The 144,179-nt window shown below is 37.4% G+C and overlaps 3 protein-coding genes and 2 long non-coding RNA genes across 5 annotated transcripts; all 5 read right to left on the bottom strand.

Annotated features, from left to right (window-relative positions):
• Window positions 1-6,241: 6,241 nt before the first annotated feature.
• Window positions 6,242-16,400, bottom strand: LOC139144209 (uncharacterized). Its single transcript, XR_011554787.1, has 3 exons — window positions 16,381-16,400; window positions 7,238-7,438; window positions 6,242-6,496 (listed from the first exon to the last, which is right to left on the bottom strand). It is a non-coding gene; the product is annotated as an uncharacterized lncRNA (long non-coding RNA).
• A 16,779-nt stretch (window positions 16,401-33,179) lies between these two features.
• LOC139144208 (receptor-type tyrosine-protein phosphatase F-like) lies at window positions 33,180-63,198 on the bottom strand. Its single transcript, XM_070714859.1, has 15 exons — window positions 62,958-63,198; window positions 57,072-57,272; window positions 56,048-56,308; window positions 51,867-51,983; window positions 51,296-51,456; window positions 50,721-50,878; window positions 50,223-50,376; window positions 48,981-49,060; window positions 47,902-48,031; window positions 44,457-44,555; window positions 39,778-39,919; window positions 38,867-39,015; window positions 38,565-38,726; window positions 37,893-38,082; window positions 33,180-33,491 (listed from the first exon to the last, which is right to left on the bottom strand). The coding sequence occupies exons 4-14, from the start codon at window positions 51,920-51,922 to the stop codon at window positions 38,003-38,005; spliced, it is 1,371 nt and encodes a 456-aa protein (XP_070570960.1). The 5' UTR covers window positions 51,923-51,983; window positions 56,048-56,308; window positions 57,072-57,272; window positions 62,958-63,198; the 3' UTR covers window positions 33,180-33,491; window positions 37,893-38,002.
• Window positions 63,199-70,074: 6,876 nt separating this feature from the next.
• Window positions 70,075-94,024, bottom strand: LOC139144527 (uncharacterized). The gene is made up of 6 exons (XM_070715224.1): window positions 93,878-94,024; window positions 91,602-92,319; window positions 91,459-91,518; window positions 83,502-83,582; window positions 71,383-71,484; window positions 70,075-70,914 (listed from the first exon to the last, which is right to left on the bottom strand). Exons 1-6 carry the CDS (start codon window positions 94,022-94,024, stop codon window positions 70,673-70,675), a joined length of 1,350 nt encoding a protein of 449 aa, XP_070571325.1. The 3' UTR covers window positions 70,075-70,672.
• Window positions 94,025-94,382: 358 nt separating this feature from the next.
• Window positions 94,383-107,491, bottom strand: LOC139144526 (uncharacterized). Its single transcript, XM_070715223.1, has 6 exons — window positions 107,144-107,491; window positions 106,242-107,111; window positions 105,777-106,100; window positions 105,631-105,687; window positions 103,950-104,063; window positions 94,383-95,084 (listed from the first exon to the last, which is right to left on the bottom strand). Exons 1-6 carry the CDS (start codon window positions 107,489-107,491, stop codon window positions 94,383-94,385), a joined length of 2,415 nt encoding a protein of 804 aa, XP_070571324.1.
• Window positions 107,492-125,528: 18,037 nt separating this feature from the next.
• LOC139143146 (uncharacterized) lies at window positions 125,529-143,266 on the bottom strand. Its single transcript, XR_011554548.1, has 4 exons — window positions 143,208-143,266; window positions 139,771-139,902; window positions 125,847-126,190; window positions 125,529-125,615 (listed from the first exon to the last, which is right to left on the bottom strand). It is a non-coding gene; the product is annotated as an uncharacterized lncRNA (long non-coding RNA).
• Window positions 143,267-144,179: the final 913 nt, after the last annotated feature.

Here is a 144,179-nt window from a genome sequence, read left to right as displayed (position 1 = left end):
AGTACAAAATCATCAAAGTAAGAACGGTTAGTACATTGAGTATTCAGAAAATTGTATTTAGTAACAATTATCCCCGTACATCATATATTGTTCTTTCGGAATAAATTGCGATTTGAAAAGAAGAGTAGTTCCAATTTTATGTAGAGATGAAATGTTTGCGCTATCGTGCAGAATGCGGAGAACTTTGAAAAGTCAAATCATTATTGCATTTCATCCGACAAAAATATTTTCATTTGCAGATCAACCAGCGAATGGGCGTGCATACGGGCATCAGCATGGCGGCAGAAACAGTGAGACAGACATGACGTTAAACAGTGCTGGAAATGGGCATGCTGTCCTACACGCAATTCCGTCTGATGAAGGAAGTGATAGTTCAACTCAAGTCTTGAAGTCCTAAGCCTAAAAACCATACTAGTTTTTGAAATATGTGGAACGTTTAAACAGAAAAAACTAATTTATAATTATAATGTCAATAACTCTTTGTAGTCGCAGATAAAATTCGACAACAATAAGCACAAATCAAGTACAATTAAGCCTACTGATCATCGCTGAATATAGACAAAACTTCTTTGATTAAAGCTCCTCTAGCTGTAACCCTTGATTTTTATACCACTATTCTCTCCTGGTTTTCTTTGAATTCTACCCTCTGAATGGATATAGGCTTTTGGGGAGCCTTCAGCAATTGCAGGTGGGGGTTGGCCGGGGAATTGAGGTGAGGGTTACTTTTTAGAAAACTGTCCAAAGGGAAGGTCTTTATATAAACCTATATTTAGGGGAGGGTCACTTTATAAAGACTAAAGCTGACTTTACGGCCAAATCTTCGATTGTCCGTGTGATATTTCCTCACAGGGAATCACCGACGAAATACATTGATTTTTATGTAAATTAAACACATTCACATTATCGATACACTTCACAAACAAAGAAGCTGCAATAGTATCCTACATTAACACACCTTGAACAGTTAAAACTGGTGAAAGACAAACATAAACACATGGCACAGGCGGACCAGTGTATATCAATTATCGAATGTCTATAAATGCACAGATACTTTTATCTTTTATACTGAAAAAAAAATATTTCTCTCATAGACTACCATGTATAGAGAATCAACATTCTGATGAAATTCCAATTTCCTGCACAAACATCCTCTCGTAACCACCCTAGTCTTTTCAAGTACATCAATACAATCAGTAATCAAGATACATAAATACACAGATTCACCTTGTTTTGTATTGGAAAAAAAATATTCATAGTTTCCGTATAGACCAACGTGAATAGTGAATCAACACTTTGGTGAAATTCCAAAAATCAACATTTTGTATACACATGCACGCTTTACTTCCCAGTACATTTACATAATATCATCAAACATATATAAATGTACAGATATAGCTTGTTTTGGCGGGGAAAACTGTCAATAGTTTGCATGATAGATTCCCATGTATTGTGATTTAATATTTTTGGGTTAAGCACTATATCAAACACATCTTGCCTTCTTTTAGTTTTGCAAAGTATGGTAACCCTCCCGCAAATGTATGACCCTTAAAAATGCTTGCGCGTTTAAATTGCGACCCTCCCGCCGAATATCTCAGCCCCCCCCCCCCAAAAAAAACCCGTAATTTCTGTCCGTAACTTACATAAAAATTAACCCAATTTTATGTAAATTAACCTATACTGGTTCAGTTATTCTTGAGGAGAATATTGCAGTGATTGGGGAGGGTCAAGTTTTGGAATGTCGGACAATGGGTCACATTTTAGAGAAGAGGATAGGGGAGGGTCATATTTTACAGTACAGGTGCGCACGGAATTCCCACGGTTGACCCCTTGAAATTACTGAAAGCTCCGTTATCAGTGAGCATTCTATACTGAATTTATCATGGCGTAAAACGGCAAAATAAACACCATTTTTGCATTTCATCAGTATGAATATTACGAGAGTAACAGCTTGACAACTGATGATATAATTTTCATAAAACGTTTTGCTCGCTGTTTGTATCACTCTAACTGTTCGTGTATAAACCTTGAATCCGTTAATTAAACACTCGGGTTACTGAGCATCTAACAACTATAACCGTCACCGGATATCCGAGGACACTTTAGATTATTTAACTTTCGTTTACACGCTTGAAATATAGCCCTGCTTACCGAGCTGTGTCTTCCCGACGTTATACGGCCTCCCATCACACGCCGAGAACACACAGCATCGTACGCAGGGCTACACGCTTGAAATACTGATGTGTCTCAAGTAGGACATCGGAAGTCAAAACAATTAATATGGATACACGTCGGAACTGGACCGACATAAAATACGCCACCGCATCTGACGTTAAGTATACTCAGGGCTCACATGTGAGAGTCTACCGTTCTAGCTGTCTGCATACTTGTTGCACAGACTGTCCCATGAAAGGATGCCTGACTCTGGGCTGTAGCGTTGTGTCTCTCGCAAAGTAACGCTGGCAGATTCGTTGGAGGTGGCTTAAAACACTGAAATTTCTGTATTGTGCAGATACCGCTAAAATCTCGAGGTTTTTGACCCCTGGTTGTTATGAAGACACTGAGATTGATGAATATTAGGTGCTATCACATGACAAAAATCAAGGTTTTGAAGAATTTCAATATGTTCGGTATAATTATGTTTCAAATGAAATAACATGATAGCACATCATAAAACCACGATAAATAAGAAGCCAGTAATTAATCGGAATAAATTCAAATTGTTGATTTGAATTTATTGTTACAACCTATATTAAAATTGTTGCCAGCTATATCGCTGGAAGAGCTTTTCTTGCTCTACTAAATCAGCATTTTTTTACCTATGGTATCAACATAGTGGAATATTTTTCCATGATTCCCGTATGCCTTAGAAGAAGGAAAGATGTACTGGTGTTTAAGTATATCTTTTGTACTGTTGTGACTTCGGCACCCGGCTACGGCATACCTTTATGTTGTGCCGGAGATCGACATCGCCTCGCGTAAGGACTTTGGCCGGTGTTATCGTTACCACGTGTCTTGGCAGTCCTGCATTTTAATTTTCCAACTGCTAACACAATCAGCCCACTTGCCAAAGCTATTTGGGATTTATTTTTATTGTGGTGAGAATCACAGTTCTTTTTGTTTGTTTTTACCAAAAGTAACGTAAATTAGATGGCTTGATGCACGTCCTCCGAGGCTCGTACATTAGTGACCTCTGAACTGGCCTGAGATGGCAGGCCGAAGAAGTTGACTCCACGTGGCAGTCTTAGTTTGGACTCTCGGGATGAGACAAACGAAGGACAGAAAAGGACTAAGTAAAACAGCATTTCTGAATACAGGAAGGATGAGAACAAGTTTTCAGAGCACAATCGAGTGAAGCACAGTGTAAATTCTCAATAATCAGTGTAAATTCTCAATAATAGGGCGATAGACTATGTTATCAACACAAAACGTGTCGAAGGCCAGCATTTCCACTACATGATAGTGAAGAATATGGTAGTATTTTCACTGCAAAATAGGACAAGGGACAATGTTATTAATGCAGAGTATGGTGAAGGACACCAGTTTCGTTGGAGTGCAGGTGGGATGATCTTTTTTACTAATAAAGTGTGAAGGACAGTATTTTCATGACCAAATAGGGCGAAGAACAATATTTTACTGCAAAACAGGGCAAAGGACCATGTAACTGGCGCAGAATGTGGTAAAGGATAACTGCTACATTATAATGCAGGTTGACAGGGTAGTGAATTTCGCCCAAAGCCGTTTCACAAATGACGAACAGTACGAAATCTTATTACCAAGCACAATGGCATTGTACCGCTTTTTTATTTTTGTTAAAAATTTCGCGTAAAATTTAATTGACCCTTTCAAAAATCAACTTCAGTCACGACATCTCGAAAACGCCTTATTAAATGTCTCGTGACCTATGAAGAATTATTTTTTTTTCAATCAGTGTGACGAAGTCAACCATGAGTCAGTACAGGCACAAGGTACTCACTCTCCTAAATTACCGGTTTGGATTCATATTCATTTATTGAAGGAAGCTGATGACGCTTGTTTTCAGGAATAGTTGTCATTTCAATAGGTCTCACAGAGTTCAAAGAATAAAGTCCGATCCTTTGAAAAGTCATCACAATGTCACAGTGTGTCAAAAATCACTTTTCATTCAGTTTTGGAATGTCGTTTTCATTTTGTCTCTTTTATTGACTATGGCAATTTTGTTGTTCAGATATCGCAATATCTGAGAACATAAAATGGACTTCATGGGATTTTCGCTGTCAGTAATCTGCCAGAGTAAATAATCATGGATCTATCCTTATACATAGTTAAAGCAACGTGAGCTCAGCAACTATACCAGTTTCAAAAATCTGATGAAGTACTTCTTAAAGTACCAGCCTAATTATGAAATTTTTTATAATATGCAAATATGCAATTAATTGACATGATATGATAATGTCTTTGCATGCTACTACAACACTTTGAGATTAACATCTGTACCGAGTTTCACCAAATTTGATGCAATATTTCTGGACACAGCACATTAATTAGGAAAGTTCATTAAATATGCAAATTGGCAATAACTTCACGAGATACTGCAGAATGCCTTTGTTTGCAATTACAACACTTTGAGATCAAAATCTCTACAAAGTCTTATGAAATTTGCTGCGGTATTTCGAGACATATTTCCTTGATTAGAGAAATTCATAAAATATGCAAATTAGCAATTTAATGACATGAACCTTCAAAATGATTGCACGCAGTTACAACTTTGGTATATAATACGGCTAGTTTTCAATCGGATTCGAACCCACAACATACGGCATCAGTCGCCTAGCTGAGAGGCCACAGAGAGAATCGCTCGGCTAAATCTCCACTCCCAAAGAAGTGTGGTTCAATAGCCGGCTAAGTTGTTACATTTTTCTGACTGAGACTGCTCAACACGTTGTAGAGTTCGTGAAGCACTCACGCACGCATGCTCACTATCATACATCGCACATACACACTTTATCGAAGCGAAGAAACGAATTTCATCGCTTTAACTGGGCGAACGATAACCTCGGGGACAATTCTGTCCACCAGCAGAGTTACCAACCCAAATATTTGTACTAAGTTTCATGAAATTTGAATCCGTATTTCTTGACATATAATCAGCATTAAAAAATTCATTAAATATGCAAATTAGCATTTAAATGACATGATCCTGCTAAATGTATTTGCATACTGTTAAAGCTCTGGTATATCAACATCTGTACAATGTTTCATCAAATTTGAGTAGGTATATTTTGATATGGCACCCTAATTACAAAATCGTCAAATATGCAAATTAGCTATTAATTGACATGATCCTGCTAAATGCCTTTCCACAAATCTACTCTGGTATCTTTACATCTGTAAGAAGTTTCATCAAATTTGAGTCAGTATTTAGTGAAATATTATGGGAATTGTGAAAATTCATAAAATATGCAAATATTCATTTTATCGACACAATACTGACAAATGTCTTCATGTGTTATTAGAGCTCTGTGTGACCAACATGTGTACAAAGTTTCATCGTATTTGCTGCTGTCTCGTAAGTAACAGAGGTTTTTTCAAAAATCACTAGCTATGCAAATTAACCCTAATTATGTGTGTTCACACCCAAAACAATGGACGTGCAAATGTATGTCATAGTGTCCTATCCTCTTACCAAGTTTGAAAGGAATTTGACGGACAGACACACGGACGGACGGACGGACGGACGGACAGACGGAACCTGAACCATGTCCTCCTTGACTTCATCCGGGGGACTAAAAAAAGATATTTAACCAAACATGGACGAAAATTTGAATTTTAAGTAATGACGTTTTGCAAAGTTGAGCTGCCATCTCTTCTGAAAATCCTGCTTGACCATAAAAGACAGAGCGTGTGCTATGGCCATGATGTCACTTTGCTCTTTGCATTGAGGTCTTCATAGGAACATTATGTCACATACACACCTACATGTAGTCGTATACACAAAGACTGTGGTGGAAGGACCACACCCATACATACCATCTCCTTTATCAGGCTAGTTTTGGGTCTAACCAAGAAGATGTGTAATCATCAGATATCGTTTTTCCCACCTCCCACATCCACACGTACATTCATATACACACAGCAGCATGATCAATACACATCAAACTTCCAGGTAACTGAAAGTGGGTACGGGTACGCAGTGGTAGGTCAAAATACATGTTGGTATCTAGGTTGTGGTAAAACTGTAATTCTCTGAGTAACTTACTTCCAACTCGAATTTGAGTGGTCGATACCGCTCCGTTATCAAGCCTACATGAATTGTTTCCAGCATCAGCAAACTGCACAAATGGAAGCACAAGTACTGATGTTGTATTTGACATGGTAGAGTACATTTCCCCTGGTATAGCTTGGTTTTGATTGTACCATGTTATGTCTTCGGCAGTGTACATTGCCCTGTCATCATTTTGCTGAATTTCACAATCAATTTCAGCCATATCATTAACTTCCACTGTGAGAGATGTCGATGCTGAAAAAATATTATACCAGGTGTGAATACCTTTCATAGTACATACATGTAACTTATAAGTAGGTCTATGACCAGGATTTTCTTTAAATGTGGAAAGGAAGATTTCAGGAAAAAGTGAAAAAAGTGTTTGTTTTCATTTAGCATCCGCTAACATGACATCCGCAGAATGTAAATTATCTACTATTATCTACGTATTGTTGTCTAATATGTTAATCAGTATGAACAGGAGGAGGATATACGCGTTCCAATAACATGGCAATCACAGTGATGAACAAGTCAACAACAAAATGTTTACTTTCTATCAATCATCAGCTTTTTTGTTAAGACCAGTACCCAGTAAATATTGCCAGGGTTCCCCAGTCATTTTATCGGGTTCTCCTTGGTATATCAACGCAATCAGATACGGGACAGTAGAAATGTTACCACAGTTCCCACATCATTTACCAACGTTCCCCAACCTTAGCAAAAACACTGATCATAATCAATCATAGAGATCTTAACACACTTATTAAAACTCAGAAGACCGTCATTATAGTGTTGTATTTTAAACTAATTGATAAAGAGTATTTTGAATATTTTGAGGGTCATTGAGTGTGTTGCCTTTACTGTTCAGGAAAAAATGTACTGGATTAGGATAATATCTTATGTCCTTGCTAACAAAACTTCTAGGAATAGTTATTATATAATACAGCTCCTAAGAATTATACATACTTCCTTGAGGCATATTTATAATGTACTTACCATTCAGTGTTTGAGAGTAGGTCAGTGATAGTCCACCCACTATTGTCATCTGAAAGACTTGCATGACAAATTGACCGTACTTCATTGTATCAGGAAGTTACCACTGTTCACCACAAAATTGAAGATAAAATTAGTTTGGTATTAAATCCTTGCTTGAATGCCTGCCAAATATGAACTGGTCACTGAAGCTCAATCAGATAACTATTGGAGAGAACAAATATTCAATTTAGTTCTTGTCTAAAATATACAAGTTATATTTACATGAAGAAATAATAATACAGCTAATAGCAATGCTTTATATTATGATGCAACTGCACTGATGGTTTGGCAGTTTGTTTTCAAAAATATTTCAAACAGACAGCAGATACATATTCTAATTGAGAACTTACAGAAGCATTACTGTCGGTTCATTGGTTGAGCAAAACACTTTCTCCCCGACAAAAACATTTTATTCTTCAGCAGAATCAAATTTCATGCCAAATCAAGAAGTGAAACGTCGATTAATGTTAGCCTTTATGATGGCACTTTAATAATTTAACTGCAACTCCGTTGTCACAGACTGGATCAGATACCTACATGTAGCACCCTGGTTTGGTCTAAACCTGTTGTTAACAAAGGTGAGAGGGGACCTGTTCAAAGGGAAATGAATTTGTGCTTTTTCAGAAGACCGCTATCGCAAGTTTTACTGTTGTTTTTTGTGTTCCTACATTCCATAACTGATCAAATGAATATGGTAATTTCTTTGTGTGTTTGTTTGGCAAAGTTTTATGCAATACTGAATTACTAAAAAAATGGTTTTGCACTGACACGATATAGGCATGGGACTATGTGCATCTTTTTTATATGGGCTTAGCTCAGCTCAGCTCATAATCAAACTGTCCTGCCTTCAGAAATGGAAACACAGCGCAACCAAGCGACATGCACTTGCAAAGGAAGCTATCATTATTTATTGCCCTGGGAGTGTCACTGGAACAAATTACAAAGCTTTAAACAGGACATCATCCACAATTCTCAGAATTGAAGGTAGGCAACTCAAATGTAATATTCTTAACTTTGGTTAATTCGAACCTCTGCTTCACTTAATCCACAACACATGTTATTTCTTTTTAGGAATTTGCTATAGACGTTTACACCAAACTGGTTGTTCATCATGTGTGGGGTCTAGCAGTATATAACCAGAGTCCTGGAGGGACATAGCAAGCTGTCATATATGTTTCTAGTTCACCTCGGAGTGCACAGATCAGGTCTGCATCACAATTTAAAATGCCATGTTTCGGCATGCATGTACTACAGTGTATGTATCTGCATCTGAGGCCAAGTCAAAGAAATAAACGTCCTTGTAATGGGGTGTAAAACAAAAAAAATAAAGAGTCAAGAGGCTAGGTTAGGTAATATAATCATTTATTTTATTTACTCCGATCAGTCAGAGCATGAAAAATAGGAGAGGAGCTGCATAGAGAAAACAGCGAGAAAAACTTCGTGATAAGAATATTGCTGCTGCCTGCGGTAGATCCCCGCGGCCCGGGCAGTACTATATATTAATGCCTTGATAATGGGCTTATGTGCCCGAGAGCAGGTGTATGGTGGCCTGGAGTTGTCACCAATAAAATGCGTCTAAATTATTAGTTTATTCTGTCTTGTGTAACATATTATTTTAAAAGTGATTTTTTAACAAAAGAATTCGTGCTAAATAAAGTAATATCGATACAAAAAAGAAATGCTATAGCAAATAAGACAAAAACAATTGAAAAAAAATAATTTTCTTGTTTCTTGAAAAGGAAAAAAAATCAAACTTAAGAGATTGGAAACAGAAATCGTTTGTTTTATGATTTTACTTTGATCAAAAACGCAGGAACATTTCATTTATGATTTTTGTTTAAGAAACAAATAAAAAATAAAATCATAATTGAAATAAAAATATACTAAAGTAAAATTAAAATGTAAACATTTCAAGTAAAAAAAATAAAAAAAATTCCTTAAAAAAAAAAGATTTGCATATTTCATCACAATTTGAACAAATCTAAGTTGGGTTATCCCTAGGGACCTGTATACCAAATAACAAAGCAATCTGACCAGCGGTTATGAATAAAGATTTTTTACCAAAAACTCCTTTTTGGCACTAATTTGCATATTTTCAACAATGTCAAAAAATTAAAAAAAACAGTTTCTCATAATCATATTTTCATCTCCACAACAAATATCAAAGCAGTAAGTACTGCGGTTCTCAAGTATTTGAGTGGATGGACGCCTCACAAACGGACATGCATACATGTACATACATACATACATACAGACTGATGAAAGACGCCGGACTGACACCCATCCCAATAGCCTTTATAGACTATAGTCTATAGTAGCTAAAAATTGAAAATAAAATTCAAAGTAAAATGAAAGTAAAAGTATATTCATAGTAAATGAAAATTAAAGAAAATTCAAAGTAACATGAAAAGGAAATGAAATGTATTTCAACTATGGCCGACAGTTATCATAGTAGACCAGCATCCTTTTCGGTTCCCATAGAGTAACATGCAGTCTAATGATAATCCTCGGCCGTCGTGTCATAAGCAAAAACTCTCAAAAAAAAAATCAAAATTTGGCGATGGCCGAGGATTGTCATAGTATACCAGCATGCTTTTCCGGGAAGGAGATTCACAATGGCGGCGGATACCGTTAACCGTTGAGATAAGACTCGGCTCTCGGCCTAAGCGGAGAACCATTGATTTCGGGGGGGGGGGGATATGGAGGATTTTGAGAAAAAAAATTGTCACCAGGTGAGATAGAAGAAAAAAAATTGTCATAACAGACAGAAGAGAAAAAAATTGTCACAATGCACCAGAAATTAGCAAAATTTGGAAACCTTGTTCTCAGGCGGCGCAAATGTTTTTACCACAAGCAATTCTTATGTTTTTTTCCTAGCACTAATGATATAAGCTTGCACTACATAGGTCTACTCTACACCTCAGTACACTCAATGTTTTCCTTCCCTTTTCCGACCACAGAAATCATATTTCAGGATTTCTGTTGCAATATCTCAATGGCATAGGCACTATCTAAAGGGGACTATTTGACTTCTGTAGATTGTGAAATTTAAAACACAAGACAGGAGTCAATAAACTAGTGTTAAAACCAATATATTATTTTGTCAGTATAAATATCTTAGAAAGATGTACCTTGACAATGAAAAATTGAGGAACGACAAATATAATGAAATACAATGTGTGAGCCTTGTTTCTCTGACCACAAAAGATAACATTTTCCGTGAGAACTTACATCGATGCCTTAATTATAATATGACAACACACACCGGATCTCTCACTATAGAGTCCGTCAATAGTGGCGAACTCTCTCAATAACTAATCTGGCTTCTCCTCTTTGAGGACGAAGATGAATCAATAATCACACAACCAGCGGAGGGGATACAAAACAACAGAGCGACTTATGAAGGAACCCCATTTTTGATTCTTAAACACCGTTCAGACTAATCATCAATCAACAAACCGGTTTACCGGGGACTGAGATCACATGACCAGGGTAAAAGCACTATCGATTCACCGGTGTCTCGCCATGTATTCGGAGGTATATGAGGGAAAGGGGTCACTAAAAAATGAAAACTTCAGGGGGCATTACTCAAAATGTGGAAAGGAAGGAGGGGGGACGGGTTACTCAATTTTCTTGTGCGAAATAAATTGAAACATCTCAGATTGCACCATTGCACACATCCATTTCTCAACATTTTCAATGCGAGAGGGCACCCCCTCTCGGGCTCTCCCCCTTTTGTCTTCTAACAGTTTTACTGGTAAAAGACAAATGAAAATACCTCTTGGATTGCACTACACTGCATCGTTGCGCACATCAATTTCTTAAATTTTCACAGTATCAAGGACAAAACTGAACTGTTGTGAATTCATCCTTTATTATCACAGAAACATGTTTTGATTTACCTCTGTTCAATGACCATTTTGACAGTTAAACATACCATATTCAGGCTTTTCATTAGAAGCTGGCAGCTGGAGAAATGACACAAGAAAGTCACAGATTTTCCGTACCTGCATATTTATTTGTCTCAGTCTCTGGCAAACAGAACTGTTTTTCACAAATTGCATTGTCATTGATTGGTTGTTAATATTGTGACTCAAACATTGATCGTGCAAAAAATGTAAAAAATATCAGTGTTCAACGTCATTTTCAAACAGTTTTACCGATTTCACAATAAACTGAAACTCCTCTCAGATTGCACCATTAAACACATCAATTTCTCGAAATTTCCAATACGAGAGGGTAAACCCCCTCTCGTGCTCTCCCCCTTGGAGTATTCTAACAGTTTCACTTAGTAAAAAATTAAAAAACACCTCTCAGATTGCACCAGACTCCACTATGGCACACATCAGTATCTAAAAAAAATTCCATGCAAGATAGGGGAAAGCCCCTGTGACACTTTCCCCCTAAACCTCTCGCATGTTCTCCCCCTGTACTTTCAATACCCATCCAAATTAAACAATATACTATATGGTTAGATACTGCGTGATCTTTTATATCTTTATTTTATTGTGACTTTGAATTTCATTTTGATGTGTTCACCTGTTTTGACCGTCATGAGATAACTGATGATAGTCTAGCAGGGCACATCAGGATTTGAAAGGTCTTTACTGTTACTGTATTTTGTAAATTCTACAATTACATGTATTGGTATTTAACTTTTCTAAGTGAGGGGATCAGTCAAAATTTCAGAGTTAGAGAAGGAGGTTACTCAAATTCATCATGTTTGGCAAGGGGGCGGTCATTCGAAATTTCGGAGTTTCAGGCCGTAAATAATGACGACTTCCTTATATACAATGCATTATCAAACTTGATGACCAATAAAAAATATTTGCACTGCTACTCCAATTGAAAAAAAATTGATGCAGGTCAGACAGTAGGAAAAAAAATTGCTCCAATACCCACTTCCTCCATACCCCCCTAACCAAATGGTTCTCCTTAACCTAGTACAGTAATAGGTTTTGACCTCGACTGTTGAAAGCGTCCGTACCTACGCATGTATACCAGTATTAGTCTATAGATGTTCGCATATATGTGTAGATCAAAATTAGCTATTGCTCCAAAAATTTGGGCCACCGGAAAGGCTTGATGACGTCATAATTCAAAATGGCCGCCATTATATTGCTTAAAAATGTTAACACTACGGCTAATTCAGGCAGTTTTCAATATATATTTTTTTAAATAAACTGACACAAACATCCCAAATTACAAATACAACATAATATTGACGCAAATCAATTATTATTATGACGTCACAAATCAAAAATGGCCGACCAAATTCAAAATGTCACCCATAATATCGTCTGATAATGTTCAAATACTATTAATTAAGCTTGTTTCCAGCATTTCAGTGCCTGAACTGAAATTAACACCCCAAATTATAGACAAAACATATAATTTATGCAAATTAATTATTGTGATGACATCATAAAACCAAAATGGCAACCGAAAATTACAAAATGTCCTACTATGAAGTTCACTTTGCTTAGTACAATAGCCCATTTACGTGACAAAATGATAGTTTAAAGGTAATGTACAATTTGTCTTGATGATCCATAAACTCAAAATGAATGATAAATGTACCAAAACTTAGCCAATAAGCTCAACACAAGTTACAAACTATTATGAAATTATTGAATATTTAACAATGGCCTCTGTCTGAAAAACTGAATCGATATAAAGGAAATTAAGACAACTTTACGCATCGGTTCTACCTTTGAAAGTGTTACGATATAGTGAGTAGATCAAAAGTAGTGTATTTCAGGATAACGAAAAACATGGCGAGAAAACGGTGAATATATCATGCCTTGACCCTGGTTATGTGACCTTGCCCCCGAAAAAAGGCTTAATGTTTGTGATTTTGGTCTTTTGCTTCCCTTGTTTGAGAAGCCTTTTTCGTTTGTTGAATTTTCTGGTATTTTTATGTATCGATGTGTGGTGACAGACACATAGTTTTGTGCTACAGTAGTTCTCTTTTTGGAGGATGTGCTTGCTGGATGTGCCTAAAAAGCCGTTTGGTCAGAGTTTTATGAACAAAGAGAAGACTTTTTTGCCTTCTGAAGCTAGATTACCTAGCTTATTTGTAGCTTTCGTGAATTGTATGAAAAGCCTCTTTTCTTTTCGTTTTTGGTCTCGTTTTACTGTTTGAAACCAAAAACATAGAAAACGCCAGGAAGAACGCAAGCAGAAATGGAAACTTAAATAAAAATAAGAACTCAGAAAGATTCTCAGATTCATCAAAAATCTTGCAAATCAACCTTAACAAATGTTGAAATAAAAGCATTAAGTAAAGGCTTGACATTTATTCCAACTCAGAAGTGCCTATCCAGAAAAATGTCGTATGAGATATCAACAAATTTATTCACATCATAAGATTGTGCAGTATAGTGAGAAACAAACAATAAATCATCAGCCATCTGTTCTAAGATAAGACCATGCTCGACACTACTAACAGTGGAAAACCCAAAATTGTAAAACTGTCTCGAAGCAACTTAGATCGATAGAAGAAATTCCATTCGCAACCAAAATCAGAAAGAACATAACTCAAGCAGAAAAGACTGCTCTGAACAATCTGTCTAAAAACAAACAAACACAATAAAACTCATCAATAAAGGAAAAGGCATAGGAATTGTGAAATACGACAAATGACATTAAAGAAAGTTATAGACAGCTGCGAAATGTACACTATTACTGTACATTAAGGCAACACTTGGCGACATTAACTATACGGTGGAAATTGTATATGAAATCATTTATCTGCGACAAGAAGATCATTGACGAGGTGATTTACAGTTTCCCCATTCCCATACGTAGAATAATTTGTACACCACGATGGTATCTCCTGCCAAAATACACAAAACCCAAGGGAAGGAACAATCATCATCCAACGTCTCAATAGAAATGGCTACTCGAGCCCAATAAACCAAATCTCGGAATTTCTAGACTTTGTCATCGGCCCAATCGTACAAACGACTTACATATGACAGGGACAAAAAGACTTCATTAACTACTTAGAATCAATAAAAATACAAGCAAACTCTATTCTGGTAACATTACAAGTGGTATCAATGTAGAAAAACATGCCAAAAAATGAAGCCATAAATGCAGCGATTGTAGTATTGGACTCTGAAACAGTACCAGCCAACTGATACGATACAAAAACTCACCGACAACGTACATGGCAGTTACTGTCGATTATTCTGAAAAGGCAACATATTTTAATTCAACTGAGAAAAATACAAACAAATATATGGATATATGGAGAAAGTTGTATTAAATCCGGTCAAAGATTTGTATGGAAATTTAAAAGGTGGAATTTTCATGATTTACACAGACACCTAACATCAACTTCTAACATTCAGAACATTTGTCGAGGATGCAACACCCTGTACCCTACGTTCAACTTCGGAATTCATATTTGATCATTCTATCGACAAAATCTCATACCTTCACCTTGTGGTCTTCAAATGCCAGAGATGCAAGAGAGATGGCTCGACTGTAAAACCCACACAAAACCATGTGACGATATTTATCTGCCACAAACCTTCAAATGCTTCATTGAAGGTGAATTACTCAGATATGTTCGCACATGCAACAACAATATGGACTTAATAAAACAGGTCAATTTCTCGACGCAAAAACTTAAACAAAGTGATTACAAAAAGAAAGACATACCCTGTATCAAAAAGAAGTTAATATAACAAAACGTCAGCCAACAAAAATAAGACTAATGATGAAACAAAAAACTTGTCAGTACAACCTCATCAAAACTAGCCTAATCAAATAATATGATAAGATACTGGAAAATAATGAAGAGCGATTAAAAAACCTATAATAAAGTATAAAAGGAAGAATAACATAAAATATGTCCTCCTAGGAGCAAAATTCAAACACAAGGATGGTACAAATGAACGGTCTGAGCAACAACTCACGCAACAATCAGACCACAACATAATGATCTTAGCATCTCTCTTTGATAAACAATGGCTACCATCAAACTAAGCATGTTGGAATACAATACCATTCAAGTGACTGAAGATGAGACCTCACTTTGGCCCAAAACGCCGCTAGGAGGAATCACCAACATAAAACCTTTTTTCTGGGACCAAGGTCACATTACCAGGGTCAAAGCACTATCGATTCACTGGTTTCTCACCATGCTTCCCTTATAACGAAACCACATTGATCTACTTACTCTACCGTGTCACAAACAAAGATAGAACCAGTGTGTGAAGTTGCCTTTATTTCTTTTAAATCGATTCGATTTTTTCAAACACAGACCACAATCTCATAAGAGTTTGTTACTTGTGTAAAACGTATTGGATAAGTTTGGGTACATTTCTTTTATTTTGACTTTATGGAATATTAATACAATTTGTACATTACTTTCAAACTATCATTTTGTCACGTAAATGGGTATTGACTCATGAGCAGAGTGAACTTCATAATCGGCCATTTTGTAACTTTTGGTTGCTATTTTAGTTTTATGACCTCATCTCAATAATTAATTTGCATCAATTATATGTTTTGTCTGTAATTCGGGGTGTTAATTTCAGTTCAGGCGATAAAATGCTGAAAACAGGCTTAATTAACAGTGTTTTAATATTTTAGACAATATTACGGCAGACATATTGAATTTGGTCGGCCATTTTGGCTTTATGACGTCACCATAATAATTCATTGGCGTCCCTTTAATGTTTTATTATAATTGAGGATTTTTGTGTCAGTTTATTCAAAAGAATATCGAAAAATGGCTGAATAAACCGTATTTTACCATTTTTAAACAATATAATGGCGGCCTTTATAAATTATGACGTCATCGAGCCTTTACGGTGGCCCAATTTTTGGAGCAATAGTCAATTTGATCTACACATATATGTGAACCTCTGTAGCAAATTTGGCACTTTTGTTATCCGTGTAACGATCTTGCTGTTTTTTGTTGCTAAGCCACCTGACTATATGTATAAAGTCTTATGCCATGGTTAGTCTTGTACCTAACCATAAGCGACAGTGTGATCACAGACCAATAGACAATTAGGTGAAAGTTAAATTATCTTGATTAACTAGAGCCATAAGCTCCATGCTGGCGCCTAATACCGATTACTTACCTCTCAGCTGTTGTTACAGAATTCAACACACTGCACGAATTTGTGACGCATGTATCCGCGTCGCGACCAACTTTCAATCACATCAAGGTCACATCGACGAATACAAATGGCTATTCTCACGGAGAAGTAAACAGAGTCATGTGACATACACTCGTTAATTAATGGCACGTGTCGTTCTGCAGAGTTCTGTTCCATGCACGATCTATTTGTAGCATGAGACTTGTTCCGTTTCCTTATCCTGTAGTCCTGTAGTTCGGACGTTCGTGTAACTGTGCTGTGACGTGCTCAATTGCAAGTTTCCAGGAATTGGTAAATACAACATGTTGATAATTATTAACAGAGCGTATTTATTGTCTGCAAACATGTCTACATGTAGCATGTCCAGTGCCAGAGTTACCTCTGCATGGCAAGGCTGTGTATTTAATTCTCGCTACGCCTTTCACTTTGCTTGAATAAACCTGAGTGGACGACTGGGAACTCAGTCTCCGATATTTTCTGTTGTTCGTTTGTTGGTTTGTTGGTTTGTTGACGAATAGGGCCTAGGCCTACATACAAAGAGTTAAAGCCCCAACAATAGCTGCGAGTATGTACTAAACCGATCTCAAAATATCCTGTTTTCCAAGTTTCCTGTTTTCCTGTTTTCTTTGAATAAGACCCATTCATGAAGACTGGAAAAATGTATATCACTGTTATAAGTGTCGAAAGTGGCATGTAAATTCAAACATTTTTAACATCATTTTAGATTCCCCGCCATTATCAAAAACTAATCATCTGGCAATCAAAATATAGATTACAACAACACAAAATGTTGACCATCGTGTGTTATGCGATCACGTGAATGGCATCATGCTTGTTTGTGATCACGATGTGTATATGCAGGATATACTGCATTTTTTGTACTTTTCCGCGGGGGGCGTCATTTTTACCTCACGTGCTCACACACGTGAGCTTACGTCGCAGCGATGTCTGTCTGTCTCTCGGTCCGATATCTCAAAAACGGCTTAGAGATCAGAATTAAATGCGGTATATAGATTCAATTAGCAAATGGCAAGAACTGATTAGTTTTTGGTGGGTGTGGCTTGCATACTTTTTACTCTTTGCATAATTAATGATTTTAGTAAAAACTGATAAAGATTGAGAACGACTGCACACAATTTGATGAGATTTGCTACAAATGTTGATCACATCAAGCTATATCAGGTGTGAAAGGTATTAAGGGTTGACATTAAAGATAATTCCTAATTGAACTTTCCTAATTATATATATATATCTGAATTTACTTGACCTAAGATGACGAAACTTGCTTTGTATATTGAAGATACCATGAGATAATTTTATGGAAAGTTATTAAGCATTTTCATTTCAGGCAATTCCTAATTTGCATATTTAATGAACTTTTCTAATAAGGGATATATTGCTCGATTGACTCGACCAAAAGTGACGAAATTTGCTATATACATTGAAGATACTTTGATAAAACATCCCAAGTCCTTAAGCATTTCATTTTAGCCAATTTATAATTTGCATATCTAATGAGCTTTCACAGTTTGGTATATATAGCTTGATGAACTTGGCCAAAGGCAATTGCACTTGCTCTATTACGTTGTGATACAATGAGAGCAGTCAAAGAAATTAAGTATTTATTTCAGCTAATTACATTTTGTATTCTTGATTACCTTTATAATTAATCTATAGTTAATATTGTTCACTTTCAATGAAGCATTTTCAGTTCATATCTGGTTTTTTGAGTGCGACACCCGTTTATTATTGAGGGAGCTGTCATTATTTACTGCCTGGGGGTCTGAGGAAATGTGAGGGGGTCAATCAAAAAATTGAAAGCTACAAAGGGGGTGTTGCTCAAAATGTGGAGAGAAAGAAGGGGAGTTACTCAAATTTTGAACACCCCCTCTCGCACGCTCCTCCCTGGGGTGTTCTAACAGTTTTGCTTTAAAGACATAAAATTGAAAAACACCTCTCATATTGCACCAGACTGCACCATTTCACACATCAATTTCTTATTTTTTCATGCAAGAAAGGGTATAACCTCCTCTGACTCTTTCCCCTTCAGTACTTTCAAATTCTGCCCAGTCTTATATCTTGGTGAAAATCCTGTCATGATACCCATACAAAGTAAACAATACTTTATGGTTGTATACTGGTTATAGCGTGAGCTTTTACATCTACATTTTTTGTGACTTTGAATTTCATTTCACCAGTTCAACCGTCATGAGATAACCGATGATAATCTAGCAGGTTACACCAGGATATGAAAGGTCTTTACTATCGCTGTATTTTTGTAAATTTCGCAATTATATATCTTGATATTTAACTTTTCTAAATGGGGGGAGGTAAGTCAAAATTTCTGTGTTAGAGAGGGGAATTACTCTAATTCATCATGGTCGGCGGGGGGGGGGGGTACTCGAAATTTCAGAGTTTCCGATGGAATTCCTCCTACCCCCAGGCCGTAAAAAATGACGGCTTCCTTAGCCTGTTAAAAAAGTGTATTCGTAGGCCAAATCAGCGAGCAGTGATACTTCTATACGTGTCCTTCAGTTAGCACATTGACACGAACCAACTTTACTTTTCAAATAAAACCATGATAATAATGCATAAAATTTGTAGCTGTGTAATAAACCGATCTCAAAATATCCTGATTTTTCCAAGAGTTTGCTTTGAATAAGACCCGTTAAAGACAGGAAAAGTGTATAACACTGTCATAAGTGTCGAAAGTGGCATGTAATTTTTTTATTAACGACAACATCGCCGAAACATGAAGATGTTCGTTTGTTTCAAATATCAACTCAATAAGTAAAGCGTATAGGCACACTCAGCTAGAACTAAAACTGCTCCAGGACAATATTTGAATGAATTTTGTCCTCAGGCTGTCAGAGTGTGTGTTCTCCTGGCTTTCGTTTTACCGGTTGCTGCTTCATTTCAAACAAACAATCATTTTTATATTTCAGCCATGTTGTTTATTAGTATTCCATCTAGTCTAAAACGACCTGTTTCATAGTACAAAACTGGACATGGAAATGGGCCTACAGGTGATTCTACCCATGATTTTGTATCATTGTAAATGTTGTAACCTATTCATTGGTACTCCGCCACCTCAGACCCAACCCATTTTTATTTGCATGTAGGCTATCGTTCCTTATGTAGACCGCAGGCAATAAATGTCACATAACGATCACATTGAATTTTATTCTTTCTTTTCAGTGTATACTGAAAAAAACATTGTTACAAATTCTTGAAATAGGCTGATTGACTGCTCTTGACGACTGGTGTCGCTTGTACTTTTGTGCCTCTCGCTCCAGGGTTAATATAGTGCGATTATATGTCTTTCTGTGTTAGGCCAGCTTGTTTCGGAAATATGTTGACATAGGCTTTTGTGTTCGTCATGCGATTTCAGACATTTTTTGTCACAAACTTGCTGAAAAATTATGGAATGGCAGGCAGTCTCTAACACGGAGAATTATACACAATCAAGTTATACGTTTGTTTCAAGTGATATCGTACCAATTCAAGAATCAAAGCAAAAACCTCTTTCTCACCTCCATAATTTACACCAATATCTAACAATCTGCAAGCGTGCATGCTTCAAGTACATTTTTCAAAATTTGTAATCAAAGATTTTCAAAGCCTGCAGAAAAGCTAAAAATCCTATTTCAAATACATTTTTCTATGACCCCCTCCCCACAACAACTTACGCGCGCGGGGACGTAAAACCAAGTTTAATTTACTTCGGCCTGATGGCATGCACGAATAATCGTAGGCGAAAGAAAATTTAGGAGGGGGAAATAAGCTGTTTGAGACTGCCCCCCTCCCCATCAAGATTTGAAAAGTTTTCCCTCGCACTCATAACTTTACCCTCCTCACATTACAAAAACTCCCCAGTTTCCCTCTCCCCCCCCAAGAGCTCAAAGGTGCTGTCAGAGTCTTCCCGCGACAAGAGTTCCCAACTGCATATGCATGTCATCAACACATGTGTTTGTACATCCTGCAAAGTGTACTGTCTTTCAGATTCGTCACGACTTGTGTGAAAATCAAAGAAATTTTCAACCAACGTACGAGAAACGCCCTCCTTCCGGCCGACTGCGAGAATAAAATAAATGCCTTAAAAACGAAAATACCTTTTTACTCGAACAGCTTCGTTGGCTGCTATGCCCCTGCACCGGTCCACGTGTGTTTCTTTAGGCTTGTTTAGTAACAGTCTCTCCTACCACGTCGTTGCTATTTCCTGTTTGTTTGCGGTACTCTCGGCCTTGTAAGTTGTTCACTAAATGTGACCTTCTTGTGAAGCCACTTTCAATTGTGTACATGTTCGAAGATATTGCAATGTTTCAGCCTATAGTGACGCCTTTAACTGCTTTAAGGCAGCTATAGTGTGGAATAAGTTTCAGTGTAAGAATTGTAATATGTCTGTTTGATTTTGTGTTTCTTTGCATGTGTTTTGGAATGGCCAATAATTGACTGACATAACCTGTATGTCAAAATACTGAACTCTGTCTAAAAGGTGACAAGCAAATTGTACAATTTAATATCGTTCTAATTTGATAAATGATTTGAAAAATGGTCACGTTTTACAATAGATAAACTTAGAGGTCGGGTTTTAGGGAAGAAAGCAATTGAAGAGTCGTGATCATTTCTTGCATGTGATGTTGACTCACAGAGGTGTAACGAAAGAAAACGAAATAATTCCAAGCCGGACACCGCCGGCTACAGAAAGAAAGCAACCATGAAAACGCATTGTTTGGTTTATTTGAGCAACACATTTATCTTTAGGTTTGGGCCATTCATGAAAAAGATATGGGACACCTAAATTATACATACAGACTGAAACACTTTCTGTTTGACTGACCTTCATTTCCGCTCCAAGAACATGCGCATAAGAAGGATAGTGGTTTACTACAATGCAGCGTGCGCTGTGTCATAGTATGTCATGGTTTTGTGTCTTTGCTAAAACAGCAATTGAAAGTGATCAGATATTAACTTCTCTAACAAAACAAAGGAGATCTAACTTACTTTTCCACGATAACCAATCGAAATCAGTCCTAAAAGAATACCTTCCTCAACATGGTGCAATTTGCATATGAATCATTAACTAAGGTGCATTGAAAAATGTCTTTGTTTGCCGTTCCGAATTTTCCTGAAACCTATCAGGTAAGAAATACAACATACCGTAAATACATATATTCCATACATAGTTTCCAACATATTTCTTGGGCGGGGCAAGGAAAATAACTATTTTAATATTTAATACCTGAACCACTATGTTTGTTATTCATAAGTTTGGGCGAAAACATATCCTAAATGGGGCATTTTATTGAAGGCGCCAAAGCTTAAATCCCTGCTTTAATGGACTATGTGTACATTAAATGCATGTGCTCAGAATGTGTAAGTAGTATGCATTACTCTCTTTACACACTTATCAAAAGCATTGCGATATTCAGTTGATATTGGGATCAAACTGCTTTGCTGCTAACTTTTATTCAGCTTTTTTTGTTATTTTCACACAAAATTTAAAGTTTTCGTTTCTCTTTAAATTCCCCGAGGTTATGATAATGAAAAACACATCGTCACGTACTGAACAATGTGTGCCAGACAGACAGTTGTTAGTTGTAGACTGCAAGTCCGCTCTGCACCTACGCGGCCAATAGACGTGTGTAGAGACACAGTTGAGTTGGTTTGACGTTTATCTACGCACGTCTATAGGCAGCGAAAAGGCGCACTGCGGACTTGCAGCCACAAGTATCTATGGCCTGCATGATCCTAACGAGTGCACCATATTCCCTAAAGCTCTTTCAGTTCTATTTGCTTTATGTGTGATTCTTTTGAGTTTCAATGGCATACTGATTCTGGGTTCAACCACAGACAAACACAGGTAGACTCGCAACGGGTATTGTTTAAGGCGTGAAGCGGTTACGTAACCCATCCATGTTCGCCTCGCCTCAGGTTGCTCTCGCCTCTCTTTTCCGAAGAGTGCCGACCATGCATCCTTCGGTTATTTTCGGATTTTCGCCAATTGTTAAGCGAAAGTATGTTCGGCAAAGTTTGTGTTGTTGTTGTCGTGTGGTGCTGAGCGGAATTAACGTGCTGGCGAAAACGGGTGTGTTTTGAGCTCCTTGAAAGTGAGTTTTACCGTTTTAAAAATTCCTCTCATATTTTTATGAATATATAATGAGTGTGTTTGAGTCAAATTTGAAAGTCTTTTATCGATACTGTCTGGTTTTACTGAATGGTTTACGGTCAGTCATACCGTCTTTTACACGTGCGTCAAGGAAGAACATGTTTACGAAACTGCTGGCGTGTTATGTTTTGATTGGCGTAAAGCAGTGTTTCTGGCCTGAGAGCTCACAAAGTAACTATGGTTGCTACGCGACTGGCAGTACGATGCCATCTCGTCGTATTTTTCGCATAATCTCGTGCAATTATCACCACAAACAAAGCCTCCAAAAGTTTAACACCTTTGAAGCTCATTTTAACATGAAAAGCCAATAGTCTACCGAGACGACCATGGAACAAAAGGCATGCCGCGTTTCCAGTGTGTCTATATTTGTCTGTAGTTCAACAGTCAGGAAAGCATTAGAATGACGTGCCCGTTGACTCCAAATCAACATAATAAACACACATGTGTAACTTAGACAATTGTGAGCTTAGATATCCAAAATTTGACTCAAGAAGATGCCTCCTGCATAGCATGAAACTTTGTTCCAGAACTTAATAAAAGATATTATTATTTTGTAGGTACAAGTTAACTTCATTTGATCAAATCTCACCGAATCTACCACAAGCTTCAGGAATATGGTTATAGGAATGTAGTCAGAATTATCACTCCACTCCATTGTTAAACGGCTTATGGTAAATTCGGTGTTAGTAGTAAACAGCAACACAACATCTGACAGTGGACGGTTTATTATAAGTGATTCATCGTTTATGCAAGGATACTCAGTATAACTTATAGTTATGTAAATACGCACAGCCTGGTTTGACGATACACTTTTCCATTGAACTACAGTGGCAACCACTGAAACGGTAAACATAACGCAGAAATGATTTGCCCTACACTCATACATTCCTATCAGTTCTTGATATCTCATTAGAAACCATATAGTGCCAGTTGATTTATTCTTCTTTACAGTGAGTTGTGTAGAACCGTTAGCAGTACGGAAACAAGACCTACTGTCTAGATTTAGTAGTTGACAGTACTGTCAGATGTGATTATCATATCGGCAGTAATATCAGTCAATAACAAAGAAATCAACTCATGCGAAAGTTGAAACACCGTCTGGAAGGAGGTCATGAGTAGTCAAAACAAGACAAGACATCTGCACTCATCCTGCTCGGAATGCATCATTTGCAAAAGTTCTTTGTTTATATCTGGTGGCGTTGTTTACCGCTAGACGGCAGAGAACGATTTGTGACTTTTGTTCGAAATTGTCTATGAATTTGTAACTCTATGAATGCAACAGAGAAATTGGGTGATAATTTTTTGTTTCTTTGACTCATTACAGTATATCAGCCCGTACTGCAGTTCAGTCGCCCACAACTTTCCTCTACATGATTTTGTGTGATGTGGAAAAGGAGGCCTTTGCACCACCACACAAATTATCATTGGAGAAAGGTATGGGCAATTGAACTACAGCAGTATTAGCTCCCAGCATGTAGGACACTCACTAATCAATCAAGTTCATCCATTAAACCTGACATAGCACTTCACATACAGAGGAAGGAATTCTTGCCAACTATGGTTTTCCACATGATTATTTAACTACCATCAATTGTATGGCAAAAGTGATCAATATGGTACTTGTCCACCATCATCCAATGGTTTAAAGATTTCAGCTCTATTGAAAGTGATTAAGAGAATAACATTTACCATTTGAAAACAGTTCAATTCTCACTGTGAAAAAGTCTTCTATCGCTCTCCAGCCAGCCAGCCATCAAACTCCTTTTCAACCTCTTGTTGACAACCAGTTGCCCCATTGTCTTGATACTTTTGTGGCGAATCGTCGATACAAAGTCTCTTTCATATGCTTTCAAATTATGATGAAATGAGACATTATCTGGTTTGTGAGACATATTTCAACCAGATATGAACTGAACATGCTTACGTGTGTAGTAGTGAGTCAGGGCCGTCATTCAGTTCAACTAGTCTTTATCATGGTGTGAAATGTGACATAAGCGTAAGTAGCAAGTTTCATTAATTTTTGTGATTAATTACAGGATATGGTAATTAGTGGCTGATGAGTTTCATTCTTAAATGTCGTTGCATAGTGCAGAAAATGTATGTAAGATAAATATGCATCCTTAGCTCGGTTATTGAACCAATCTTTTGAGATTGGGGATTTAGTCGAGCGGTTTGTCTGTTGTCCTCTGCGCTAGGTGATTGGGTGCCGTGCGTTGTGGGTCCGAGTCCCGGTTGATACCATCGTATGCTAATATGTTTTTTTAGAATAAAATAGTGTGATCTGAAAACACATCATTGATGATAAAAGATGATTACAGAATGTTTGGAGAAATTACTCCTTTGGTTTGATACAGTGTAGATGTTATTAGGTTTGGGAGTGTTGCCCTACTATTCATTATATAAATTTTGCAGAAGAGGGGTACAGTATGGATTTGTTTGTATAAGAGCGATACCTTAACGTGGTAGTGGAGTAGAAAGTACTCCCTCATGTGTGCAGTTGCAGAAGTTATGGTCAGTTTCTGTCAATCTTCGGCTGAATCAGATATGTATTGATTGTAACTTTTATCTTATCAAAAACACAGAGTTTCGTATATTCCAGATAGAAGTAATACAATGTATTATTTCTGAGATTAAATCATTAATGTCTGCTCCAGTTATTGCAAGTTTTTCAAGCCAGTGTCTTCATGTAGTTCATGCTCTTTTGTTAAGAACAATTTGCATTTATCCCGTAGTTCGCTTGCATATCTGCAATCAAAAATTGCATGGTCTCTTTGTCACCACAGATGTGACATTTCCCATCACTAGCTTTGAAAATTTTTGCCAAACTTTCTGTGACTAAACCTCGATTATCTTCCAGTTTAATAGGTCATTTACCACATTGCTGATAATTTTGTCTGAATTTAAAAGCTGGAACAAGGGTTTTTTACAGTTATCCCAGTTAATATGAAAGTCTCTGTCCAATCACACTCCATACATATACATGGTACTTACAGCGCCCTCGAACGGCCAATATGGACAAACTGTCGTTTAAAAGTGTTCACACTCCACCAGCGGTGGTGCTATCACTAGCATCTTTCACCACAGGACTAAGGTGACAAAGGCATGGAAAATCCAGCATTCAGTACTCAGCAGTCCTTTCCTTAAGTGGTTCAGACTAAACCAACAACACTGCGAGCTGTTAATTAACATGGCTCTGCTGAATGTTTCACAGCACTGTCAAATGTCTGTCACTTCAATACCTGCCCGTTTTATCAAAATTGGTGAACCAACTTCAGAATCACTAATTACAATTTCCAAATTAGCATTTAATTGGCATGATGCTCCAAATATTATCATTTCTTGCATATTACGATTTATATGGCAAGTTTCATCATATTTAGTGCAGTAAATTTTAGTATATAACACTAGGGTCATCATGCATCCCATAGACAAACGTGTAGCAGAAAAATTATAACTCTGATAACTTCAACACGCCCACCATAATCTAGTCAGTTCTTGGCATTTGATATCTGAAGCAATGTACAAAATTTAGTTGAAATCTGTCCAGTTGTTCTTGAGAGATCATGTATACAGACACGCAGACAGACATGTCACATACAAACAGACATCACTAAACAATAAGCCCACGTGTGTGACACACATGAGCTAATAATTTTGATCAAGTCCTCTGAACTGATTAATTTGTCAGAGAATATATTTGGGTTGTGTATGCAAGTCCCTTGTAATGACCTAATTGACATCTGTTGTATTTATGGTGAATTATTATACGGTACGCCTACTGCCGTAACCTATGGAAGTTTGACCGTCCAATAACTTTCCGTATTTTGTATAGTACGCGGAGTCCTGAATACGGGAGATGCGCGACGCGAATTTTCAGGGTTTGTAGCAATTTTATTTCAACAATCGCGTGCGTTCCACTCATATCGCATGTGACGCATCCCTCAAAATTTACCATAGAATTAGTTTATACGAACGATTAATGGAGGGAGGTGTATAATAATAGGGTTATACACAAAATACGGCCCTGTATGGACTCGGGCTCAGTGAGTTACTTATTGGACTTGCCTTCGGCTCGTCCAATACATCACTCACTGAGCCCTTGTCCATACAGGGCCGTATTTTGTGAATAATCCTATTATTATTGGCAAATCTATCATGATACATGTTCTCAAGTGTGGAATGGGATTCACCCAAGAAAGGACAATATGAACTCTGAGGTATTTGATTCGGTTTGGAAGCTGAGTTATCTATGGATAGGAATTGATGTGTACATCTACTCCAAACAGAAATGCCGTGGCAAGCAAGTTGTGCCTGTCATACAATGAAAAAGCGTAATTATGCACATCTTTCACCTATATACCCATACAAGACAAACACAGAACACACTCTACAATGTGGACACAAATACTTAAAACATGCATTCTTTATTTATATGTCTATTGATTATATTGTTAAATTGACACAAAAAGTACATTGGATTAATCAGTTATAAAATACAAATTCATGCGGCAGTTTGATTAATCTCTTTAATATACTCACCCAAACTGATTTGGGGATATAACTACTTTGAAATAAAATATTCTCTTGAACACAAAACTTTAGACTTGGTGGCTTCTGAGTTGCATACTTTGATGGATGAATACACTGTTATTGGACAAAGCTCATGAATTTTCAGCCAAGTCTGTAAGCTTAGTCTTTCAGCTTAGCAAACACAGCTGATCTGAAATTCATCTTGGATAATCTCCTTTTCTCGGTACATTGTCCTTTAAAAAAATCTTTTGAAGAAAAGTGCCATTTAATTCAACAACCTTTGCTGTTAGTATAAATTGACTTTTTACCCTCTGACTGAAACAATTGACATTGACATTTGACAAAACATACAAACAAAAGAACTTGCACATATTTGTGTACATTATCTTTCTTCATACACACGATAAGAACAAGACTTACATGACAATTACATGCAAACATAATAGGAAATCTGTATTCTGACCACCCTTCCAGATCTAATGGTTTGTGCCTTACAGAGACAGTATATTGATAGGCAACTGTCTTTACCAATGACCTGGCGTGCACGTCATCTGTACTTTCATTACAAATAAAAACATAAAAACAGCCATGATAAACCAGTGAATTGTATGCCATGTGTCTAGAATGATCAGTATCCACATCTTTAATAGCATTAACTGCAATTCACCCCAAATAATTCTAGAGGATCAAAAACCACCTCAGTGATTTTTTTGTTAAACACGGCACACCCTTCCAGCACGTACATGTACTGAACAAACACAACACTATCACAGAAAGGCAAATATAGATGTAAACCTCTGCTAATACCATCAGTCAGTGCCTTTACAAGATTGCTAAAATGCCTAGCTATGTACTGAGGTTTGAACAGCTTAGATTTAGTATTCTCTTAATAGTTTAAATAGACTGTAAATAAGAACAGGAAACATATTCCTTGGAAATATTTTGACTGATAACTGTGGTACAAACTACATCATTACTTTTGGCAGGTATATTTAATAACAGGAATATGTATCTTACTGTCACACAGTAGAAATATACACATAGAAAATTTAAAAATGCCACCATTGACATTTCATGGAAATATTCACTCAGAAAGATGACACAGTCCCTGTTCGTCAGTATCTCAAGAAGCTAGAAAAGTATACAGGGCCAGGTCATGATGAGATTTAATCTTGAAGTCTCGCTTTGCAAAACTAGAAATTGCACCATATGAAAATTCCATTGTATTGTTTTATATATAAATGTACGAATGCATATTGAGAATTTCAAGTAGAAAAGAATTTGAAATTGCAGCTACACTGTAAAGCAATGTGCACTATGCATGTAACTAAATTGAAGGTCAGGCAAGAACTTTTTTCTCATGGGTTTGGTCTTTTGGCTATAAAAATAGATGTAAATTCATTGTATTATATTTTGAAAAAGAAAATGTTCTGGGCAAGAGATGCCGTGGACATGTATTATTTCATGGCTTCACTACCAGAAATGTTGGTAAAATTTAGTTTCTTTTCAGCTGATTCACATTAACATCATTCAAATTGAAATGCAGATGTTTAACAACATCATAAAATTAGTTTATGTCTGCTATATTCAAGAAGTGTGATATTTCAAATGTCAGAGTTCAGCATTTTGGGTCAAAAAAGGTGATGAAAAGTTAACATGTTACACAAGAAACTGTGAGAGCAATTTGATATTATGTAGAAGATTTCATAATGCTGAAATAATCAAATTGTCCAGAAGGATCTGTGCAACTTCATTTGTTATTATTTTACTTGAAATCTGAACAGAATTACATGATTGTGAAATACTTTATGCAATTTACCAACAGATGGTATACCATGCAACGTAAGATTTTGACCAGTTCATGACATATATGTATGAGCGAATGCTAGTGCATACATAAAGTGGACTGGTCAAAATTGAGTGGTACACCATCACTAGGTGTACTTTATTACTATTATATCCTGACAGAATATTAAAATTCTGGGATGAATTGTTAAAAAGGATTTTTGCGCTTGCCGAGAGTTCACACGCGTGCCAACTGTGGTACATCGCGAATATACAACAGTTCTTTTCACATTTTGACCAATCAATATTTGCACCATCAATATACCGATATGACATAATTGTGGATATCGCACCCTGTAAATACGGTATATATCTGATTTTTCTTACCTCAAATTCATCATTTGCAAAACAAATTTTATAGTCTAACATCATCATATGTTATCATTTTGTCAAAGTAAACAAATTTTCTAGTCAAATACGAAGTTGGTAGATATTAATTTCAAGTAGCAATACTTCTATAAGTACAATGGAAATATTCTTTTGAGTATGTTAGCATATATTATAAAATACATTAATAAATTGTCTGTTAAATGTAGAAATGACTTTCAAAGTTACAACATTTAACATGTCTTCTGAATTACATTGTACATGTACATGTATGCACATAGATGCACTTTCACATGTGAGTTACATGTAGAATCAATTATAGACATGTATCAGACATGCATCATAGAGTATACATCGGAAAAAGTGGATAAGAATCCAGTTATTTGCAGGGCACAACTAAACTGTACAACAAACTTGCTACTTCAAGACTTCATAAAAACAACTCTTGATTATCCAAGCCTGCTCATTCTGATATTCAAAATCATTGTCTTTTTATGGGGAAGTTACCTTGTGCATGATAGCACACCAGCTGCTCCCTGTCAGCAATCCCATATTGACTTCTGTCTCTCACGTTCTTGTTGAATGCTGCCACCTGACACTTGGCTGCCACATTATCTTCTGTGAGAGATGAGCCACAATCAATATCGACCTCTGCTTCCAGCTTGTCACGAACTATCATCATCTCTGTCATATTTTGATCTCCCACAGAGCAAAATATTGCATACTGGAGACTTTCAACTGGTCCATTTGGTCTAGAATATAAATACCAGCATAAGAGTTCAAAATTAATCTTTCTAAAGTTCTTTTTGAAATCTGTAGCAATACAAGACGAAGTCTCTCCTGTCAAAAATAAAGAAGAATTTACTTAAAGTCGGAAATCAACTCATAATACAAAGTAAAAACACAGTTCTCAGGGTAGTACAGAAATATTGTTCATATCAATGACAGATGATTATTTTTTACTTAAAGAGTAAAGGAAGTTTTCATATATCCATGCTGAACATTTACAGATACATGTACAACAAATTCATGTGATACGCATCAACTGTACAACATAAAAAGTATAGCAACAAGAAACTCTGTGGTTTGAGGTAGTATGCACCTTGGGGACAGATATTCTGACTTTCTAATTTTTACAATAATTTCTGATCTACTACTTGTAGGGGCTCATTTTAAAAGGTGTCTCAGTTTTTCACAAATCAAATTGTTACTTTTGCCCATAGACGTAACACAGGGATAGCAGTCATTTTGAATTTCAAATATCCGAAAATGTTACTAGGTAATTTGCTTTCTCTAGTACCAAACTTTGCATGGTGACCTATGATTTTTATTCTTAGTTTTTAAAAAGAATGGTTGAAAGTTTCCTGGGGAAAGTTTGGGCAAAAGTTTAAGACTTTCATTTTCTTGGTGCGTACTACCTTAAACACAAGTGACAATACCATACATATGGCGCAATCACATATTGCAGGTGGCAATGTGGCAAAATACAAGTGGTGACACTGTGCTCTTAATTGGTAAAACTTTATATTTGTAATGCACTAGCTATCAGTCTGGAAACCTTTGGTCCTCAAATAGACTTTTCAGGCTTCATGTTACGAATAACATCAACTGTTACATAGTTTTCCATTCCAAAGGAATATGTAAACGTAATATCGTAGCACTTTACAGAGGCAGAGTTGGAAGAGATTTTTTTTCACATAAAAAGATGAGGTTCTTAGAAATACAATGACTAAGACGATACCAAAGATACCTGACAGAGAGAGAAACCCTGTCAATCAAATTTCAAAATAATTATGAAAACAGGATGCTGCAATACTTGAAGTTCTTGAACATGCATAATAAGACACAAACCTATCTGGCAGCTTCCATTCCAGCTTCAACATGGATGCACTGTGACTTTTTTTCATTCTCACATTTACTGGTTTGCTTGGTACTGAAGGAGGGGAAGAGAAAGAAACAAAATGATGATGTAAAATGGTCAAAAGATGAAAAATAAATTATACTCATATTATATGTGTCCATTTGATCATATTTTAAAGTTCATAAAGTGCATCTCTTTGTTATATTTTGTCATTACAGCCTCTTGCCATTTTCTCACATACTCTTTGAATTCTACCGATCACAACAATAGGCAACCATTTGAGACAGAAAGAAAATGACAAGTTATCATTTCATTTTAAATATTCTGCTTTGGTCAAAAACTGGCCACATTACAGAAAGAACATAGAATACAACATCTGAGATGCAACATTTTTCAGTGCCATGTGCTCAAATTGATGTCATCATGTTGTTTTTTGAGCTTCTATGAAGCTACTACAGTGACAATATCCAGCATATTTTACATATTCACTGTGATGTTGACATGTCTCAGAGGGGTACTGGATACTAATCTTATCAAAACTTGCACATGCAGTTCAAGTCTGTGGTTGAAAACACTTCTTAGCACATCCTTCAATAGATCTATTTTAATGAATTTTAGTGTGGAAGTAAAATGATGAAAATACTGCAAAAAGGGCCTTAAATGCACATAGAGTTGCGTAAAAGTTGTATAGGTAATCTGTCCTATATCGCCAACCTTCCAATACATAGCAAAGCTTTGTCAGGGCATCTTTTCTGTATATGTGTGAACATGAGTATAATGTTTCATGGTTCACTGTCATTGATTTTGCCACTATTAGGTAGTATATGCCATGTGGACAGATGTTTCGGCTCTCAAATGTTCCTAAATTCTTTTGTGATCTACCACATGGGGGCTCATTTTAAAGCTCTCGGATTAAAAACATCACGTCTTTGTCTTTTGAAAACAGAAAATTTTATTTTTCCCCAGGGATGGGGCCAATTTGAAAATTTCAAATAATCGGTAAATTTTAACAGCTAATTTGTTTCTCTAGTACCAAACTTTGCATGGAGACCCCTAATTTTGTTCTTGATTTGGTAAGAGAATGGTTTAAAGTTTCATTTTACAGTCTTTCATTTTTGAGGCGCATATACCCCAAATGAAAACTACTGAACCATTTTCAGGATTCACTTCAAATCAACTTACATGGAAATCAGGCAAATGGTCCTACATAAAAGTTTTTACTGACAATGTTCAATGTCCTAACACAATATAACTAATTTCACTGGCATTGGATCATGGTTTCACATCTCTGCGTAAAACAGACCTACATCTACATAACAAATGGTGTACATATTCATGTAATGTGAACAACAGAGTGAAAATGTTTAGATTACGTGGTCATACGCCTAATCATGAAGTCCACACTCTGAACTCTTGCTTCATTGGTGACTAAAACTGTAATGCATAATGGCATCTGTTCACAAGCAACAATTAGGATTCCAAGCTTTTGGTTGTGTACTTTTAACGTACTATGTCCCATACAGTTGTTTGAAAATGCAAAGTGCAAAAGTCATGGTTTCACATGTACAAGTACAGGCACAACAATCATACAGTTGTCTGCCTAGATGCATTGGCATTACTGTATGGAACTAGATATATATTGTCTAAATTGAGGTGTTGCCAACACTGTCAGGTGTAATTACATGTATCAGCTGAGCAGTAATTCCAGTCGATCACAGAGAATCAATTCTGCCAAAGTTGAAACATTGTCTTGCTGGAGGTCAAATGTAGTCAAAACAACTACACCTGAAAGCAAGTGATATGAATTGGACAGCGTGTGGACATATGTGGTGGTGTTGTCTTGACTACGTCTGACCTCCTACTAGACATACAAGTGTTTCAAATTTTGCAGGCTTCCTTTATGATCAACTCATATTACCTCTTAGCTGATAATTGCACCTGGCAGTGTTGGCAACACCTCAATTTAGACAATACATGTATGTCTAGTTCATCTAATGCCAATGTGTCAATGCAAACCACTGTAATTCCAATGACAGTAGATGGACTTACATCCAATATCAGTTCTGCCATACACTGGTTCTGATTTATCACCACATGGATCGGCAATGAGAGCATCACTACACGCTCTGACGACAACCTTATAGGTTTCATAACCACAGAGGTTTTTAATCGTGATTGTTGAGTCGGTAGTGTGAGTTTTCCAAGGCCTGCAATGCAGAGTGTTGTTCTGTGGGACAGCTATCACTTCATACCCAGTTGATGTGACATTGTAACTTGGCACATGTGTCCAGGTGATGGTCATTTCAGTGTCTGTTATCGATGATGGTACAAGTTTCACATCATCTGGAACGTCTCTTGGAGCTAAAATGAAAAAAATACGACATTTTCTCCCTTAAAACTGTTAACATCTTTGAAAGCGACAGGAAGAACACAAGAGATTGATGTCAGAAAGGTAATACTGTTTCCATGTATGATTTGAAGTCACACCCTGTTAAATCTAGTGTTAAGAAGACATTTGGTATAGTTCTCCTGGTTGTTATTTTGTCAAGGGCAAGGCACTACACATCTTTCTTCAAGAAGGCTGACTTTGTTATTCAGGTTTTGTGTGAAATATTTGTTACTCTTGTGTGTTTTGTAGTTCTATGTAAATTTGATTTGACCCATGGAATTTGATTTTGACCTATGGAATTTTGGTGTGGAACATGACTATTTTTCTTGAGTGCAACCAGAAAGATTCACTAAATGACAATGACTAAAGTAGAGACACATACCTGGCAACAAACTTTTATCACAGAATATTTTTTGAACTTTAAACCTTTTTGCTAATAAAGCAAATTACTATTTTTACTATCTAGTTAAAATTTGATCTCATTGTACTTATGATCACAATACTGTAGGTACTTTAGAGAGTCCAAGATCACATCTGACCTTTAAGATGCATAGAATCCATGAAAATTTGTTGATGACAGAAGGGAATATAACTTCAGGGATAGAAATACTTTTTTATTTCTTGTGGCAAAAGTTTGCCACCGGATATAAAGTCAGGTGGCAATTATGAAAAATACCGTCAATGACGCTGTACCTTCTCTAATGTGTGGCCAGGTCAGGTAATTGGTTGTTGGCATGGAGTTGTTGGTAAATAGTTGATGATGTAGGGGCATGAGGTGGGATATGGACCCAAAGAACCCAAAAGATGATTAAATACATCAATCAAAAAAATTCTAAGCTACAGTATAAACTGCCTAAAGATAGTTCAATGTGGAAAAAAGTTAAACAATTCAGAAATAAGAATTAACAGTCCAAAATAGTAATGACGCACTTCCTTACTGACCTGAGTGCATGTGAAATACACAACCTGGCATCTGTAAATTAAATGTATACCAAGTGATCATTTCCAGTCACTTTTAAATGTTTTAATGGATTTTCCAAAGAGTCCTGTGGAAATGATGAAAAACGCTTATCTGGTCTTGTGTTTGTATAACCTCATGGCTGATAATTGTCATAGTATTGAAAAAAAATGAAAGTGAAGAAATTACTGTTTTTAATAGGCATATTTTCCTCGAAATACATGACCGTGTAAAGAATATATGCTAAAAGTGTTTAAGAGTAACTTTCTTTTCAAAAAATAATTTAATTTGTGACCAAAGGATTTTTATTCTTTGAGTTTACAAATTCAAACATTGCAATTTGTTCAATCATCTTGTGCAGTGCAAAATTTATAAAATGACTGAAAAACAAAAAAAATTGGCAGAATTACAGTCTTTGTGATGTAAAATTATGGTTGACATCACGATAACTGTTAATCTGTTTGAAGTACTAATATACTATAATTTAAAAAAGAAAATTCATGCAGAAACGGTAAAATATATTGTCAGCAATGTAGTGTTAATTTTGACTTTACATCAAAATATGCTTTGCTGGATATCAAATATATAGGGCGAAATATCAGCCATGTTCAGCAAAATCCACACAACAGCATTGATCCTTTTCTAATTGATTTGATTTGCTTATGTTATCCTTGTATGACAGTCAGTACAATATGGAACTTGAACACAACACAGTGAATAAGTATGCTGTAAATGAAATGGTGTGGCTGCATCCACATACAGCAATAGGTGTGCCTTTGTCTCTCACCCTCATTTCCAACCTGTCCCATCCCTGAAAAAATAGTTTGGTCTTATATTTATAATGTTAATAATTTCTGTATTTGTTAAAATGTGCGCATCTCAAAAACTTTTGATCATAAACATTTTCATTGTTTTTTATTGCTGACCAATCAGTTAACCTGTTTATTTTGAATATTTGCGGCATTTTTCCTCAGTATTTGACATTTTCTGAATACCTTTTTATTCAGTTTGTCGTTTTCTAAAAGTTTAAATGCTCCATTGTGTGGTCAAGCTTTCCACAAGCATCAAATGTGGTACTTCATATAGGAGGGTCTGCCTCTAGAGGGCGGGCATCATGAACACTCCTGTGTTTGTTGGTTAATTCCTCCACGTAAACTTCTGATTGTACTGTAAACATTGAACATGGCCGACGTCCGATTTTCCTGTCTAAAACTTTCACTCATTTTCGTTCATATGACTCTGAAACTCAGTAAAACGATTGAGAAGAAAGGGTTATCTTGAAATATTGAAGTACTCGCCGATATTTTGCAAAATTAAATGAGAAAAAATGCAAGGAAAATGCCGACAGGCTTTAATACACAGTGACAGTTTTCAGACTCGGAGGCATATGATCATCTCTGCAGATTATGCAACAGGCCCAGATCACGTGAGGCCATGAGGGGATATCCACGCAACTCAGTACCAAACACTAGCGCTCACAGAGTGAGCAAACACAAAGTGAGTACCCCTAACGTCAGCTCAGTAGTCTGTAATAGATTGTAGTCAACTAAGAACCTTGGAGAAAGGCTTAACACTGTGGCTATGCCGCTAAGTCCCTTTTGATTTTTGTCATAGCTCAAAATCGTTCTCCCACACCTCAATCATGTGATCGGTATAATACAACATTTTGTCATTGCCACATACTCATTCTAATTTATAAATTCTTGAAAATATTGTGAGTACGGTACATGTCACAAAAAATCAACCCATACTGGAGGCCTTAAAAAAATTTTTCAAACTTACTAACCGTGGGACACGTGAATTTCATTTTTACTTGCCCGAGAGGAAAAATTACTTGCCCTAAATTTCTAATGACTGTACTAGTAATTTTTAACAGAGAGCAAGAGTTTGGCCATATGAAGTGAATTCAAAGAGGGAAAAAACAGATTCAAACATGAACTACATCCTTGTTAAAATGAAGGACTATTACCAAATCTGAAATGTCGCAGAAATGTGAGAATACTTTAGTTTTTTTCTGTAGATTTGGCCATCTAGAAAACATCTTTGAATTTGGAATTTTTCCACAACCTAATCCACATTAAAATCTTTGCATAAGAGTAATAAGATTGTGTGATTTACAATGTGCATGGCTGGCTGCTGCACTTTATTATCAAGCTGAGATCACAAACAACTGCTCTGCAGTGTTTATCTGCCAATGGATACGCAAATGTACATCTGCAACCCCTTTACCTGTTTACATGTTTACTCACTGAGCACAGCCGTCTTTCAAAGTTTAAATTGATAAATGTATTCGTCAAGAGAGCAGATTCAAGTTTCGTTTTCGTTACTCTTCAGTGCAGATTTGTTTTCTGTAAGTGAGAGCCGATCCCTAACAACCAAGGTCACGTAATTTGAAACTCTGTGCATCTCACGCAATACGTAGCTGCAATATGTGGCCTCCTCAATGGTCGACTGAGCCCCGTTTCGACTATGATGTCACCTGGGGTTGATTTACGTTGAACAGTAAGCATTGCCGAGATCCATGGCTTCGAATAAGTTTACATCCATTTACCAAGCACATGGTGCAATTACACTATCGCGTGAAGCCGATCAACACTTGCACAAAGAGAATGGCAACCACTGTCAAGAGCATACCACTTTACGGCACACATACAAAACAGTGAGTTCACTCCGTGTCGTCAGAGAGAACATGTCGCAAAACTCTATTTTTACGACTTTTTGTGTTTTACAACAGCAAGAACGATTATTTTGCGATGTCGGGCGGATTTTCAAGGGTTTTCAGAAAAAAACTTCTGAGAGTTGAAGGACTTACAATGATTGTAGGCGTGTACAGACCTAATGAAATACGTTTTCAAGCTTGAATTGTCCAGAGCTTTGTTAATTCAACCGCTGGTGCACTTGCCCGTCGGACGGGAAGCATATTGATTTTACTTGCCCGAACGCAAAATTCACTAGCCACGGGCTTCGGGCGATAGGAATTTTTGAGCCCTGTACTGGCTAATGAATTGCAAGTATTTATTGTTATTTAATTCATGCAGGCTGCAGTTTGGCTTTGTTTTCAAAATGTCACAACATGCTTTTATCTTGTGCCGTATGACTGCATATGCGGCTATCACAGAGGGCAACAACATGTCAAGTGTACAAAAGCTGCTGTCATCGATATGGAGATTAGCCAATAACAAGTTTGGATTCATGCTGTGTTTTCATTCATGCCAAAATGTCGCAATAGTTTTGGTTTTTTTGGCTAATGAGTTTTTCCGCCGTGTTCCTTCATTCAAGCCGTAGGATCGATGACATGATGACCCAAAATTTAGTGGCAGAAAAATACCACCAGAAAAAAATTTTGGTGGCAGATTGACAGTTTTTGGTGGCAAATGCCACCATTGCCACCGATTATTTCGATCACTGAACTTACTTCCAATACTTGTTCTCTGTGAAACATAACCAGTGGCCGGTCCCTCTCCAGCAGCAGTCAGTGCCGATGCAGAGACAGCGTACTCTGAGTTTGGTTGCAGGCCACTGATTTCAAAGGACAACACATTCTCTACTGGACTTTAAAGACTGGGGATCGCTGACCTTATATGTTACCGTGGTGATGTCTTGACCTGTTCAAATTTTAAAGGTAGAAATGTTTGACGACGAATGAGGATTGTTAAAGTTCGAAGCTCCTGTACGTCACATCTTGTTTTATCATTTTTAATCTTTGCTAAAGTAATGTTTTTCTCTGCAAAATTCTGAACGCTAACTTTCCTTTTTTATGTCATTTTATGTTAAATCAACGGTCAGCAGTGATGCGAGTTGAATAATCCTGGTCTATGCTAGATGCCAGGTATAGCTTTATATGCTTTTGTCTCAAAGGTCTACAATTATCCACCAGGCTACATGATAAAATGGCGACTTTACCTGTCTAGCAAAAGAAATTTCTAATCCAAAACTTCAGAACAAACTGATTTTCATTTCCCTGGTGCTATATGAAACATAATCTGAATGGGATATTAGAAGAAAGGTGCAAGTTTTGTATCAAAAACATTATTTACTGTAAAAATAAACAATGCCTCTGAATGTAAAGTAAACATTTATGACTCACCCGAACATGTACCATTTGACAAACGGGGGCAGACTGTCAGTTTGTACTTGAGAATGATACCATTCCTAGCTTCAACACAGGGAGCTTTCCACATTGCTTGAAGACTCGTAGGGTTACTTGGAATATATTGTAAAGTCAGATTCCTTGGTGCGGCAGATGGAACTGTACAATGGGATTAGAATTACATTACCAAGAAAATGAGGTTTTAATACAAGACTAAGTTTAAAATAGCTATTAAAAGATAACTTTTGAAAGTTTCTTGAACTTGGACAAACCACTAACTTTAAAGAAAAATTCCTTACCTCCTTCTTTGGTGTACAGGCGAACAGCCTTAGAATTGTCACTATAGCCAAGCTCATTCTTAGCTTGAATTTTAAACTCATACTGCACATACGCAAGGAGATCTCCGACCGTATAGTTGTGGACACTGCCCTCTATGGTGATTGTTTTCCTACAATGAACAACGAGACTTCCTGTAAAATAATTTGTTTTGACTTTCCTTCTGGAAGGAATGGCAAAGCATATTACTATTGGCGAAAAATCAACTGCAACACGTTCAACTACAATACATGCTGCTGATATGTTGCAAAGTTTTAAAATGCAACACTTCATAGAAATTTCTCCTAAATTCAAAATTTCTGTTGAAAGGTACAATTGGCAAAATACAGGGGCTGTATCTATTAATATTTTTTTTGAAGAAATAGAGAAAATGGCAATCATCCATGCCTTTAGATTTTCATTCAGATAAAAATGGTGTTGCGTTTTGTGTTTGTGTACAAAAAATATTGCTGTGATTCAAAAAAACATCTCTTTCTACTCACAGTCAACTATCTTTAGGGAAACTCTTTTGATATCAAGCCCTAGCCCTGCCTTTGCAGATATATGATATTCTATTCAATCGAAATGTTATCAGTTATAAAGGGGCAAAAAACAGAATGCCTGAAATTTCATTGCTAATTCCTTACTTGCTGAAAATTCAATTTAAAATTTTATTAAATATAAACCAGTATCTCGGAGAATGGCCTGATGGAATCAACAGATTTGACCTCCCTGGTTGATAAGGTATGAAGTCAACAAATCACATGCATTCCTCTCGTCTATGAATGTACTTGCAATACACTTCTTTTAACTTAGAGCATACAACCACATACTGAGCATGTGAAGCCACTACATTTTTTTTTACCATCAATTGAAAATTATAAATTGATCTTACCATTGAGGGTTTCCTGAATTTCCGATGTAAGACAGCACATAATTTGATATGATGCCGTTGGGATCACTGGGGGCTGTCCATGCTATGTAGATGCTGCTCTCAGTCAAGTTTTTAGCTTCTGTGATACTTGGTGGTCCAGGTGCTGTTGAGAGGGGATATTCAATGATATCTGTATCTCTATATGGTCTCACATAAACAGACACTGATGCACTGCTCCTAAACACAATTTGCATCAATTTCTACTTTTTATTTACTTTTAACAGCGCCAAAGATTCACTGACATATGGTTAAAAACAATTTTATTTGTTTATTGAGTTGTTAGGGTAGAAAATTGCACCTCAGGGACAGATATTCGGGCACTAAAGTTTTATAATATTATTCTGGCCTACCACTTGTGGGGGCTCATTTTGAAGCTTGGAGTTGTGCGCATCCTCCACTGGGAGAAGATCATCTAGAAATTCTGGTTTACATTGACCGTTGTTACACAGCTGGATTGTAAATGACTGCTTCAATGTAAAATTCTTCAGGCCAAAATATCATGATTCTGACAGTTTGATTCCATTCATGCAGAAGCATGTTTCCAGTTTGATGATTACAGGTGTGGACTATAGAGGGCGCTAGTCAATATGCCGTTCCCACTTAAGGTATAGACACACGTTAGAGGATACTTATTTTAAACTCACTTTTTCTCAGTAAATTTCACTTTTGGACCCCACTGTCACACATTATATATTTCTGTTAGCCCTATATATCAACATTATGAAAAATATGTTTATTTTCCGAATCTCTGTGTCTGTGTCCATTTCTCTCAAAAATATGCGTTTTTGAGTTTTTTTACCAAAAAAAATACCGTCAAGGACACTACGTGCTCACATTCGGTTTGAATTGGTCCATTCAAAAAATATTTAAACCAGGAAAAAAACAAGAATGACAAAAGCAAATAAGGTCTCCAGCTTAGGTTCTGGAGGTCATCTTTAAGAACATGCATATCAACTTCTATAGTAATGGGACAAGCAGATCCTCAATACATAAGCAAATGTCAACAACAAAAATAGACAGAGAAGGCTTGATAAAAAGAAAAGGTGGGAGTGGGCAAAAAATGTACAAGGGATCTGGTAAAAATGTAATGCTACCTCATCAATCTTCTAGACCCTACCCCCTCCTGCATATCAAATGTTCCACCCCTTGGTATTACATAAGACCAACTGACAGGAAGTACATTTACAACCTTGGAGATTTTTAATTAATGCCATGAGTGTTATCATTCTAATGTAAACAGCACTTAAGTTAGTTACAGATAGTGAAATGCCTTCCACTGTGGGTGGTGATTACAACATCTGGAATTATCCTGGATCCAAATTTCTCATCAGTTTTTGTATGTCTTACATAGAAAAGTTGCAAAAATTGGTCCAAAATGAAAAAAAATCACCTCAGCTTTGTTTTCTGGATCAAATTTTCCTACAAATCGGTATCAAATATGACAAAATTATGTTCACAGCCTTCAAAATTGTCTCACAACATATCCTGGGTTAGTATAGGTCATTTAAGGTCACAAACTGAGAAAAGTACCTATAATATACAAATTTTGGGGTTTCCCAACACTTTGAGCAAAAATTTATCTAATAACATCTTTCTGGACTTTATACCAAATTACAAAGCTATCAAACAAGGGACTTTTATACCAAATTACAAAGCTATCAAACAAGTAATGTTGAGATAAAGTTGTCTTGACCAAAATGACAATATTGTCTTAAAAATACAATTTTTTATATTTCAGGAAAATTTCCACATATCTAACTATTGTCATCTCTGTACGTCTGTGTACGAAATATGAAAGCTGTCTGTCCAGGGTTTTAAAAAGGAAACACTGTCTAAGATTTTTTGAACAAAAATGACAAAATTGCACAAAAATAGTAATTTTCCCAATTTTGTCATAATTTCAACAAATTAGAAGAGTAACACCCTTGCAAAGAGACAACCCAAATTTGAGAGCGATTGGGCCGGCGGTTTCAGAGAAGAAGAATTTTTACTGAAAATGAGAAAAATCACAAAAAAATTCAGCAAAAATACAAATTAAGGATATCTTCACAATATTCATAAAACTGTATAAGGTTAACCTAAGGTACTTGCACACAAATTTTCAAAGCAATCAAAAAAGCGGTTCTTGATTTATTAATTCTTAACCATTTTCACATTTTGTAAGCTAATTTGCATAATTTTGGCAATGCAGACTTCATTTGAACAAAATCCCATCTATAGCCCAGGATGCATCCACACACCAAATACCAAGCTGAAACGTGCAGCGGTTTGCGTGTTTTTGATACATACATACATACATACATACACACATACATACAGACGCCATCGACTTCAGCCTATACGATAAACTCACATTGGTAAAACCAAATGTGAGCTAAAAATTAGGTCGGCAAGGACTACCGTATGCCGACTTGAGATCTTTGAACAGAAATCAACAATTGAGTACTCTGGGAAAAAACGGTGTCCCAGATTTTTTCTATTCCCTTTTGTTTCAGCACAATAAGGTGTGAAAGTAACAACTCTGGGTTTTTGAATAAATTACCGGGTTTCGTTCACTTCAGCAAGAGTTTCTCTTGTTCCAAAAATTTTACCGAAAATCTGAGACACCGTTTTACAGATATGTATTGCTTCTGTGACCTGGTAAAAAATCAGACCGATCTGTGCACCCTACTCCGACCTAATTTCTTTTGAAGTTACGCTTGTCAGGCCAAAATCGGAAGAGAGATAATCAAAGATTTGTGTAAACACCCCTATACGTACAAAAATTGATCGTTGATATGACTTTCCGGGCGATTTATATTCATGTTCACGAACTTGCATTAAGCAGGAGACTAGATGTTTTGTATTTTACATCAAATACCCTTCCGACGATCATAAATAGCGAGAAAATTGGGAAAAATACACACAAACTGTTGAGATGTATGAGTAATGAGGGCGGTTTATTTACATAACAAACACTGCTACGGCTAATGTTTTTTTCTCAAATTAGAGTCTAAGCTTGTTACCGTAACTGTAAACGGTTGTCAAGCTCTATCAATCCATTTCTCTTCGGTTAAGAAGTATATTTTACGCCCGTCGGAGGCGAATTGCGATATTTTGCGTTTGCAAGAGTCTCAGTGCACACACTGATTTCGACATCGCGGCGTCACGGAATGCAGTGACTGTTCAAGTTCGTCATTCGGCCCGTGCGCTGTTCAGTTTCCGGGCCTGGAAAATGAAAATTTATGCATACGCATCGCTTGACACGTCCACCAGTTTCATTCACAAAATTGTTCACTTATCGTCGACCTTCACATCGGAATGAGCGTTCTGTGGTAGACAGACTCTGTCGCTGACTTTCACGCTTGAGAACTCACTTCAGTGGAGAGAATCTGATAATCAACCAGCTTCGTCGTCGGAAGAAAGACTCGTGTCCGACATCTCATCTTCTGCCACGTTGCTATAGTACGACCCTAAGTCAGACAATCTGAGTTTTGTTCTGGTAGCCTGGTCCATGATCTTACTTACTCTCTTCTTACGACCACGCTTACGTTTTACGCGTCTCTGCCTTCCGCTTGTCACTACGGCAGCCATTGTTATTGAACGTCATGCACACAGGACAGTGGAAAGTATGCGCATGCGCGCCGGACAAGATCAGAAAAATTAACATAATCTGTTGACCCTGCGTCGCTATCCTAACTAATCCGTACACAGTTAAGACAACCGAATATAACAGTACGCGTAGTTCGCAAAAAAATATATTTTTCTTAGTATTTTAAGCATTTCTTAATACAATATTGTCTCGACATTTTTCAACATGTAAAGATCATATGGTACGGACTCCAATTTTGAAATAAAACCAAAATCTCTGTAAAAATGAATTAAACGTGTGTCTATACCTTAAGCTTACAATTGCCTTTCTGATTTTTTTAGAAATTAAAATTCAGGCTTCTGAAACTCACAGCTGAAGATAGATTTCAAGGCATACAATCAACTGGTTGGATTTATTCAAGTATGCAGTGCAAGTATTTGTATCGATTACAAGGTGATATGCAAACATATATTAAAATCGTTTCATCCCTAGTCAGGGGATAAATCCGTTGCAAAGCTTAGTAGTTCCATTTGAGAATTTTGTAAATGGGCAGGGTTAACACTGGTACAATTTACTATACTTTTGTCTCCTTTCCTGTTTATGATATCAAATTTTAGGTCATCCGCCAAAAGTGAAGTGAAAGATGATTTATAAACTTTACAGGGCGTCCATCTGACTTCCTGATATATTATTTCGCTGTACAACACATACAATGAAGCATATCATGTTACGAAAAAAGGGTTCAATACAATGCAGCACAGTTTGATCTGCAGATAGTCAGGTCTGCATATAACTTGATCTATACGTACATATACTACTTCACTGGGATTATAACACAGACAGTGGGTGGAAGTAAATATTATCAGTTCATCTTGTAGTATGGGCTTGTAAGAATAATGACATGGTTAAATATAAAAAAACATTCATAAATTGGGGCACCGGATATCTTAACAAAGATTTTAATTCTAGAGTTAATTAACTCATATATTGAACCAGTTTCCATAAGAGTTGTAAATGCACACAAACCTGCAAGCGGGAAGTGAGACTAAATTTATTCTGTGAAACTTACCCTGTGTTTTGTCAACAATTCTGATGAATGATTGTGGAGATGGTCCGGCTGTATTCAGAGCTATTACTGAGACCATATAGGATTTATGCACTTCAAGACCTGTAATGCACGGTGATAAATATTACAGATGGATGTCAAAATTATGTCTTCATGACAACTGACAACTAAATAATGTGGTTTTGAATTCTTTACAATATCAGTCAAAATTACACAGAACAATATTGTAGCTAACCCTTATGACAAATCAATCAGGCTTGCAGCTGATATGTACACAGGCATAAGCGCACTGCAGGCTGTAGGAATGGCACGGTCTATAGGAAAGCTGCACAGGGGAGTTAGGGTCTGCAGGACAATGCAGCTAACTTGGCAAGTTCTGCAAAATGTGTGCATTAAAAGACAGGGCAGCAGTAGAAAGATCTTTACATAATCTACTTGAATGTAGCAAACTTCAAAGACACTGTGCAGGTCACGCGTTGTATATACCGTACTCTATCCGCTTAAGCAATGGGCAGCAAACAAGAAGTGAACAACTTGCTAGCAGAATGCTCTCAGAGGCATACACTGTTATTTCTATGCAGCAAGTAAAAATTAATGTGCCACTGCATGGTGTGGGCAGAGGTTTGACTTCACGCTCACTGCACCACCTAATTGAAAAAATACCGTCAAGGACACTATGTGCTCACATTCGGTTTGAATTGGTCCATTCGAGAAATATTTAAACCAGGAAAAACAAGAATGACAAAAGCAAATAAGGTCTCCAACTTAGGTACTGGAGGTCATCTTTAGAACATGCATATCAACTTCTTAGCAATGGGAGAAGCAGATCCTAAATACATAAGCAAATGTCAACAACAAAAAACAGAGAAGGCTTGATAAAAGAAAAGGTGGGAGTGGGCAAAAAATGCACAAGGGATCTGGTATAAAAGTAATGCTACATCATTGATCTTCTAAACCTACCCCCTCCTGCATATCAAATGTTCCACCCCTTAGTATTACATAAGACCAAATGACAGGAAGTACATTTACAACTTGGAGATTTTAATTAATGCCATGAGTGTTATCATTCTAACGTAAACAGCAATTAAGTTAGTTACAGATAGTGAAATGCCTTCCACTGTGGGTGGTGATTACAACATCTGGAATTATCCTGGATTCAAATTTCTCATCAGTTTTTGTATGTCTTACATAGAAAAGTTGCAAAAATTGGTCCAAAATGAAAAAAATCACCTCAGCTTTGTTTTCTGGATCAAATTTTCCTACAAATTGGTATCAAATATGACAAAATTATGTTCACAGCCTTCAAAATTGTCTCACAACATATCTTGGGTTAGTATAGGTCATTTAAGGTCACAAACTGAGAAAAGTACCTAAAATATACAAATTTTGGGGTTTCCCAACACTTTGAGCAGAAAATTTATCTAATAACATCTTTCGGGACTTTATACCAAATTAAAAAGCTATCAAACAAGGGACTTTATACCAAATTACAAAGCTATCAAACAAGTAATGTTGAGATAAAGTTTTCTTGACCAAAAATGACAATATTGTCTTAAAATACAATTTTTTATATTTCAGGACAATTTCCACATATCTAACTATTGTTATCTCTGTACGTCTGTGTACGAAATATGAAAGCTGTCTGTCCAGGGGTTTTACAAAGGAAACACTGTCTAAGATTTTTTGACCAAAAATGACAAAATTGCACAAAAATAGTAATTTTCCCAATTTTGTCATAATTTCAACAAATTAGAAGAGTAACACCCTTGCAAAGAGACAACCCAAATTTGAGAGCGATTGGGCCGGCGGTTTCAGAGAAGAAGAATTTTTACTGAAAATGAGAAAAATCACAAAAAAATTCAGCAAAAATACAAAATTAAGGATATCTTCACAATATTCATAAAAATGTATAAGGTTAACCTAAGGTACTTGCACACAAATTTTCAAAGCAATCAAAAAAGCGGTTCTTGACTTATTAATTCTTAACCATTTTCACATTTTGTAAGCTCATTTGCATAATTTTGGCAATGCAGACTTCATTTGAACAAAATCCCATCTATAGCCCAGGATGCATCCACACACCAAATACTAAGCTGAAACGTGCAGTGGTTTGCGTGTTTTTGATGTTGACGGACATACTGTACATACATACATACATACATACACACATACATACAGACGCCATCGACTTCAGCTTATACGATAAACTCACATTGGTAAAACCAAATGTGAGCTAAAAACCTAAAACATTAAAGCACTGCAGGTCAAATTCTGTTATATTTGTCCTCATGCATTTTTCAAACCGAATTCTTCACCTTTAAATGTTCTGATATTCATCAGTGTTAATATGTTTAATTTGTTACATATTGATCTCTTATGTTCTTAAAGAAACAAAAAAAATAAAATACACTTTTATTTGGCATCACTAATTTGCACATGAGAATAGCGGAAAAAATAAGCCTGTCATTTAGTAATGGAAACAATATTTGTCAAACGGTGTTTGACGTTGGATTTTTTAAATCTCAATCATTTTGATCATCAATTTTGCTAAAACAGAATCAAGCCACACAGCAAGTGAGGCTACCCACAATTCCCCTTGATTTGTTCACTCAGACATTTTTTGCTAAAGGCTTTTTCAATTTTATCAGTTTCTTAACAATTTTTAACTTACAATTTAAGTTCAGGATTATTTGTCAAGACTATGTTCCAAATTATTGATTATGTTTACAATTCAAGTGTAAATTGAATGAGAAGTCGATGTTTGGAGGTGCTAAAATTGCACACTTGTCAAGATAAACTTATCAGCAACTAAGATGGTCTCATCATACCACCTGTCAGACATGCAAGTTTTCTTTGATACGAACATTAAAAAAAATCAATACCCTTTCTTTTGCCAACACAAATGCAACTTATTCCCTTAGTTTCCTTGCAAATATTGTGTATGGCTGTCAAAATCTATGTCGACAAAATTACAAAATTGCTATCTCCTCCGCGGAAAAGGGGTTGATCTTCTCATTATTCACAGTGAGAAATCAGAAAATTATGATGATCAGAACTATGTTGCCCAAATTTCGAAATATGGACCGAGTTGTTCTGTGTACAGAAGAAATTTGCTGCAATTCAGTGAGTGATCTCCGTGTGTACAGATCATGGAGCATTGTGGGTAACCTCACTTACTGTGAGCCATTCAATGACACATTTGACTACTATCAATGCAAGGGAAAGTGTTTCATTGGTAATTTTTTGTAAAGATCTTCAGTGAAAGAACAATTATACAAGGCCAAATGGGAGATTGGAGGTTACGTTTGAAATCCATCCCAACCTACTCTTGGTTTGTCGAAATCCTCTTGCCGCGAATTACTAGTACCTTGTCGTCTAAAATTTCTGACAAATTATCGTGTTTTCAAAATATAATTAGTTGACAAGTGGATGAAATACAAGTACTGACCTTGTAGAGTATACTCAGTAGCATTGCCATCAAGGATATCAATGATATCAGCTTTACTAGGGTCATCTTCATCTTTCACTGTCATCCTGTACTGTGTAATTTCTCCTCTTGCTTGTCTCTTTGTGAGTCGCTGAATAATGAGATGTAAGTTTCCCTCATTAAGGTAGAATGCACCTTGGTGGGACATACTGGACTGGTAAACTTTTATAATGTTCTTTTGGCCTACTTCTGGTTTGGGCACATTTTGAAGCTTATAGAGTAATAGAGTTTTCACTGGCTATGTTTTGTGAAAAATCGGGAATTCTATTTTCCCCAGTGGAGACAACACACAGGGATGGCAGCCATTTCGCATTTCAAATATTGGTAAATATTGGGTAATTTGTTTCTTTGATACCAGAGTTTGCAAAGTGACCCTGATTTTTATCCTTGATTTTTTGAAAGAGAATGATTGAAAGTTTGCTTGAAGAAAGTTTGAGCAATTTTCACTGCCTTATATTTTTCGTAAATCGCATATTATATTTTGCCAACAGAGTTATCACAGGGATGGTAGCCATTTTTATTTCAAATATCGGTAAATGTTAATAATCTGTTTCTCAAGTAACAAACCTTTGCATGGTGACCCCTGATTTTTATTCTTGATTTGGTAAGAGAATGGTTGAAAGTTTCATTCAGGAAAGTTTGAGCAAAAGTTGAAATCTTTCACTTTCAAGGCACATAATACCTTCAGGGGACAATGTTGGCAGCTGGTGTAATTTGTGGGGAAGCATGCAAAAACTTCTAGTGATTCACATTAAGTTTCAAAAGAAAGGAAGCGCAGCCATCAGAGTGCTCAGTATATGGAAAACAGGACACAGGTTAAAAAAGATTTTAAACACATGACCAATCTTGTATCCTTTCGCATCACAGGGTCCTACAACAATGTCTTGACGAGCTGTATTTTCTGACAGGGATTGATCCAAATGACTTTTGGACATAAACAGCTTCCTCTTGTAAACAAGAAGATCACACAAGCTGAGACCTAATGACGTTTGATCCACTAGTACCGACACAGCTCACAAGAAGTATGAGTATTAACCTACCTGCCATCGAATAGTGACATTTCTCAGCCCGCCTTTAAGAGTCTGCCCAGCAGTGTTTACTTCCAGGCCTTTTTCCGGTGCTTGGATTAAAAGAAAGAGATGTGGATACTGTTAGATATTACACATCCATAATCTTGGGGTGACACATGAATTAATCTTCTCGTTACTGTGAAATACAAGCATGCATGCACTATGCAAAACTAACTTCTAGAGTATCTCCATATTTTCAAATCACCTTAATTGCTTGATGGTCGAGTGGTTTCATTTATGTTATGATTAGGAGCACAGGAGTTTAACCCTTTGAGTGCTGAATTTTTTCCTACAAAAATTTCAGCGCAACATTTGACCAATTTTTATGAACTTTTCTGTAATTTTTCTGATAATTTTGGACCAAATGAACACAAAATTTCATTGGCCACAGTTTTTTATCAAAATTTTGGCAAAAGTCTGACAAAAGTTGACCAAGGTATATTTTATAAGGGCGACAAAAATTAACTTTGGTGCTCAACGGGTTAAGCCTTTTACTTGAAGTAAAAGTGGGTAGTATACATGGCTATAGAGTTAACAAATGTTTTCATGCTGACTGACGTTTATAAATTTGTCTTTCATACACACCAAGTCTTTGTAAAACTTTGCAAAGCCTTGTAATCTTTGGCTTTTGAGGCAAATGAGTGAATTTATTGAAGTTGGGTTTGCACCAGTCTGATGTGAAATTATGCTTAGCAGTAATAACAGCTGAGCTGTAACAGCACAGTTGTCAGACAAAGAAAATAATGATTATTACATGTACCCAGTAATTATTCTCTAATGTGTGTAGTAATTCACAGAGCGCAGTAAAAGTTGGATATTTGAAACAGAATAATTGGAAGCAATATGACTTGGAGAAAGTGCATCAGAGCATATACCATCTGATAAACATTGGAAGTAAGTGACTATATATTAATAATGAGTAAATTTACTCCAAAAAGTGGCATGCACAGAAATCATCGTCATCTATGGAATGCTGATGTATGAAATCATATGTAGAAACACGTACATCAACGCTTAAAGCAATGTGGCAACTGATACAAGGAAAAAGGCGTTTGGAAAAAATATGAAAACTGGCCCTAAATATATATGTGTGACTGTCACCTGTTTTGTTCATTCGTAAGGAAACTCTACACTCGACTAATTTATACGAATGCAGCTTTCTACATACTTGGTAAAATGTTATCGTATTGGTTCAAGGAATAGTTCTTTTACCTGCTTCCTTTGTGCATCCAATACTGGGCGTCGACCAATCACTCCAATATTCATCCCTGCTGGACTGTGATTTTGTAGCCACATGAATAGTGTAACATGTGTATGCATCCAATGACGTTAGCGTATAAGAAAGCTGAGTATCTGCATCAAGTTCCTGCGGGACAAGAAAATTGTTAAAGACTGTGATCACGCTCTGGCATTCCAAATGATTTTTTCCCTCCAGAAAAATTACCTTGTACAAATGCACTTTACGATACACTGTCTTTATCTATATATTTACACTGATCAACTCCAGCTACTTTGACAGACTGTCAGCAAACTTATCAATCAGTTACAAGTAATAACATTTTTATTACATATGGTTTGGCTTGAACCAAATCTAGGCTTGCATGAACAAACTGCACAGACAGAAGGAGCTGTATGTTTTTCATTCAGCAAGACTATTTTTGTAAGGTAAATGGCATATTGCTAGCACATCCAAGGATGTCACTGCCTTACCTCTGACCAAATGTGGGGTTCCCATTCGCTGTAATACTGCAACTTGTAATGAAGAGTAAAATGGGGAGAATACCATTCAGATGGTATTTTCCAGCTCACTGCGGCTATGTTGCTTGTTTCTGCTATCACCTTCACGTCTTCAGGGGGATCAGGTTTGGCTACCATGGTGAAAAAAATATTACAGTTCAATTGAGTCGTGTTATAAGCACAGGCTCCCTGGTCTGATCTTCTGAGTTCAATCTTTCTACCAAAAATTTCATTGGAAAGATCCAACTTTGTCACAGCAGGTCTTACAGGGTTGTCCAAAACCATGACAAGAATGGGCTATACCCCACCTTATAACATCATTGTATGTTATTATTCCATTCTATCAACACGCAAATGACTAAAGAGCACTGGCATAAACAAAGTAGTGTAATAAAGAATGAAAGAAAACAATCAAATATGATATAACTGCCTTGATGCCATTAACTTCCTGCAGTTTGTTTAAAATACACTTTATATTGGTCTAAAACTGCCAAATCATTACAAATGATGAATAATGCAAGATAGATACTGTTGTCTTGTAAACTTACACTGAGTGTCTGGATCAATGTTGAATTGCCAAACTTTACTGTCAAGATCATTTGTAGCAACTACTCTCATGTTATGAAGTGTACCAAGAGACTGCTCGATGTAACATGAGTTTGGTCCTTTAGTTACTGAGTCTGGGCAATCTTTCCATTTCTTTCTATGACTGCAAGTGACAAAGATTAACAAGGATCTGGAGTAAGTGTTAAATATGTATAACCTTTAATTCTACACATCGCTTGATGGCTGGTACCAGGTTAAACACTCAAAGGAAATTTTTTAGCTTTAAGTACATCTCAGGATCTTCTGGAATCCAATCTACCACCCTTGTCATATCAAAGACTGAGATAATTATGCATGCAGATTATGAAGCAATTTGTGAGTTTTTGATATGGACAGGCAGACTTAGAGACATGCGGACAAAAATGCACATGCATTCCCATACAATGAGGGTATGATTTACTCTACATAAAAGATACTAATTCATAATCCCATCAGTATACAATACATAGAGCACCATATATTTTAACTTTGGTAGTTTGCCATATGAAGTGGTACAGAACAAGTAACACAAACCTGAGATTATAAGTAAAACATATGTTGTTGGTAAGTTGCTGGGCAATGGATCCCATGTGCACCAGACTTCCTTCATGTTGCGGGCCTGACAGCTAAAATTTGCTATCCTGGGTACAGCTGTAAATGTGAGAAAAGAAAATTGAATTTGTTAAAATGCACCATATGGGATACATTGTGCTTCATGGGTTCGAATCAACTTGACCTGATGAATTTGAACTTGGCAGGACAAGGAATAAGGAAACCTGGCTATCACATTTGAAACTGTGTAAAAAAAAAGTAAGTAAATGCCTTTAAAACTACATAGTTTAAACTTTGCCAAAATTTTCCTTTAAGGAAACTGAAAACCATCTTCTTTCGAAATCATTCAAAAAGTCTGTGACCGCCTGGCAAATTTATATACAAAGGAAACAAATTAATTAAAATTTGAATCTAAATTTACATTAAAATCTACTGATATTTTTTATAAAAAATGGCTGAAAACTCTGTGTAAACTCTTTGAGGGAAAACAACATTCTGTTCATGAGGGGAATCTTAATATCTTATTAAAAACTTTAAAAATTGCATTTTGGGTTCATGCAAAAAGAGATTTGTATTGATGACTTCAAATTATCATTTCAAATGATGTCCTTACTTTGGGTGATGTTCGGTTTGAATTGACCTGACCGCATTTTATATCACACACTGAAGAATACCTGATATGTTAAGATTCTTCTTTAAATATATCAAACAATAATAAACTAACAAAATATCATGTCTAGATCATGCACAGGACTTTTGCCTCATTAGGATGTTTAGAAAGTTCAGTACATTCTGAAAAACTGTATTTTTGACTTTGTTTGCAAAATGTGACAACAAAAAGCGTACCATAGTAAAGCTGTTCAGAAAATACCCAGATTGTATCGTTCTATATACCGTATTCCTCCGATTCTAAAACCCCGCTCGTTTATAACGCCCCCCGGGATTATTATATCGATTCGTAATTGGTCGTTAGTTCGTTTGTAACGCCCCCCCCCCCGGGGAGGGTACACCCAAATTCTGACTGGAACAATAGAGCCATTGTCATGTAATGAGACAAGGATATCCGAGACACCTACGTTGCTTATCAAAGTCACAAACAAGTGCCAAAGTGAAGTATCAAACCTCAAAACAAGCACACTATTGTTTGGTGTTGGAACATGTCAATCGGGAACGGTTCTATTGTTCCTGGCAATACAATTCCACTTGCCAATTTGATTTCGCTACGTAAATGAACATTAAAAGAGTTGGATTTTTGAGCGTCTCGATCTAGTACAATGCCGTCTTTTCGTCACTGTCATTTTGCTAACGTCAAAATAAGCAGATTTTTGAACATCTTGATCAAGTACGAATCGAATATTTCGATGCCATTTGGCGACCATAACATGAGCATTACGATAGTCGGGTTTTTGAACGTGTCGATCAAGTACGATTCGCTCATTTCACGTGGTGAAAAAATCGTTCCTTTCCACTGGTATCAGGAATGCGCTCGACAGAACTGAAGACATCATGATTTCCGAGGAGATTCCGGTACTCGATGGTGACTTATCATATGAAGCCGTAGGACTCGTGTTTGGTGACAAGGGGGAAGGTGACGATATAGACTTCGACGGGTTTGACTTTGATGAAGAGGGCAATTGTATCGACAAACGCGACATCTGAAGTTTCTTCCGCGCATGAACTGAAAATACTTTGAATTTCTTTCTTTATGTTTTATCAATTTTGTACATTTTTTTCTCATGTTATAAATATATTTATTGTTTGGACGGCATTTCTTGCTTGTGTGTGCCCTTTTCTGAACTAGTCCCGGCAATGAGTAGGCGATAGTGTGATAGATTTTCAAGATTATGCATGCTTTCGAAGTCTTGCGAGGGAAAAATACCAAACTTCATAAACGGCCCTATACACTTACAGTTAGAACAAAAACGTGCATGTTCGTATCATTCCGAACACATGATCATAGATGACTGAATTCCACATCAAGAGACATTTCGTTCATCGATACAAATAAATAAAAAACTTCAAGGTTTTATTGCCAAAAATTCAATTCATCAAATTGTAAGCATATTGGCGTAGCAATCTTTCGTCTCGGCCAGCCTTCCGATGCGATGCTTCAACACTTTATCAGTTCGAGCCTAGCACCTGCCTTTTCATAAGATCACATTTCGTTTCGAGATACGGTTAGACTTTTTGAAACTACCGTAGGAGCAAAATAATAAACTCAAAACGTGTAATTGATCGTTTATTTTAAGGAGTACGCTAATTGAAAATCGTAATATAGAAAACATCGGACGGACACCGTGTACCACACTGTATGCATGTGCTGAACAGAATTTTACCCTGACCTCATGCACGTCACTGACACCTTTGACCTATTGCGTGAATTGACCAATCACAGCCAGCGGAACTTTAGGGACTTTCCCTTTACTCCTTGTCTGACCTTTGCGGCCATGCTATGCATTGCTATGGGGAGCTAGCTACTGCTGGAGCGTACTTGTTGCAACGAAGTATCGTGGTGATTATCTATACACGAAATACGAAGATTTATTGCTATCGTATTTTTTAGCAAAAGAGGGTATGGCAAATACGCTAAATTTCAAAACTTGTCGATCTCCATTAATTTATACCGTACAGATTCGACTGTCAGTATCGACGCAGCATGGCCATGAGTCGATATCACAAAGTATGAGTTGTCTGCAGCGCTCACGTGAATAAAAAAACATGGGCAGAAAATTTGCATAATATTGCATCAATTAGCATAAATTAACTGCGGTGTTCGATTTTGCTTTGACATCCGTTTATACAACCCCCCACATGTTTTCCCTCACCTTTGGTTCTGAAAAGGGGGTTTTAGAATCGGAGGAATACGGTATATATTATACCATTAAGGTATGTAATTGTACTAAACACTGCCCTTCTTAGACAACACTGTTCAAAATACTCAGATATGACAAGATCCGGTATTTTTTGAATACAACCATACATCAAATCAAGTCTGCAAATATATCTGAGAATCTCAGCTGAACCTGTCTGAGAGTGCTGAAATAATGATGGGGGTCTGTAAGTCGATTTTCACTTTCAGACTGGTAATAAACTAGTGACTACCCTATACATGTATTGCTTTATCAACTTCCTACATTCTGGAAATTGTGTTTTATTATGCATTAATAAAACTTTGATTTGACCCATTGTTTCTAATCGTTATGGTTTTTACAATCTTTGTGTTGAAGGCACAATAAGTAAGTCAAAGCACTCTTTTTTTGTCATTTCTCCCTCTTTCTGACTCTATGTGGCTGTACAGTTGAAGGCTGTCTATCCAAGCTCACTATTAGCACCAAGACATCCAAATATTGGTGTTCACTGTCCATGTGACCCATATTGTGGCTTGGCATACACACATTTACACACATATACATTTGTGGTTTTATTTGCAGTCATTAAACTTGTGGGAACTGGATGAAAAGACTAACAAAAGATTATTTTTGGTAACCCATACATCCCTTCAAGGAAACTGCCATAAATGCTTGTTATAACATGCAGAGAGGAAAAAATCATTATTTTCCTATGCATATCACTTTTCATTGCCGTTTACGAGGAACAAGCAGTCTGTTGAGTGTTATATCCTTTTTCCATGTAAATAAAGAAATTTTAACTATATCTAGGCACCAAGACTTACAATAACTTCCCTACAACATGGAAAAAGATATTTAACCAAACATGGACAAAAACTTTGAAAAGTAAGGAAATTTTGCAAAGTTGAGCTGCCTTCTCTTGTGAAAATTTTCCTTAACCATGACTAGACAGGATATGTGCTATGGCTATGATGTCACTTTGCTTCTTGCATTCAGGTCTTTATGGGAACATTATGTCATATATACGGTACACATAGTCGTGTACACAAAGACTATGGTGGAAGGACCGCACCCACACTTGCCAGCTTCTTTACCAGGCTAGTTTTGGGTCCAACCAAGAAGATGTGTAATCATCAGACATCGTTTTTCCCACCTTCCACATGCACGTGACATACATTCATATTCACACAGCATCATGATCAATACACATCAAACTTCAAGGTAGCTGAAAGTGGGTACAGGTATGCAGTACTAGGTCGAAATACATGTTGGTATCTAGGTTTTGGTAAAACTGTAATTCTCTGCGTAACTTACTTCCAACTCGAATTTGAGTGGTCGATACCACTCCGTTATCAAGCCTACATGAATAGTCTCCAGCATCAGCAAACTGTACAAATGGAAGCACAAGTACTGATGTTGTATTTGATATGGTAGAGTACATTTGCCCTGGTATAGCTTGGTTTTGATTGTACCATGTTATGTCTTCAGCAGTGTACATTGCCCTGTCATCATTTTGCTGGATTTCACAATCAATTTCAGCCGTATCATTAACTTCCACTGTAAGAGATGTCCGTGCTGAAAAAAAAATATTATACCAGGTGTGAATACCTTTCATAGTACATACATGTAACTTATAAGTAGGTCTATGACCAGGATTTTCTTTAAATGTGAAAAGGAAGATTTCAGGAGAAAGTGAAAAAAGTGTTTGTTTTCATTTGGCATCGGCTAACATGACATCCCCAGAATGTAAATTATCTACTGCTATCTACTGCTGGTATAATTATTGTCTGATATGTGAATCAGTATGAACAGGAGGTGGATATACGCGTTCCAAGAATTTGGCAATCAAAGTGATAAACAAGTCAACAACAAAATGTTTACTTTCTTACAATCATCAGTGTTTTTGTTAAGGCAGGTACCCGTAAACGTTACCAGGTTCTCCAGTCATTTTACCGGGGTTCACCTTGGTATATCAATGCAATCAGATTAGGGGACAGTAGAAATGTTACTACGGTTCCCACATCATTTTACCAATGTTGCCCAACCTTAGCAAAAACACTGATCATAATCAATCATAGAGATCTTAAAACACTTATTAAAACTTGCAGAAGATCGATCATTATAGTGTTGTATTTAAAACTAATTGATAGAGTATTTTGAATATTTTGAAGGACATTGAGTGTGTTGTCTCACAGTTCAGGAAAGAATGTATTGGATTATGATAATATCTTATGTCCTTGATTGCAAAACTTCTAGGAATACGAATAGTTATTGTGTAATGCAGCTCCTAAGAATTATACATATATACTTCCTTGAGGCATATTTATAATGTACTTACCATTCAATGTTTGAGAGTAGGTCAGTGATAGTCCACCCACAATTGTCAACAGAAAGACTTGCATGACAAATTGACCGTACTTCATTGTATCAGGAACTCACCACTGTTCACCACAAAATTGAAGATAAAATTGGTTTGGTATTAAATCCTTGCTCGAATGCCTGCCAAATATGAACCGGTCACTGCAGCTGAATAAGATATCTATTGGAGAGAAAAAAATACTCAGTTTAGCTCTTGTCTAAAATATACAAGTTGTGTTTACACGAAGAAATAATAATACGGCTAACAGCAATGCTTCATGTTACGATGCAACTACACTGATGGTTTGGCAGTTTATTTTCAAAAATATTTCAAACAGACAGCAGATACATATTCTATTTGAGAACTTACAGAAGCATTACTGCATGTTCATGGGTTGAGCAAAACACTTTCTCCCCGACAAAAACATTTTATTGTTCAGCAGAATCGAAGTTCACGCCAAATTAAGAAGTGAAACTTTGATTAATGTTAGCCTTTTGGATGGCACTTTAAGTTTCATGCAAATCCGTTGTCACAGTCTGGGTCAGATACCTACATGTAGCACCCTGGTTTGGTCTAAACCCGTTGTTAATAAAGGTGAGAGTGGACCTGTTCAAAGGGAAATGAATTTGTGCTTTTTCAGAAGACTGCTATCACAAGTTTTACTGTTGTTTTGGTGTACCTAAATTCCATAACTGATCAAATGAATATGGTAATTTCTTTGTGTGTTTGTTTGTTTGACAAAGTTTTACGCAATATTATATTGAATTACTTACTCAAAAAACCTGATTTTGTACTGACATCGATATAGGCATGGGACTATGTGCATCTTTTTGATATGGGCTTAGCTCAGCTCAGCTCATAATCAAACTGTCCTGCCTTCGGCAATGGAAACGCAGCGCAATCAAGCACCATGCACTTGCAAAGGAAGCTATCATTATTTATTGCCCTGAGAGCGTCACTGGAACAAATTACAAAGCTATGATTTACAAAGGGAAAGACTCACAATTCTTAGAATAGAAGGTAGGCTACTCAAATGGAGAACCCTGCTGCACTTAATCCACAACACATTTGCTATAAACACTGCTATAAAAGTTCACACCAACTGACTGTTCATCATGTGTGCGGACTAGCAGCATAACCACAGTCCTAGTGGGACTGTGATATAATATACCAAATTGTCACATCTGTTTCTAGTTCACTTCAGACAGTACAGATCAGGTCTGCATCACGCTTCAGCAAGCATGTTCTACAGTATATGTATTGAGGCTAAGCCAAGTTTCTTCACACTACGGTACATGTACATCATAAACACAGGTGCTAACAATGATGTAGTTATATAGCCTTGATGTATGTTTTTTAATGTTTTCAGACTATGCCATGGTATTTATCCCTGTTTGATGTCATTGTATTATATATTACTGCCTGAATACACGAGTTATATGTGCCCGAGAGCAGTTGACAATTTCCCCACGCCAGGAAGGCAAAGAATCTCCTGCTGCGAGGGCACATAAATCCATGTATTCAGGCAATAACATTTTTATTACATACCTCTTCACAGTTAAAGGGGAAGTTCACCAAGGATGATTTTTACATATGTGCTAGCTTTGTGGTCACTTACCCCGGAAAAGCTGTTTTCGCCATTTATAACTTGCGCGATTCTTTACAAAAGCGGTAGAAATAGTACAGGAAGTTGCCCATGTAATTTGAATCATTGGAAAAAGCCCCAAACTTGGAGCTTTTTACTGTGAAAAGTAGCAAGTTCATCTATCAGGTAACCGTTGATCATTCCCTATCATTCTAAAAATTCATACCTGGTACTTAATTTGCTTCAAAAACGCTCATTTCGTGTGATTTTCGGCCGAATTCGACAGACACATCACTAAAACATAAGCGTGAGCAACATTCCGGTCACCTCACAGTGAACGTTGGGCACCTCCACTTTACTGACGTTAGTGCCGTGTATCCATAAGGGGTGACTGGAATTTTGTTCACGCCTTATGTTTTGGCAAGGTGTCTTCCGAACTCGGCCGAAAATCACACGAAAATTCATGCCTGATACATCATCTCCTTACAAAATGCTCATTTTGTGTGACTTTTGGCAGAGTTCGAGAGACACCTCGCCAAAACATAGGCGTGAGCAACATTCCACGGGTGCCACCAATTTGAAAAATTCATTAATTTCGCAAAATCATCACAAAACATGTTTTGAAGTCTGATATATAGATTTTACTTATTTCTGACCTAGACCTAAAATTTTGACTGAGGGGAAAGTTGAGCTGTTTGTAAATGCCCTCCCACTGGCGTACATGGAAAATGTGCCCTCCCGCTGAATTTTTCATGCCTACTGCCCTCCAGTATTTATGGTTTGCCCGCTCCCCACAACAATGCAAGCTCCCCACTGCCCTCTCCCTACTACTGAAAATCCCCATTTCCCACTGCTGAGATTCCCAGTGGGCAACCCAGGTCGTGCGAGCAGCTGGCAGTGTACCTTGGAACATTGCTCCCCAATAAGTTAGGCGCTTTGTCTCCCCTCAAGTTCTATCAACCACGGCGTTCCTCTCCCTCTAATATTTCCGGTACCCGCTGTCAAAAATTTTCTCCCTGCCCACTGAAAATAATGAAATTTCTTCCCCACCCACAGTAAATATCAACTTTTTCTCCCTGCCTGCTGATCACTTTTGAAATTTGCCCGCCACCTGAAAAACTGAGCACGAACACCTTTTAGCACGAACAGCTTAGTTGGCGGCACCTGATTCCAATGGCCCTCATGGGTAGGCGGCGCCAACGTCTGTAAATTAAAGTGGAGGTTGCTCAAGCTTATGTTTTGCTGATGCATCCGTCGAATTAAGCCAAAAATCACATGAAACGAGCGTTTTGAAGCAAATTAAGTACCAGGTATAAATTCTGAGAATGATAGGGAACGATCGGCATTTTGATAGATGCTACTTTTGACAGTAAAATCGAACGTCGAAGATGACATGGTGGCATAGAGTCCCTATACAAAATAGCCATTTGGTTTCCTGACTTTTTCTTTCTCGGCATATGTACACACGTCTATGGGGCACATAGACGCAGAGCGGAATAGACCACACTGGTGAAGAATGGGGTGATGTCCGACCGTCGCATCACAGTTGCGAGTGTAGTGATACATACCGGCAGCCGTGTAGTATGCATAGAATAATAATAATAATATGAGGTTATTACAAAAATACCGCAAAGGATGCACGAGGACATTGGCGCAGCGTATCGCGGAGGGCGATGCGCTGCGCCACTGTCCGAGTGCATCCTTTGCGGTATTTTCGTAATAGTTAACCTTATTATTATACATCTTACATTCCTGATCGGGGCATCAAAATGTCGGAGTAGTGACCGTTTGCGTGCAATGTCAACAATTTTTCTTCCGATTTTATCGCGCCAGTGTGGAACGCTATCTCGGACGCGCTTCTGCAAGTTTTGGAGTGTGTGCACTACATACTGTACATACAGAGCGCGCGCAGGACTTGTTCTGGCACTCGTCCAAGGGGTCCCTTGAAACTCTGTCTGATTCCCTGCGCCCTTTCTACCGCTGGCTGCGCTACACTCACGAAAAGGGTCAGGTATGCGGCAGCCATTTTGCCCAGATTTTGGGCAAAATGGCGGATGCGCGTGGCGCGTGATGTCAGGCTGGAATGTTCGAAATGACTGCGCCCTTGACAGTAACTCAGCAACAAAGTAGGAGGGGCAGTTACATGAACATTACACAAGTCTTCAAAAATCAATCTGTTTCATTATGCAAAACGTCGTACGAGCTGATATATTTGTGAAAGAGCGTACTTCATCCAAATGACAGAATCGAGTTAGTTTTTTGTTTGTTTTTGAAATTTGAAATAAAATATAACACTGCATCGGACGCCGCAGACTTAGGTGCTCCCCTTAGCAAATCGACATGTTCCATAGTGTCGTCCAATCAGTGCCGTGAATAGAATGGCGCATACCTGACCCTTTTCGTAGAAGGGGGCAGGGAACCAGACTACCTTGAAACCGTTCTATAGTGAACGCGCAGATACAGCGCAGGGAATGGGGCGCCTTGAAACCGTACGTGTTACGGAACGGGCGCGCGTTCCGTACGGCATTTTAGCGCATGCTAAATTTTATCGTTCTCGATGGTAGATGTATAATAATAGAATAATACTAGGTCTGCATTATTCTATGCATACTACGCGGCGGCCGTATGTATCACTACACTCGCAACTGTGCGTCGCATGAACTGTTTGTCTGTCTATGTCGTTTAGTATTGAAGAAGGGTCCTACTAATTACTGCCGTGACTGCCCGTAGCTGCCCGAGGACTGCCCGAGAACTGCCCGAGAACTGCCAGAGGAGCAAGTAGGCCAAATTTCGCCCATTTTAACAGTAAGCCAATAGGTTGAACTTACATATGCCTAGCCAACAAAAAATATCATTGATTTGGTGTTTTCTGTAGCGGTTTTAGAACCCGAAAGACGCCGAGCTTTCAACGAGAAAGACGTCTCCACTTGATTGAGAGATCATACCATTCAGTACAAGGGGTGGTAGAATGTCAGGCTGTACGCACTCGGCGAGGTAATTGTGCCACCTCTCTGAATGAATGGTATGATCTCACTATCAAGCTGGCGACGTCCTGAAGACCGACGTCTTCCGTGTTCCTAAACTGCCGGAGAAAACATCAGGTTAACGCCAAATCAATGATATTTTTGGTTGGCTGGGCATGATATAAACTGAACCTATTGGCTTAGTGTTAAAATGGGCGAAATTTGACCCACTTTTTCCTCGGGCAGTGCTCGGGCAGTTCTCGGGCAGTGCTCGGGCAGCTACGGGCAGTCACGGGCAGTAATTAGTAGGACCGTTGAAGAACACTAATCTATTGTTGCTGTTGTTGTTGTTGTTGTTGTTGTTGGTCTCACTCACGTTGCAATTATAAACTCGACAGTGTAATACTAATATTCGGAATATTACTGCTGCCTGCGGTAGATGCCCCGTGGCCCACGGTACATGATTGATAGTGAGATGAGAAGTCGTCGGCCAGAAACCTGCCACCGCACAGTGCACTGACATGTGCCAGCTAGGCGTAGCCCTGCGTACGATGTCTGTGTGTTCCGCTACAGCTAATAGCCCCGCTCACCACAGCCCTGCAAAGACCCGTACGTAGAGTTGGTGACTTCAAATCCATTTTTGGACTTGACGTAAAAAGCCAAATTACTGCCGAAATTCAGCGTTCTTGGGCCCAAGTCGTATCCCTGCCTACCTCAGCTACTCGATCGCTTCCAAAAATGCCAGTCTTTTATTCTTTTTTCGTAAATAACCGTCGATGTCGGCAACTCTCTCGCTAGCCCTGCGTACGTACGCAGTGTACGCTGTGTGTTAGGAACGCACACAGGGAATGCACAGCGTACACTGCGTACGTACGCAGGGCTAGCGAGAGAGTTGCCGACATCGACGGTTATTTACGACAAAAGAATAAAAGACTGGCATTTTTGGAAGCGATCGAGTAGCTGAGGTAGGCAGGGATATGACTTGGGCCCAAGAACGCTGAATTTCGGCAGTAATTTGGCTTTTTACGTCAAGTCCAAAAATGGATTTGAAGTCACCAACTCTACGTACGGGTCTTTGCAGGGCTGTGGTGAGCGGGGCTATCTGTAGCGGAACACACAGCATCGTACGCAGGGCTACAGCTAGGCGATGCCGAATGCCAAGCCGTTGTGATTTAGGCGATGCCGAATGCCAAGCCGTTGTGATTTAAGGCTCAGCCTTCGGCCCAACCCAGTACATGTGGTATAAGTTAAATTATCTTGATCAACTAGAGCCATTACCTCCATGCTGGCGCCTAATACCGATCACAATTCACATACCTCTCAGCTGTTGTTACAGAATTCAACACAGTGCACGAAGTTGTGACGCATGTATCTGCGTCGCGACCAACTTTCAGCCACACCAAGGTCACATCGACGTATACAATGGCTATTCTAACAGAGGAGAAGTAACACAGAATATCCTCATACGACGTACACTCGTAAATTCATGGCATATGTCGTTCTGTTCCATACACGATCGATTTGTGGCATGAGACTGATCCTGTATGGAGTGGTTGAGATCACGTGACTGTGTTGTGACGTGCTCAAGTTTCCAGGAATTGGTGAATAATCAATAACAGAGCATCCGTGGGCTATGGAAATCCGGTCACGACATGCGACCTGCGACTTCAAAACGCGACCTGCGTCCTGCGTGTTTGTCAAACCACAGGGTACTCAGGAAACAAACAAGCAAACTAACAAACAAACAAACAAATAAACAAACAAACAACAAATATCGAAAAACGTACAAACAAGCATACAAATACATAATAAATAATAAACACATAGACTGACATAAATAGATAAAAAAAAAACACTATCATAGAACCATGGATAAATAAGCATACAAACAAATAGACAAATGTATACACACACACACACACACACACACACGTGTACTATGACTTGTGAGACGCCAGGAAGAATGACACTTATGGGACCCCTATGTTGCCTTAGTGTTAGAACCACAAAAACAAAAAAAACAATTCTAAAGTATTCCAGTCAGACTACACATAAATCATAAAAGTTTTTAGAAATAAGCATAAATGACATTTCTGTAGCAGTGTAGATTTATGAAGCCATCCTGGGCTGACCTGAATTATGGATCCAATGAGTGTGATTGATATGCACCCCATAAGCAGTAAAACTGTGGCCATTTTACAATACAGTACATAGTAAGGCCTTTGAGAGTTTATTTTTCTGCAGATGTCAAATTTGACAAGAACCACATAAACTTCCATTGTTGTTGCTATTTCCTTGGCAAAATATTTAGGAACTTGATTGGTGGTCATCCACTCTCTTACTTTATCATTTTCCTGGAGTCTCTTAGTACCGCCTTTCTCTATATAGTCAGAAGAGTGAACATAGGGACATAGATGAAAAGAAAGCACTGCAGTAATGACTAGTCAATGTACATCATAAAACACTAACATGCATTCCAACAGTTTGCCAAGGAATTACTGGGATATTGATAATAACAAAGCTGTTAAAAGACATCAAAGCAGGTCCAATAACCATATCATTCAAGGTATATATACAATTTACCAGGTCCAAGGAACATATAGAAAATGACAAAGGCAATGGGGTCATCTTGAATCACAAGACAGTGGTGGTACCAGGTGTCTGGAATGGGTAAGCGTACCCTGCCAGCCAGCTGCACCCGTCAAGATTGACCCAAAGCGACAAATCCAATGTTATTTGGTAAATTGTCGATACTTATGTAAGTCAAAATTGGGTATACTGTCACTCATCATTTGAGAAACAAACAGGTCATATTTTGATACATCTCCGTATCTACCATAGAACTTCATAAATGATTTCACCAATCTACTTTCTGAGAATCCTTGCCTCACTAACTTTTGTGCTAACAGTCTGTGTCTCACTCAAAAGTCTTCATAAGCATTGAATGCTCTACTGTATCTAAGAAGTTATGCAATATATATATCATAAGCTGGAGATGATGGTATATTGCTTGACAAAAAGGGAAAGTTTATGGTTTCAAAATTGAATGTGATATGCAAATGAATTTAAGAGGAAAAGTGGGGCCATTTATACACTCATGGTATTTATAGTACACAGTAAGACCATGTGTGTGTATCTGTAAGAGGAAAGGTGGGGCCATTTATACACTCATGGTATTTATAGTACACAGTAAGACCATGTGTGTGTATCTGTAAGAGGAAAGGTGGGGCCATTTATACACTCATGGTATTTATAGTACACAGTAAGACCATGTGTGTGTATCTGTAAGAGGAAAGGTGGGGCCATTTATACACTCATGGTATTTATAGTACACAGTAAGACCATGTGTGTGTATCTGTAAGAGGAAAGGTGGGGCCATTTATACACTCATGGTATTTATAGTACACAGTAAGACCATGTGTGTGTATCTGTAAGAGGAAAGGTGGGGCCATTTATACACTCATTTACAGTGCTAATTTGTTAAATTGATTAAATATGCAAATTAGCTGATAATTAACATGACACTGCCCAATGTCTCACTGTACAGTCAGGTGTCAGTAGGATAAGTCTCTGTACAAATTTCCCTCAAATTTGGTGCAATAGTTTTAAAACTTCAAAACTATGTCACTAACTAGAAAAATTCATAAAATATGCAAATTACCTTGAAATTAACATGACACTGCCCAATGTCTCACTCTATAGTCAGGCGTCTGTCAGATATGCAAATTAGAATTTATTTGGCATGATGCTTCTTGAGCTATATTGCTATTCAGATAATAGCTTGCATGGTTAAGTTTCAAGGTGATTGGTGCAGTAAATCTTGCTATATAACACTATGGTCATCATGCTTCCCATAGACAACCATGTATCAGAAAAATTAAAACTGTGATAACTTCATGAATATGAAAACTACGCCCATCAAAATCTTTTTAGTTCTAGCCATTTTGGTCCTGAACATGTAAACCAAGTTTGGTTGAAATCTGTTCAGCTGTTCTTGAGATATCAGGTATACACACTGACAAATATGGCTAAAACATATGCTCATGTGTGAACACGTGAGCAATAAATTATACAGTGACACAGTTTTATTTCTAACTTTTTTATTTTTCAACCAACAAGAACGCATGAACAACATGAAAACAACATAGGAATGAATGCAGAAACATATGCATAGCAGTGATGCCTTAGGTTTTTTTTTTTTGCACAGCAACAGTGATGTGGTTTGATTTTTGTGCATTAATGCATAATTTTGACAGCTTAATGTAACAGTGAGATATCTGTACAGCTTTTTTTTTCACTTAAATTTTCCTCTTGAGATGAACAAATAAAAGGTTCACCTGGTAGGTCTATATTGACATGAATGAGGGTGAGAAACAAACTTTTTTTTGGGCTGTACTTGAAAAACAGTATCAGGATATACTGGTATAAACATGAATAACTATTAATCATATATTTTTACTGCAAATTACCAACGAAGAAGGAAATTTTCACAGCTGTAACTTTTTCTGTTTTGGAACAAGTCATCGTTGATGACACAGTCCCGCTTGCTAATGAGTACTTTGATTACAGGTCCTGTGATAAAAATACTCTGATACAGATGGCACTCAATGGCCACGAATGAGTTCCATGGTGAAAAAAACATAAAACCAATGTAGGCCACTATCCTAAAGGTCATTAAAATGAGTCAACTGGGAATTAGTTGACAGGATGTTGCAAAACCTTTTTATTTTTTAATACTATCCTAACACTAATAGATTATCACCGGTACCATATTTCATAAAGTTTAGTGCAGTATTTACAACACTATGAGATCAACATCTGTGTCAAGTTTCATCAAATTTGACGTTGTATTTGTGGATATATCACTCTAATTAGGAAAGTTCATTACATATGCAATTACAACCTAATTAAAATGACACTGATAAATGTCTTTTTCACTGTTAAGGCAATGTGACCTTAACATCTGTACAAAGTTTCATGAAATTTAATGCAGTATTTCTTGACATATCAGCCTAATTATGAAACTTCAATAATTGACATGATACTGCTACATGACGTGAAACAAATTGACGAGCATGTATGAAATATGTCAATGTCCTTGTACCGACTTTGAATAATACTGGTGGAAATATGTCTGAGTTATGGCTCAGAACATGAGAAAATCGTAACAAAATTGCTGCCACGCAGCGATATTTGATCTTACTGTTTAAAAAATCAACACCTATATGTATGACATAAGTCAATGTCCAGGTACAAACTTTGAATAAAATCAGTTGAGACTTGCCAGAGTTATGGCTCTCGACATGAAAAAAAACATAACAAAATTGCCACCATGTGGCCATATCGGACCATATCGAGAAACAAATCAAAGTACATATTTATATTGAAGTACATATGTATAATATAAGTCAATGTCCTTGTACCAACTTTGAATAAATTTGCTTCATACATGTCTGAGTTATGGTTCAGGACATGGAAAATTGTAAACAAAATGGCTGCCTGGCGGCCATATTGGATCATATCAAAAAACAAATTGACGTGCATATCTATGACATTGGTCAATGTCCTTGTACCAACTTTGAATAAAATCAGTTGAAACATGTCCGAGTTATGGCTATGTACATGAAACAATTGTAATAAAATGGCCGTCTGGCGGCCATATTGGATCTTATCGCAAAATGAATTGATGTGCATCTGTAGGTCATAGTGCTATGCCTTTGTGCAAAGTTTGAACAAAATTGGTTCAGCAGTGTCTGAGAAACTGTTGATGACGGACGGACGGACGGACGCACACACGGACGGACGCACACACGGACAGGACCCGATCTATAAGTCCCCGGACTAAAAAAATAGTGTCAAGGACACTGTGCTCACATGTTTTGAATTGGTACATTCGAGAGTGATAAAAACCAGCAACCTAGCTTTTGTATCCTGAAAAGTTCTTGCAGACACATCAAAGTGTGGGTACTGATGAACGTTAACAACTTGATTTGAACTATTCATAAATATCTATAATAAGATAAAGATGACATCTGGCCTAGAAGCTTAATATCATTTATCCTTGGCACTGGGCATGGGAGGCATGTCATATTGGAAGGTGTTATCAACTATCAGTGTACATACTTAAGTGGACAAGCGGCCTTGGGACTAGTATAGACCCTTTGTGATTTATAGGACAATTGAAATGATGACACCCCTAGGAACCTCCATACCAAGTTTCCAATGAATTGGACCAGTGGTTTCAAAGAAGAGTTTTAAAACCACAAATTGGAAAATCGCCCAAACATACAATTATGCAGATTTCATCACACTTCAAACAAATATGACAGAGGTTACCCCTACGAACCTACATACAAAGTTTAAAACCAATTAGAGTGCAGTTTCAGAGGAGATGATTTTTTTTTACCACCAATGAGAAAAATTGCCCCAAAGACTACAAATATGCAAATTTCATCACAATGTCATCAATTCTGACTAAGATTACCCGAAGAAACCTCCATACCAAGTTTCAAATAAATTGGAATTATGGTTTCAGTAAGAAGATTTTTTTACCAAAAATGGGAAAAATTGCCCAAAAAATACAATTATGCAATTTCACCACTATATTTGAACAAGTCTGACTGATGTAACCCCTAGGGACCTCAATACCAAGTTTCAAATGAGTCAGACTTGCGATTACAGAGAAGAATCTTTTTTACCAAAAATGGCATTTCTAAAATATAATTTGCACATTTTTGAAGGAATCGCCAAAACAAAAATACCATCCGGGTGTTTACACATTTTGCATTCACACTCCAAATATCAAGTCTGTAGGTACTGTGGTTCTCAAATTATTTGAGTGGTCGGACATGACATACATACATACTGATGCCAACTTCAGCCTATACAATAAGCTCACATTGGTAAAGCAAATGCAAGCTATACAAAACTTCATCAACTCCATGAAAACAAATACATAAAAATGAAGGAACAAGAATTCGATAAGGCTAAATGTAACTCTGAAAACTGTTTTACATGTGAAAGACAACCTATTTGAAAACAAAGTGAAGAGTATGGTAGATCATATATTTTTGTCTATTTTATCAATTGCGAGTTACCTCATGAGGGTTCATCACATGCTAAATTCCTGAAAACTTTGGTTTTGCTGTGTTCAAAGACAAAGCGTTTGAACAATTTTGAGAGAAAAATTGAAGAGTACAGTACTTAATTTAAACATTTAATCAGAATATTTGTTCATCACATGGTTAAATCCTAACTCTGTTGGTTTTGCTTTGTGGAAGCCGAACTGTTCAGACAGTTTGAAAGATAATAAATGTAGAATATGAAGAAGATGGTATTCACATATTTTGTTTTTCAAACTTAGGATTTTGGAGTTACCTCATGAGGTGTATCAGATGGTAAATTCCTAACTCTATTGGTTTTGATGTGTTCAAAGACAGACTGATTGTAATTTTTTGGAAGATAACAAGTGAAGACTATAGTGCTGCTAGTAAACATTTTCTTTTCAAAGTCAAAATTTCGAATAACCTCATGAGGTTCAACACGTTGTAAATTACTAACACTGTTGGTTTTGCAGTGTTCAATGACAAATCATTTGAACTTCTGAAATTTGGAAAGATAATTGGTTTTTATGTTTTCAAAAACAAACTTTTTTAACATTAAAAAAAAGTGAAAAGTATAGTACTTCATGTAAACATTTTAGTTCAGAGTTAAAATTATTGAGTTACCTAATGAGGTTATCACAGTTGGTTTTGATGTTTTCAAAAACAAACTTTTTTAACATTCAAAAAAAGTGAAAAGTATAGTACTTCATGTAAACATTTTAGTTCAGAGTTAAAATTATTGAGTTACCTGAGGTTATCACATGGTAAATTCCTAACTCAGTTGTTTTGCTGTGTTCAAAGACAAAGTGGTGGGATTTTGAAATTTTGAAAAATAACAGGTGAAGTGTATGGTATCTGCTGTAAACATTTTGTCAAGAATTATTATTATGGCATTACCTCATGAGGTTAATCACATGGTAAATTATGAAATCTTTTGATGTGTTTAGAGACAGACTGTGGACATTTTTGAAAGCCAACAAATGTAGTATACGAAGAATATGGTACTTCATGTACTTTTACCCGAAAAATAATAATTTCTGAGTTACACCATGAGATAATCACATTATGTATTCCTATCTCTGTTGATTTGATATGTTCAAAGACAAACTGTTTGGAAATGTTTAAAAGATAGCAAGTGAAAAGTTAACATATTTTTCCAAGTAAAAATTATTGAGTTACCTCAAGAGGTTCACCACATGGTAAATCTCAACTCTATTGGTTTTGCTGTGTTCAAAGACAACCTGTTTGGACATTATTGAAAGATAACAAGTGAAGAGTATGGCACTTCACATATTTTTTTTTCAAAGTTACAGTTTTGTCATTACCTCATGAAGTTCATCACATATAAAATTTATAAATTTGTTGGTTTTGCTGTGTTCAAAGAGAAACTGTTGTGAATATTTGGAAGATAACAAGTTGAAGACTAATAGTGCTTCATGTTGACATTTTTTTCAATGTTAAAATTTTGGAGTTGCCTTAAGATATTCATCACATGGTAAATTCCTAACACTATTTGTCTTGATGTGTTCAAAGACAACCTGTTTGTATACTTTTGAAGGAAAAGAAGTGAAGAATATGGTATTTCATATCCTTTTTTTCAAAGTTACACTTTTGGAGTTACCTTATGAGAGTCATCGCATGTCAAATTCCAATTTTTGTTGAGTTCTTGATATGGCCAAAAAGAACCCTCATGAGGAAACTCCAAAAAGTCTAATTTTGAAAAAAAAATATATGTGGTACCATATCTTTACTTTTTATGTCTCAAAAATGTCAAGTTTGTTTTGGAACACACCCAACGCAACAGAGCTAGAAATTTACCACATGGTGAACCTCATGGGGTAACTCCACAATATTAACTCTGAAAAACATTTTACATACAGAAACTCAGTGTCAAGGTAGTCTAGCAATCTGAAAGCAAAACAGCTATCATTATACGTCTTCTACAATTTTTTTCTTTACTTTCCTCTCATATGCTATTGCTCTGCTTTTTACATGCCATTTCAGCAATCTCCAATTTCTTTTGCTGAGAGCTTTCTCATTTGCTAAGCATCGTTCAGCTTCGGCCTTTGTGACTGTTTTATTCTTTCTGATGTGTGACATGAAATGGCTGTCAATGGCGGCTTCTTCTGCTTCAGTCCATGGTACTTTCTGGCCAACAGGCTTTTTTCGAACTATAATGGGGAAATATAGCGAAATTGGTTCATAAAATCAGGCCTCAGAAAATTCCAATATCTGTATTTCTCTGAAGAATGGGACCCTTCCTCACTAAAAGATTATAGGGGTCCTAGTGCGAAATCGGGAGTCTGTAAGCAAAATTTGGGGTTAACGCAATCCCTACATACATAAACACAAACCACACAAGGCAGCTCAATATGTTGCACACCAGTATCTGTTTGTCTTTAGCTGATTTAGAGGTTGTTGGGTCACAGGTTCATGTGCAATGCTATTTTCCCCCTACGTATTACACAAGGAAGACAATCAAATCATATAAACTGTATGCTATGCACATGATTTTCTGTTGATCTACTGTTACATCCTCAAGGAACAGATTTGTGCTGTCACCTTCATGGCAAGTCATCCAATAGATGTTTACTGATTACATGTACATATATGTCAGTCTAACATTGACTATCACTGACCTTCAGAAGCTTCATTTTCACATTGCTTCTTGTTCTTTTCCGCAGAGGACTCCACATGACTCCCTGGGTGGATAGTGTTCCTTTCCATATTCTCACTGCCAACTAATAATCATAGGAAAGACCACCATCATGTAAGACCATGCAACAAATGATATTGAACTTGCTTTTTGCAGATAATTTCTACAACAATACAAAGGATATTAAAAGATGAAATCTTAATTTCTTATTGACATCTTTCCGACAGTAATCATAAATATCTGAGAGTGATAAATCATGCTGTCACAAATTAATTTCCAATTATATGACTGCCACGGATTCTGCATATCCCTCTATTTAACGGAAGTATTTAAGTAACTGTCAAATGATATGTCAATCAATCAATCAATCAACCAATCAATCAATCAATCAATCAATCAATCAAATCAATTAGTAAGAGCTAGAATCAATTACACTGTTATTTTTGAAGGCACTGAAGTTAAAATACGTGAATTCTGTTACCATTGGAAGCAGATGGCGCCAAGTCCTCACAAAGTAGAGCTCGGGGCAGCACTTTTTTTTTAACAAAGTTAACAGGCAATTAAAAGCTACTACCTTTACAGCGAACGTCAAAATGAACCAGAGATCAACTTTGATAAGCCCCTATCAATTTCCCTCGTAATCCTCCAATATCCCTTGGAAAACACTGAGGTACTTTGGTTAGTGTTGCCGATAAACACGCCAATACACATACAAGGCGTCTGCTGTTTACCGTCATTCGATCTCCCTTCTATTTCTGGCTCCCTTTCCGGAAGAAACCATTTTGAAGCCCAAAGTGGTTCACAAGAAATGAAATAAAGCATGCGATTTTAAGACATTTAATTGTAATAATATTTTCAAACTCGATTTTTCACAGAACTCGTTTTACATTGTTACGTACGTGCGTCGACCCTGTTATCATTAAGTATCTCCCGTATACAGTCATGTCACATGACATACTTTACCCAAACTTGAATAGTAAATTCCATGAGCTTACAAAGTAAACAACTGTCAGTGTGCAGAGAGCACATGGATAGGCCATGGCAATGTTTCAAGTACAAGTTGAGTTCCACGATAAAATTAGAAACATTCACAGGGAACGACTGAGATACAGCCAGTTCAGTATATCTAGTGAAAGACAATGTTGTTGTACTGAGTGAGGCCCTGATTTGACTCTCCGCGGTAGGTGAACTTCTACTCGTGGAAATGCCCAGTTCTATGGTATTTCATTATGACATCGTTCACAGTGCTGAGCAATGCATTTCTGTGTTGATACTGGTTTGGGAAACGCCTGTCAACCATTTTTTATGATGCTCTTTCTTGCCTAAAAATCCATTGTTAGGCAAATCGACGTTGACAGAGAAAAAATATGCTCACGATTTTATGAACTGGCATACCTTGATTACATCAGGGTCTCTCTATACAGGCCCTAATGCAGTGCACATACTGATCGACAACCATAGATAAGACAGCAAAACTCAGCCGAAATGTCCGAGATTAGCTGACACAGTGTTTTATATCGCTGTTTCAAATCAAACTGTGATTACACATTCTCTGGATACAGAAATTTCAGCATCAAAAAATCCCAAACTTGACATGAGGACGTCATGTGCCGATTAACAGCATAGTGCACGTGTGAACTGGCATTTATTGACTCATGGACTGTAGAGTGTAGAGAAACTGTCTATGATCAACTGCACGGAAAAGCAGTCTGCATCTTTTGAAAACAACAACATAGCAGTGAAAATTTTAATAGTCACCAGTAAAAACTCTTCACAGATGAAAGGATAATTGCTTAAAACTAAGAAACTTCATGTTCAGAGGATGAAAACTAACATCGCCGTGGTCCGTGAATGAAAATAAACAATGGCAGACGTAACTGTGTAATGAACTATACTATTAAGGTGACGGGGTTGGGCAGGGTCAAAGGATCAAGAAAGTACTGGGAAAACGTGTCATTTTCCTAACGATACTGTCTCGGGATCTCCAGCGTCCCATTGTTTTGTAATATATAACAAGTATGCCATAAGCTTCGTTGAATACACTGATATCAAACAGCCATAGCTGTAAACTGGCGCAAAATGGTTTGATCCATGCAGAAGCATGCATAGGGAGATCGAATGGAGATAGCACAGCAGGCGCAGTGTATGTTTACTGACCAATGTACCTCGGTGTTTTCAAAGGGGTATTGGAAGATTGCCAGGGAAATTGATAGGGGCTTATCAAAGTTGATCTCCGGTTCATTTTGACGTTCGCTGTAATTCCTTGGTATTTTCAGTTTTTTCGTTTGTGTGTGTGGCAATGCCATTTTCTTGTTCTCCTCCATATTGAATCCCAACATACCCAGTTTTTTACATGTCAACATATGTCGTGTGAATGTATTAGTTTGGTTGTTATTGTTTACAAGTGCCATCAAATCTGGAATGTCGATTTTGCAGACCTGATCTGTGTCAAGAAGATTAAAGCCCCAGTAACTCTTGAAAAACTTTCAAGGTGTATTGTCTCAGTGTTATTGTTGTGTGTATTATAACAGTGGTCTCTTGGTTGTATTCTGTGAAACAAACAACTGCCTGATGTAATTTATCAACACACCCATTCTGTAGTAATCAACACTGTTATTGTAGAACAAGTCATTGTCAATGACATAGTCCCCACTCAGAATTGTGACATCAGTCTTCATAGGGCATTAAAATGAAGTTTGTATAAGTTGTAGCAATGTACTGTGAATCCAGTGATTGTTTTCATGTCGAGGCATCAATAAGTACCGTAAAATTCCCAATTGAAGCCGCGGCTTGTATTAGAAACATTTTTGAGGGACCCCTGGGATCACTCACTGAAGTCCCGTTTCGGCATCAATTACGTACATTTCCTGGGTTTCGATATTTTTCTCCATGCTCACCAAGCGCTAAGCATTGCGGGGGGCAATTGCTATTGTTATGCAAATTAGCACTTATCAATTCTGCGTGAACAATTTACCGGCATAAAAAGCCCCTTCCCTAGTGTAACTCCAATATAGAGTGTATATATGGAGAGTGTATTTGGCCGTTAAACTTGGTAAAATTCCTTTTAGATAATAAGGAAACTATTGAAAGATATTAAAACAATGGGAAACTGGAGTTCCCTTGACAGCATCGTAAGGAAAATGACACGTTTTCCAGTACTTTCTTGATTCTCTGACCCTGCTCACCCCCCCCCTACCTAAATAGTAGAGTCTCACTGAGGTCAGCAATGTTGACCAGCAGCATGCATGATGTCTTTGTTTTAGGCGGTTTTGGACGCTGAAATTTCACAAAAATGTCACTTCCGTATTCAGAGATTGTACAATCAATTTCTTTGGACGTGTAACTCGATTTTGAAAGCGATAGAAGATCGAATGGTGTTGAAAAAAATCGTTCATAAATTAGCATAAATTAAGCGTCCATGGCAGATGGGTCCCCTTGATTTACAGCCGTCTTGTGTTGCCGAACCAGTGGCTCACACTCAGATAGTGCAATAAATGCAAGTGAATGACCTTTGGTAACTTTACTGGCATGTTTTTGTGAACTCTTTTCCGGTCAAATTTTATTTTCTCATGATCAAAATCGGACCGTGTACAAGCTTATACGCACCCACCAGGGTCATTCAGTAGCCACAGTACAATATAGGCAGTTCATTATGTCAATATGATGCAGGTGTTGTTGTTGTTGTATGTCAGGCATCGGTAAGGGTATGTGGGTATTGAATGAAAACTACGTATTTGAAACTTTGTATCTCAATCTCTCAACGATTTTAACTTGTAGTAGGGAGGCCAACTGAAATTTTGAAATGTTCAATCTGCATTTTAATTAATGCAGTTTTTTAGATTTCAATGAGAGAAGCTAAACATTTTTTTTAATTTTCGAAATTGGATGAACGGTTACAATTTTATAGCTTTTTAAAACATTCACTTTTACTCTTTCTGTAGAAAGACAATACATAGAATTAGAATGGGAACAATGGGACAAAAATGAAGGAGTTTTAGCTGAAATTAACAGTAAATTTGCTGTAACTTTGTTAATAAAACATCTTTTTGTACCAAATTTGGCATGGAGATAGATTTCAATGGCACACACAAATGTATCCTAAAATCACGCGATTACGATGGTGGCCATATTGGATTTATCCATGGCAACGGATGACCGACACTTAAAGGGAAACCTAAGTCCAGCGACATTGACAGTTTATCCCTTCCAAAATCACCCTTGAGTAAAGTGCAGCTCAAATTTGCAACATAATTGCACGCGCTGACGACTACGGCGGGACGAAAAGAGAAGTTCAAGTAGACGACATTTATGGAAATGAGTCCGGAATTCCATGGGCGCGAAAGGGCTCATGGGAGAAGCGTGCGTGACGTCACCGGCGATACAGACGATTGTAGCTTGTAGCTGGAGGAGTACTGGGAACAGTTCAGCGCGTTCGTAAGACGACAATGGAGAGTTCGGACAGCGATATTTCTGACATCGAGTATTACTTTTCCCTGACTGAAATCAAACCATACTAATTTGAACCTGTCCAAGATATGTAATAATTAGAAAGCATCTCAAAACATCGTTCATATCTTGGTTGCTTGCGTTTTGTGTATGATTCAGCGGAGGGAGTCACTGTGCTTGTACAGACCCCCGAACTGGATTGGAGAGACAGAGTGACCCTGCGATCCTTCAACGCTACGTTTCTAAAACAGAGTTTTCTGTATCAGTCGCTTAAAATTAATTTTTGGTTCGTGAATGATACGGAATGATTGAATGATTGTATGTGTTACCGTGTACGTCGAGCTTGGCCAGATCTTTAAGGTTGCGAAATCTCCGATATGTATCGGAAATATTTATTCGCGATTTGACAAATCTATAGGCCTATAGTGTCGTCTGTTTTTCGAAGCTGGTGTCGAACTTAGGAAGTCGGACTTACTCAGATCTACAAAGTGATGAAATCGCCGATATAATGAATATTTGCCCGCTATTTAAAAAATAGTATCGTCTTAAAGCTTGTTGTAAGGAATGTGTTTCATACAAGACCAGCCCAAACTCCCGATGATTTCCGATATGTCCTCTGTTCAAGTCCCGATCGCCAAGTAAAAATGTTTACATGTAAAGAATGTAATTTGTGCAAGGGCCTCCCGAGTCCCGATGATATCCGATCGGCCCTCTCGACGAAGTCCCGTGTGGACATTTAATGAAAAAAAATGCTTTACATGTAAAAAATGTATTTCGTGCATTAATAAATCTAATAATGTAAAACATACAGTATTCTTGACTTCCGGCCATGGATGCTATTTTTGAACTAAGAGTCGGACAGAGATATTCGGGTGGTCAGATCTGTTAGGTGGTGAAATCTCTGACATAAGCTTACATCATCGGATATTTACCCACGATTTGACAAAGTATCGTCTAGTATCAAAGTTAAAGTCCTAAATCGCCGATATTTTATACGTGATTTCGTAGACCCGGCATGCCAACACCACACAGTGCCAGTAAATCTAGGATCGTCTGGTATCGATATTAGCCTAGGAGTTCCGGCGCAATTGATATTTATCGGGTAAATATAATATCGGCGATTTCTCACACCCGGCGTGCCGAGACACAGTAGGCAAAAAGTCATTCCAATATCTTGTAATATCAATATTACAAGGTATAGTCCCGAAATTGCCTATATTTATTGGTTATATATCGGAGATTTGGCAGACCCGGGATGTCAAGATAAGAGACGCTTTGTGTAGTTTCGTCTTCGGATTTTAGAGTCCCGAAATCGCCATATTAAGCTTAATATTTATCTGGTTAAAACCGGCGATAGTAGGCTGACTCAGCATGTCAAGATACGAACCGCATTGTGTAGTATCGTCTTGTATCGGTATCAGAATCCCGAAATCCCTTATAAAACAATCATCCTGAAAGAATTAGAACATAACGTTGTATCTTTTACAGATTTTTAAACTCGCCCGACTTTCTTTAGCCACTGTCTTCGAAAAAGCTGTTCTGTGGGAAGACGGTAAAAGCTGACTCCGTTTGTTCTTCCCTGAGTGATTTTTGCACTCAACTGAACAACAGTTAACTATTTTTTATGCTACTGAGCATTAAAGAGTCGTAATGTGCAGAACTGCACTGCTGCAGTCATAGACTCCAATGCTTTGGTAGGCTGTCACACACGTTCGTGTATCGCCGATGACGTCACGCACGCTCCTCCCATGAGCCCTTTCGCGCCCATGGGATTCCGAGCTCATTTCCATAAATGTCGTCTACTTCAATGTCTCTTTTCGTCGCTCCGTAGTCGTCGGCGCGTGCAATTATGTTGCAAATTTGAGCTGCATTTTATTCAAGGGTGATTTTGGAAGGGATAAACGGTCAATGTCGCTGGACTTAGGTTTCCCTTTAAAGATAAATGACAAAATGAAAATATTAAGCTCAAATGGCATAAGTGATATATCAAATTGAAGGTCTTTTTGAGCTGATGACACTTTTGAATAGCTCTACTGCATTAAAACTACCTACAAAAAGTATTTTATCCAAATAAAGGCTTCTTCAATTTTATCAGTTTCTGAACAATTTGAAACTTAGAATTTAATTTAAGGATTATTGGTTAAAACTATGTTCCAAAATTATTGATCGTCTTTAAAATTCAGGAGTAAATTGAATGAGAAGTCGATGTTTGGAGGTGCTAAAAATTGCACACTTGTCATGGTAAAGTTATCAGCAACTAAGATGGTCTCATCATACCACCTGTCAGACATGCAAATTTCCTTTGTTACAAACATTTAAAAAAATCAATACCCTTTCTTTTGCCAACACAGATGCAACTTATTCCCTTAGTTTCCTTGAAAATATTGTGTATGGCTGTCAAAAATCTATGTCGACAAAATCACAAAATTGCTATCTCCTCTGCGCAAAAGGGATTGATCTTCTCATTATTCACCGTGAGAAATTAGAGAATTATGATTATCAAAACTATGGTCCCAGAATTTTGATATATGGACCGAGCTGTTCTGTGTAAAGAAGAAATTTGCTCCAGTTCAATGAGTGATCTCCGTGTGTACGGATCATGGAGAATTGTGGGTAGCCTCACTTACTGTGAAGTGTGGTCAATATCTCCATCAATAAATACGTGAGCTGTTCAAAATTTCTCATTTATCAAGCAAAAATTCAAAAGAAATAATGATAAACTGCGTACTAGAGGACGTTTCACTGAGAGTTGGTCGGGTTAGGTCTCGGAAAAATCGCTCTCAATTTTTTGTCTCGGATTTGGTCATATACACTGCCCTATGTTGGTGAAGAACCTTACCGGTATATCGCGAGAAAAAAGCGAGATCTGGGCTTTCAAATGAGTATTCGATGTAAGGGATGTTTGATTGGCTCACCTTCAAACATGCGTTTCAAAATCGGCGATGTAAATACGGTATTAGGTGCTGCCTTGTTTCAGATCACGTCCGTTCGCTGTACCGTTTCTAGCTCAATTTTGCAGTTTATTCAAAAAGTAAGTAGTTCATATAAAGAAATAAAAAACATATGAGAGAATAGCTGCATTTTTAATTTTTAGCCTCATGTATTTTTTTCCACAATTTTCTTTCCCGTTATCGATGTTTTTCAATTTTGAACATGACTAAGTCACTGGTGATTGAGTGTCAATTCAGCACGTCCTGGGCGACCTGCTGGCCTCCCTACTTGTAGACAAACACCGTTGGTTCACAATTGTTGCATTAGGAAAACGACTATGGCGGTGTTTACCACACCGACAAAACTTCGGCCATCTTCAAACATACACACAAACGTACAGCATTGTTTGTACTTTTGTTACCATCAATGACAAAATGCACAATGGTAGTAGTGTTAATAAGGAACTTTTCATTGTGTATTTTTCTTGTAAGAAAGACACCTGTCAATCATTAGCACAAGTCAATGACGCGACGCAAGCAAGCTTGTGTGAATTTCAGCAGGCATCGTTTCATGATGGGCTCAGAGAACGGGTGCGGCTTCTATTATAGTAAAATTCAAAAACCCAAAATGGGCAAACAATGAGCCATTAAGACAGTGTTTCAAAGTCAGGGTGCAGCTTCAATTAGAGGTGCGGCCTCAATTGGAATTTTACCGTAAGTGTGATTGGATTGTATCACAAAATAAATCCATGTGTATATGTATGACACAGGTCAATATCCTTGTACCAATTTTGAAAGAAATTAGTTGAGACACATTGAGTTATGGCTAAAGGCATAAAAACATCATACAAATGGCCAGCTGGCAGCTATAAATTGCATCATATGACAACAAAATTGACAGGTACATGTATTACAAAGGTTAATGTCCTTGTACCAAATTTGGAAGAAATCAGTTGAGGCATGTCTCACTTATGGATTAAGACATGAAAAAATCGGAACAAAATGGCTGCCTGTTGACTCTATTGGGTCATATCACAACAAATATCAACATGAACATGTATAACATAGGTCTCTGTCCTTGTACCAACTTCAAATGAAATCAATTGAGACATGTTTGGGTTACGGCTGTGGGTTACGGCCGGAAACATGAAAAAATCGTAACAAATTGGCTGCCTGGAGGGCATATTGGATTGTATTATAACAAAACTAGACATGTATATGTATGACATGGGTCCGTGTCCCTGTACCAATTTTGAAAGATATCAGATGAGACATGCCTGGGTTATGGCTTGAGACATGAAAATATTGTAATGAAATGGCCACTTGGCGGCCATATTGGATTGTATCAGAAGGAAAATCTACAAGCATATATACCACATAAGTTAATGTCCTTCTACCAAATTTGAAAGAAATCAGTTGACACATGTCTTCATTACGGCTCAAGACATGAAATATTGTAAAAAAATACCGTCAAGGACAGTGTGCTCACATTCGGTTTGAATTGGTCCATTCAAGAAATATTTAAATCAGGAAAAACAAGAATGACAAAAGCAAATAAGGTCTCCAGCTTAGGTACTGGAGGTCATCTTTAGGAACATGCATGTAAACTTCTATAGCAATGGGACAAGCAGATCCTAAATACATAAGAACATGTCAACAACAAAAACTAGACCGAGAAGGTTTGATAAAAAGAAAAGGTGGGAGTGGGTAAAAAAATGTACAAGGGATCTGGTAAAAAGGTAATGCTACCTCATCAATCTTCTGGACCCTACCCCTCCTGAATATCAAATGTTCCATTCCTTCGTATTTACAACCTTGTGGTTTTTATTTACATATCCTGGGTTGGTGTAGATCATTTAAGGTCACAAACTGAGAAAATTATCTAAAATATACAAATTTGGGGGTTTCCCAACACTTTGAGCAGAAAATTTATCTAATAACATCCCTAGGGACTTTATACCAAATTACAAAGCTATCAAACAAGTAATTTTGAGAACAAGTTTTCTTGACCAAAAATGACAATATTGTCTTAACAAGCGACCTAGCGGCCGATATAGCTCCGCTGTGTTTATGTAGAGAGTAACTATTTTTGACACATGTTGATGAAGAAGGTGGAAATCTTTGATAGCTCAATGCAATGCCCAGAAAAAAGTGGCTAAAATAAGCTGCAAAAATACACAATTTCATCATACTTTGAATATATCACATTGGATCATCCCTAAGAACATGTCAACCAAAGCTATCCGATGAGTAGTTTTTTGAGAATGAAATTTTCTGACCAAAAATGGCAACATTGCCCCAAAAATACAAAATTACAGATTTCATCAGAAATTCAATATATATTACTTAGCTCATCTGTAGAAACCTGTATACTAAATTTCAAAGCTATCAGAACAGTACTTTTTGAGAAACACACTTTTTGACCAAAAATGGCAAAAATTGCCCCAAAATTACAAAATTACTGATTTTATCATAATTTCAATAAATATCATTAAGGTGATCTGTAGGAACCTGTATACCAAATTGCAAAGCTATCAGATGAGTAGTTTTGGAAATACACATTTTTTTGACCAAAAATGGAAAAAATTGGCCCAAAATTACAAAATTGCAGATTTCATCATTATTTCAATAAATATCATTGAGTTTATCTGTAGGAACCTGTATACCAAATTTCAAAGCTATCAGATCAGCAGTTTTGGAAATACACATTTTTGGACCAAAAATGGCAAAAATTGCCCCAAAAATACAAAATTACAGATTTCATCAGAAATTCAATACATATTACTAAGTTCATCTATAGAAACCTGTATACCAAATTTCAAAACTATCAGACCAGTACTTTTTGAAAAAAACATTTTTTGACCAAAAATGGCAAAAATTGTCTTAAAAATGCAAATTTGCATATTTCTGCACAATTTGAACAAATCTGAAATAGATTATCCCTAGGGACATATGTACCAAATATCAAAGCTATCTGACTTGTAGTTTTGAAGAAGAAGATTTTTAAAGATTTTTTTACCAAAAATGACAAAAATTGCCTTAAAAATACAAATATGCAAATTTCGCCACGATTTGAACAAATCTGACTGTAGTCACCCTAAGTAAACTGCATATTAAATTTAAAAGCAATAGGACAAGCGGTTTCAAAGAAGAAGATTTTTTTACCAAAAACAGCAGAAAATGCCCCTAAAATACAAATATGCAAATATCACCACAATTTGAACAAACTTAAGTGAGGTCACCCCAAGTGAACTGCATATAAAATTTCAAAGCATTTGGACTTGCGGTTTCAGAGGAGAAGGCAATTGTTGACGGACGACGGACGACGAAGGACGACGACGGAAAATCAACCTATTTGATAAGCTCCGCGTCGCTGACAGCAGAGCTAAAAATACAAATTTGTATATTTCAGGACAATTTCCACATATCTAACTATTGTCATCTCTGTACGTCTGTGTACCAAATATAAAAGCTGTCTGTCCAGGAGTTTTAAAAAGAAAATTAAGATTTTTTGACCAAAAATGACAATATTGCTCCAAAATAGTAATTTTCCAATTTTGTCATAATTTCAACAAATTAGAAGAGTAACACCCTTGCAAAGATCCAACCCAAATTTGAGAGCGATTGAGCAGGCGGTTTCAATGAAGAAGAATTTTTACTGAAAATGAGAAAAATCACCAAAAAATTCAGTAAAAATACAAAATCAAAAATATCTTCACAATATTCATAAAACTGTAAAAAGTTCACCTAAGGTACTTGCACACAAATTTTCAAAGCAATCAAAACAGCGGTTTTCGAGATATTGATTCTTGACCATTTTCACATTTTGTAAGCTCATTTGCATAATTTTGGCAATGCAGACTTCATTTGAACAAAATCCCATCTATAGCCCAGGATGCATCCACACACCAAATACCAAGCTGAAACGTGCAGCGGTTTGCGTGTTTTTTATACTGACGGACATACTGTACGTACATACATACATACATACATACAGACAGACATACATACAGACATACATACATAAATACAAATGCCATCAACTTCAGCTTATACGATAAGCTCACATTGGTATACCAAATGTGAGCTAAAAAAAGACAGACCAGACAAGTGCTTGCAACACACACATGAAATCCATTGATGTGAATTAAACTATTAAAACAACACTTCAAAGTTGAACATCAATTAGAAATGTCATCCCAATTGCAACAAGCTTTAGTAGAAGCATGTATCTTGTTATCAAATGTGAACACTTCTTTGTTTCTAAAAACAATTGAACCATTTGACATTTGTTGTGTGCAAAATATACATTGGTACATGTCAGAAAAGATGTAATTCCACTGCAATAGTGAATGAATTGGTGTGTTTGTTTAGATAGAGATCATGATATATTAACAGTTTTGTCAACACAATCCTATCATGGTTGTGTGTAAACAAAACAACAGGCATCTGTACACAGCACTGCTACTCCTCCCACCTCCTCCTTCCATAATTCTTTTACAACATGTGTTAATTCTACCAAGTTCCAAAGTAATGTGACTTGTGGTTTCAGAGAAGAAAAACCATTGTTGACAGACGACGGACAATCAGCTTACCGGATGAGCTGTGTGTCACTGACAGCGGAGCTAACAAAAGTATAGTAAGTTTCTCACCTTTAAAAATATACTCCCTGTCATATACATATAGAGATGATCAGAAATTACAGAAAGTGGACTCCTTAACTTACCTAAGTTAGGGCTGCCATGTTGACTTACATCATCACCATCACTGCTTGAGTCTTCCTCTTCAGTGAGGTGTCCAGTAATTTCTGTCGGTGAAAAAAGTGTTGAATAATTTCCTTGTGAAAAGTTGAAATTGAGTTGTGATATCAGTTCTAATTAGAGAGTTCAGAATCCAACTCTGTTGCTGTATGAACTCCCCTACATTATTAATATTTGAGTACTTCCACAGTGAAGTGCAACCAAAAGTGTGACATTGACCCCAAAAATTCAAACTTTTAAAGTTTGAAAGATATTAAGGTAAAGAGGACTGACGGTCTACCTTATGAAAATATATATTAAAAGATAAACTTGTTTCACAGTGCTTCAGGAAAACTGACTGATTGACGTGATGGCAACGCATGTAACATTGACAGACAGTGTTTTCTTGTAGGAGTTTTAAATGCCATGTCTCAAATAGCTGCTGCAAAGGACAAGTTAAATTCATTGTATACAGTTTGTTATTTCACTATTATAGGATCACTTATCTTTGGATATTTTACTGCTTTTGAATTCCTACAATTATATAAATCTTGTATTGTTGGTAACGTATGTCACATGGACAGACAATATAGATGATATTAATTCCTATCTACACAAAAGCACTCAATAGATATATGTCACATCATGTTTACAAATATTATGGAGAAGATTAAATGTAATTGTGCTATGCCACGCTTTTATGGTTATTTATTGGACACTGTAATGCTATCCCTACAGCCTTTCAAACCACACTTACAAAAGTGAACATGCAACAGACTCTGACATGCATGCACCATATCTGCCAGTCATTCTGAAATCAATCACTGCATCCTATTAAAATTAACTCTGTGTTAATAAGTCTAAAAAGGTCCTTTGTGAACACACCACCGCTAAGTTGAGGAAAGACAGGAGGGTTTATTGCAAAAGGAGAACGCAAACGCCAACAAAGTATAGAATAAAGCACAAGATGAAACGGCAAATATAAAGCAGTAGAGGGCATAGAACTAGTGCCCTCGCAGATCTCAAACTAAGTACTATCAAAACTTACAATACAAAACAGTCAAAATAGAAGTAGCCAAACTAACCTACAATAAAATATGAGCAAAATATATGGGAGAGGGCCCCTTCAGTCAAGCAACCAAGCAAAGGTCATTGGTGACCTTGGGGTCAAGGTCTGAATGACCTTGATGATGAATCCATCCTGAGAGGCCGCAATGTGGGAAAGGAGTGGAATTCCCGAGAAATGGGGGTCAGGATGGAATCAAAAGCCCGGACACTTGAAAGAAAGGGAAAAGAGAGGAGGAGACAGGGGATGGTGGTGAGATAGGCTGAGCTGGTATGGCATGGACCCAGCGGCTGAATGAATGAATGAATGAATGGGAGCGATGAGACAAAGGCTTGATGATGTAGTGTCCTGTGCAAACGTGGCTGATTGACTGGGAAGGAGGATTGATAACAGTCATGGGCAGTAGAGCCGATTGGCTAAGGGGACAACAGTGAAGATGTAAGGAAGGCAGATAGCTAGGTGTAATCACAAAACACATCTGTGATAAAACACAGATTCCACTTTGTGAACACACCACCGCTAAGTTGAGGAAAGACAGGAGGGTTTATTACAAAAAGGAGAACGCAAACGCCAACAAAGTATAGAATAATTAAGCACAAAATGAAACGGCAAATATAAAGCAGTAAAGGGCATAGAACTAGTGCCCTCGCAGATCTCAAACTAAGTACTATCAAAACTTACAATACAAAACAATCAAAATAGAAGTAGCCAAACTAACCTACAATAAAATATGAGCAAAATATATGGGAGAGGGCCCTTCAGTCTAGCAACCGAGCAAAGGTCATTGGTGACCTTGGGGTCAAGGTCTGAATGACCTTGATGATGAATCCATCCTGAGAGGCCGCAATGTGGGAAAGGAGTGGAATTCCCGAGAAATGGGGGTCAGGATGGAATCCAAAGCCCAAACGAAGGAAGTATGACTGAAGTGACCCCCAAAAGGAGGGAAGAAATTGAGAATGATGTTAGTGAAGGGTTCTCGCATCCAGGGGAACACCGCGGTGGTGATACGGCCTGGGGGAGGGGGTCCTGGGGGACAGGTAAACTGTAAGAGCCCAGGTGGAAACATGATGAAACGGAGACGAGGTTCTCGCACCCAAGGGATCACCGCGGTGGTGATACGGCTTGGGGGGAGGGGGTCCCGGGGACAGGTAAACTGTGTGAGCCCGGTGGAAACATGGAACGAAGACGAGGTTCTCGCGCCCAAGGGATCACCGTGGTGATGATACGGCTTGGGGGGAGGGGGTCCTGGGGGACAGGGTAGACTGTACGAGCCCAGGTGGAAACGTGGATGGAACAAGACAAGGTTCTCGCACCCAAGGGATCACCGCGGTGGTGATACGGCTTGGGGGGAGGGGGTTCCGGGGGACAGGTAAACTGTGCGGGCCCGGGTGGAAACATGGAACGAAGACAAGGTTCTCGCGCCCAAGGGATCACCGTGGTGATGATACGGCTTGGGGGGAGGGGGTCCTGGGGGACAGGTAAACTGTGCGAGCCCAGGTGGAAACAACGTACATGTAGGAGCGATGAGACAAAGGCTTGATGATGTAGTGTCGTGTGCAAACGTGGCTGATTGGCTGGGAAGGAGGATTGATAACAGTCATGGGTAGAAGAGCCGATTGGCTAAGGGGACGACAGTGAAGATGTAAGGAAGGCAGATAGCTAGGTGTAATCACAAAACACATCTGTGATAAAACACAGATTCCCCTTTAACTGTAACTTTTGGCTGTTTCTCAGTATTTATCTTCTGTGAATCAACTGCAGTTTCTGGTTCAAATCCATGAAGCAAGAAATACCCTGAACTTAGCTTTATCAACACGGCCTATATTGGTAGTCATCATTGTGATTATTGAAAACTGAACTGAAGCCAGGACAAGAATTAATTTATCAACAATAATAGTTATTCCTTACATACAGGCTGTAGCAGTCAGTGCAGGGAATTATATCATGTTATATATAGGAAATACGGCTAGTTTTCAATTGGGTTCGAACCCACAACATACGGCATAAGTTATATATAGGAAGTAGAACAAGAAACTTTAGTTCATACAAAAAACCTGAATACTAAAAAAAACCAGCCAAACATCACAGCTATTTTGTCACCTTCACCAGCTTTTCCTGATAGGGCTTAACCATGCCAAGTGCACCTTCCCTATAGCTTTCCTTTCTTTTCGCACTGTCCTTCATGCTCATGCACATTCTCTCTTTGTGCACATCTGCTCTGTAAGCACTTGCCAGCCTGCAGTCCCAAGCCTGGGTGAAGTGGGAGGGAGCCTAACATTCTGAATGAGTGCTGTCATTACAATTAAAATTTCAATATTGTCAGGTTAGTTTACCCTCATATATGAGGAGTGCAGGTAATACATCCGATATATCCTATGAATCAAAGTCAATAAGTCCCCTCCTATTAATGTGTATGGATGAACATGTGCACTGTCAGGTAAGTTAATTTTAGGAATCAAAATACAACAAAACTCAAACATGGAGAGTACATGTACTTTTTACTTTATTATGAGCTGAACATTGGTAAGTATTTCATAGGTTACTGAACTAGTTACAGATTACTCATTAAAAAGGACAGTACATTATACAATATGGATCACTGCAGGTAAGTTCAGGAATCAAACTTCAGCAAAACCCCTCAAACACAAGGGGTGTACTTAGTACTTTCTGAACAGTGGTAAGTATTTCATGAGAACTTAACTTGTTACGGATTACTCATCAAAAAGGACAGTACATTATACAGTACAGATCACTGTCAGGTGAGTTACATTGGGAATCAAACTTCAGCAAAACCCCTATAACACAAGAGGTGTACTTCGTACTTTCTGAACAGTGGTAAGTATTTCATTGGAACTTAACTAGTTACGGATTACTCATCAAAAAGGACAGTTCACTATACAGTATGGATCATTGCAGATAAATTAATATCAGGAATCAAACTTCAGCAAACCCCTCCAACACAAGGGGTGTAATTTGTACTTTCTGAACAGTGGTAAGTATTTCATGGGAACTTTAGTTACAGATTACTCATCAAAAAGGACAGTACAATATACAGTACAGATTACTGCTGGTAAGTTAATATCAGGAATCAAACTTCAGCAAAACCTCTCAAACACAAGGGGTGTACTTTGTACTTTCTGAACAATGGTATTTCATAGGTACTGAACTAGTTACAGATTACTCATCAAAAAGGACAGTACATTATACAGTACGGATCACTGTTAGGTAAGTTTATCCACAATGCAAAAGACAAATACAGTGCACAGACATGTTACAGTAGGCAAGGGCAATCGACAATGATTGGCATAAACTACTTGCAGACAGTCTGCAAGTTATTTTCAAATACCTAGCCTAAGTCTAGCTCTGCAACCTCTGCTGCAGCTTTAATTTTATTTGAGTCAAACAAAAAGTGTTCTCTATTAGTCAAGGATTTGAGACTAATTGCTGATATTATTTCTGTTGTTGGCATCCATGATACATCCTCTCGGGTCGGCCAAATATATTTGCCATCGGAAACCCTCTTCATAAACTTGACTTGGAAAAGATTTGAATCCTTGTGAACAATCTGTGTATGATAAAAGGAAAGTTTGGACAATCAGTACCATTAATTCTTTTAATTTAATGGTTAATATAAGCAGCTTATTAACTGTAAATGCTTGCAAATGTATCTGACACTTAAGAAGACAATCATATTACCAACAAGTCATTGACAATGACATAGTCCCCACTTTTAATAGGAGTCTTGATGGGACAGGAAAATGTGGTCATAAGAAGTATCACTGGACTGTATATTTGTTCCCAATTTGAAACACATGAGGCATGTCTAAGTTATGGTTCTAATTCAGGAAAAAAGATCAGACCTCTAGCTGTATTGGCCAGCCATGAAATACATATGCGAATAATAAATGAGGTACAAGATGTGACATACTAATGTCTAATATCCTATCAAAATTGGAGGGTATAGAACTTGTGGTTACTGAGTTATGCATATATATGTTTAAACCCCAGTGTGGGGTATAAAAGACCCATCGAAAATTCACAATGGCGCTTGAGTGACAACTGGCAACAGCAAGGTAGACCGCTCTGTGAAAATCAGCCGAAGCAATTCTCAAACAACATTATTGGCATACCGTAAAGATAGGCTGTTTCATAAATACGTAGGCCATACAGGTATCTACAAAGTTTCACAAAGCCTTTTAAAATTACGACGATTAGGGGAAAAATCGCTTACGTAACAAAGGAAATGGCCCCTAGGGAACAGCCGTTCCGCGATTCAAAAAATTGTAATCATTCAGTGACGCGCAGAGGTGTAAACTGATCAAACATTTGCTCTGCATACGAGAATAATTACGATGTGAACAATACGCTTAGAGTTACATGTATATTGGCGTGCACACAGGATGAAAACTTCGTGGTTCTCATAAACTATTTTACTAACAAGCGTTTATGATGCAATGACATCGCGAAAGTGAGCCATTTTCAGTCGTGATGTATGTAGCAAGAGATGAGTCAGTACCGGTACGATGTGTTGTTGAAATCATACGATGCAGTGCCAACTTAATGAGCCGATCTCAGACACACGTATCAATAGGCCTAAGCCTTTCAAAGAAGATCGAGTGATGACGCGTCGACGCTCACTTGCTCACCTTGAACTGACATTGACAAATACTGTTTTGATGTCTTTACAAGCTTTGTTTAATTCTCATAACAGAAGTCCAAACGTTACTGGGGCAACCGGTATGTCAAAACCTTACCAACCCTCCGAACACGACATGTCATTGCCATGTGTGAGAACACGTGTACATGTACAAACCATACGGCCGTTTTCAGGGCTAGCATTTATATCAAAAGTGACTGTAGCGTACCGGTACTTTCGGCCGTAGATTTGGGGGCTGTTTAAAAAAGTGGCTCTCTTTGACTGACTGTAATTAAATTGATCATGGAGGCTACCGCCATGCTTTAATATTTAGTTGTTTTCGATGTCATTGTCAATGCAAACTATGGACTCTGCCAGCAGTTCTGTAAAATACAGTGTACGCATTCCAGAGCTGCATGGTCTCTGGAACTTAGCCAGGGCATGTCTGAGATATCTGCGTGAACGGACGGACGAACGACACATGGATGGGCGCACGCACCGACATGACCTAACCTATAAGTCCCCCCAGACGGTGTCCTTTGGGACTAAAAAAATTTAAAATTGATTAATTAGTTTAGGTCAAAACAAAATTACTAATAATGTTACTCATTTTTCATGCTAAATTGTTAAAACCTACCTGTTCGTAACACAGGAACGTTCGAAACAAAATTGACGGACATCTCACACAACCATCCAGCGGGTACCGAAAGCGTCGGATGACAAAACTCGTAGTACAGAAGCATAGGGAAGTCTACTGCCCTCACTCCATAGTATCGATGTTGTAACGATGCCGCAAGATTTTTTTCCCTTTTGCATAAAAGGTGGTTAGGAATGTTCGTAACAAGTTTCACAGAACTTTGATGACACTTTTGCAAATTTACCGAAAATCCAGTTAACAATAATTCGAATTTTGAACATTATTATTAAAAACGTCCCCTATAATGCCCACTGCATCATGGGTATTTGGTTGCTGTAGAGCATCTGATAGTATGTTACCTGATCCCTCAAATACTGCGGGTTATTGACAGACGTGGTTATGAACGTTCTTGATATTTTGGGCGAAACAATTTTGCCCTTTCTGGTAAAATTCATGAATCAGTCATTTACGTATGAGAAAGCCACATGATGTCTCAAAATTGACAACTCATCCATAGAAATACATTACACTCCACTTTGGAAATAATCAACTTCATAAAACCTTACTCAAGAAATGTCACAAATTGCTGATTTATTACGATGTTCAACACAAAGTCCTCATATTTATTTTTCTATCAGCTTGAGTAATGTGTCAATCAAACAGCAAACTAACGTTTCAAACATGCATAGAGTGAGGAATCCAGAGGTGGCTAATAATGAGAGTAGCAAGTTGCACTTTACTATTGAATGAGTCATTTCCCAAGTTATCTGTTGTAATGGGGCAGGGAAATGAACTCTGTGCATATGTGGTAGCAGTGTACTGTGATAGTTTTCAATTAAAGGCATTAATTAATAACTGTGATTTGGAACATCTCACAACGCATTAACATGCATACTGTATGTTTGGCAATAGGTTAATGTCCTTGTACCAATTTCGCAAGAAATCTGCTAAGACATGTATTGGGTTATGGTACAAAAACATGAGCAGATATGAATTGAAAATGCTCACATATTTGATCAAAAATACAAATTAGCAATTTGTTGATTACAACTGTGAGGACACCCATAGTCTACAGCTTTGGAAGCCCTACAAGTGTCAGTGCAGTGCTAGACTCTTACGTCACTTCCACCTATAATCAAAGGTTTTCAAATGGGTGCTATCGTGCTATGTGTAAGTGAAAGTTAATTACAACTTAAGACAGATTTTGCACCAGTTTTTCATTGATTTTTTATTGCTGAACACACAATACCTGGGTAACCGTCCCCTTTAAATATGCAAATTATCATTTATTTGACATGGTGCTTGATGAACTTTTTGGTTTGCCGATTAAAATATTCATGCCATTTTTGCCCATTAAAGAGAAGATACTATACCTGCGATCACAGTAAGTCATATGACCAAATTACTGCTTTAAAGTAATCAGGGTTACTCCAGTATTATAGTATTACAACTAATCTCAAATCAAACACATTCCTTGATTTGAGGTACCGGTAATTCAATCAAAGCAGTAAACTCCAAGTTACTGGCTTCCCTCTGCATGATTCAGTAGTAATTGGGTCATATTACTTACAGTTATACCGATAGTAGGTGTGTTAAAGTGCTTACCTTCAGGATTTATATCAATCTCTTCCAGATTTTTCCCTCTATACTTGGCAATCGTTCCAGCTTCTCCATAGCTAGCAGTACTTTACTTATCTGTGCAGCCTGTACAGCACTCTCCTGTTGTCTGTAGAAATTACTATGCACACGTATGTCATGGCCCATGTATTGGGCCAGGTTTGCCATGTCATTGTCCTTCAAGTTCAAAATCTGACATGTTGTGGCAACGTGCTTTCGCATTCGTGTTGACTGCAAGCTCTCCGGATTTGACACATCAGCCTGGTCTGCACATGCTCTAAGTGTATCGGTGGCCCTGTAATACAATCTCTTTGCTCCATTGGGATTAGCAAAGAAATACGGATTGTCATCTAGGCCGACGATTTCCCGCTTTGTAACCAACAATTCCATTACATCACATGTCATGGGTGACAGCAGTATTGGCACCTTGCCTCCCCGTTTACCTCTGGTTTCAATACGAGTGAAGTACTTTAAAAGTTCCTTCTCTGTGGAACTTAGGGAAGCCAGAACATGAGCATTTGGAGGGGAAACATCTCGATTTGTGAAAGTTTCAACAAGCAGCTTTGACACCTCCCCACTTCGCCTCCTATTGAATATAATCACTGATGTCAGGGTGATTTGGCATAAATTTCCCCACACCTCCTTGACACTTTGTGACCCAGTAGCAGCGGTAAGTTTGTCCCTATAATATTTCGTTTGCTCAGATAAGTAGTCTGTTATCTTCTGTACATCTTCAGATGATGGTAGCACTGTTGCTTTATTCCATTTTGCTTCATTGAGTGTAGTTATGGCCCCAGCGGATATTTCTGCGTTCCATTCTGCTTCACAGATTTTTTTGAAGCGCTCAGCCTTTAAGAAAAGGTAGATAGACATTAATGATTAACATGCTGGGTAAATATAATTTTTTATTTCAATGTAATTCTCTGAACGTGGTGTTACCCTGTATATAAAAATGAAGAAGTACATTTATCAGAATTCTGTGCAAATTTAGAGGAATAGTTAACGCATAGAAAAATTAAAGATATGACACTGAAAACAGATGCTTCTAGGAATTGTGATCAAAGTCCAAAGTTGCCAGAAGTACATTTGTATACATTTTCTCGGAGAGCAGATATGGGAACCCTATCTTGTACAGTAGAATTTAAAGGATATTATCATGAACGGTCAAGAAAGACATTTCAGTGTTTTTCAAAAAAAAGGTAAATCCTGACTTTTCAAAGGCCCATTAAAACATGACTATGGTATGAATATAATGGCCTATCGTGTACAGGTGATCAGACTTCCCCTACCAAAAAACTTGGATCAACTCTTATTCCTAAAAAAATATGTTTTGTTTTGTTGCATCTTTAAATTTTCAAATTCTCTCTTACTAGTTGCAAATTATTATGCATGTTGACCTAGTGTACACTGCAGAAATGAAAACTTAAATATTTTTACCAATAAGTAGAGGCATATTGTTCTGGGGGGAAGGGGGTTACTGCACCTTAAACGGAATTTCAACCTAATTTCACAGTTTCGGACGAGATTGGCTTAATCTTACACTTAAAGTAGAAAAGACATCTCGGTCAAAAATGTGAATAACCACTAAAAACCTATTTTTTCATGCGATGTTGACATGTCCAAATGATGTTTGAATTTACTTGTTATGCAATTAGTGCACTAGTGGGAAAAGTTTTGATTCTCCCCCCCCCCCCCCCGCCAAAAGTTTGAATGAATTTAACTTCACTCAGCGAGGTCAAATTGTTTGAAAATTTTACACATGATTTTATTTGTATACTACACTAAAATTGTATTTATTTGTCATTTAGTTTCTGTAACAAGACTTTTATTGCGATTTTTGAAATGTCAATCTTTTGAGAGCTGCCAATCGGCAAGGAGAGCAGATAACGCAAACATAAATACTATTTCCCTTCTAAACTTACAAACTTAACTTTCAAATAAGATTTCAATTCCCAAAAGAACCCTTCAAGTTTTTGACTTTAATTTCATGACATGATACCAAAATTGACATTTTTTCACCAAGAACTCACCCTCTTCAGTTTTTGAAAAAAAGTTGTCCTACTATACAAAACTTAGTGCAGCTTTCTAAAAAATGTATGGTTTTAGTGGGTTGTTTAGCAATCTTTTATGATGAATTTTTATTGAAATTCGTGCGTACTGTTGCATACAGTGCCACCTTAATAGAACAAGATTTGATAATGAAGTGGACAACCATCAGAAATCACGACTTTGTGGCTACTCAGAGTTTCACCCTATACAACTGTTGTAACATTTGTCAAAAGATTCACTTGACAATCGTTACAGCGTGAAACCCTGAGTAACAACAGTCTTGACTTCTAATTGTTTATATGATATTTTTCTATACCTGTTTATATTTCCCATCATCGTTGTTAATCATTGCATTTACCATTGCAATATCACAGAGGGCTTTAAGGTTGTTGCCTGTCTTCAACACCAGAGAGGGGATTTCATAGCTGACTCCATTATATCCACCAAGAACTTTCACTGCCTTTGCCACTGCGCGAAAGTTTTTTGGAGAAAGGATATCTTCCATCTTCAAGAGACCAAAATTTCTTGCAGCTAAAACCAATCGGCCACATTCCCGCAACCGTTGCGCCTGATGTAGTCATTCTTTGCAGTGTCGTATATAATCTTACCACTTCCAGTTTCCAGTCGTCCATGCTTCTTAAATAGTTTCTCTCCAAACATTCTGATTAAAGGATCCTCCATGACAACAGACCTGATTTCATCTCTTTTCATTTCAGTCAGAACTTTCCAAAGTCTTCTGTAACATCCTTTGAGCATAGGCATGAGTTGCCATGCTCGCGACTGTATTTGATGACCTCTCGCTGTAGTTGTATCACTACTCCTTTTAAATGGACATACTCGTTCATGCCGGTGTAGAGTGTCATTTATGAACATTCCATGACAATGTACACAGAACAGAAACATCTCTTAGCAGATAGTTTACGCGATGGTTGCCTCCTTGTTACAAAAGTTCCACACTGCTTCGTCAACACATCCATATTGTGTGCTTTGTTGCCTTTATTAACAATTAGACGCAACGATCTCAGCCGTGCTTTTGATTTACTTGGATAAGTTAGAGCTTCAGCAACCTCTTTCTCGTCTTTGTGCTTTAGCTTTAAATGACGAGCTATATGAGTTTGCTTTTTGTCACAGTAGTAGCAGTAATGGACTTTGTCTTGTATTCTTTTGCCCTGTGCATTGCGTGAAACATATTTCACAGTGATTCCAGTCTTGTTTAGACTTGCTTCACCTAGCCCAGATTTATGTTCATTCACTTTTTGGCGACTTGAATTGATACTTTGACCTTCACCTTGACCAATGTTGACCACTGACTCGGCTTCATGTTCATTCACTGGTTGATCTGCACTGATACTTTGACCTTCACCTTCACCAAGGTTGACCACTGACTCAGCTTCATGTTCATTCACTGGTTGATTGGCATTGATATTTTGACCTTCATTTGTGTCATCACTTTCGTAATCATCATCGCTGTCATAGTCCTCATCACTTTCTGATTCAGAGCTAGGAAGATACTCTGTACCACTGGACTCATCTTCCATATCTTCCAAAGCAGGGAACAAGTAGCGCTACAGAAAGGAATATATATCAGAAAAAATACAAAGTAATTTTTTGTGATGCATGGACAGACAAGGTCATAAATAGGCCATTTTTGTGACCACTCATCCTGGTCTTTTTGATGGTACGGCATACTACAACACTGAGTATTTCTCCCTCTTGTGACTGATCACATCTAACGTTTTGTTCTATGATGTTGTGAATGCATAAATTTAATTTTATGATTGACTCAGAGTTTGAACTCAAAACGGTAAACTCATACCACAAAAAAGCCAAGATGTAAAGGTTACACAGGGGTCATGAAAGTGGCCTATTGACAAAAATATTCCCACCTCAACTACACCTATCAAGTCACTGATGTTCACCTGTGGGTCTGAAGGTGTGCAATTATATAGTTTTGTACAAACCAAGGTCCCTCCACACACCGGTTTGGCAACCAACTGTAGTAAGCTATTGTGAAAGGTGTGAATGAGTGAATGGATTAATTGTTCTGATGTGCATTTTGGCCTTGTGCTGCTTAGGGTAGCATCATGTAGTGGGTAAGCGTTGGAAGGTATCTTGCCACAGTTGTTTACAGATTTTCAGCTGTTTTCACCAGAAATTGACATATTTTGTAACCTCAGCTAGCCTTTTCTAGTCAAACAATGTAACTTTATTACGTACAGGTTAGGATTTTCATTTATAGGGAGGGGTGGGTAGGTGTCTGTCTAAATGTTCTGTAAGGGAGGTTGTTACTCGATACAGGTCTTTTCCACCAACTTCAAATCATGCGATTTTGCTAATAGAAAATGAATGTTTTTGCAGGGCTTCCTGAACTCCATGTAATTTGAATATGGTAGAAACTGTGCCGTTTTGCATGTGACATGTCTAAACCATTAGGTTCAAACCTTGATGACCTATTAACTTTTCCACAACCAACTGTTCATTTGCAGACTTTTTTATGTTCTTTATTTGCTTTTGAGTGTCTGTTTGATACTACATGTAATTACAGTCTGTATTCTAGGTTGAGACCCAGGTTTAAGACAACTTATTTTTAATCGATTTTTTTCTCTTTAGGTTTGATGTTTTTACCCCACACGTTATATATTTTCTGTTAGCTCTATATTTTAAGTTTATGAAAATCTGGGTTTTTTTTCAAAATTTCTGTTCTCTTTTTTGTTTTACTAAAAATGCCCACTTTTAAGTTTTTCACTCAAAAGAGTGTAAGTAACAAGCGACCTAGCAGCCGATATAGCTCCGCTGTGTTTATGTAGAGAATAACTATTTTTGACACATGTTGATGAAGAAGGTGGAAATCTTTGATAGCCCAATGCAGTGGCCAGAAAAAAGTGGCTAAAATACCTGCAAAAATACACAATTGAAGATTTCATCCAGGGCTCGAAATTAACTTTTTTCCCTGGTAGTCCCATTGGGCTACTATTTTCTGAAGTTGGTAGCCCAGTGATAAGGTCTGGTAGCCCATGCATGAATGAAGATTTTTTTTTGTAAAGGATATTTTATTTACATCTAGACAATGAAAGATCTATTTTGCATGATTCTAACCAGGAAGTGAATTTTCTAGTCATTTGACATCAATAACTGAAGATCATATATACCTTAGGAGAACGGTATCGCATATGTAGTGGACAACGGTGATGTCTCAAAGTTTGACGACCAATTCACACATACGCAGAGCTTATATGCAGATTTTGATGTTCGCCATGACAACGAATTTTCACTTAGCATGTGTAAACATAACATGACTATAAAAAGATTGGCTATAAATGTTAGGATAACAATTGGTACAATCATGTTCCTTATACTTTCATGGTAATTTTGGCTATATTTCTCCACCATAGTACACTATCATGAGATGATCTCGTACACTTCGGAAAGCGTAATTTGTGGATGGCCCGACAGCTTTTTCTTTGCAGTTTGAACAATTTTGTGTTTAATTGTGATTGATACATTGTGGAACTATTACCGTACTCGTCCGAGTATAAGCCCCCGGTTCGGCAACACTAAACAGCAGTAAAACTAGGGGAGGGGCTTATACTCGAGCAACCCCATGTTATCTGGCATGGACGCTTAATTTATGCTAATTTTATGCACGATTTTTTTCAACACCACTCGATCTTTCTATCGCTTTCAAAATCGACTTACACATCCAAAGAAATTGATTGTACAATCTCTGAATACAGAAGTGACATTTTGGTGAAATTTAAGCGTCGAAAAAAAACCCAAACTTGGAACAAAGACGTCATGTATGCTGCTGATCAACAGTAATGTGAACAGGCATGCATTGCCCACACGGAAAGGCAACTCAATATTCCAATATCAAACTGTCTACATCTTGTGAAAACAACAACATAGCAGTGAAAATTGTAATAGTCACCAGGAAAAGTCTTCACAAATGAAAGGATAATTGCTTCAAACAAAAGAAACTGCATGTTTCAAGCATGAAAACATCGTGGCCGTGAATGAAAATAAACAATGGCGGACGTGAGTGAGACTATTCTATTTAGGCGACGGGGGTGAGTAGGGTCAAAGAATCAAGATAGTACTGGAAAAACGTGTCATTTTCCTTACGATATTGTCAAGGGAACTCCATTTTCCCATTGTTTTAACATCTTTTAATGGTTTCTTTATTATCTAAAATTAATTTTACCAAGTTAAATGACCAAATATACTCTTCTAACCTTTCTGTATTTGAGTTACACTAGGGTAGGGGCTTATACACGGATGTAATGCATTTTCTTAAATCCTCTAAAATCAGTAGGGGGGCTTATACACGAGCAGGGGCTTATACTCGGACGAGTACGGTAAATAACTATGGAAATGAATTTTCATTGGCCTTTATTTCCAAGCCTGTCATCCAAGTACATCAGTTCAGATAATGATATTTTATTGAAAGTTTGTTGCGACAAATTTGACTGCACTGTCGCATTTCAATTTCCATAACAAAGTTATAGTTTGGCCTATCTCTGTGAAACTGGGTTGACTGTATGAGCGTCGGTCATCTCACAGCAATCAACATCATGTCGCCCACTGATTAATTTCATGTCTCAGGCTTTGGTAGTCCCTGTGGGCTACCATTTCATGGGTTTTGTTAGCCCCAGGGAAAGGTTGGTAGTCTGTGGACGCGGGACTACCGCTAATTTCGAGCCCTGTCATCATACTTTGAATATATCACATCGGATCATCCCTAAGAACATGTCAACCAAAGCTATCTGATGAGTGGTTTTTTGAGAATATATTTTTCTGACCAAAAATGGCAAAAATTGCCCCCCCCCCAAAAATGCAGATTTCATCATAATTTCAAAAGATCAAATTTAGTTCATCTAGAGAAACCTGATACCAAATTTCAAAGCTGTTAGACCAGTACTTTTGAGAAACATGTCTTGACCAAAAATGGCTAAAATTGCCCAAAAAAATTCAACGTTGCAGATTTCATCATAATTTCAATAAATATCATTTAGTTCATCTATAGATACCTGTATACCAAATTTCAAAGCTATCAGATGAGTACTTTTGAGAAACTCATTTTTTGACCAAAAATTGCTAAAATTGCCCAAAATACAATATGCAAATTCACCACGATTTGAACAAATCTGACTGAAGTCACCCTAAGTAAACTGCATTTCAAATTTCAAAGCAATCGGACGAGCGGTTTCAGAGAAGATTTTTTACCAAAAACACCAAAAAATGCCCAAAAATACAAATATAATAATTTCACCACGATTTGAAAAAATGAAGTGAAGTCACCCTAACTGAAGTGCATATAAAATTTCAAAGCAATTGGACTTGTAGTTTCAGAGGAGAAGGCAATTGTTGACGGACGACGACGACTGATGATGACGACGACGACGGAAAATCAACCTATTTGATAAGCTCCGTGTCGCTGACAGTGGAGCTAAAAATAGGCAATGCCGCCAGGGGATCTGAGGACAGCAATCAATAGCTGGCTATACTAGACATGGGGCCCGGGGGCACCGACGTCCTTTGTACCTCCTTACTGTTTATTATTAGCCATAAATGTGAAATTTGGCAAAAAGTCAAATTGTTTGGACATAATTATGAAAGTTATTTGGTCTGGTTAGATACTGCTCCAGAATAAGTTCAAGTGTGGAATCTAAGTATCAACAGCCTTAGTATATGTGTGAAAGTGAATTAAGAATGAGAGATGGGATGCAATAAGGATCAACAATATCCATAACAGGAAACAGTGACCTTATATGTTATACAGAAGGGGAGAAAATTTAGCCACAAACTATTGTAATATAATGGACCATGGCCAATCTAAACCACATAACTTAAACTGGATTGTTGGCATTGATTACACATGTATTTATTGTCCATCAAATAAAAAATAAATTTGGGCCATTGACTAACAAGTCATTGACAATGACATAGTCCCCACTTGAAATGGGGGAGCATTAGTCTTGATGGGGCAGGTAAATGTGGTCTTTAAGAAGTATCACTGGAGTGTATATGTTAAGATCTATGGGCACATAGGTCTATGTTGTTTTTCCCAATTTGAAACACATGAGGCATGTCTAAGTTATGGTTCTAAATCGGGAAAATAGATCAGACCTCTAGCTGTATTGGCCAGCCAAGAAATACATATGTGCATTATAAATGAGGTACAAGATGTGATATCTTAAGGTCTAATATCCTATCAAAATTGGAGGGTATAGAACTTGTGGTTACTGAGTTATGCATATATATGTATAATCCAGGTAAAAAGTCATCGAGGTCATGTGACATTTTGAAAAAAAAAATATATTGCTAATTAATCCCTATATGCCAAAAATCAGACATCTAGCTCGATTCGCTTGCCCAGAATTAGATATGTGCATAATCAAGCGTGTGCTGTCATAAGGTCGCCTATCCTACTAAATATAAAGGACATAGCACTTGTGGTTACTTATTTATTGACAAAAACGTATATTTTAGGTAAAAGGTCATAGAGGTCACATGACATTTGATCAAAAAATTTCTATTCTATAGTTATCCCTATATACGAAAAATCAGACATCCAGCTCTATTGGCTTGCTCAGAATTAGATATGTGCATAATTAATGAGGTACAGTATGTGCCATCATAAGGTCTTCCATCATACCAAATATGAAGGGTGTACCACTTGTGGTTACTGAGTTATGGACTAATATGTATATTTGAGGTCAAAGGTCATTGAGGTCACGTGACTTTTTGTCAAAAAAATTGTATTGCTAAGTTATCCCTATATACCAAAAATCAGACCTCTAGCTCTATTGGCTTGCTCAAAATTAGATATGCATATAATTAATGAGGTACAATATGTAGCATCATAAGGTGTCCCATCATACCATACATGAAGGGTGTACCACTTGTGGTTACTGAGTTATGGACTAATATGTATATTTGAGGTCAAAGGTCATTGAGGTCACGTGACATCTTGTCAAAAAAATGTATTGCTAAGTTATCCCTATATACCAAAAATCTGACCTCTAGCTCTATTGGCTTGCTCAAAATTAGATATGCGTATAATTAATGAGGTACAATATGTAGCATCATAAGGTGTCCCATCATACCATACATGAAGGGTGTAGCACTTGTGGTTACTGAGTTATGGACAAATATGTATATTTGAGGTCAAAGGTCACTGAGGTCACATGACATTTTGTCAAAAAAATTGTATTGCTAAGTTATCCCTATATACCAAAAATCAGACCTCTAGCTCTATTGGCTTGCTCAAAATTAGATACGCACATAATTAACGAGGTACAATATTTGGCGTCATAAGGTGTCCCATCCTACCATATATGAAGGGTGTAGCACTTGTGGTTACTGAGTTATGGACAAATATGTATATTTGAGGTCAAAGGTCACCGAGGTCATGTGACATTTTGTCAAAATATCTGAGATATCATCGTGAATGGAGGGACATGACCCAATCAATAAGCCCCCTGCACTTCATCCGTGGGGCTAAAAACTGTGTCACCGCATCCTTTTTGCTATATGAATAAGATGAGAAACTAAATTTTTATTTAACTTTGGCCTTATACGTGGGATTCGATGCAGAGCTGACTTATACATGGGAGTCTATGGACTGCCTTATACATGGGAGTCTATGGACTGCCTTATACATGGGAGTCTATGGACTGCCTTATACATGGGAGTCTATGGACGGCCTTATACATGGGAGTCTATGGACAGCTGCCTTATACATGAGAGTCTATGGAGGTGGAAACTAAAAAGTCCTCTAACACGGCCAAATTTGATCGCATTGTGAAACAAATCGACGTGCATCTGTATGGGGTAGGATACTATCCTTGTGCAAAGTTTGAAAGAAATTGACCAGGGCATATCTGAGATATCTGCGTGAACGGACGGACGGATGGACGGACATGACCCAATCTATAAGTCCCCCCGGACGACTAAAAAACATTTGCTTTTAGTTGCTTACTTTAACGGCGGTCGTGATGTTGCAAGGAACGTATTTTATGCACAAGCTCTAGGTTTTTTGACAAAATGAAACAAAAAGCGCTAGTCACAACTAAATGTTCTGTCATGGAACATTTCCAGAAATGCAGGTTAATCAAAATAGTATTTTTTTTTCTTGGCAAGTCTTTGTGTACTCTGTCACTATTTCACTATATTGACTTTATCATCATATCACATGGTTATCCACACTACTGTAACTTTGGAGATGTTCAATGTCCAAGGTGTTTATAAAAAGGGAGGGGAAAGTTTGACTGGTAACGTTACACAAGGGGTCTTCACCAGACTCTGAATCAGGTGAATCAATGTCGCTACACTGGCTGAAATAAGACCAATGGTTGGATTCCTTCAGTGCTGTTTTAACAACATCGGACATGACTTTCGATTGATGTTCAGCTGGCCTATGCTTATGTTTCCTAATTTTTTGTTCCGTAGCCATCACTGAAATTGATCTCAAACAGTGTCAGACAACTCTCTAAGACCAAACTTCTCAACTGCACAGCGTCAAGTTGTTGAGCTTGCTTGTTTCCACTTGCGCATGCACACTAACCGACCTTTAGAAAGGTCACAGTTGCAAGTACTTGTAATTATGCTACATACATGTATAATGCCTACAATTGTGGAAGTTACCTGATTGTTGCACACATTAATCTTGTTTATTGGGCAAAATCCGGAGTTGCATCATAAATCGAGGGTCAGCAATAACACTGACCTCTTCTAAAATGAATTCCCAATCTATCAGCTAGCCATCCAAAATTTTAACATGTGCGATAGAAGCTGAACAGTTGAATATTCAATGCCGTTCTTTTTTGTTCTGAGGGTCTGCGAGAAGTTAAGTGACTGCACTAGCACAGTAAGAACTATCATGTTGCAATTTGGTCGTTTTTGGTGAAAAATTAGCATGTTTGTAGTGAATATTCGTAGTTCACTCACATCTGTAAGCAAACTTGTGTCAGGGGTTATCAGAATAAGTGTCAACAATATGTTTATCAGCATTGTGCATTGGGACAAAAGCAAACCTCTGTTGCCAAACTAGTGTGAGGAGGAACTGTGTGCAAACAGAGCAATGAAAAAATACAAATACAAAGTACCTGTGCCAGTATAATTTGAACATCTCAAGAGATTACTGATGTTTAATGAAAGCATGTTTATTTTTCGTATGTCTTTTGTGTTAATATATATTTTAAAGCTATAGTGTCTTGATATAATTGTTTATTGACATGGAGACAGAGTACAAAGTATTGGGCCAATACTTTTAAATCCTTGGCTACAATCGGCATGTTTACACTTGTTCATATTGCTGGGGAGTCTGTTTATTTATGTACTGTTACACAGCACAGATGAGGAAATGCAAACAAGGCTCTCCAGCTCAACTCCACTGTGTGAGGTAAAACATTGGCAAAAATAGTATGCCTTAGGAACTGCTCATTTGTTTCAATAGGTTCACTGGAAGTCATATTTTCAGGTTTTAGATCATAAGGTGATGTGATCGAATGTTAGGAATAACATGTCCAAACTGAGCACAAATGATGGGTCAATTGAAGGCTAAGTGGATTTTTAACAAAAATTGCAGACACTATAGCTTTAACATTTGATAGTTCATTTGGTTTTTTTTTCTGCTTTTGTTTTTAGTGTTTATGTCTCTTTATCTGGTTTTTCGTATTTTTCCCATCTTTTTCATTTGTAAGTTTTTTTGTGGAGGGTCACTTACTATAGGTGTTGGTCACCTGTGCAACTCATCCTGACATCATGTCAAAGCTGAATAGATAAATAAATAAATAAATAAATAAATAAATAAATAAATAAATAAATAAATAAATGAAGAAATAAATTATAAATGGCTTCATAAATAAATAAATAAATAAATAAATAAATAAATAAATAAATAAATAAATAAATAAATTAATTAATATGTCAAGTGTAACGCAACAGCACTGTAATATTACTCTTGTTAAATTGGACCATAACACCCCGCACCAGTAATCTGTTCCATGATTCACTGATGTGCAGTCAAATGGGTTGTGTCGGTTTTGCACTGTTACATATTAAGAGTTAACAGTTTTTGAACTGGTATTACATTGTCACTCAATATCCAAAAACTCTTACGTGGCTAACTTGAAAAGCATACACATGCACACTCACAAAAACTAGGATGCCAACGTCATCTCAGTCTAAAGCAAATTGGCAACCGTGGAGAAATTTCCCAATTTGTGCTACTAGACTGAGGTGTTATAAAATACATATAGACTGACCATATTTGATTAACAGCATATGTTTGTGCCACCTTGGGCCTGTGTGCTGCCATAAACAGCCATCGGCCTCTGGAAACAGACTGTACTGGGGTGACTTACAGTCCCAAAGGGAACAAACATATGCTGTTAAACTAATGGCCAGTCAATAAATTTAAAACTTACATTGTCCCTTTGATAATCAGCATCTTCGGAACAGGAATCCATGACAACGTCATTGGCACTTGATTCCATGTCAGTATCGTCAGCACTGGAGTCCTTCACAGCAACTTTATTTGCCTTTTTTAAAGAAAGTTGATTAAAGGGAAGATTGTCAAGTATGATTTTTACATATACCTTTTGGGGAATCTTACCCAACACAAGTCATTCCACTAACCTTAAGTCATGCAATGTCATTAAAATCCAACAAAACATCTTAATTTTTATGGCTTCCTTAACGCACTTTAGCACTTCTTAGTATATAAATGTGACAAAACCATTATAATTCAGGTTCAAGCAGTTGTGACTAACCTCCATTTAAACATATCGTTTTTGTTCTGATCGCCTGCTGAATAATTATTTCAGATGATAAAGTGTGTACCTCTCTGTCTTTACTATTTCTTTGTACCAAAATCATGTCATAAATATTTCAAGTGGGTCAACAGTCTGTATGTACCTGTATAATGATAATTCAGTCGCGGGTGCACCAAAGAAAGTTGAGGAAGGCCTTTAACATTAACAGGTGTTTTCTTGATTTTTTTGTGAAATCATGCGACTAATACGGTTGGTGGAAATGACTTGCGTTGGGTAACCGATTCCCCAGGAGGCATATATAAAAATCACACTACCCCTTTATGTGTAAGAACTTAAAACTAATAAAGGGTGAATATACTGTTAGCAGGTTTATTATTATTTTCAACAACTGATTGGACAGGTAATTACCACAATGCCAAGCAATATTACGCAAAAAAGAGCATTCATTCAGTAATAAGTGAGGCAGTTGATTGTGTTTGGCCAGATGATCATAATTATCTCCACTTAGACATTCATCATATTCAAATTTGAGGAATGTTTGCATGTTGCACATGACATCCATAAGGGCGCTTGGCAAGGTAGCAGCTTGACATTTAAATCGCAGTCACCCACAAATCAAGGAGGGATACTGCTGTATGGCTATCAACATTGCTGGGTAGATTTGTAAATTGCTGTCACTATTACTGTAATATCCACAGTAGAGATTGGGACAGTAAATGTTATGTTACACAGCTGAATAAAGACTACTTTATATTAAATCTTCAGCTTCAATTCTTAGAGCAAACATACGGTCCCATGCCATATGGCAATCACCCTTTGGGTAAAAACTTGCTTGAATTGCGATTAAAATTTGGTATTTGACAAATAAAGAATGTATCAGGGATTGGCCTGACCTTGAAAAGAAAGCATGACTTAATTGTGTTTATTCTGTCAGTAAGGAAAAAAAATATTTTTTTGTGTTTCCAGTAACCCATCCTACCCTAGTTCCAACCCCACCCCCCTTAACACTTTTTGGACCTTGAAAAGAAATCCCGCGAGACTGTGCAAAAAGCATAAAATGCATGCATGATTTCATGACGTTTCACAATATTTACATTAAAAATTTAACATTTTCTTTTCGCAAAGAAAAAAAACTAACCAACTTTTTTTTTCCCGACCTAACTACCCTATTTCTGAAGAGCATGTTACAGGAAACACACAATTATTTTCTTTTGGCCGAATGACAGTGAGACTGGTTAAATCTGGGAGCATGACAAATAATTACTATTCAAACACATGATTTAGTTTAAAATTTACCAAGTTATGGAATATTGAAAATAAGTAACACACATACCACACTAGGCTTCTTGCTGGGAGAAACAACAGCAACACTCAAAGTTCTTTCAAAGCCCTACAACCTTTCATTGGCAATATTGAGAAAGGTAACGCAGAGTCTTCTTGTCCGAATTGCATGCCTGATAGATGTGGGTTCGTATTCACTTGAGTAGGAATGTTATTTGCAGGAGTTGAGGCTGGATTCTCATTTTTTTGAGATGATATAATGATGGCAGTTGGCACTGGATTCTCATCCAGTTGAGATGATGTGGCTGTTGGCACTGGATTCTCATTCTGTTGAGATGACATGGCTGTTTGAGCAGGACTCTCATACTGTTGAGATGACACAACTGTTGGAGCAGGACTCTCATTCTGTTGAGATATCGCCGCTGTTGGCACTGGATTCTCATTCTGTTGAGATGACACAGCTTGTGGCACTTGATTCTTATTCTTTTGAGATGACGTGGCTATTGGAGCAGGACTCTCATTCTGTTGAGATGACACGGCTCTTGTACTGGATTCTCATTCTGTTGAAAGGACGTGGCTGTTGGAGCAGAACTCTTATTCTGTTGAGATACCGCCACTGTTGGCACTGATTCTATTCTTTTGAGATGACGTGGCTCTTGGCACTGGACTCTCATTCTGTTGAGATGACACGGCTCTTGGCACTGGATTCTCATTCTGTTGAGATGACACGGCTCTTGGCACTGGATTCTCATTCTGTTGCAATGACGTGGCTGTTGGAGCAGAACTCTCATACTGTTGAGATGACACAACTATTGGAGCAGAACTCTTATTCTGTTGAGATATCTCCGCTGTTGGCACTGGATTCTTATTCTGTTGAGATGACGTGGCTATTGGAGCAGGACTCTCATGCTGTTGAGATGACACGGCTCTTGGTACTGGACTCTCATTCTGTTGAGATATCGCCGCTGTTGGCACTGGATTCTCATTCTGTTGAGATGACGTGGCTATTGGAGCAGGACTCTCATTCTGTTGAGATATCGCCGCTGTTGGCACTGGATTCTTATTCTGTTGAGATGACGTGGCTATTGGAGCAGGACTCTCATTCTGTTGAGATGACACGGCTCTTGGTACTGAATTCTCATTCTGTTGAAAGGACGTGGCTATTGGAGCAGGACTCTCATTCTGTTGAGATATCGCCGCTGTTGGCACTGGATTCTCATTCTGTTGAGATGACATGGCTGTTGGAGCAGGACTCTCATTCTGTTGAGATGACACCGCTCTTGGCACTGGATTCTCATTCTGTTGAGATGGTATGGCTCTTGGCACTGGATTCTCATTCTGTTGAGATGACACGGCTCTTGGCACTGGATTCTCATTCTGTTGAGATGACACGGCTCTTGGCACTGGATTCTCATTCTGTTGAGATGACACGGCTCTTGGCACTGGACTCTCATTCTGTTGAGATGACACGGCTCTTGGCACTGGATTCTCATTCTGTTGAGATGACACGGCTCTTGGCACTGCATTCTCATTCTGTTGAGATGACACGGCTCTTGGCACTGGACTCTCATTCTGTGAGATGACACCGCTCTTGGCACTGGATTCTCATTCTGTTGAAAGGACGTGGCTGTTGGAGCAGGATTCTCATTCTGTTGAGATGACACGGCTCTTGGCACTGGATTCTCATTCTGTTGAGATGACACGGCTCTTGGCACTGGATTCTCATTCTGTTGAGATGACACGGCTCTTGGCACTGGATTCTCATTCTGTTGAGATGACACGGCTCTTGGCACTGGATTCTCATTCTGTTGAGATGACACGGCTCTTGGCACTGGATTCTCATTCTGTTGAGATGACACGGCTCTTGGCACTGGATTCTCATTCTGTTGAGATGACGCCGCTGTTTGAACCATGTCTTGACTTTCAAAGTCGGACGAGGCGATCTTTGATGACTGTCCCCTTACAGTAACTTGGGTAACTGCAACAAATATCAAGAATTGGCAAATGATCTAGGTTCACCATGAGTTATAAATCCAAATTAAACCAGTTGAAATTTTCAGGAACTCCCTTACTTAATACTCTCTCCAAAGAATATTAAAATTGTGTAATTCCAATTATGATTTTGAAATTTGACACCATTGAATATTAAAATTTAATTTTTCATAGTTTTCAAATTGAATAATAATTGGATGGTATTTAATATTACTGAATTTGTGATAAATGTGTTGACACTATCAATTGTAACAATTTTACCAGAGGATTTACAAATAAAATTTGTTTTAATGGTTTTACAGGGGTTTAAATATGAAGAAAATTGTTAAAAATGCTTTCGATTTTCAAATACGTTTTTTCTAAAGGTACTCCAAATACAGCAAAATCGTCCCATAAATATGTTGTCTTCAACCTTGTTAATAGGCTGTAAAATTTCACGTCCATATCTCATTGCAAAAGTTCAACTCAATTGGTATGAAATTATGTAGGAAAACCCTTATTTTGTCAAAAAAAATGAAAACAAGCCATATTTTCACCCCTCATTCTAAGTCATAGAGCAGCCTTTTTGGGAAATCTCACTTTTGACACCCTCTTTGACACTCAAAGAATCCAAAACAAGTCACCGTTGATGACACAGTCCCTACTTATTAATGGGTACTTTGATTACAAGTCCTCAGAGAGGATAGAATCCTCTTCATTAATTAGGTCTGTGATTAAAATACTTCGATACAGATGGCGCTCAATGGCCAAGAATGAGTTCCATGGTGATGAAAACATAAAACCAATGTAGGCCACCATAAAATTAGTCAACTGGGAATTAATCAACAGGATGTTGCAAAACATTTATGCATGCGATCCTAATACTTGATAGATTATCACTGGTACCATATTTCATAAAGTTTGATGCAGTATTTACAACACTATGAGATCAACATCTGTATCAAGTTTCATCAAATTTGATGTTGTATTAATTTGTGGCTACATCACTCTAATTAGGAAAGTTCATTACATATGCAATGACAAATAAATTAAAATGACACTGATAAATGTCTTTTTCAATGTTAAAGCAATGTGAGCTTAACATCTGTACAAAGTTTCATGAAATTTGATACAGTATTTCTTGACATATCAGCCTACTTACGAAACTTCAATAATTGACATGTTACTGCTACATGACATGAAACAAATTGACGAGCATATCTAACATAGGTCAATGTCCTTGTACCATTTTTGAATGATACTGGTGGAAATATGTCTGAGTTATGGCTCTGTACATGAGAAAATTGTAACAAAATCACCGCCATGCAGCGATATTTGATCTTACTGTTTAAAAAATCAACACAGTATATGTATGACATAAGTCAATGTCCATGTACCAACTTTAAATAAGATCAGTTGAGACTTGCCAGAGTTATGGCTCTCGACATGAAATAACCACAACGAAATTGCCACCATGTGGCCATATTGGATCATATCATGAAACAAACTGACGTACATACGTATGACATAGGTTAATGTCCTTGTACAAACTTGAATAAAATCAGTTGAGATATGCCTGAGTATTATGGCTCTATACATGCAATAATCTTAACAAAATGGTCGCACGGCAGCCATATTGGATCGTATCACATAACAAATTGACATGCATATGTACGATATTAGTCAATCTCCCTGTACCAACTTTAAATAAATTCTCTTGATACATGTCTGAGTATTATTGCTCAGTACATGAAAACATTGTAACAAAATGGCTGCATGTCAGCCATATTGGATTGTATCACATAACAAATTGGCATGCATGTGTATGATAATAGTCTATCTCCTTGTACCAACTTTGAATAAAATCAGTTGAAACATGTCCGAGTTATGGCTCTGTACATGAAAAAAATCGAAATAAAATGGCCGCCTGGCGGCCATATTGGATCATATCACAAAACAAATCGACTTGCATCTGTATGACATATGAAATAATCCTTTTAATAAGTTTGAATGAAATCATTTCTTTGCATCTCTGAGATTTCTGCATGAACGGACGCACCAACGGACATGACCAAACCTATAAGTCCCCCCGGACGGTGTCCATGGGGACTAAAAAAACATTCACAATAGCAGTCACTCACTCTGAATGAAAGCACTGCCTTGTCAAACTTTCCTGAAATACAGTAAAAAACTGTTTTCCCATTTCAAACATTTATCAAAGGCCTAGGGGACCTCTGCCATAGTTAATACACCAAGGACTCCCTAACTTCTTCCTACTTGACCATTTTTAAAAATTTAAATAGGCTGTCTGCAATGCCTTTGAGCCCAAATGTCTAGTTTTTTTTTTATTCCACAGAGAATGTTGACCACGTTTATATTTTTATGATTTTATTAAAGTTCATATTTGGTTGACACACAGTGCTTATCACCACCAACTGCAAAAGCTCATTGTACTTGCAGGCCTGTCTATCAACTTACCCAATGCATTCAAACAAGCTTCTATCGAAGGCCTCTTTCAGGATCTTTGTGAATCATAGGTTAACATCAAGTCAGTTGTCCATTGAAGGTTAGGTACACAGTGGATAAGTTTGGGAGTACCATTTGACATATTTATCATAATTAGCTCTGGCCTCAAATGATATGGAACGCTATCTTCAAAAGGGTGATGGCCATCACTAAAAATGTAGTATAGTATACAGCCTGCGATCTGAAAGAGTATGAGAATGACATTCAATAACAAGAGACCTAGCAGCCAATATAACTCTGCTGTGATACTTACAAGAATTCAAATGATGACATCAACATGAGTTGTGATATAGTCAACCACAGGTAAACTGTCCAGACAATCATTTTGTTTGTCAAAAATACTTAACCAATAAGATGATGTCGCTCCCATTTGATCAGAATTGCTTTCTAATAACCAAAACAAATTTGAGTAACATAGGCCATGGTGAAGTGCTTAAAAAATCAGTCTACGGAATTCTAAACTTCTTGGCCCAAAAATGGGAAAAATTTATAAAAAAGAAATATGAATATTTTACGAAATTTGAATGTATCTGTTTGAGTTCACTCCTAAAGCTCTATATACCAAGTTTCAAACCATCAACCCATGGTTTAAATGATGAAGAAATTTTTGGCCAAAAATTGGAAAACTGACAAAAATACAATTACGCAAATTTTACCACAATTAGAACAAATCTGACTGAGGTCACCACTAGGAACCTCTATCATCATACTTGTGGTTTCGGAGACGATGTTTTTTTTGACCAAAAATGGCATAATTGCCCCACAAATACAATTATTCTAATTGCACCACACTTTCAACCAATGATTGAGATCACCACTAGGAACCTCCATACCGAGTTTCAAATCAATTAGACTTGCAGTTTCAGAAAAGAAGACTTTAAACAAAAATGACATGAAAATATGTAATTCCGGATATTGTGACTCTTGATGAAGAAAATTGTATGAGGTCTACTTAAGGTACTCATAGAGCAATTTTAAAGCAAAATGACCTGTTTTGTTAAGAATTTCAATTTTTATCAATTTTACATTTTGCCACTTAATTTGTGTATTTTGGCAATGACAAATTCATTTGAAAAAAATTCCATCTACAACCAACCATCCATCTACACACCAAATGTCAAGATGAAATGTGCAGCGGTTTTCATATTTTTTATGTTGACAGATATACATACGGACATACAGACTTTTATCCAAGCTTATAAGAATAGCTTCCATTGCTTTATATAGATATATAGCATATGGGAGCTAAAAATCATTGAAATGGTCTGATATACAGTCATCGGAATCAATGCAAGAATTAGTAATAATCAAAAGCATATGTCATCAAATTTCTTCACACCTGCATGCATTTTGCAAACTAGTCATTGGAGATCCCGAATGAGCTGAATCTATAACCTCTTGAGTAAAAGTACACAAACTTACCTGAACATCTGCAGACTTTTTTACACTAGTTTGTTTATTATCATCTCTGAAGACATCCAGCATAGCGTTCCTCTCTGTATAACCGTCTGATAAGTGGCCATACCATGGCGTAGTAGTAGTTGCTAATTCCAAAGTCTGCAATTTTCAGATCACCATGTATATCTGTGTGAAGGGAAGCACAAATGCATAAGCAACACACAGTGTATTTCAGGGTTCACAAAGAGCTGGACCTCGTGTCTTTGACCCAAAAATAAAACAAATGGCCTGCCAATATACCAGGCGTGGGTCATAGGGGTCGCAATATACGGTATTTATCACGTGAGGACAACTTTAGGACACTTACGTTTCAATGGCCCAGAGTCCATTCTTTTTCACGCCATTATCAATGTGTAATCTTTGTGCAACACACAAAAATGCACTCAATTTGTTTTACAGTGGCCAGAACATTGTGTATTCAGTAACAACTAGTTGCAAAATTTTCCCAGATATGAACTGCTTCCTACCACAAACAATTTGAATTTGATTGGCCAGAACATGCCATATCTGAGACGTTGCAAAATATGTAACCGTGCTAGCAATTCCTAGTAATCTTCAAATTGATTTAGACGTAAGGCCTAATATAGATGCCAGTTGGCTGTCCTGCATCAACATGGCAAATCAGTTATGTATCACCAGTTTAATCCTACCATTCAAGTCAACATTTAATTAATTTATTCCTGCCATAAGTTATGAGGCACCATCAAATAGTCACATAGTTTGAAAAAATTCAAAATATTCTGGGAGGGGTTACTATTCGTAACACGGTTCCACCAGTCAGTATGGTCGCTTCCCTGGCTAAATTGATCCCTTATTTTAACTTCCACGGGTCACTGTGTCCAACTTTTTGAAATCCTGGGAGAAACACCAGTATTTCTAAATTTCTCTGCAAATGCCAATCAGAAAACATACTGTACTTTCCATGAGACAATTCTGTACATACGCCACAATGATCTCATTATTCTGTGTTGGCTATCGCTGGTAGTAGTGTTCCATCTAGGATATGCCATTAACAAGGGGGGTTTATCCCTTATGCAAGAAAATTTTAATCCTTTCACCCCTAGTTCCCTGTATACAGGTCCAACTTTACCATAGAAAACAATGGATTTGGGACAAACCATGGTGGGGGATTTAACCAGTTTGTGTGTTCTACTCTGTTTCTACTTGCCTAAGGTGTGACTGCACAATTTCAGGGGGCTGGCTGGCTATATACTTCCCCCTTGACAAATTACTAGGGTGCCAAGAGAGGGGAATCCCCATATCCCCTGTCGAGATGTAACACTGCACTTGCAGTTTCAATTTCCATGTATGAAAAGGTCAGCCTAAAGATTGAAAGTAGCATACCTTGGAGGATATTACTTGGTTTGAGATCCCTGTGTATAATTCCAAGTTGATGCAGTTCCAGTAACCCTGTCAAAAACTGAGTTGCCATTTTCAGCTGCACTCCATCACTTGGATAAAATGAAGATAGTCTATCTTCAACTACCTCACTTAAGTTGTACTCCATGAGTGGCATGACAAAATAGATAAAATCATCTGTTTTTTCAATTGCCAGAGGTACTAACACATGCTCAGCTGCCTTAGAAGTCATCAAAACATTGACCAACTTGTTATCTTCAAATGAACTTTCTAAATTTATCCGTTTAATTGCTACTGCAGTATGGTCTTTTGGTTTTTTCAGAAACCCTAAATAAATAACACTTCCAAAAGAACCCTTAGCAATTACAGTGTTTTTAGAATAACTAAAATGATTCATGTTAATGAACTGGGGCTTGTCTGCCTGGGTAAGTAATTTTGACCATCTGGAGATGTTTACTGGCCTGCTATCCTTAATCTGAAAGTAAAAATTGAATAAGATAATAATTAATGTCAGAAGTCATGCAGACTAACAGTATACCATACATCACAATAACATTAATAATTACTCAATAATCAATCTTTTATTCATATTTCAGTACAAGAAATCAATTTAAAGCAGAAAAACACTCAATCCCAAGGATTGCAGCACTTACAAAGTCAGAGCTATAGGTCCCAAAATGCTTGAATCTGAAAACGTTATCAGTGTTCTCCACAGCTGAGAAATCTCAAGGGGCGGCTAATTCGCATGACAATGCATTATTTACACACTCTTTTATTTTGATAATGTTTTCTTTTGTTGGGTATTAACATTATATATGATCCAAAAACATAGGGGTGGCCCATCCCTCTAAATCCCTTTGTGGAGAACCCTGGTTATGCTAGTCATTTAGGGAAAAAACACAGAAATCTGTTCGAAATATATTAGTTAAGCTGACCAAACCATTTCACCATTTGTTTTTTGGTAAGTTCTATAAATTAAGATTTTGTGGAGCTGTTGCTAGTGATGTTCTGTTTTAAAGCCATGGCAACCACATAGAGAGAACAAAGGAAATAATCCAGTTTAAATAACTGTTTTCGCTTTATGTTCACCAAAAAAATAAACGCCAGTTATACATCTTGTGGATCACAAAAACAGTCAGACATGTTGTCCAATACATGATATAATTATTTGTCAAATGTTTTATTTTCAAAACTAACCTGGTCACTATCAAATGGTAGTGTGTTACAGTTTGGGTCACATCTTTTGCAGTGATGGGAGTCCTGAAAGGGACAATAAGGTCAAAAGTGTTTTAGTTGAACTGTAGTCTACAGATTAACATAGATCTACTGCTTGTAGACCGGAACTTACATTTTGCCAGCAGAATTAACATACATGCAAATGTGGATCAACATACAATGGGAGGCAATTTAGTACCTGTAGCATTTAGAAACAGTTGCCAAACTAGTACAATGTCTGTTACTTTCTGACAACAAATGAAACTGTATCAAGTTTTATGTTTTGGCATATACCGTATTCCTCCGATTCTAAAACCCCCTTTCAGAACCAAAGGTGAGGGAAAACATGTGGGGGTTGTATAAACGGATGTCAAAGCAAAATCGAACACCGCAGTTAATTTATGCTAATTGATGCAATATTATGCAAATTTTCTGCCCATGTTTTGTTATTCACGTGAGTGCTGCAGACTATGGAAAGCCGTCACTGTCTTAGGCAGCTGTTTCCAACCCAACAATGTGCATTGGCATTATGATTATACCATTAACATTATGATGATGTTCATTTACTCTATTGTGATGCCGATTTACACAATAGCGATGTCCATTTACAACGTGATGATGTCCATTTACATTATGATGATGTCCATTCACATCGTGATGATGTCCATTTACATTATGCTGATACTCTTTAACATTATGATGATGTCCATTTACATTATGATGATGCCCATTTATATCATTGTGATGGGCATTACATAATGATGATGTCCATTTACATCATAATGATGGGCATTTACGTAATGATGATGGGCAATTACATTATGATGACACCCTTGTACATTATAATGATGTCCATTTACATGATGATGATGTCCATTTACATTATGATGATGCCCATTTACATAATGATGATGCCCATTTATATCATGGTGATGTCCATTTATATCATGATGATGTCCATTTACCTTATGATGATGTCCATTTACATAATGATGATGTCCATTTATATCATGGTGATGTCCATTTATATCATGATGATGTCCATTTATATCATGGTGATGTCCATTTATATCATGGTGATGTCCATTTATATCATGATGATGTCCATTTATATCATGATGAAGTCCATTTACATTATGATGATGCCCATTTGCATTATAATGATGTGCATTCACATTATGATGATGTCCATTTACATAATGATGATGTCCATTTACATAATGATGATGTCCATTTATATCATGGTGATGTCCATTTATATCATGATGATGTCCATTTACATTATGATGATGTCCATTTGCATTATAATGATGTGCATTCACATTATGATGATGTCTATTTACATCGTGATGATGGGCATTTACATTATCATGATACCATTTACATTATGATGATGTCCATTTACATTGTAATGCTGTCCATTTTCATCTTGATGATACCGAATGACGTTATGATTATGGGCATTTACATAGTGGTGATGTCCATTTACATTATGATGACGGCCATTCACATGTTTGTGATGTCCATTTATATCATTATGATCCATATTTGTGTCATGATGATACCTATTTACAAATAGTGTTCATAACTTTATGATGATGTCCGTACAATTTGTGGTGATGCTCTATCACATCGTTATGGGGGCCATTTACTTCGTTATGGGGGCCATTTACTTCGTTATGGTGGCCATTTACTTCGTTATGTGGGCCATTTACTTCGTTATGGTGGCCATTTACTTCGTTATGTGGGCCATTTACTTCGTTATGATGGTCAAATTTCCCAGAACCCCATGCGAAATCTTAGACATGCGCATTCGTTTAAACTAGCTGAAACGTTTGTCGGAGATCGACAGTAATACTCAACACAGTATCCAGTAAGAATGGATAGTATCTTGAGAGAGTTATCTCTGCAAACACTTAAGCCAAGATTCCAACAACAGACGCAGGTCCTGTTTCACTGTGACAGAGAAAAACCGCAATCGGAGAAGGAGATATGGCGGTCCGACGACTACATGGAGTGATGGACTCATTTATTAGCGACAATGACATTTGGTACGTTCAGACTGACGACTTTGCGTCGGCCCAGGTCCCGACCAGGGCCGGGGCCGACGTAAAAAACCAATGTGGACACGCTGAGTCGGCCCTGGGCCGACTCAGTTTGGTCCCGGTTAGAAGGGGGGGTTCAGGGCCGACTCAGGGCCGACGCAAAATTTGGTCCGACGCAAATCTCCAGTGTGGACACGTTACGTCGGCCCTGGTCCCAGTTGACCAGGCCTCCGCTATGGATCGAAGTTGAACTAGTCACACTATTCGCACAAAACAAACGACGTTTGAAACTAAAGTTTACACCTATCGAAAGTTTTCAATCCAGTCTTTACAGTTTAATATCATCCCATGTACGCTGAACTTCCCACCAACCTTTGTTCCGCAAACGAGACCATGTCATTCGATTCCACAGTGCACGTAATAGACTAGAGAGGCATGTCAAAAATGCCGCGCACTGGTTATTTCTCCACCGCGGTCTTATATATACCATATGCTCATCCAATAAATGGTTAAGGTCTCTCCGGTGATTAAAAGGGTGAGTGGTAGTCATATTTGCCCTTCTTGTGCGTAAAAACACAGGAAAATCATGAACAGTAGAAACAGCGTGCCATATTCAAATGCGCCATTTTGAACTTTGACAGGTCAGAGGTCACAAAGGAAGGTAAAGTTACGTCGGCCCTAATTCTGGTACCGGTAAGTGTGGACACGGACCAAATTTAATCCCAAAAGGACAATTATTTTGCGTCGGCCCAAATTTCAGTTGGGTTGCCAATGTGAACAAGATAATTGACTCCACTCTACGCGTAATAAGATACATACTCTAAAGACGACAAAGCCGAAAGGAAAGAGAAGAGAGAGAGAGAAAAAAAAATCAATCAATTGCAAGCTATTAGGGTAGGGAGGGAGGGTGGGGAACGCTCTAGGGTTGAAGCCAGTTCTGATCAACTATTAGCACTATAGGTAAAAAGTGCGTGACTAGAGCGAGAAACTGACACTTTCTCGCAATCTGTGAGTATCTGTTCTTAAGCGGTGAGAAAATTCTAATTTTCACTGGAGATTGGTGAGAAATGCATTCCTTGGCGAGAATGAAGTGTGAGAACAAATTCTCACCGGTGAGAATGGAAATTCTCACTAAGTACAGCGAGAATTGAAAGTCACTGGCGAGAATCATCAAGACTCGCCTTTCGGAGTCTTTATGATTCTCGCCAATGAACGGCGAGTCTTTATGATTCTCGCTAGTGAATTTAAATTCTCGCTGTACTTAGTGAGAATTTGTTCTCACACTTGATTCTCGCCAAGGAGTGCATTTCTCATCAATCTTCAGTGGAGATTAAAATTTTCTCACCGACAGCGGTGAGAATAAGAACAGATTCTCACCGATTGCGAGAAAGCGTCAGTTTCTCGCTCTAGTCACGCACTTTTTCCCTATAGTGTAGGTAGCCTCGTCCGTAGACCGTCCCACTCACAGTCTCGAACCCGGCCCATTTAAACTACAATAAAACAAGTATTATTGTTGCCTGTGCCTATACTGATAACATACAGACAGACACAAGTGTTGGGGGTCAAGGTCAACAACTTTATTCCCATGTTGACTGGCTATGAGCCGATTTCCGCCAAAAGCCCCCAACATTAGTAGTAGGCGCTAGCCCTCCGGCGCCCTGGAAATAGCGTCATTGTCACTATTGATTGCTTTCTTAGGTAACTTTACAAGCATGGACACTCCATTTTATGAAAAGATCGTTTGTGATCTAAGTCGAGGGCTAGCAAACACGAGACTACCCTCCGGGGTATCCATCGACTACCTCATATGTAACGTAGTAAAAAAAAACCAGCAAATACACGGATCATTTCAACCATTATCTTTGTGTAAAAATATATTCATATTTTAACCATGGCTCTTACACGGAAACCATTGGGACAAAATAAACTTCATCAAAGTTTAGTGCCTGAAACCAATTAACCTATCAGATAACGGTCCACTTTGACGTTGACGTAATATAAATATACTCAAACCAGTAATCACATCCTCCCTTGCTACAAATAGAACAAGCTCAAACAGTTTGAGACGAGCACAGATAGCGATGTCTCCGTATGTACGGCCTACTCGCTTAAACTGAGCACATAAGGGAGGACTCTATCAACACAGGAGAGTGAACTGAAAATTACTGCAGCTGAGCTTACTTCTAAGATCAACCCTCGAGTCGTTTTCTAACGACACTCCTCATGGTCTATAAAACGAGCATCTAAAACAAATCCTTCTTACAAAATCATGCTCGTTATGTAACTTTGACCAACATGTGAAGGAGTAAGCATTCCGTCGATATCCGGAACGACAACCGAAAAGTCCGGTGAGTTAATTCAAACAAACTTTGCCCATATCGCTCAAACAGTTAAAATGTTTCACGATAGCGGTTTTAACAACGGGGAATCTGTTTTTTTTGTGTCTCCATTTTATGCCACAACTTATCGTATAAAACCAAGATGCAATCTGTCATCGAATTGGTACTGCAATCAACCAAGCTAAAAAGATTGCTGATCAATACAAAAAACAGCATCTGGCAAAGAAAATCAAAAACTGATAAAGCTGCCATATTAAAGTAATCAAAGTTGGCGGCATGAATTAAATAAACCAATACTCTCCTCAGACCAAACCGATTTCAAAGGCCGTTTACAGCACATATTGTTAACGAAACCATGAAACCTGGGAATGGCTAAACACAGAGAAATAAGATTATTTCTCGAAACAGCCTTTCACAACATGCTTTTCAAACACCGGAAAGCAGGCACCAATATTGACCCGAAATCTATTACCAAGTCCATGAAAAATTGACACAAAACCAAAAGTTCGGATGATCGATTTAATTGTCTAAAACAAACTAATCGTACAAATTTACTGTTAACATAACGAGCACTAGCAACGCTCAAAATATGCCCTAAAACAAAAATCCTTATGAGCGTCCAGGAATTCCGGTCGATGCTGGGTCATGTTAATTATAATATGACACCACACACCCGATCGCTCACTATAGAGTCAGTCAATAGTGGCTAACTCTCTCAATAACGAATCTGGCTTCTCCTCGAGGACGAAGATGACTTCATCACACAACCAAGCGGAGGGAATACAAAACAAGAGAGCGACTGATGAAGGAACCCCATTTTTGGTTCCGAAACACCGTTAAGACGAATCACTCAATCAACAAACCGGTTTACTGGGGACCCAGATCACAAAGCACTATCGATTCACCGATTTCTCGCCATGTATTCAACACAAAATAAATGCAATGATCCTTTTATTCACCATATCGTAATATTAAACAAACTTGGTAGGGCCGATGTGTGGAGTTGCCCTCATTTTCCTTTATATTGAAATTTAGAATAAACATTGTGTCAATAATTATCATGGTATACAAATAGCCATCACTATAAAGTTGATGAGCATCATCATAATGTAAATAGGCATCGTCATAATTTAAATGGGCATCATTATAATGTAAACGGGTATCATCATAATGTAAATGCCCATCACCACGATGTAAATGGGTATCATCATAATGTAAATGCCCATCACCACGATGTAAATGGATATCATCATGATGTAAATGCCCATCATCATGATGTTAATGGGTAAAATCATGATATAAAAGGGTATCACCATAAAGTTAATGAGCATCATCATATGTAAATGATTATCATGATCATGTAAATGAACATCATCATAATGTAAATGGACATTATCATAATGTAAATGGACATCATCATAATGTAAATGAACATCATTATAATGTTAATGGACATCATCAAAATGTAAATGGACATCATCAAAATGTAAATGACCATCATTATAATGTAAATGGACATCATCATGATATAAATGGACATCATCATGGTGTAAATGGACATCATCAAAATGTAAATGCCCATCACAATAATGTAAATGGGTATCATCATAATGTAAATGAACATCATCATAATGTAAATGGACATCATCATAATGTAAATGAACATCATCATAATGTAAATGGACATCATCATACTGTAAATGGACATCATCATAATATAAATGGACATCATCAAAATTTTAATTACCATCATTATAATGTAAATGGACATCATCATAATGTAAATGAACATCATCATACTGTAAATGGACATCATCATAATATAAATGGACATCATCATAATGTAAATGAACATCATCATACTGTAAATGGACATCATCATAATATAAATGGACATGATCAAAATGTTAATTACCATCATTATAATGTAAATGGACATCATCATAATGTAAATGGACATCATCATAATATAAATGGATATCATCATAATGTAAATGAACATCATCATACTGTAAATGGACATCATCAAAATGTAAATGCCCATCATCATAATGTAAATGCCCATCACAAAAATGTAAATGGGTATCATCATAATGTAAATGAACATCATCATAATGTAAATGGACATCATCATAATGTAAATGAACATCATCATAATGTAAATGGACATCATCATAATATAAATGGACATCATCATAATGTAAATGGACATCATCATAATATAAATGGACATCATCATAATGTAAATGAACATCATCATACTGTAAATGGACATCATCATAATATAAATGGACATCATCAAAATGTTAATTACCATCATTATAATGTAAATGGACATCACCATAACGTAAATGCCCATCATCATAATGTAAATGAACATCATCATAATGTAAATGGACATCATCATAATATAAATGGACATCATCAAAATGTTAATTACCTTCATTATAATGTAAATGGACATCATCATAATGTAAATGGGTATCATCATAATGTAAATGGGTATCATCATAATGAAAATGGACATCATCATAATGTAAATGGGTATCATCATAATGTAAATGGACATCATCATAATGTAAATGGACATCATCAAGATGTAAATGGTCATCACTATTATGTAAATCGGCATCACGATAGAGTAAATGAACATCATCATAATGTTAATGGTATAATAATGATGCCAATGCACATTATTGAGTTGGAAACACCTCCCTAAGACAGTGACGGCTTTCCATAGCAGACAACTCATACTTTGTGATATCGACTCATGGCCATGCTGCGTCGATACTGACAGTCGAATCTGTACGGTATAAATTAATGGAGATCGACAAGCTTTGAAATTTAGCGTATTTGCCATACCCTCTTTTGCTAAAAAATACGATAGCAATAAATCTTCGTATTTCGTGTATAGATAATCACCACGATACTTCGTTGCAACAAGTACGCTCCAGCAGTAGCTAGCTCCCCATAGCAATGCATAGCATGGCCGAAAAGGTCAGACAAGGAGTAAAGGGAAAGTCCCTAAAGTTCCGCTGGCTGTGATTGGTCAATTCACGCAATAGGTCAAAGGTGTCAGTGACGTGCATGAGGTCAGGGTAAAATTCTGTTCAGCACATGCATACAGTGTGGTACACGGTGTCCGTCCGATGTTTTCTATATTACGATTTTCAATTAGCGTACTCCTTAAAATAAATGATCAATTACATGTTTTGAGTTTATTATTTTGCTCCTACGGTAGTTTCAAAAAGTCTAACCGTATCTCGAAACGAAATATGATCTTATGAAAAGGCAGGTGCTAGGCTCGAACTGATAAAGTGTTGAAGCATCGAATCGGAAGGCTGGCCGAGACGAAAGATTGCTACGCCAATATGCTTACAATTTGATGAATTGAATTTTTGGCAATAAAACCTTGAAGTTTTTTATTTATTTGTATCGATGAACGAAATGTCTCTTGATGTGGAATTCAGTCATCTTTAATCATGTGTTCGGAATGATACGAACATGCACGTTTTTGTTCTAACTGTAAGTGTATACGGCCGTTTATGAAGTTTGGTATTTTTCCCTCGCAAGACTTCGAAAGCATGCATAATCTTGAAAATCTATAACACTATCGCCTACTCATTGCCGGGACTAGTTCAGGAAAAGGGCACACACAAGCAAGAAATGCCGTCCAAACAATAAATATATTTATAACATGAGAAAAAAATGTACAAAATTGATAAAACATAAAGAAAGAAATTCAAAGTATTTTCAGTTCATGCGCGGAAGAAACTTCGGATGTCGCGTTTGTCGATACAATTGCCCTCTTCATCGAAGTCAAACTCGTCGAAGTCTATATTCCTTACCTTCCCCTTGTCATCAAACACGAGTCCTACGGCTTCATATGATAAGTCATCATCGAGTACCGGAATCTCCTCGGACATCATGATGTCTTCAGTTCCGTCGAGCGCATTCCCGATACCAGTGGAAAGGAACGATTTTTTTCACCACGTGAAATGAGCGAATCGTACTTGATCGACACGTTCAAAAACCCGACTATCGTAATGCTCATGTTATGGTCGCCAAATGGCATCAAAATATTCGATTCCTACTTGATTAAGATGTTCAAAAATCTGCTTATTTTGACGTTAGCAAAATGACAGTGACGAAAAGACGGCATTGTACTAGATCGAGACGCTCAAAAATCTAACTCTTTTAATGTTCATTTACGTAGCGAAATCCAATTGGCAAGTGGAATTGTATCGCCAGGAACAATAGAACCGTTCCCGATTGACATGTTCCAACACCAAACAATAGTGTGCTTGTTTTGAGGTTTGATACTTCACTTTGGAACTTGTTTGTGACTTTGATAAGCAACGTAGGTTGTCTCGGATATCCTTGTCTCATTACATGACAATGGCTCTATTGTTCCAGTCAGAATTTGGGTGTACCCTCCCCGGGGGGGGGCGTTACAAACGAACTAACGACCAATTACGAATCGATATAATAATCCCGGGGGGCGTTATAAACGAGCGGGGTTTTAGAATCGGAGGAATACGGTAACACCAAACTTCCTGTCACATGCATCATGGCAGACATGCAATAACAAGGGATTTTCAATATTTGACAGTAGATCATATTAGACAACATGATAGAAAACTTGACCTTGCTAGGATGGTGGAAAAAAGCTCAGAAAAGTTGCAGAATACAATCTAGCATAACAAGTGTCATTTAATTACCATCAACACATATATGAAGAAAAGAGAGATGATTAACCATCACATGTCAAGACAATAAGCATCAGAAATTCTGGGTATAAATTCACGCCTTTTCGAAACCAGAGTTTCATATACATACATAGTAAAGGTACAACAGTGTACTTTCTACATGGTGCTGTAAAATCTGTTTGCAGTAATTAGTATAGAGGGATGTTTGAATAAAATGCAATTACCGGTACAAGTATGCTAAACCATACTTCATGAGTGGACTGACATTATTAGCAGTGCATTATTTGCTTCAGTTTCTGAAGTCACAGTGGTGCGCTTGGCTTGTCCACGTGCGACTGCATTTGCGAGGCAGAAGTTATAAGTCCACATGTTCAAGACAGCTAAATTTACTAAATTAGAATAATTTCATACGTCATGAGTGGGCAAATTCCATACACTTGTGATTTTGGTTGTATACGCACCCTTCATATCTCAACACAGAACCAATTGTGAAATATTTTGTGAACTATCAGCCTGTGAAAATACCGGTACACATAAATACCCTGAATTACCTCTTACCTGGTCTCGCCAAAATAATCATCACCATCATAATTGTAGGTGATTTCATCACCAATCTCAATATCTCGAAGAGCGAAGAAACAGACATGGGGCTTGCCATTGATAACAACTTTTTGCACTTTGCAGGTTGGGTTGTTATGGTCATCATTTACAAATCGTCCAAGTCACCCATCATCTTCAGAACCATCAACACTGCAACAAATTTAAAGCATATACTCCTTTCCAATAAACCAGTTGTAAGTGAATATTATCTGTTGTAGCTTTAAAAGGGTTGCCACACTTTCAACCTTATAACAATGTATATCAGTGTAGGCTCACATAAATAAATTCTTTGCTATTCAAACTCATGTGCAGGTTTTCAGAATTTTTTTTCTAGTAGAAATTTTACAGCAAAAGTGTTGTGTCACAAAAATAAGCTATGACTTTTCTATCATAGCAATGTATGTCTATATGCAGTCATGTTGTACGGTAACTTTATGAACCATGTATTATCCTAATGGTTTCAAATCATTTAAGGAATTTGCATACCAGTAGGATGAAAAGACAGATCGTATTTGTGTGTGTTTTACAATTGCTTATCTGCCAACCTTTCAGAATGTTGAGTGGAAGCAAAACAAAGTATTTTAACCTGTGATAACAAAGAAAAGTAAAATAAATGTATATGTGTACTAACCACAATCTTTTCTCATTGTGGCGTACATGAAACATGAAATACTCTTTTTGACGAAATTTTGATACCAGATCATCTGCTTCAGAACTTGATATAAGCTTTCCTCTATATTCCAAAACAAAGTCTCCTTTTGGAATGGGATGCGTTGCAAATACTCCATGTCCTGGAAACAAGAATAAAGTATTTACCCTGATGTGCTATACATGTACAGGTTACATGTCCACAGGTGTTACATGTACATGTATACATTGCTTTGGTACTGCTTCAATATTTTACAAACACCAGTTAGGCATGAGAATTATTGTGCTATGCTGGATGCAACCCCTTACTGCTGTTACAAATTTAAAATAAATATTTTTTCTTGCTCCTGGCTGCTGGGAGTGCAATTGAGATTGACAGTGTGGGCTAACTGAACTTGCACTCTTGTAGACTTGAAATCGTTAAACAATACAAGCTCTGACTGGGTAAAAAAACATTTTTTTCATTAATGCATCGGGTAGATGGATAATAATCTGATTTTAAAATAATACGTATGAGGTAGTTGATATGATGTAGATACATGAGCGATTGTTAGATGTCAAATAACAGCTATTAGTTTGCTCCCAAACTTATTCCATTGTCTTGTAGTGGGTTATGCGAATCATTAAATCACTTAAAGTCCCACAGTCGTCAGGTCTGCGGCTGTGTGCTATGGGTCCCACACTGCAGGTGCGTTGATATGGTAACAAATCCAATACCCTTTGCATTGATCAGAAATTTTAAAATGGTGGCATAATATTGTGAAAGGCAACAGCCTTGCTGAAGAAATATACTCAAGTATGACATAGAAGCTGTACTGTTGTAATTGTATTTCTAATCACACATATTTCAATTTTTTCCTCTGTGATTTCATTGACGAGACACTAATGGTGCTTGAAGTGATCTTGTAGACACCCCAACCTTTTCTGATGTGCTTCAAAGTGCCTCATTCTTAAATTGCTGCTTGTAAGTTTAAGGATACATATCAATTACAAACTACTTAAACATTTTAGGATAAATATATCAAATAAAATATAATCTCACCTTTATAATCACAGATGAACTTTTTTCGACATGAGGCTTGTCTTTATTTTGCTTTATGTACACCTCAAATTCAGACTGTTTATGTACTCGTCTCCTTCGTGATGACATAACTCCAAATCTATGGACTAAAGAATGGGAAGAAAAGCAAACAGTTGAATAAGGTTGCAAGTATCGTGCAAAACAAATTAGTCAAATTCATCACTCTACAGTTTTGCATATTGTGATGTAAAAGGTACAAGTTTATGAAAATATTACAATGAAACAAGATTAACTTTTAATAAATTGCAGAAAATTCTCTTAGTGACATAGTACATACAGGTATATTCAAGAAAAGGCATGCATCATGCTTAACCTACATGTATCTACCAAGGTTTCTGCAATGTCCCGGAGTTAATAGTTTTCAGCAAATGACACTCTCTCAGCTTCAATTCTCTCCAGGCAAGAAATTGAGTATGTAATGGATCAGCAGCCAGAACTTCTTCAAAATCTTCAGGGCGTTTAGGTAGATGACTAGTTGCACTCTCTACTGTATCAAAAGAAGTAACAGACGATGATACAGATCCATTCACTGATGAACATTCAAAATCAGGGTCACAAGGCTGTTTCACTGAACTTTCAGTGACCAGGTGTTGCTTTCGTTTTTTTGCTCGTCTGACTTTGGAACGCCTTTTGTCAGCTGCAGCACTTCTTTTCCGCATATCTGAACATGCAAACAGTATTGATACATATTTTGTTAGTTTAATATACTTATATTATTTCATAATATCTACTGACCAGTTCTTGTTTTACCAGTACTTGACACATTCCACTTCAGGTGCAGGTGTACATTAAAGGTCTATATTCTACTCTTTCACTGCAGAACACTTCAGGATGAGATCAAGGTTTATTTCACATTTTTTTGTGATATTTTTCTTTTTTAATGTTTCAAAATCATTACTATTGTGATAACATTGAGTTCTACTTAATATTCACTTACTTTGCAAATGTTAACACAAAGAGATATTTTCTCAGTTCAGTTTTGGGCCAGAGATGAGTAACTTATAAATAGTGTAACTTGCCCATTTATGCATGAACATACATGTAGCTCTGACTTTTTGCCTGATGAAGGGAACAATACCTATCTCCAAAATCAAGTCTCACTTTACTGATAATGTTCATAAAACAAAATAAATCACTGCATGAGTGAAGCAAATACTGCACTATGTATTACAATCACTCCAACTATCCCATATTTTGAATGTGCCGGTACAGTCATGGTCTCTCATCTACACGTATTGACATAACTAGCCACTTGCACTCTACAATCACTCCAACTATCCCATATTTTAAATGTGCAGTCACCCGGTCTCTCATCTACACTTATTGACATAACTATCAACATACACACTACAATCACTCCAACTATCCCATATTTTAAATGTGCAGTCACCCGGTCTCTCATCTACACTTATTGACATAACTATCAACATACACACTACAATCACTCCAACTATCCCATATTTTAAATGTGCTGTGACCCGGTCTCTCATCTACACTTATTGACATAACTATCCACATACACACTACAATCACTCCACTATCCCATATTTTGAATGTGCAGTCACCCGGTCTCTCATCTACACTTATTGACATAACTATCAACATACACACTACAATCACTCCAACTATCCCATATTTTAAATGTGCAGTCACCCGGTCTCTCATCTACACTTATTGACATAACTATCTACATGAACACAACAATCCCCATATCACATATTTTCCATATGAAGTCATGGTCTCTCATTTACACATATTGAAATAACTATCTACTGGTACATGCACACTGCAATCACTCCAACTATCCAATATTTTGAATGTACAGTTATGGTCTTATCGACATAACTATCCACATACACACTACAATCACTCCGACTATCTCATATTTTGAATGTACCGTCATAGTCAGACTCTCATCTACACGTATTGACATAACTATCTACATGGACACTACAATCAATCTAACTTTCGAATACTTTAAATGTGCAATCATGGTCTCTCATCTACACTTATTAACATAACTAGCCATATACACACTGCAATCATCCAACTATCCCATATTTTGAATGTACAGTCATGGTCTCTCATCTACACTTATTGACATATATCCACATAGTTACACACTGCAATCACTCCAACTATCCCATATTTTATATGTGCAGTCATGGTCTCTCATCTACACTCGTTGAAATAATTATCTATATATACACACTACAATCACTCCACTATCCCATATTTTGTATGTGCAGTCATGGTCTCTCATCTACACCTATTGACAAAACTATCTACATGCACACTACAATCTCTCCACTATCCCATATTTTGCATGTGCAGTCATGGTCTCTCATCTACACTTATTGACATAACTATCTTTATCATTTACCTAAATTATCCCCATGTTTAACGCTATGGAGAAAGCGCCCGCTCGAATGGGAAATAATGTGCCGTTTCTACCGGTATATGCACACAACAACCATTCTACTATCCCGTATTTTGCATGTGCAATCAAGGTCTCTCATCTACATTCATTGAAATAACAATCTATATGCACAATTTAATCACTCCAACTATCCCATATTTTGAATGTACAGACATGGTCTCTCATCTACACTTATTGACATAACTATCCACATACACACTGCAATCACTCCAACTATCCCATATTTTGAATGTACAGTCATAGTCTCTCATCTACACATATTGACATAACTTTCCAAACAAACACCACAATCAATCCAACTATCCCATATTTTGAATGTACAGTCATAGTCCCCACTCTTATTTACACGTATTGTCATAACTATCTACATGGACACTACAATCAATCCAACTTTCCAATATTTTGAATGTGCAATCAATGTCTCTCATTTACACTTATTGACATAACTATCCACATACACACTATAATCACTCGAACTATCCCATATTTTGAATGTACAGTCATGGTCTCTCATCTACACTTATTGACAAAACTATCCACATACACATACTACAATCACTCTAATTATCCAATACTTTGTATGTGCAGTCATGGTCTCTCATCTACCGGTGCATTTCATGAAATAACTATCTCACACAAGAATTACTCCACTATCCCATATTTTCCATATGAATTCATGGTCATATTTTGAATGTACCGTCATAGTCTCCCATTTAGACTTATTGAAATAACTATCTACCGGTACATGCACACTGCAATTACTCCAACTATCCAATATTTTGAATGAACAGTTATGGTCTCTTACCTTCACTTATTGAAATAACTTTCCACATACACACTACAATCACTCCACTATCCCATATTTTGAATGTACAGTCATGGTCTCTCATCTACACTTATTGACATAACTATCAACATACACACTACAATCACTCCAACTATCCCATATTTTGCATATGCTGAGATGGTCTCTCATCTACACTTATTGACATAACTATCCACATACACACTACAATCACTCCACTATCCCATATTTTGAATGTACAGTCATGGTCTCTCATCTACACTTATTGACATAACTATCAACATACACACTACAATCACTCCAACTATCCCATATTTTGCATGTAGATTCATGGTCTCTCATCTACACTTATCGACATAACTATCCACATACACGATACAATCACTCCAACTATCCCATATTTTGCATGTACAGTCATGGTCTCTCATCTACACTTATTGACATAACTATCCACATACACACTACAATCACTCCACAAGGGGTTTTTGACGGGCGGTGCGCCCGGCTTCTTTTGTCGCCGCCCACCTTTAATTTCGCCCGCCCACCTTTAATCTCGCCCGCCCACCTTTGTTTTCTGTCGCCTAAACTGTTTTCTCAGTCAGTTGTCCGAACAATATCTGAAAGCCTATTGAATAAAAATGACAGCAACTGACAACGTCGTGTAATAAAGAGGGACCGTTCACACATCTGTCGGTTTGTTTTGCGACTGCATGCAATCCTCAATGTTCTCCCCAGGCCCCGACGGCCCCGATCCTTTATTTTTTTCGCCCGATCCTGTTTCATATCCGCCGGCGCCGATACTCTTTAGTAAATGTGGTTGAAGACCTATGTTTCTCAGCGGCGATTGTGTCACGCTCTTATTTCAGCAAGCTTTTCAAGTGTGAAACGGCCGTAGTGCCGATGAACACTGGCTAAGACTTCAATTCAAAAAGCTTGAAATGTGTTTAGCTGCCGACCGTACGTACAGACACCGTCCATTTCATACAACGGACACGGTACACTCGAAGGCTCGGTGTTGCATTTTTGCCAGCGGACACTCAGTCAAAGCATCTATGCTATTGCCAACTGCCATTGCCGCCAATGTCTCGTATTTGTAAGGATCCGAAGGTCAGGAAAAGTGATTTCGATCAGATCTGGCTAAAATCGTACGATTGGTTGAGACAAATATCAGATGCAAAAAAGTATGGTACTTTGCGTGCCCAGGTCGTTGCGTATCCGAGCCTAGTTAGCCATTTTGAGATCAGTGTACGTCCACATGACATTGAAGCCATGTGTGTCATTTCCTGTCACGCATTCGTAACTTGCATGGATTCATTCGATTGACTTTGAGAAGCAGTTGCGTTTGATCAAGTTTCAAAATCCGTGACCGTTTTAAAATATCAAAGGCACAATGAAATGAAGTAAAAAGAAACTGCACGAGCTAAATCATCATTCGTGTGATCATCCGAATACAGCAGCTATGTACCGTACATACGGTTCTGTAGGCCTACTGTATAGTTCAAAGGTCGCGTGTGATCGAGATCTAGTGCGCCAGCGTGCTCCACACAAAACATGCATGGCAGCCTACGCCGCGCAGTTGTCGAAGTTTTGTACGTTTGCCGAACTAAGAGTCGATGAAATTTCAAATCTTTCTCTTGGAAATACTTGGTATCATTTTTTTCGGGCCTCCCTTTATTATGAATTGAGTTTTCAAGTCAACGTATGTTTCTGTGCAGGCATGCTCCGCTGACTCTGCATTGTAACTTAGTGCATTATTCAGTCCCGTGTCAACTTGTCATGGACGTAAAAAAAAGACGTTCATGGCTTTACCAATCCGGCTACAGACAAACATATAGTAACAGAGGGTCACATGAAAACGTTGCCACCGATTATTTCGAACACTGATTACTTCTCATGTAGGCCTACTTTTGAATTTTCATGTTGGTATTGTGCAATATATTTACTAAATTGTGTATTGTTTGTATTAGTTCAATGTGGTTTTTTTTCACTTTTGATGTTTTATTATTTATTTAAAGTAAATAGACAGGATTTAAATGTAAAAATAAATTGTATAGCTTGCCATTAATCACTGCTGAATGGAGAAAAATATTGAGAATGTCAGAAATATACCTAATCACTGGAGTGCCTTGTGAATATCCCTGGTGATATGTAAATTGTATGCAAATATTATGCAAATACATATGCTAATTAGCCATCCGCCTTTAATTTTCATTTGTGGAGAACACTGCAACTATCCCATATTTTGCATGTACAGTCATGGTCTCTCATCTACACTTATCGACATAACTATCCACATACACACTACAATCACTCCAACTATCCCATATTTTGCATGTACAGTCATGGTCTCTCATCTACACTTATTGACATAACTATCTTTATCATTTACCTAAATTATCCCCATGTTTAACGCTATGGAGAAAGCGCCCGCTTGAATGGGCAATAATGTGCCGTTTCTATATGCACACAACAACCATTCTACTATCCCGTATTTTGCATGTGCAATCAAGGTCTCTCATCTACATTCATTGAAATAACAATCTATATGCACAATTCAATCACTCCAACTATCCCATATTTTGAATGTACAGACATGGTCTCTCATCTACACTTATTGACATAACTATCCACATACACACTGCAATCACTCCAACTATCCCATATTTTGAATGTACAGTCATAGTCTCTCATCTACACATATTGACATAACTTTCCAAACAAACACCACAATCACTCCAACTATCCCATATTTTGAATGTACAGTCATAGTCTCTCATCTACACATATTGACATAACTTTCCAAACAAACACCACAACAAACTATCCCATATTTCGAATGTACAGTCATAGTCCTCACTCTTATTTACACGTATTGTCATAACTATCTACATGGACACTACAATCAATCCAACTTTCCAATATTTTGAATGTGCAATCAATGTCTCTCATTTACACTTATTGACATAACTATCCACATACACACTATAATCACTCGAACTATCCCATATTTTGAATGTACAGTCATGGTCTCTCATCTACACTTATTGACAAAACTATCCACATACACATACTACAATCACTCTAATTATCCAATACTTTGTATGTGCAGTCATGGTCTCTCATCTACCGGTACATTTCATGAAATAACTATCTGCACACAAGAATTACTCCACTATCCCATATTTTCCATATGAAGTCATGGTCATATTTTGAATGTACCGTCATAGTCTCCCATTTAGACTTATTGAAATAACTATCTACCGGTACATGCACACTGCAATTACTCCAACTATCCAATATTTGAATGAACAGTTATGGTCTCTTACCTTCACTTATTGAAATAACTTTCCACATACACACTACAATCACTCCACTATCCCATATTTTGAATGTACAGTCATGGTCTCTCATCTACACTTATTGACATAACTATCAACATACACACTACAATCACTCCAACTATCCATATTTTGCATATGCTGAGATGGTCTCTCATCTACACTTATTGACATAACTATCCACATACACACTACAATCACTCCAACTATCCCATATTTTAAATGTACCGTCATGGTCTCTCATCTACACTTATTGAAAGAACTATCTACATGCACACTACAATCAATCCAACTATTGAATATTTTGTATGTACAGTCATGGTCTCTCATCTACACTTATTGACATAACTATCTACATGCACACAACAATCATTCCACTATCCCATATTTTGCATGTGAAGTCATGGTCTCTCATTTACATTTATTGAAATAACTATCAACCAGTAGATGCACACCACAATCACTCAAACTATCCCATATTTTAATGTACAGTCATGGTCTCTCATCTACACTTATTGACAAAACTATCCACATACACACTACAATCACTCCAACTATCCCATATTTTGTATGTGCAGTCATGGTCTCTCATCTACATTTCATGAAATAACTATCTGCACACAAGAATTACTCCACTATCCCATATTTTCCATATGAAGTCATAGTCATATTTTGAATGTACTGTAATAGTCTCCCATTTTAGACTTATTGAAATAACTATCTACCAGTACATGCACGCTGCAAATACTCCAACTATCCAATATTTTGAATGAACAGTTATGGTCTCTTACCTTCACTTATTGAAATAACTATCCACATACACACTACAATCCCTCAACTATCCCATATTTTGAATGTATAGTCATGGTCTCTCATCTACACTTATTGACATACGGCTAGTTTTCAATCGGATTCGAACCCACAACATACGGCATCAGTCGCCTAGCTGAGAGGCCATAGACAGAACCGCTCGGCTAAATCTCCACTCCCTATAACTATCCACATACACACTACAATCACTCCAACTATCCCATATTTTGCATGTACAGTCATGGTCTCTCATCTACACTTATTGAAATAACTATCCACATACACACTACAATCACTATAAATATGCCATATTTTGAATGTACCGTCTTGGTCTCTCATCTACACTTATTGAAAGAACTATCTACATGCACACTACAATCAATCCAACTATTGAATATTTTGTATGTACAGTCATGGTCTCTCATCTACACTTATTGAGATAACTATCTACATGCACACAACAATCACTCCACTATCCCATATTTTGCATGTGAAGTCATGGTCTCTCATTTACACTTATTGAAATAACTATCTACCAGTAGATGCACACCACAATCAATCCAACTATCAAATATTTTGAATGTACAGTCATGGTCCCTCATCTAAACTTATTGACATAATTAACTATCTACATGCACTCTACAATCAATCCAACTATCAAATATTTTGAATGTACAGTCAGGGTCCCTCATCTAAACTTATTGACATAACTATCTACATACACACTACAATCACTCCAACTATCCCATGTTTTGAATGTACTGTCATGGTCTCTCATCTACACTTATTGAAAGAACTATCTACATGCACACTACAATCAATCCAACTATTGAATATTTTGTATGTACTGTCAAGGTCTCTCATCTACACTTATTGACATAACTATCTACATGCACACAGCAATCACTCCACTATCCCATATTTTGCATGTGAAGTCATGGTCTCTCATTTACACTTATTGAAATAACTATCTACCAGTAGATGCACACCACAATCAATCCAACTATCCCATATTTTGAATGTACAGTCATAGTCCCCACTCTCATTTACACGTATTGTCATAACTATCTACATGCACACTACAATCAATCCAACTTTCTAATATTTTAATGTGCAATCATGGTCTCTCATCTACACTTATTGGCATAACTATCCACAAACACACTGCAATCACTCCAACTGTCCCATATTTCGAATGTACCGTCATGGTCTCTCAATTACACTTATTGAAATAACTATCTACCTATGCACACTACAATCTCTACTCTATCTTATATTTTGCATGTGCAGTCATGGTCTCTCATCTACACTTATTGACATAACTATCTACATGCACACTACAATCACTCCACTCTCCCATATTTTGCATGTGCAGTCACCCGGTCTCTCATCTACACTTATTGACATAACTATCTACATGCACACCTCAATCTCTCCATTATATCCCATGTTTTGAATATACAGTCATGGTCTCTCATCTACACTTATTGACATAACTGTCCAGTACATGCACACTACAATCACCCCTCTCTCCCATATTTTGCAAGTGCAGTTACACTTCCCACGCTATAGATAGGAGTCTGATTTGACAGTATTTTAATTCAAAATGCCAAAACGAGCTGTATCCCTTTGTCGCCCAGTTGAAACATTGGTGAGTCATACGGTAGTTTATGTCTATTGTTAAAGGGGTGTAAATTGAGACCAGGGTTGGACAAAACGTGTCAATACACACACTTAATCCCAGGCCAGGAGACCAGGGTAGGCCACAAACCATCCCTCTTGACTGGGACACAAAGTTGTCTGGACATTGGCCAGCCACACCCGTTCATATTTGTTTTTTTAGCCAACCATGTACCAGGCTAGGAAAAGGGCCTTGCAAAACATGTTTATTGTGCGAGTCAAAATGTGTGTCCACACAGGACATCACACCAGGCCAACACAATATTAATTATCTCTAAACAATTTACTCAGTGATCAAGATGTGTGTCCACATAGGACATCACACCTGGCTTAAAAACATTGATTATCTCTACATGTTTATTGTGCGAGTCAAAATGTGTGTCCACACAGGACATCACACCAGGCCAACACAATATTAATTATCTCTAAACAATTTACTGTGTGATCAAAATGTGTGTCCACATAGGACATCACACCTGGCTTAAAAACATTGATTATCTCTACATGTTTATTGTGCGAGTCAAAATGTGTGTCCACACAGGACATCACACCAGGCCAACACAATATTAATTATCTCTAAACAATTTACTGTGTGATCAAAATGTGTGTCCACGTAGGACATCACACCTGGCTTAAAAACATTGATTATCTCTACATGTTTAGTGTGCGAGTCAAAATGTGTGTCCACATAGGACATCACACAAGGCCAACACAAAGATATGAATTATCTCTAAACGTTTACTGTGTGATCAAGATGTGTGTCCACCTAGGACATCACACCAGGCCAACACAACATTAAGCCTTTTCCTGCCAAGTCAGTGAAAATCCGCTTGGAATTCGGTGTAGCCAGAATCTAAGCGCTGGTGAATGTTTTTCTACCAACTAGGTGGAAATCGGGACCATTTTGGGTACCCCTTTCCTGCCAAGTCAACAGCACTACGTTTTTCTATCCCCTGTGCGTTTAGGGGTCATCCGAGGACAGGTTTTCTGACAAGGAACGCCTTTTCCCCTCGAAATGGGTTCGCAGGGAGACGATAGACTGGGCGACAGAGGGATACAGCTCGTTTTGGCATTTGGAATTAAAATACTGTCAAATCAGACTCCTATCTATGGCGTGGGAAGTGTAACTGCACTTGCAAAATATGGAAGAGAGGAGTGATTGTAGTGTGCATGTACTGGACAGTTGAGTAAAATATGAGACAGTTGTAAATGCAATTCATGTCATATGGTTAGGTCGAAAACACTGGCGCAAACGGTAAGATAAATAACCCAAGAAATTATCGAGAAAGTGAAGATGGCATCATCATTGCAAAAGCATGGCTGCCATGCACGACATGTACAATGATCTTTGTACTCTGCATGACCTAACACATAACGTTGTCATCAAGGTGCCAATACTGTTTAAAGTAATGTCCAAAACAACTGCAGTGATACATATTTCTTCTAAAATGAATAAACTAAAAATGACTCGGCAAACGAGGTTTAAATCTTCTTTCTTTTCCCTTGTTTGAGATCATGACAGAAGCATTTCATTTTAATGTGAACGTAAACGAAATTTACCTTTGGCTGAAATCAACCATAGGCAGGCTTTACGCCGCTTTGCTCTTCCATTTTAACCCAGGCAATTTCGATGGATATGTAATCTCGTGTTGGCGGTCAACAACGCTTTCAGTTGTGACGCAACATACTCTGAATTTAGAGGAAGAATGTATTCTTAAAAGGTTACCTTGTCAGTTGCTTGACATCTATCACGTCATTGTCACTTTACAGCGACAATGACTTGATGCTCTGACACTCGGAGAGTGATAGCTTATCCTTGTCATTGTCAACAAACGTAACCACAAGTGCAGCAAAGACAATGTCGTAATTCTACTGGTAATGTGCAGTATTGTACATGCTGTTACGCAATTGGATTGATTGGGAGAACAAATGTCCATGTACTTTTATAAGTGCACATTCATGAGCTGCCATGGACATTCATTAGTAAATACGAATATTTCTTGAACTCTGTTTTATTTGTCAACGCGTACATGATATTTCTGTCTTGTTTTCAATTCCCGAAACGAATACACAACTTGTATGTACAATGTAACAATGCACACAACGACGCAATTGTACATTCTTCAGGGGCGCAGATTGTCTTAGATTTATTTCTGGAGATTCATTGCACATCGTATCGACATGACTTTCTCACACCATGGAATTTCTTTACTTGAGTTTGAACTAACATTGACAACCGGTCCCTTCAAGAACTCATGGAAAGAGACGTGACGGTGCTTCGTAATACAATAGAGGTGTACCTCGATTATAATATTAAAACTATTGTCGTATCTCGTCATCTTTCCCCAGTCGGATAAAGCAACCTACGGCAGCATGATCATAATCATACACCGAAGCCTAGAATTGTATTTTACACAGTGGCGTCTTGCGTAGCGGCATAGAAATACCAGTAGACACAAGCTATACTTCTACTTGTAAAAGCATGGCAGCCATTTTTGCTTCGTAATGCCCGATCTGACAGGTTGCGCAGTTGATGACGGTATCGATACTTCCGCGATTTATTGTTCATTTTCGGAATTGGATTTTCAACTTAATAACACGTCAGATATGAACTTTAATTATTTAGCTTTTTGTTCCACACAGAGAATGAATTTCCAGCAGTTTAGTGACCAATTTAGTCCCACTGTGTACTACTTCTCTGATCATAGTGCATGTGTGAGCGCTCAGATAATTTTGAAAACGGACACTGGACAGACAAACTTGGCCTTCGAGCCTCGGTACGACAGTGGGCCATTCGGCTACCTCGGAAACATCAAGTCAGATCTTTTCTCACTGACAAACAAAACGGAATTAAGCAAAATCAGTTAGCCAATGAAATCACTTGCATTTTCCTACAACATTATTGCCGTTTACTTACGGTACAGGCCCATATAACCACAAATCACCAAAATTCGTAATTTTTCAAACAGAACATAAAACGCATGGAGAGCACTGTCTGTCACTGGTAATTTTCTTTTATTTGTTTTTGTAATTTTATAACATTGGACCTGCGAGCTATATATCTCAGAACAGGTTAGTTTTACCTGGGAAGACAACTTTTTTAAGTTACCTGCCCTGGTAGCTGGTTGCAATGTCCACGAATTTCGAACACTGGCTTTTCCTAGTAAAATATCCATGACAGACTCGATGAGGGTGTCTCCATGTGAACGTCCTTGAACCCATGACCAACAACGCCATCCCTGTCGAGATGGCTCTGAGAATCTCCCAATCTAAGAAATTTGAGACGTGACCTTAGATAAATCAACATGGCTGACTCCTGTAAACAGTGATTAGATATTATCGAACTTTCTTTTACTTTTTTCTGACAGGTAAATATCCAAACAATGATTTTCAAAATTTTAAAAGGTACATAAATTTAACTTATGAATATTTGCTGTAGTCAATTGGTTGATACTGGTTGCACGCTGAAAAAATCTACCTGTCAACTTGGACAAGTACTTTTCAAAACTACTCGTCCCAGCCCAAATTTCACTTGTCCAGGACAGGCAGACAGATATTATTTCGAGCCCTATTATAAACTAAAACTTGGGAAGACCAGACCTTGTCCATATTATTTCATTCTTTATTATTATTGTGAGATAAAGTGAACGTCCCTCCTGAAAGATAGTCAAGGCGGATGTTTTGCAACAAGTCTGTGAATGTGAGTTGTTCATTTGTGACATGTCAGCGGTGTGGACTCGGCGACCCGGCTGTACCAGGCTCTGAAACAATTCTGGAAAGACTACGCAAGACAGACACGAATTTTGTCTTTTGTCCGTTCATATTCCTTGTTCACTGGCATTTGGCAAAATGAATGTCCCACGTATTCTTCTAAGTGACCACACGATGTTTTTATAAACATGCTATAGGCTATAGCTTCATGTGTACTTCGTCAAATCACAATATCCCCATTCTTGTAAGCCAGAGCCAAATTATGGCCAACTTTGCAATATTTGGAAAGAGTTCACGACAATCGTTGTAAAGAAGCATGCAGACCGGCCATTAAACTATTACTTCTAAGGCTGCTTAGCATTACCTTAAATTGTTGATATTCGACGCAGAGATCTTCAGGATTTACAAGCCCGCATTGGGTGCAACGGGGGAAATATTTTTGTAATAACGAAGATACATGACTACGACTACATAATTACTGAACATGTTACATTTCTATTGGTACAGCCTTGAAGGCAACAATTGGCACTACATAGTTGACAGGATGTAGGACAAAATATTGCAAGATAATGAACATTCTTTATCAGCAAACATTGATTTTTAGTCCTGGATAAACTACGCAATGGAGGGAAACCACATGTGCTCATGTCTTTGTAATGGAGACTGTGCTTTTTTTCAATGCATATCGGATAACGCCAGACGTCCATTTACTTTGTGTACTTCATAGTAATTCTGCGTGAAACACACAGAATTTTACATTAATTGAAGCTCTGCTATTTATCGAAACAGTTGTAGAAATGCTACGTTAGACAAGGACAGAGAGGTGTAAAAGTCATATCTTTATTGATCTCTATACATGTACCTATCCCGTTCCTCTGTAACTGCTGCTGTATGAGAGTGGAAATTACCCTAGCTGGGGCTGGGGTTTTTTACGTCGGCGACATCGCTTCGCAGGCGAGGAGCGGCAGCCATTTTGTTGTTTACGTTGTTAACCAACAAACTGCTAATGCAGTTCGGGAAAACTCTAAAACTGATGAGGTTCATCGTGCATATCTCGACGTTTACCGTGAAGTATCACGCCTGATATTTTACGTTGAACGTCACTAGGATGTAGCAATATGGGCATAGGTATACCGGTATGATAATACTGAACATTACACCAGGCCTACACATTTAATTAACCCAACATGTTGTTTCTATACACATAAGTGTTAGTTGTTTAATTACCGGTACATGATGAAACTCCAGTGAGATAGAAATATTATATGTTGCTGTAGTTGTCACTTCTATTTATGCAGAGCAATAATGATGACATAAATTATACCTTTTAATGAACTTGTGTTATTTCAAAAAATTTGGTCTAACAAAATCATACAAGTTTTTGAAAGATATCACTTTAAGCCTTCATTTCATTGTGCTCATTAATTAACACAATCAAATTAAACATTTATACATACCTTAATTCTGAACTCAGTATTGGGATGACGAATTGTAATAACCGGATGATAACTACACTGGATTCAGACAAGCAGACATCATCCAATACAGTGTCTACACTGTCAACCTGCACAGGAAAGGTTGCGAATAGCCTTCCCAAGAAAAAAGCAAAATCAGTGAGAAAGTACTGGCCTAAGTGGGTAGCTGAATTAGCGTGGTTGGAAAAGCAGAAACTGAATAGACTACAACATACAGAGAATTATTCAAATTCACAACACATGTAATTCTATGAGATGTGAGATTGTCCAAATGAAGTTTCTGGTGACTGTCATTATCTCAATAAACAAGATAAAATAATGGAAAATTTCAATTGGAATGTTTACATTAAGTTCTATACTCTACAGAGCCTCTCACCCGTCGATATCGGGGAGATATCTCAGGTACATATACAGCATTCATCACAACAATACTTCTCTATTAACCTTTGTACATTATCGGAGCCCTGGATGATATTATTATATTCAGATTCTTCCAAAAAGTCTAGTGTGGTGCTTACATTTTGTCAGAGAATCCTGAGGAAACCAACTTATAACCCACATTGTATCTGTACCCAGAAAACTGCATATTGGTGGACGGTCAGACACAGTGCTATTCTCTTGGTAAATGAAACTCATCTAAGCCATGAAACAGATTTACAGCCACAGTAGCTGTAACTTTTGGTGATTTTTCACCTCCTTTGACATCAACAAGCCAATCTTCAAAGTTTAAAATAAATTATACTGCGCACACAAACACTCAAGAAAATAACTTTACACACAATATATATATATATATATATATATATATATATATATATATATATATATGATATAAAATATTATAAAATATATGTTTCTTTCTGTTTTACCAACATTTCCAAGCAGTTACTAGGGATTTTACATGAAATTGATAAATAGCTACAATAATGATAAATTATATATCAAAAGAAAGTTCTCTTCAAGACCAATTGATTGCATTTTGTTTGATGAAAATTGGTTCAGTACGTGCAGAGATATGTCCTGTTGAATTTGAAAAAATCAGCTTCCTATTTAGAAATTATGCCATGGTAGACACCTGTAGTTTTCATTACAACCAGGTGACCCCATATTGAACAATGTTTGAGGAAACTAGAATTGCAATTTCTAGTGCTTTTTGCAATAACCCAAGCATTTCTTATCGAAAATTGATGACATTTTTTGTGGATATTGCTGATGAAATGTTCAATGGTTTTTAATTATTATAAATGAAAAATATTATTTAGAATGCTGTTTACAAGGTAAACAAATAAACAATACCTGTAAACAATCAAATGATACCTGTGACATTGATCACTGTATGAATTATGTATTGTGAACATCAACAGAAATATGATAATCATATTCCATCATATATTACTTTGCATATATGAAAAAAGTTATTTAGATTTATGTTTACAAGGTAAACAAATAAACAACAATACCTGTAAACAATCTAATGATACCTGTGACATTTTAGAACTTGATTTAAATTTAACAAAATATTTTTTTATATTTTTTTTTAATTTGAACTTCTGAATTTCTTTTAATTTTTTTTTGTGTGATTACAACTTTTATTAAATGATAATGAAATATGTCTGATTAATGTAGATTTTAAGTTTAACAATTACAGAGAACAATTACAGTCAAAAAAACTTCGTTCTCAACCCTTTTACTATGCCGTAAAACAGCAACACGCATTTATAGAATGAACAACTGCATTAAAATGGATGCAAAATTACGCTGCCCCGGAAATACCATAGGCCCTCGAAGTCAGCGGTCCGAAATACAAACCAGTATAAAAACCAACTTTTCCAAAGTCCGGAACACCATCAATGAGGAAAGAACAAATTAATAATCTACGGCCTTTTTCTTCAGAGAGAACCAAAATAGTCCCCTTCTCGGGAACTAAAGATCGAAACTAAAATTTCAGTATAGTATCGGCAAAGTGTGGTGCACCTACGTGAGCAGTTCAGTATGGTATCACCAAAGTGCGGTGCACGTGAGTATGCCTACACTGCAGTGCTGGCTTGACTACTTCTCAGTGTCTATCGAAAAATATCACCCGGAAATCAAACTACTTCGAACAAGATAACGTTTGAAAGGGTAAAGTATATAAATATATGTCTAGATCCTTGCGTTTAATAAGAAATCAGGCAAATCTAGCTGCAAAATCGTGAACGTCGGAACTCAGCTTAGACCTCCCAACACAGAACATGCGGCGAAGCGCTGATTACTTGTATGTGATTCCTGGGAGTGCCCGGATGTAAAGTTTTGGGTGAAACCATACTTGCTAAAAAGGGCCTTAAGCATCATTTTTCACATCGTCAGACTTGTAATTATTGCAGAATTACAATTAATATTTATCATAAAATTAATTTTTGGGCCGAACGTTTAAGAAAATCAAGATTTTCTTTCAAAAAAACACAAACAAAACACAAAGTTTGATCATTGATTGAGTTTTTCTCGGCCGATTTTAACGTTCGCCCCCTCAAAATGAAGCCCATGATCTCGTCTTTCGTGCCATCCCTAAAAATTAGTGATGCAATCGGAATAAGTCATGCGGAGAACCTATCAAAGAGGTATATGTTCGATCTCCTTCGAAGGACATTCGAGATCACGGCACAACGCTCATAATGGACGCCAAAATCGCCGGTACGCGTGAGTTTGTAGTCGTGCTGCTTTGCCATTTATCGTAGTACAAAAGTGAATTTTTCCCAAAATGAAGTTAAAATAATAATCTTCAACACTACAGTTTCATTTTCTCTGATTATTTGGTCTATTTAAGAATTAACACGAAAGTTCGGACTAGACCTGCATCGAACGCGTACGTTCAACACGAATGTCATGTGACCTAAAATCCCTACAGTTACAGAAAACAATCATTTGTTCATTTCTCATTGATTACCGCAGCATAGCTTGCTATTGGAGAAAAAACGGAACTAGAACAGGTTTTACAAACAAACCACTGTTTTGGGGCATCTGCTTATCTACCTCCTTGGCACTGTCTCAAATTTAGAGAACGATCGCGAGCGATGAATGCATGTGAATCGTACAGACGACGACGCGTCTGCCATGCCAAGCCTGTCGGCAGGTCCTCCTAATTACTGCCCGTCACTGCCCGTCAGGAAATTAACCTCCCAATTACTGCAATCAATCGATATCTCAACACCAAATACCACTACTATTTGTCAAAACAAACGAAACAATATTTCCAGATCCGAAAAACGTTGATTTTCGATCTCGTAGCAACGCTAATCGTGTGACATGATCGTGTACCCCGGTACATGCATCACCATTGCCACTAACGCAGTATGCCCCTCGACGTCCAACCACTGCCCGTCAGGAAATTTACCTTCCATTACTGTAATCAGTTGACATCTCATATCAAAATCATTACTCACCTCTAGAACCAAACAAAATTGCCAGCCCCAAAAACGTTGATTTGCGAACAAGTGGCGACGTTAGGGACCGTCTCAGATTGTCGCAGAAGTTCAAAAAGCGAAATTCATTCGTTTAGGGGGGGGGGGGGTTTGACCTCCATTCAATTAGTGAACTTCACTTTCGCACTTTTATTTTGTGATCACAAGTTTTCATGTTTTATTTTAATTAAAGAAAAACTGCACACTTGTGCCAACAAATTTGTAACTGTTTCCATCTCGTTTGTGCCCAAACACAATTTACCAATACTAACATTGTATCCTAAACCTTTCACTAATCAAATTCAACAAAGACAAAGTATCATTTTTTTAAATGTGCTATTTATAAGCGTATGCTCTAACCACTTGATGTCTTTATTCTCACATGTTATGCATCTGGTCATAGTCGTTTTAATATGATTGAACATGCCTGGTCCCCTTGTCAAAGTTTCTCGCTTATTTACCGCCCCTACCAAGTTACAAATTGCGTGTTCGCAGAGACAAAGAACAGATGCAAAAAGGGAAAGTAAAATAAAATGAAACTTTTATGCGGTAAAATGCCCCTTAGTAGTCAAATCTGATCGATTACTTTAATTGTAATGTGGCATGGGGAATGCGTCTTTAGTAGCTATAGCAAAATGCAACATTGTACCCTCAGGCAGACATAACATTTCGCACTTTTGAAGTTTCGTTTAGGGGGAGGGGGGAGGGGGTTTTGATCAAAACGAATTAATTTCGTTTGTTGAACTTCTGCGACAATCTGAGACGGTCCCTTAGTCGCCTGCGCTGCGGTTCATGTTCTGGATTTCTCGACCGCGTTCGATTATTTGTAACAACTTCCGTTCCTTTTCTCCAATTATTAGATTTCCGCGACCAACGCTTGTGTAGTATGTGTGTTGCCGAACAACACACGGCGGTAAAAATGTAAAAATACAAAACATTTAAGCAAATATTCAA

This window comes from Ptychodera flava, chromosome 11, assembly GCF_041260155.1.
Source record: "Ptychodera flava strain L36383 chromosome 11, AS_Pfla_20210202, whole genome shotgun sequence".
Classification (NCBI taxonomy): domain Eukaryota; kingdom Metazoa; phylum Hemichordata; class Enteropneusta; family Ptychoderidae; genus Ptychodera; species Ptychodera flava.
This window is presented reverse-complemented; position numbering and strand designations above follow the sequence as displayed.

Coding starts and splice junctions, on each gene's coding strand:
- LOC139144526 (XM_070715223.1), bottom strand. CDS start 107,491: ATGGTTCAAACAGCGGCGTCATCTCAACAGAATGAGAATCCAGTGCCA. Junction 106,101..106,241: donor CTCAACAGAATGAGAGTCCA/GTGCCAAGAGCC, acceptor TCATCTCAACAG/AATGAGAGTCCTGCTCCAAT. Junction 104,064..105,630: donor CCAGCAAGAAGCCTAGTGTG/GTATGTGTGTTA, acceptor TCTTTAAAAAAG/GCAAATAAAGTTGCTGTGAA.
- LOC139144527 (XM_070715224.1), bottom strand. CDS start 94,024: ATGGAAGATATCCTTTCTCCAAAAAACTTTCGCGCAGTGGCAAAGGCA. Junction 91,519..91,601: donor ATACATGGGCCATGACATAC/GTGTGCATAGTA, acceptor GCTATGGAGAAG/CTGGAACGATTGCCAAGTAT. Junction 83,583..91,458: donor GATTGATATAAATCCTGAAG/GTAAGCACTTTA, acceptor TTTCACCGACAG/AAATTACTGGACACCTCACT.
- LOC139144208 (XM_070714859.1), bottom strand. CDS start 51,922: ATGGGATCCATTGCCCAGCAACTTACCAACAACATATGTTTTACTTAT. Junction 49,061..50,222: donor TGGATGCACAAAGGAAGCAG/GTAAAAGAACTA, acceptor TTTTAATCCAAG/CACCGGAAAAAGGCCTGGAA. Junction 48,032..48,980: donor ATGTCACTATTCGATGGCAG/GTAGGTTAATAC, acceptor CTCATTATTCAG/CGACTCACAAAGAGACAAGC.